Source organism: Mobula birostris, chromosome 20 (genome assembly GCF_030028105.1).
Source record: "Mobula birostris isolate sMobBir1 chromosome 20, sMobBir1.hap1, whole genome shotgun sequence".
NCBI classification, from domain to species: Eukaryota; Metazoa; Chordata; class Chondrichthyes; order Myliobatiformes; family Myliobatidae; genus Mobula; species Mobula birostris.
The window spans coordinates 24,402,281-24,546,459 of NC_092389.1; positions in this window are offsets into that span (position 1 = coordinate 24,402,281).

The window sequence follows — 144,179 nt, forward strand, 5'->3', positions numbered from 1 at the left end:
GTACATGAACTACAGCAGACCATGAAACAGTCGGTACGTTACGCTCAGCAGGAATTTATCCCAAATGGAAAGAGAGATCAAACAACAAAGTGTAGGTGCAAGGGAGGTCAACAATAATGGTAATGCTGGTCAAGGGTAAGGATAATGTTCATGGGGCATTGTAAGTGGTTAGAGCTCATGTTAGGCCTGTGGACTGGGAATTTTTTGGGATCAAGGAGTGAAAGAATAGAGAACTTCTAAGAATGGGGATAAAACAGATTTTGAGAGAAAGGTTATGTGTATTATCAAAGCAAACAGTACAAGTTTCTATGGATCTATAAATAGGAAGAAGGCAGCTGAAGTGGGTTGGGACCTCTAGAGAATGAAGCTGATGAATTTATAACAGGAAACTCAGAAATGGCACATTTGTTAGATCAATTTTTAGCACCAATCTTCACTGCAAATATGCCCAAGATAACAGATGAGCTCATTTCAAATACCAGAGAGGAAAATGCAAAATATCACAATCACAAGGGATAAAATGCTAGGGAAACTTGCAAGACTAAAGGCAGACAAATCATCAACACCCACTGTCCTGCACCCGAAGGTTGCAAAGGAGGTTTTAAACATGCTCTTATGGTAGGTAAATTATGTTTGACAAATTGTTTAAGAATGTGACAGGAAGAGCTGATAGAAGGGGACCTGTAGATGTAGTGTAGATTTCGAAAAGAATTTTGACAAGGTGCCACATAACAGAACAGTCCACAAATTAAGATCCCAAAGTACTGGAGGAAATATATTAGCATGAATTGAAAACAGCCTGTCACATAGAAAATAGAGTTGGAATAAATGGATGGAAGGATGTAACTGGTGGATCATCCCTTGGGATTGAATTTTGGCCATCAAATGCTGATTATTATCATTAATGACCTAGAGGAGGTACGTTTTCAATTTTACCCATGTGTGTATTGTGATTCTACAATGGGATATAGATTGATTGAATGACAGGGTGGAATTCAATGTGGAGAAGTGGGAAGTCATGTACTTCAGGACAAGGGATCAAAGGCAGATTATTATCTAGGTGGAGCAAGGCTGCATATGAGGAAGTTCGTAGGAATCTAGGTGTTCTAGTGCATGATGTTTAGGTCCAACAAGTAGTCAATAAAGCGGACAACATGGTAGAATTTATTGTGGAGAGGGGATAGTATAAGATTAGGGAAGTTTTGTTACAAATGTACAGGTGCGGGGAAGCCTCATCTGGAATATTGTGCTCAGTTTTGATCAACTTATCAAAAAATGGAGGCATTCCAAAAGATATTCATCACAATATTACTGGGATCAGAGGGCTGTCCTATCAAGAAAGTTCAGACAGTTAGAGTCCACTGTCCATGGAATTAATAAGAATGAGGGGCTATCTTCTTCAATATTGTTAGTTTCTGATTGGACTTAACAGAGTAGACCTTGATATGTTAGGAACATATGGACATAGCTTCAAAATAAAGTGTTGATCATTTAAAATTGAGGTGCATAGAAATTTCTACACTTAAAGCATAGTAAATCTCCGGAATTATTTGCCCCAGAGAGTGGTGGAGGAGAGATCATTAAATATATTTAATAGGAAGTTAGATAAATATTTGAATTGCAAGAAATTTGCAGGTCATGGAAACGTGTGCAGAAAAGGTCAAGTTAGATCAGTCAATATCATATTTAATGGTAATGGCAGGTTTTGGGCAGTCTGGTGCCCTAATCCTGCTCTTATTTGCTTTATTCTTGTGATACTGGAAAATGTGAATCATTTCCCAGCAAAGGAAGACTTTGATGATGAAATTCATCATTGCCTTTAAATTATATGCGCAGTATATGATTGATGTTGATACGAAGAGGATATTTAAACATCAAGATTTCAGACCTGCATCAAAACTCATGGTCTGCTGGACAACAGCAACCCCTGCCTCCTGTGCTTCTGAGACCTGGGAAACTTACAGAAGGCAAATCAAAAATATAACCTGAAAGATCTTTCCAATTCACTGGAAGGATAAGTAGTCCCATCCTACTGTTATTAGACTCTTAAGTAGACCTCTCATATACTAACAGATGAATTCTTGATCTTCAAATTTACCTTGCCCTGCCCTATCTGCACCACACTTCCTCTTTAACTACAACACTCTATTCAGCATTCTGTTTTCTTGTTACTACCTCAATGTAATTATGTATGGCATGATCTGGCTAGGTGGCACGCAAACAAACTTTATCTCAGCACATGGACAATGATAAACCAATACCATTATAAGGAACCTTTCCCTAGACAACATCCTCAGTATTAAAGACCTGGTGTTGTATATTTGGAATTGCAGAAGGCCATTGACAAGGTGTCACACATGAGGCTGCTTACCAGGTTAAGAGCCCATGGTATTACAAGAAAGTTACTAATATGGTTAGAACATTGCCTGATTAGTGGAGTTCCACAGGGGTCAGTGTAGGGACCACTTCTTGATGTGCTGTACATCAATGGTTTAGATCAGGGGTGGCCAACCTTTTACATTCCATGCATCAATTTTTTCACGCACAAGTTCAGATGCGCCATACAACGCTTGTACCCCCATTCAATTCTTGTAAAAATATGTTAATATAGAACTCGTGCGTGAAAAAATTGACGCATGGAATGTAAAAGGTTGGCCACCCCTGGTTTAGATGATGGAATAGATGGCTTTGTTGCCAAGTTTGCAGATGATACAGGGATGGTGGAGGGGCATGTAGTGTGGATGAAACAGGTAGGCTGCAGAAGGACTTGTTGGAAAATGCATGGTCATGCACGTTGGTAGTAGAAATAAATGTGCAAACTATTTTCTAACTGGGAAGAAAATCCAAAAATCTGAGATGCAAAGGGCCTTGGAAGTCCTTGTGCAGAACACCCTAAAGGTTAACTTGCAGGTTGAGTTGATGGTGAGGAAGGCAAATGCAATGTTAGCATTCATTTCAAGAGGTCTTGAATACAAGGACAGGGATGTAATGCTGAGTCTTTATAAGGCACTGGTGAGGCCTCACCCTGAGTATTGTGAACAGTTTTGGGGCTCCTCATCTAAGAAAATATGTGCTGGCATTGGAGAGGATCCAGAGGAGGTTCACAAGGATGATTCCGGGAATGAAAGGGTCATCATATGAGGAATGTTTGATGGTTCTGGGTCCGTACTCACTGGAATTTAGAAGGATGTTGGGGGATCTCATTGAAACCTTTTGAATGTTGAAAGGCCTAGACAGAGTAGATGTGGAAGGGTTATTTCCCATGGTGGGAGAGTCTAGGACAAGAGGCCTCAGGATAGAAGGACGTCCATTTAAAACAGAAATGCAGAGAAATTTCTTTAGCCAGAGGGTGGAGAATTTGTGGAACTTGTGACTACAGACAGCTGTGGAAGCCAAGTCATTGGGTGTATTTAAGGCAGGGATTGATAGGTTCTTGATTAGCCACGGCATCAAAGGTTACGGGGAGAAGGAGAAGGCCAGGGTTGAGGAGGGGGAGAAAAAGATCCACCATGATTGAATGGCGGAGCAAACTCGATGGGCTAAATGGCCTAATTCTGCTCCTATGTTTATGGTCTTATTGTCTTATACGCAGCCAGTTACCTTGGCAGGCCACATCTTTCGGACAGCTGACATCAGACTCACAAAATAAACATCCTATTACGAGTTCTGTTGTGAGAAGAGATTACCAGATGGACAGAGGAACAGATTCAAAGTTCCGCTCTAAGGCACCCTGAAGAAATGCAGCATCCTGGGAATTTCTGGCTCCTGACCACTCAGGGTGGAGAAAGTGCATTCAGAATGACATTGCAAACTTCAGTGCCACACACAGGGAACACGCAGAGGACATCCACAGGTGTCGGAAGGATCATGCTACCGCACAAACTACAATGCAGCCCGCCCCTCGGCTACCAATTACCCCCTCTGTGGAAACATCTGCAGTTCCTACATCAACATCATCAGCCACCTTAGAGCACACAAAATCATACTGAGGACTGTCTGAAAATCAGACTTCGTTTTGCGCGACATCCGTACAGATAATTTTCTCACATAAGTACATCGAGTTAGTAAAGGGAAAAACAAGGACAGAATGCAGAACAAAGTTACAGAGAAAGTGCTGTGCAGTTGAATAATACGGTGCAAGGACACGATGAGGTAGATTGTCAGGTCAAGAGTCCATCTTATCCTACAAGAGATCCATTCAATAGTCTTATAACAGTGGGACAGAAAATGTCCTTGAACCTGCTGGTGCATGTTTTCAGCTTCAATGGGATGGGGGCAGGAGAGAGAATGTCCAAGGTGAGGGGAAGTCTTTGTTTAGGGGTTAATACCATCTGCTTTACCACGGCAGTGAGAAGTATAAGACTTCTCCATGTTTTAGCTCATGTTTAGATTACCACAATCAGTATGTGAAGGTCTAAACATGAGCTAAAGCTTGCAAATTGAGCTAACCAAAAAATGGATGATTACTTTACCCCTGGAGGCTGAGTTCTTGGTGTTACATCTCGATAAATGGCACTATCTCCTCTAAATCCTCTTGGGATCTGGACTTCATTTGGAGATAAGCTCTATTATTTCCAGTCTATTGCGGAGTATACAGAACATCAATGCTAATGAAAAATTTACACAACTATTCCCTGTGCAGAGTGTTTTTTGATCAGTTGGTGTAAGTACACTGTCAGCGCAAATACAGTGTGTTCAGAGCGATAGAGAGGAATGAATGTTCTCCTGGCATATACAAATCATCTGCTGATGTAAAGTCCCCGCTATCTGGACATTCCTTGTCCTCATTATCAGACACATAAAACATGAACACAAATGAATATCTTCTGGTTCAAAAGTTATCTATAATAGTTCTGGAATATCAACTCTAGTTCATTGACAAACTGGATCTCTGAAAGGGTGGTGGTGGAGTAGGTGTAGCAGTAATTTAGTTTTGCCATGTTACTGCCTGCCATCTACCTTTCCCCTGGAATAGCCACAGAATCTGTGATTTAATTCAATTTGATTTAACTTGTTTGGCTGCTGTGGCTGAAAGCTTAAACAGGTCTTTTTTTTGCCAATTGTAAGAGGTCAGGGAGAAACTAACAAGCAGACAAATTCATATCCACAGTTCCAATTTCCACGTTAAGGGAGGGGCAATGCTCTCTTTCCCATTGATGTGTCCCTACTGGATAGGGGTGAGTTAAGCAGTATACCGATGCATTCCCCACCTTCTTGGTGAATGTACAATTGGGGACAGGATGGGAAGCGAGGGTTCGTATTATCAACACCCTGCATTACTTGGGCGGATGCATTTTGAGATACCTGTTCATAGGAATGGGTCAACCTCTCAGGAACGAAAGAGAACTTGCACCTTGGTCTGCCTCTTGCCCTTGCTGTCTCATTCTCAGTGATGATCTCAGCACGGCGGAGGTTATTTATTGGCTTTAGTTCAGGTATTGGGGGTCATAAAAATGCCAGAGATCGCGTAGGTTCGCCTTTGAGACAGCTACGGTTTACGTTGCGGTTGAATGGAACTGTCACACAGCATTACTAACAGTGCTGCATTTTCTCCCCCTTAAGGCTGAACCTGTTTAAATTTTTACTACCAGGTGAAGGGCAGAATGCCTAGCATTACTTGTATTCAGTGGGAGATTTATGAACTACCCCACCAGCTTCTTTCAATCAGAATGAAAGAGACACTGGTGTTCTTGCACTGCATCATCTTAATGTGCAGAACAAGTAACTTCCCAACCAAAGGAAAAATGTCACTGAACTGGAATGGGGCCAGGAAAGATCACAGAAATGCTACTGGGACTGGATGGGTTGAGTTATAATGAGAGATTAGATGGTGGGGGGATATTTTTTGAGCATAGGAAGCTGAGGAGTGACCTTTTTGATAATTATAAATTTATAAACAACACAGATAAGGTGGATCATTGCAAGCTTTTTGTTCTCCAGGGTAGGGGTATCTAAAGCCAGTGTAGGAGTTGTTGGATGTCTTACAAAATCTTGAGGTCACTAAATCTCCAGTATCTGATTGATTTTTTTCCTGGATTATGAGGGAAGGAAGGGAAGAGGTTTCAGGGGCAACCAGAGATATTTTCAATCTCTTTAGCCATAGGTAAAATATCAGAAGACTGTGGAACAGCTAAAGTTGTTCCTTTATTTAAGAAGGGCACAGGGATAATCCATGAAGTTATAGCCCAGTGAGCCTTACATCAGTGGTAAGGAAAATTCTGGGGAATTCCTGATAGTTGTAAAACTATACACATTTGGTATAGTCAGAATATCTTTGTGCAGATAAGGTCCTGTCTTATGAATTTAACTGAGTTTCTAAGGAGGTGATAAAGGTGATTGATGAGCTCGGCAGTGGTTGTTCTCTAAATTAGTAAAGTATTTGTTAAGGTTCCTCATGGTGGACTGGTTCAAAGATTAAATCACCTGGGATCTACAACAAGTTGTTAGGTTGGATAAAAATAGGTTTTGTCATAGAAAACAGTTTGTAGTGATGAAGGAGTGTTTATTGGACTGAAGATCTGTGACCATAGGCATTCTGCAAGGATCAGTGCTGGGAACTCTGTTGTTTGCAATATAAATGTAAATGATTTGGATTGAAGTGTACGTAGTTTGAAAAGTATGATTGCAGATGACACAAGAATTGGTGGTGTTGTGGCTAATGAGGAAGTTTATCAAAGGATACAGCAGGATAAAAATTACTTGAAAATATGGGCAGAAAAATGGTAGATGAAGCTTAACCTTGACAGTTGTGAGTTAATTCATTTTGGGAGGACCAATGCGAGGGGAAAATATAAAGTAAATGGTAGAATCATTAGGTGCATTGTTGTACAGAAGAATTGCAGGGTGCACATTCACAGCCTTCTTAAAGTGGATAGGATGACAAGCAAAACATACAGCATGCTTGCTGTCATTGGTTATGATGCTGAGAATAAAAGTTAGAAAGTCACGTCACAGCTGTGTGGGAGCACTGTATGAAGTTCTGATCACCACACTTTAGGAAGGATGACGCTGTTTTAGAGAAGAGGTTCACCAGAATGTTACCTGGATTGGAGTATATTAAATAATAGGAGAGCTTGAGCAAACGTGATTTTTTTTTCTCAGAGGCTTTAGAGACTGAGTGGTGATTTGATGGAAGTAAATGATTATATAAGATTATTATTATGAGAAGTGTAGATAAGGTAGATAGTCAGAAGCTTTTTCCCAGGGTGTAAATGTCAAATATAAGAGGCATGGTCTTACAGTGAGATGGGGGGGGGGAGTTTATAGGAAATTTTCAAAGCAAGTTTTTACAAGGAAAATGGTAGATGCATGAAACATACTGCCAGAAGATGGGGTAGAAACAGATACAATACAATGTCTAAGAGGCATTTAAGCAGACACACTAACAAGCAGAGAATAGAGGATGGACTGTGTGCAAGCATGAGGATTTAGATTGGCATCATGGTCAGCACAGACATGATGGATCAAAGGGCCTGTTCCTACGCTGTACAGTTCTATGTACTATGCACTCTTCCGCAATTTTGTTTGCCTAAACTAGCTGACAGAAATAGAACCCAAGTCAGTTGGAGTTGCAAATAGCCTTAGAGGTTGAAAAGCTGAAGTAAAACAGAAAAGGCTGAAATACTTATCTGGTTAGTCAGCATCAGTGGAGGAAGAAATAGGGTTAACATTTCAAGTCATTGAACTTTACTCAGAACAAAACACCTGGCATGGTAACTATTTTTCTGCAGAGATGCTGCCTGACCTACTGAGTAACTGCTACATTTTATGCTTTGGTCATAGAATCTACACTGGTCATAACTATCAGAATGCTTAGGCTGATTTTAGCATCCTGAGACAGGAAGCAGAAACATTTTCTAGCACTCCTACTGATGACAGGAACTGATAGCTTCAAGAGTGGACAAAATTTAGAGAAGCTTAACTTTGCCTCACCAGAGTAATTATCTAAGGCCTTTTGGGGAATCAATGTTCAAGCATGTGTTAATGACAACAAGAAAAGAGAATAGGTACTGCCAAATGGAGGGAGATTCAAAATAATGGAAATAATTTGATGGCGTTTCTTTGAAGTGATCAAATCTGTGGGATGCCTTGGAATATCCCAAGCAGTGCACGCTCCAAGAACATTGAGAGCATGTTGAAGTTGGGGCCAAGGTGTTGGAGTTTGAATGCCAGAACAAACATCATTGGGCAGTGTATCTCCCACTCAGAAATATAGAATTATCAAGATTATTCTTGAAATGTATTGTGTTATATAGCTTTTTGCTTGTGACCTAGTTTCAACTTTAGATTTTATTCAGGGTGTCTTTCAGTATGACATCCTGAAATCATTAGAATTTAATCCATAAAGGCTGCAGTTTGTGACAAGCACACAGCGCTCTTTAATCCTCTGGGGAATATCTGCCAAGACTTCTTCAACTGTAAAGAAGATTATCATTTGTAACAGAGATGCAATGGGGAAGAAATTACAGCTACCTCTGGGAAAAGCAATGCAGAAATTTATAATCCTGCAAGTGAGCCTTCAACAGAGAATTGCCATTTTTTCTTTGAAGTTTGAGCACAGTGTTCATTCGCAATTCAAGAAGAGTACCGATTCTTAATGGCTAGTTCTGTTCTTTAGTTTTTAATGTGCAGTACTTATGGGTTGGACATACAGTGGATCCACAATTAAATCTACACAGCAAAAATGACAGTGGGATGCCATGCACATATTTAAATAGATTTCACCCAGTACACAACCATGCAAGATAATATTGATGAGACTGGAAACTATATTTTCAACATGATACCTAAGAGACAGCAAAAAATAGAAGTTAATATGAAGTGCTGCTTAAACACAACTGGAGCACTTTATCCAGTTCTGACACCACACCTAATGAAGAATTATCAAAGGAGTTTTACAGAGGAGATTTACAGAATGTAACTTGGGTGAAAGAACTTCAGAAGGTGGATAGACAAGAATAGTTTTCCTTAGAGCAGAACAAGATTAAGGGCTGACTCAATCTGCCATTCATATGATGGGTTTTAATTAGGAGGCAACCCATCATAATGTCCATGAACCAAAGTACAATAATTAATGATACTAGGGCAAAGAACGGGTAAAATTAAATGATTTTGTACATTATGCAAAGCATGGCTATGATATGGAATTCATTACTTCTAACAAAGTAGACAATGCAAGGTTAATAGTATAATTCAATAGGGATACACGGGAGACTGCAAAAGCAGGGATCTAGAGCGAGAAGGAAACTGCTGGAAGAACTCAGTGAGCCAGGCAGCATCTGCGGAAGGAAATGGAGATCAGCATTATGAGTCATAACCTTTCATCTGGACTGATATGGACTGAAGGGTCTCAACTGGAAATATAAATTGTCCATTTCCTTCCACAGATGCTGCCTGACCCATTGAGTTCTTCCAGCAGTTTGTTTTGTTTTTGGTTTTTACAAAGGGAAACCTGATAGGTATCTGAATAGAAGTGACTTGATAAGCTACAGGAAAGAGAAGTGGCTGGTTGGATTATTCTTTTGAGCAGCTGGGTCAGGAATGAAGGGTAAAGTAGCCACCTTCTGTGCTTTACAATCTTATCATTAGCATTAGGAACTGTATCTGTGAGACTAATGCCTCCTGAATTCTCGGCGGGGAAATTCCTGACAATTGTAGGTTATTTCCTCCTGCGTTGAAACTCTTATTTAACACACAGATCGTTGAAAGAAGAATGGATGAAGAGAGCAGGAGGCAGCCACATAAACAGTGATTAACTCAGTACCTTGCCCAGCATCATAAGAATTCCAGCCTGAGGAACAACACTGACTAATGATAAGGTGATACCAAACTAATCGCTTTCTTTCTTGCTGAAAGATCTTCTGCTATGTTAAGATGATGTCTAATCTCCAAATTGTCGGGGAATTAAGCTTGTGAAAAAAAAACAGGATCAGCATTGAAATCAGAAACAGAATCAGGTTTAATATCATCTGCATATGTCATGAAATATGTTGTTTTGCAGTACATAATGAAAAAAGACTATAAATTATGATAACAAATATATATAAATTAAGTAACTAGTGCAAAAAGTGGGAAAAAAAAGAAAAAATAGCGAGGTCATGTACATGTTCATTCAGAAATCTGATAGAGGTGAAGAAGAAGCTGTTCGTAAAATTTTAAACATTAAAAGTTAAATGCCATGGTTAGCATAGCCATTGGAGTTTGGAGTTCAATTCTGGCATCGTCTTTAAGGAGTGTCTGTACGTCCTCCCTGCAGAATGTGTGGGTTTTCTCTGGGTGCTCTGGTTTCCAACAGTCCAGTGAAGTACTGGCTGGTAGGTTAATTGCTCATGGTGAATTGTCCCGTGATTAAGTTAGAATAAAATCAGAGCTGTCGGAAGTTGCTGGGGCAGTGCAACTCAAAGGGCCGGCAGGGCTGTATCTCAAAATAAAATATTATAGAAGGTTACATTTCTAGAAAACTGCTCTTTTTCATAACTCAGACCCTTAAAAATTGACATAATTTGTTGTCTTTCATACTTTTTTTTCTCCACATGCAAGAGCAACATTTAATTCATTTCTCAAAATTCATGGTGGTGCTGTGAATTCTATCAAGGCAAACTTCCATACCCAAATTGTCATAGAGCAGGGTTCACTGCATATTGAGAGACTATTCAATTATTTTTTCAAATGTTCAGTAATGCTTCAGCACAGTACTTTTTTGCTCATCTTTAATAGCTATTTAGTACCTCTCTTGTCGTATTTAAGAAAGATGCAAACACACATTTGAATCATGAAGGTATAGGAGCTTACAGACCAATTGCAGGTAAATGGGACTAGTATAGGTAAATGCAACAGTTCACATTGATGTGGTAGCCTATTTCTCTGTTCTCTCGCTCTATGTTTCTATATTGTGTTGAAGTGGATTAGAGTTATGTGTCAGACTGACAGAAGATACTATAGAATTTGTTTTCCAGTACCTAGATGTTATTGAATTGCTGCATTCTGCCTTAGTACCATTTGAGCCCAGTTTTTTTGCTGTGTGAGTGTACTGGGGAATAGGAAATTCATAATACCTATCACCTCCCAGCTTTTTACTCCATCCCCCCTTCCCCCCCCACCTGACTTTGCCTATCACTTTCTACATTGTATTCCTTCCACTTCCTCCACCTTCTTATTCTGGTTTCTTCCCCCTTCTTTTCCACTCCTGGTGAAGGGTGTGAGTCCAAAACGTCGACTGTTTTCTCATTTTCATAGTTGCTGCCTGACCTGCCGAGTTCCTCAGGCACTTTGTGTGCACTTTTCTGGATTTCCAGCATCTGCAGAATTTCTTGTATTAGTGAAGAGGGAATTCTTGGATCTATAGCATAGCAGAGAGAGATAGTGGTGGGTGGGGGGGGGGGTGGATGAGCATGTACTGATGAGATAAAGGGGGCCCCTACAGGATTGGTACCAGGCAGTGAAATTCTGTAACAGATTCAACTGGCCTGAGACACAGACTGACGGCCAAAGTGAACAATAGTAAACATATGACTGGATACTGTACCAGCCTAGAAACAGCTTCATATAATTCCAGGATGGAAACTTTCCATTATATAGTATACGTAAGGCAAAAGCGGTGCTGCACACAGCTCACATATAACATAGGTACTGGAGCTTGATACAACAAAAGGCTTACCTCACTCTATACTGTATATACATAGTGTATGCAGGGTTGAGATTTGTGGGGATAAATGCAGATAGGAAGTAATATGAGAATCATGAAAACGTTGGATTAGGGAGCATTCATTCCTCAGTGAGTGACTCCTTTGTTGACGTCAACTTGTAATAAAGAGAAAATTTGTTCTGAAGATATAGCGAGTGAATTCTCTCTGACTACAGTGAGCTCAGTGATGAAATCACTAGACTAGCCAGGCAGTGTGGATACAACCACAATCATTCTATCTAAACTTCCAACAAGTCAAAAACCTGACGGTTTGTGCTGCTGAAAGAAGCCACTTTAAAGTGAGGGTTCATTTCATCACCAGTACAACAGCAATCCATGTTCTTCAGTTAATGTGACCAGTGAAGGGAAGATTTAGCAGCCCCAAAGATAAACATAATTATTTCAACTGTAAAGTTGATTTGAATTTGAGCTAAAAAAAAGCTTTCAAGCTTTTGAAGATCAAATCAGTAGGGGAAAAATTACATTTAGTAATATAGCGTCATTCATGTTCCTGGGTGTAAACATTTCTGAAGATCTATCCTGGGCCCAACAGGTTATCCTGGGTTTCTTTGTGATACACTTACAAAGAAAGTTCAAAGTTTGAAGTAAATTTATTATCAAAGTACATATATGTCTCCATATACAACCCTGAGATTCACTTTCTTGCAGGCGTAGTCGATAAACTATAGTAGAATCAATTAAAGACCACACCAACTTGGACTTCAACCAGTGTGCAAAAGACAACAAACTGTGCAAATACAAAAAGAAAGAAATAATCATAATAATAAATCAATAAGTGATAAATATGGAGAACATGAGATGAACAGTCCTTGAAAGTGAATCCATATGTTGTGGGAACATTTCAGTGTTGGGACAAGTGAAGTTGAGTGAAATTACCAACTTTGCTTCAAATGTCTGATGGCTGAGGGGAAATAACTGCTCCTAAACCTGGTGGTGTTTGTCTTGAAGCTCCTGTACCTTCTTCCTGATGGTAGCAATGAGAAGAGATTATGACCTGGGTGGTGGGGACCCTGATGATAGATGCTGCTTTTCTGCGACAATGCTCCGTGTGGATGTACTCAATGGTGGAGAGGGCTTTACCTATGATGGACTGGGCTGTATCCATTATTTTTTATAGGGTTTTCCATTTAAGGGTATTGGTGTTTCCATACCAGGCAGCCAGTCAATATACGCTGCAGCACACATCTAAAGAGATTTGTCAAAGTGTTAGAGAAGCTCTCCAAGTACGCAGGACTGGTCAGCAACTGTCAGCAGGCTGGATGGAGAGCGAGGTGTCTCCCAGTGGAGGTTGGTTGTAGGGATTTGCAGCCTGTTCCTTAGTTAGAGCCTTCAGCATTTTGGGCATCGAGGGAGCGAGGAAGAGGGGAGCCATGGAGTCATAAGTAGCTAGCCATCTGGACACAAGCTGGGGTCTGATCAGCCCCGGCTGGGTCACCTGGAGGAGGTTGTATGATGTTGAAAGACCCGAAACACCCGATGATTCCAGGAACATCACTGAAGATGTGTCCAGAAGCATCAATAGATGTATGTACACAGACAGTCATGCTGAATCTTGTCAAAGTGCTAAGGAAGTAGAGGCACTACCATGCTTTCTTCGTAATTGCACTTATGTGCTGGGCCTAGGACAGGTCGCCTGAAGTTATAACACCGAGGAATTTAAAGGTCCTGACCCTCTCCAACTCTGATCCTCAAATGAGGACTGGCTCATGGACTTCTAGTTTCCTCCTTCTGAAGTCAATAATCAGCTCTTTGGTCTTGCTGACATTGAGTAAGAGCTGGTTGTTGTGGGATCAGTCAGCCATGTTCAATCTCCCTCTTATATGCTGATTTGTCATCAAGTTTGATTTGGCCTACAGCAGTGATGTTGCCAGCAAAATTAAATATGGCATTGGCGCTGCACTTAGCCACACAGTGATAAGTGTAAAGCGAGTGGAGAGGGGCTAAGCACACGGCTTTGTGATGCACCTGTGTTGAAGGCACAGGTGCACCACAAGCCAGTGAAAGAAGGAAAAACAGTGGCTATATTTCACTAGGAACCTCAGGAGACTTGTTATGTCACCAAAGACACTCACAAATGTCTACAGATGTAATGTGAAGAGCATTCTAACTGGTTGCATCGCCGTCTGGTATGGAGGGACCATTGTACAGGATCTGAAAAAGCTGCAGGAAGTTGTAAATTCAGTCAGCTCCATCATGGCACTAGCCTCCCATCATCAAGGACACCTTCAAAATGCATCAAGAACATGGCATCCATCAGTAAGGTCCCCCATCACCTAAGATATACCCTCTTCTCATTGATACCATCAAGGTGGAGGTACAGGAGCCTGAAGACACACACTCAATGTATCAGGAACAACTTCTTCCACTTTGCCATCAGTTTTCTGAATAGAAAATGAACTCATGTACACTACCATACTATAATTTTTGCTCTCTTTTTAATCTTTTATATATATTTCGTATTGTAATGTTTTTATTATGTATTGCAATATACTACTGCTGCAAAACAGCAAATTTTGTGACCGATGCCAGTGATATTAAACCCAGTGTGGATTCTGATTCTGATAGTATACGGGCAGTTACATTATCAGAGGGTGAGACACAAGAAGTGATTGTAAACATCCAGTGAATGCATCTCACTGCTAAAATGTTCGAACATGAAAATGAACGTTACTGAAGCACTTTCATCAGCTTGTCAACAAGCGTTGAACAGTCATCTAGCAAACCTCTTTGCAGAACTGGCATGTTATTTATCTTATGTAAGTTGTTTATTTTGGAAATACAGTCTGCAAGGTTCTTTTCAAGTGTTTCTGGCATTCAGTTTAGGACATGACAAATTATAAAACTCAATTATTAATTAATATTTATCTGTCAAGTAATTGCTGATGAAGGTACTACACAGAGACTGTTGAAGCATTTTGTCAATAAACTGGAAGCCAGGAACATTCATGTTCACATAGAATATTCTCCATAGGATAAAGGAAGTTAAAGACTGATTTAATCGAATGTTTGAAATGAATTCATTTTGATGGAGTAAATATGAAGTAACCATTTTCATTGGCAGTAGAGTCAGTAACAAAAGAATACAGGTTCATTCTAACCGGTCAAGAAACAAGTCTGGATGTGTTCCTTTTTGTTTCGTTCCTGAATCTGGACTATACTCACTTGGAAGTGATCCAGATCTGATTCTGCAATGTTTAAACTCAGTTGTTCATGATCCCGGTGATGCATTAAAATATTCTTATGTTGCACAGTGCAGTTTTAGAGTAGAACATGGCTGGGTTCTTCAACATGAAGTTTATGCTGGTGCCAGCGTTTCACCACTTCGATCATGTCTCACGAAAAAATGCTCCAAGGTTCATATAGGGTTTGGAGAGACAAAGACCACCCCCCCCCCAACAACCAGAGTATCTGCAGGGGTTATTGTTAAGACATTATAAGGGATCTCTCTGCTAAGAGCAACATTCACTACACTGTTATCCAGTTATGAAATATGTTAAAGTTATCAGATCTTGAGACATCTTCAAGCCGCTACCTTCAAGTCTTTTTACACTCTGTTACACAGTGGTTGATCCTTTCTCCCTTGGCCCTTTCCTTTCCCTCCATCATCCTTTTCCTGTCAATACTCTTCAAACTCTTGAGAGGTTTACCATGAAGCATATCAACTCCTGCCTGAGGAGTGATTTGGATCCATTTGAATTTGCCTACCGTCTGAACAGTTCAAGAGCAGAAGCCATTTCATTGGCTCTTCACTAATTCCAAGAACATAAGACCATAAATCATGAAGCAGAGGAGCAGAATTAGACCATTTGGCCCATTGAGTCTGCTCCACTATTTCGTCATGGCTGATCCAATTTTCCTTTCTGCCCCAATCTCCTTCCTTCTCCCTGTATCCGACCAATCAAGAATCTATCAACCTCTGCCTTAAATATACGTTAAGACTTGGCCTCCATGGTTGCCTGTGGCAAGGAGTTCCATAGATTCACCACTAACTAGTTAAAGAACTTCCTCATCTTCATTCTAAAAGAACGCTCCTCTACGCTCTGGTTGTGTCCTCTGGTCTCAGACTCTCCCACCAAAGGAAACATCCTCTCCACATCCACTTTTTCAAGGCCTTTCACCATTCAATAGGTTTCAATGAGGTCTTCATATCATCTGCAAATTTTGCAACAAAGCCATCAATTCCATCATCCAAATCATTGACATATAATGTAAAATGGATCAGTCCCAACACAGACCCCTGAGGAACGCTACTAATCACCAGCAGCCAACCAGAAAAGGCTCCCTTTATTCCTTTGCCTCCTGCCAATCAGCCACTGTTTTATCGATGCTAGAATCTTTCCTGTAATACCATGGGCTCATAGCTTGTCAAAGGCCTTCTGAAAATCCAAGTTCACAACATCAACCAATTCACCTTTGTTTACCCTGCTTGTTATTTCTTCAAAGAATTCCAACAGCTTTGTCAGGCAAAATTTTCCCTTCAGGAAACCATGCTGACTTCAGCCTATTTCATCATGTGCCTCCAAGTTCTCCGAAACCACATCATTAACAATTGATTCCAACGTCTTCCCAATCATTAAGGTCAGAGTAACTGGCCTATAATTTCCTTTCTTCTGCCTCTCTTCCTTCTTGAAGAGTGGAGTGATGTTAGCAATTTTCCAGTCTTCTGGAACCATTCAGAATCTAGTGATTCTTGATAGGTCATTACTAATGCCTCCACAATCTCTTCAGCCACCTCTTTCAGAATCTTGGGTTGTATACTATTGTGTCCTGGTGATTTATCTACCTTCAGTCCATTCAGTTTCCCAAGAACTTTCTCCCAAGTAATGGTAACTTCACACACTTCTGAACGCTGACACTCTGAAACTTCCACCACACTGCTAGAGTCTTTCACTGTGAAGGCTAATGCAAAATACTTATCCAATTTGGCTGCTATTTCCTTGTCTCCCATTACTATCTCCCTGGCATCGTTTTCTAGTGGTCCGATACACACTCTCATCTCTCTTTCATACTTTATGCTGAAGAAACTTATGATATCCTCTTTAATATTATTAGCTAGCTTACTTTTGTATTCTCTCTTTACCTTCTTAATTACTTTTTAGTTGCCTTCTGTTGGTTTTTAAAAGCTTCCCAATCCACTAATTTCACACTATTATATACCCTCTCTTTGCCTTTTATTTTGGCATTGACTTCTCTGGTTAGCCACAGTTGTATCATTTTTCCTTTAAAATATTTCTTCCTCTTTGTGAAGAACATTTGGACAGTGAAGATGCATACAGGATACTCTTCATTGATTATAACTCAGAATTCAAAACTGGCTCCTTAAAGTTGTTATAACTGTTGGGGGGGGGGGTGCAGGCAGGGAGTGTAGTGGCAAACTTCTACATATACACAGTGAAGTGTATCTTGACTGGTTGCATCATGGCCTGGCATGGGAACACCGACTCCTAGAAATGGAATGGTCTACAACAAGTAGTGGATACTGCCCAGTCCATCACAGGAAAGCCCTCCCCTCATCTACACAGAGCAAAGCCAACAGACCCAGCATGAATCATCAAGAACCCACACCATCCAGGCCATGCTCCCTTTTTGTTGCTGCCATCAAGAAGGAAATCAGGAGCCTCAAGTTCCTCATGATCAGGCTCAGGAACAGCTATTACCCCACAACCATCAGGCTTCTGACCCAGTGTGGATAGCTTCACTCACCTCAACACTGAACTGATTCCACAAACCATGGACCCACTTTCAAGGACTCTTCATGTTCTCAGTATGTATGTATTTATCTATCTATCTATCGCACATTGGTTGTTTTTGGTCTTTCTTTGTGTGTAGTTTTTCATCAATTCTATTGTATTTTTTTTTGTTTTCCTGTGAATGCCTGCAGGAATATGAATCTGAAGGTCATATATGGTGACATTCACAGTATATTCTTAAATATCAAATTTACTTCATACTTTGAACTACATGCCATCCCTTTTCTCCACACTTCAGCTGCATAGACTCTCACCCTCTTAATGCATCTGACTTTCCACACTCTCTCTCATTCCACTTGCTTCCTGCTTTACATGAACGTTATCCCCATGTGTCTCTCCCTGTCCTCCCTTTCCAAGTCTCTCTCCTCCAGCCCCTTCAGTGCCAGCACTTCCACAAAAGGATCTGAGCAAATACGCAGGACGATAGAATTCACAAAGAGTATGGGGTCAAGTTGCTCCAGAATGCAGCACAGTGTATGGTACATTGCAGAGGCCTTAGCTGGGATCCATAATGCAGGGTTATAAATCATTTTGTAGGTGGAAGATTCTCATAGTAACAAGGATAAACCAGTAGATGTTGGGATTGGGCAATCATCATTATGTTCCATGTCTATGACATGGGCAATCATGGTCTTGGACCATGATTGTTCTTGGCAAATTTTCCTACAGAAGTGGCTTGCCATAGTCTTCTTCTGGGCAGAGTCTTTACAGGATGGGTGATCCCAGACATTATCAATACTGGTGTCAGTGGTCGCAGAACTAGGACTTGTGATATGAACCAGCTGCTCATACAACCATCCACCATCTGATTCCATGGCTTCGTGTGACCCTGATCGGGGGGGGGGGGGGTGCGCGCGCGCAGGGATGCTACACCTTGCCCAAGGGTGACCTGCAGCCGTGCAGAGGGAAGGGGTGCCTTACACCTTCTTTGGCAGAGACATATCTCCACCCCACCACCCATGGCAATATTAGTCTGATTTTTAAACTTCCAGTGAGAAGCTCTTTTGCCTAGATATAGGAGTTCACCATTATCCGTTGCACTAGATCAGTGTTGCAACATCGAATCAGAGAATTCAAAATATTAAAGCAAATTGGGAAAGCTTGCCCTTATATGTAATATAAAAATCTAAAGGATAGTTATCTCCCTGCTTGCTGTGCTTAGGTGTGACCTGCACAAATTTCTGATGGCTGTTACCTGCAGAGGTCAGATCTGTTACTATTAGGAACCATGACAAGGACACTATCAAAACAAACACTTCTCGTGGCAAAACAGAGACACAGTTGACTGTAGATGCTGCAATCTGGAGCAACAAGCAAGACGCAGAAGGAACTCAGTGGGTCAGGCAGCATCTGTGGCCAGTCCAGATGTTGGGAGCAAACATGGACCCTACAAGGCTGAATGGCCTCCTCCTGGACTGGATTAAGCGCAGAAATCTTTTGGGTGAAGATCAGAAAGTCATAACAGCTTAGATGAGCAAACATTCTCTGACAATCTGTATCAGAGCTGCCAACATTTGCTTCATAAGCCAATATATCCAGATGTTTATTTCAAGTCATTGGGGCAATAAACAAGTACAGAAGTAAAGAAGGCATTTGGCCCACAAGACTTGTGGCAGCTCTCTTGAGAAGAAATACATCAGTCTCACTTCCTTGCTTTATTCCTGTAATTTTGCACTTTTTTTCTCCTTCAAAGAAATAAAAGCCCAAGAGAGACCATAGGGAAACTCAGGCAACAAACGTAAAACATGCATGGTTTATGCCCGAGTTCTGATTTAAGATGGCGATGGTGAAGCATAGCAACAACTTGCTGTTAGCAAATAAAACTAACACAACTAGAAATTACTGTATTAATCACACTTTATGTCAGATATGATCACTGCAATTAATAGCTTGTAACTTCCCTTTCGGAGTTGAGCTTTTGAACCACCTGTATGACCTAGCTTTTGCAGTGTGAACTGAAGTCTTAAAGGTGCAGGAATTGAGGTGGCGGGACCTGGGCCTGAGAATGGGAAATGAGCCAATGTTTGACTATTGCTGGAGCAGACTTGGAGGCAATTCAACGCAGCAGAACCAAGTCAAGGTGGCAGGACCAGGACATGGGCCCAACAGTGAGGAAAAACCGAGATTTGATGGACTTAAGCACCAATCGGAACTGTAAATGTTGGGTATAGGCTAATTTGAGGCAGTGGGGCATAGACTTGAGAGCAAAGATCTACCCAAGGTTTGGCTGATTTAAGCACCGACCCAGATTGAAAAGGTTAGGGTGTCAGGGCCGAAGGCGATGGATGGCTCAGTGTTTGGCTCATTGCTCTGCAACTTTTATTCATCTCTGCGCTGAACTAAGGCTGTGGCTTGCAACTAATGGGTCCCTGAATCAACTGCAGTGATGACTAGCTTTGTGGCTGTGGATACACTTCAGTTCTCGATGCTATTTGCTTACTTCTTTTGATTGCATGATTAGTCTTTTTTACATTGGGTGTTTGGCAGTCTTCATTTTATTGGGTTCTATTGGGTTTCATTGTTTTGTGGCTGCCTGCAAGGAGACGAATCTCAAAGTTGTATAACGTATACTTACCTTGATAATAAATGTACTTTGACCGTTGTACTTTTTTGAACATTGAACCAAGAAGTGGCTGTACAGACAGAGTAATACAGATTACAGAACAGAAAAGAGACATAGGGTTTCCTGGGTACTGTGAACTTTACATTAATCTTCATCAAGGCAGAAAATGAAGTTCGGAGTCTCAGGAAACCATGATGTAACTGAGATTCTGGAAGGATTAAAAATGAATGAAGAAAAGCTGGAAAAGCTAACTGCACTTTAAGTAGATAAATAGTCTGGTGTGGATGGAATGCATCCTGTGTTGCGGAGGAAAATAACGGAGGGTATTGAGGAGACCCTGGCCACAATCTTCTAAACATCTATAGATTGAGAGCAGATGTCTGAGCACTGTGATATTCTAATGTTACACTGTTGCTCTATAAAACGTGTAAGGTCAAATCCAATAATCCCATCAGTTCAACCTTGGTGGTGGGAGAAGTTGATGAAACAATAACAAGGAATTGACGGTTATTTGAACCAATGAGGATTGAATAAATGGCAGCATGGATTTGCTAATTGCAAACTGTGTTTGGCGAACTTCATAAAATTATTGCTGAAATTATAAAGTTGATGAGGGAAATCAGAGAGAGCGCAATTCTAGATTTAGTGTTGTGCATGAACCAGATTTGATCAGGGACCTCGAGGTAAAGGAGCCATTAGGAGGTAGTGAACATAATATGATAAGTTTTAATCTGCAATTTGAGAGGGAGAAGGGAAACTCAGAAGTGTCAGTATTACAGTTGAACAAAGGGAACTATGGTGCTATGAGGGAGGAGCTGGCCAAAGTTCACTGGAACAATACCCTAGCAGGGATGACAGTGGAACAGCAATGGCAAGTGTTTCTGGGAATAATGCGGAAGGTGCAGGATCAGTTCATTCCAAAGAGGAAGAAAGATCCTAAAGGGAGTAAGGGGAGGCCGTGGCTGACAAGGGAAGTAATGGACAGCATAAAAATAAAAGAGAAGTATAACATAGCAAAGATGAGTGGGAAGCCGGAGGATTGGGAAACTTTTAAAGAGCAACAGAAGGTAACTAAAAAGGCTATACGTGGAGAAAAAATGAGGTACGAAGGTAAACTAGCCAAGAATATAAAGGAGGATAGTAAAAGCTTCTTTAGGTATGTGAAAAAGAAGAAAATAGTTAAGACCAAATTTTGGCCCTTGAAGACAGAAACGGGTGAATTTATTATGGGGAACAAGGAAATGGCAGACAAGTTGAACAGGTACTTTGGATCTGTCTTCACTAGGGAAGACACAAACAATCTCCCAGATATAATAGTGGCCAAAGGACCTAGGGTAATGGATGAATTGAAGGGAATTTATATTAGGCAGGAAATGGTGTTGGATAGACTGTTGGGTCTGAAGGCTGATAAGTCCCCGGGACTTGATAGTATGCATCCCAGGGTACTTAAGGAGGTGGCTTTAGAAATCGTGGACGCATTGGTAATCATTGACCGTCCAATGCCCTCTATGGATGCTACATGACCCATTGGGTCTATCTACTGCCTTGTGAGTTGCTCTTGCCTTTAAAAATTTGCTCATTAGTACCCAGATAACTGTTTCATTCATCCTATTTAAAACAGTAACCACTTATCTAATAGATTTTCTTGTCATTCTTTCATTGAGCCCTAAATAGCATAGAAACAGACCTTTCTGCTCACCAAGTCCAGAACAACCACTAAACACCTATTTGCATTAACTATACACTAATCCCATTGTATTCTGCACACATTTACATCAACTCCCCCAATGCTACAACTCACCTCCTCATATCAACACACACATTTTGCTGGAGGAGCTCAGCAGGACTGGCAGTATCTGTGGAAAAGAGTACACAGTCTACGTTTCTTGCCAATACCTTTCCTCAGGACTGAGAAGGAATTGGGGAGATACCTGAATAAAAAGGTGGGGGGGGGAGAGGTTAGCTGGAAGGTGATAGGTGAAGCCAGGAGGGAGGGAAAGGGCAAGGGCTGGAGAAGAAAGGATCTGATAGAAGAGATGAGTGGGCAATAGGAGAAATGGAAGGAGGAGGGGACCCAGTGGGAACTAATAATCCGGTGAGAAGAAGTGGAAGGTCAGAATGGGGGACAGAGGAAGCAGGAAGGAGGAATTTGTCCTGCTGAAGGAAAAATCAATATTCATATCATCAGATTGGAGGGAACCCAGATGGAATATAAGGTGTTGCTCCTCCACCCCGAGGGTGGCCTCATCTTGACACAAGAGGAGGCAATAATCTAACACATCAGAGAGGGAAAGGGAATCGGAATTAAGTTATTTGGCCACCGGGAAGTCCCACTTGTGGCACGTGGTGCGGAAGTGCTCCATTAATCCATCGATCCACGTGTCCTTAGAATGTAGGAGGAAAGCAGAGAACACCGGGGAAACCAATAAAGTCACAGGGCAATGTTTAAACTCCACAGAGAGAGCTCCCAAGGTCAGGACTACTAATCCCATTTACTAACACTTTGTTCCAAACCTTCTTTGCTTTGAGTATTGAAATACTTCTCTGGATGTTTCCATTCATGAGACAACACTGAGTCTGTACTTTCATGCTGTGGTTTCTCTCAAACCCAGAGGCGGTGTAGGTAAGCAGTTGAACAAATATTGAGCTACTATCTGATTCCCAGGACATCACTAGATTGAAAAAAAAATTGCAAGCACTGCACATCAAGAAAATTGGCTTCCTCTCAACAATATGTGTAACCGTGTAATGTAATTAAACCTGAAAATTTTAACCAGCACTTTAATGTCTGCAGTATTGTTTCACACAGAACTTTCACTGTTTTCCATCTGAACTTTATATGGAAATCAATTGCTTTCAGTATTACTTTTGCTGAAATGTGCAATAGTTTGCAAATGTGGCATGATGCATGTCTAGTTTAAAGAAAAATCAATGAAGCTCAAATTACAACATATGATTCTTCTTAAATCTATTTGACCCAGTATAATTTCATCCACACAAGCATCATTATATGAATTAGCTTCAGGCTGAAATAAAATTTGTTTATTAAAAATAAAGCAAATAAACACAAAACTATATTTCTCCTTTCAAACTGTAATTGTATGGTTTGGTGATTAACATCTGAGAAATGCCCCTGGCGATCAGACTTCTGAACCAATCACCTCTTTCACTCCCCCTTGTCGGTGGCACAGGCATGCCCTCGTACCTTTAACCCTTCTGTTATCGGTTATTCCATTATTGTCACTTTAACCCTTGTTTCTGGGCCACAGTCTTTGCTGTTTTGTGCTTGTCACTATATTTATTATTGTATCCATCATTACCGTGTATACTGTTTATTCTGTGAGCTTTATGCAAAAAAAGAATTTCATTGGACCCTGGTGTATATGACAATAAACTAATCTGTAATCTATAACCTGCCAATTTATTTGGGAATAAATCTCCTTCTCCTGTGCAAGGTAAAGCCACTTTTACACCATTCATAGCTGCAGCATTACGTGCAGACTGCCCCTCCATGCTCCATTCTCCTTTAAATGGAATCTAGAGAGCTTCATCTCTGTCCCACACCTCAACCTATAATGAAGTTAAGTGAAAGAGCAGAAGAGCAACATCCCTTCATGAAGTACTCTGCAATCTTCCAACATATCACAGATTTAAATAACTCCAAGTATAAAGTATCTTCACCAAAAACTGGCAAAAAGCTGCCACTCCACACTTCAAGCTCCATCTTTTTATTTTCTGGTCCCATTACAAAATACAGCCATTCCTGAGTAATGACAGGTCCCACTTTTACAGACATCCTGAAGTGGATTTTGTCGTAAGTTGGTAAAGACACAACAATTGCTCAGTTTGGCAACCACACCTCCAGAGTATTGGCATTGAAAACACATAAAACTGAAAAGAAAGAACAATAACCAAAAGTGGGGAGATAGAGGAAACCAGTTGTACTATTTGTAAGAATGAACATATGTGTGAATGTTTTACTTCTGAATTATTGATGTATTCGGTAGGGCCACCAAGGTAGGTCTTACACAGTGAATGGTAGGACACTGAGGAGTGCTGTAAAGAAAAGGGATCTGGAAGTACAGATCCATGATTTACTGAAGGTGAACAGGCGTATAGGGTTGTAAAGAAAGCTTTTGGCACATTGACCTTCATAACTCAATGTATTGAGTACAGGAGTTGGGATGCTATGTTGAAGTTGTATAAGACATTGGTGAGGCCTAATTTGGAATATTATGTGCAATTTTGGTCACCTACCTACATGAAATATGTAAGTAAAATTGAAAGAGTACAGAGAAAATCTACAAGGATGTTGCCGGGTCTGGAGGACTTGAGTTATAAGGAAAGATTAAATAGGTTCAGACTTTATTCCTTGGAAAGTAAAAGATTGAGAGGAGATTTGATGGAAGTATACAAAATTATGAGGGATATAGATCAGTTTTTCAGTACCCAAATTTTTTTCAAAGTTTTGTTCAAGTTCAAGTTTATTGTTGTCATAGACATAATGCACAGTGAATAAATGCATTGAAAATGAGCTTTTTGCAGCAGCAGTACAGTACAAGATGAGGACATAAACTTAATGTAAATCTAATTAACTTAAATGATACATACCTTACAAATGTGCAAAATAAACAATAAGCAACAACATGAGCAACAAATGAAGTATTACATAATTATTAAAATCTTAGAATGTTGATATATACTAATTACTAACTTCTAATCAATGGGCTTGCTCACATTAACAGAAATTAAGGTTGCATTTCTGAAAACCTTTCCATTTGCTCTCACGTTGCAGAATGCGATTCAGCATCTATTTATGTAGCAACACAACGTAGAGTAGGCTCTTCTGTCCCTTTGAGCCACATTGCCCCAGCAACCCCACAACCCCAATTAACCCTAACCTAATCACAAGACAATTTACAATAATCAATTAAACTATCCAGTACGTCTTTGGACTGTGGGGGGAAACTGGAGCACCCGGAAAAACTCACGCATTCCACCGGGAGGACATACATCTTTCCTTTGTAACGCAACTGCCTGACCTCACTGTGCAACCACAGACTTATGCGCTCTAACTGACAGTTCTAAAATTTGAAAAAAACTAATACATCTGTTTGTCAAGCTCACTTGAAAAAAAATCATTGGCCTCTACAACATAATTAAAGTTAATTAGCACACATGCTAGAAAATGCACAATCTGAAATCTACTTGATACTATGCTGTATGTCTGCTGCTGTCAGTTCCTCAATATTTGACATAGTAATTCCTTTAGTCTATCATCATCACTTGTCTGCTGAAAAAAGTTGTCAATTGTGTCTCAGTTGGTAATGGGTCTGCCTCTGGATCAGGAGGTTGAGGGTTTTCCATAGACTAAAGGGCAGAATTTATGCTGACACTTCAGTTCACTTCAGCGCTTCAGTGTTGAGGGTCCTGTCATTTGGATGAGCTGTTAAATTGAGACCTTGTCTGCATCTAGATATTTAAGATGCCCAGGTATTATATGAGGAAAAGTTGAAGAGTTGAAGATGATCTGGATATTAACATACTGTTATTAGCAAATTAATTGCTGTGTTTCTTACATTACAAAAGCTCTAAAAACACTTTGCTGACAGTAAAAGTATTTGGGATGCCTCAATGTTATGAAAGTCACTGAACAGTTATAGTTCTTAAATATCAAGCATCATACTCTTTTACTGATATGATATTTTCTAACTAACTTCCTATGCATAACATTGGCTAATTTTCAGTTGAAATAACATGTGTTATTATATTTTAGTGATTTAATTTTACGTATCTATCATGGACTGCATTGAAAGGGGTATGAATACTTGCTCTGTCAATTGCTGCTTGCAAAGGGAACTATCTTAAATCTCTAGAGCCCAATGACAGACTTCAGAGAGGTAGAAAACCACACCTGCTCTTGCTATAAATGCAAAATATCAAACAAAATGTTCTTCTGGATAAAATAACAATAAACTCACAAAATAGTAATCATTTTGTAAAGTGTGCTCAATGTTTTAGTTCAGGATTTTTTTCTTACCATTGAGGTTTTAATTCTTTTAAGCTGTGGGATATTAACATAATCTAATTTCTCACAATTAATTAAAACAGGCTGGTTATTTTAACAAAAAATTTCAATGAATACTCCGTTTCAATGGAATTGATGTTTTTATTCCAGTAATTTTCCAGGACATCCTGGATATTCAGCATCACACCAATTAGGTTGAAAAAATAACTGTTAATAATGCATTAACTAACTCAATCACACTTCATTGTACACATTTAATTACACCTGCAATTTGTAACTAAGTATATAATTATAATTATTTTTAAATTGTTTTTAATTTATAGAAACTATTTTTGTCCTGGAACAAGACTAAAATAAACTAATTATGAGTAAAATTCCTAAGTTTGAGCCAAAGGCATAGGCCTTTAGAATAAAGTATCTGTATAATATTCAAATTAGTGCGAATGTGGAGGATGGAATTAAATTTTGTTAAATATTTGATGGTTTATTGATATGACATTGGGGGGTTGGTTGATGGGTTAGGGCACTCTGAAAACACCATCGAGGAAGAGTAAACTTCCCTGTTCATGGACAGTGCAATTGTCTGGCAGAGTGGATCATACACCATTATTAAAGCAATCTTTTGTAATTCCTGTGAATCCCATAACAGACCTTTACCCTAAACTGGCAGCAGGCATGAAAACTGGTTGAATTGTTACTGCAGATTTTTGATACAAAATGCATGTCACTTTCATTGTCACATAAACTAGTGTAAGAATCAAAATTAAACTTTAAAAAATGAATTTTGGCATTGAACGTTACCAAGTAACAATTGCTTGATAGTTTTGGTTTCCATTGAACATCAAGTTGTCCTGGACATGTTCTAAGTTAATGTTATGCAATCAGTAGTTAGTGGTATGCGCTGAGTGATTAATAATATATAACTGATGGTTAGTGGTATAGAGTGGACAATCAGTGGTATATTGTGAAGTAGGCACAATAAAGTCATACAGTCATACAGCATGGAAACAGACCCTTTGATCAGCCTTGTCCAATCTCTACCATGGTTCAATTTACTTTGAAATTTGAACGTTTTGATGGTGCCCATCAAGCTAGTCTCATTTGACAATGTTTGGTCCAAATCCTTCTGGACCCCTCCTATCCATTTACTTATCTTTTGAATGTTGATATTTTTGATATTTTTGAATGTTGATACGTTAATGTTTTCTACAGTTTTACCATCCACTGTTTGTATCTGTGATTACCTCCAGAGTTTTTAAACATAAGGAATAAAAATGGTGCTTCATTATTAGATTGGTGATTGTTTTGTTTGTTCATTAAATATCTGGGCTCAGAAATTCATTTGTGTGTCTTGATTGCATTCCTTTGATCCATGTACTTACTGTGCATCATGAGGTGATGGGTTACTCTGTGTCCTCCAGGTACCATAAAGGAATTTCTCCCCATCCCAACAGAAACACTAATGTTCCCTCGCTACAACCCCGGGCCTTTTTGAGCTGCAGTACATCAAAGCCCACGTCCTCACCCTAAATACTCAAAGTCTGTAACCTACTCAAGTTCACGTGCCAGTTCTGCAGTGGTTGTGGGAATAGAAAAAAAGGCCTTTATGCGCACAATATGCAGAAAGCCAGTTCTATAGCACTCAGTGCCGTTTTACTTTGTGCGGTGGATGCAAGAACATTGATTGCTCTTCCATGCTCCATCCCCACACTTGGATCACTGCATACACCTTGAAGGCAAGAAGCGATTTCTAGCATTTTTTTCTCTCCTCGTTTCCTGAGAAGGGCTACTGGTCCATTTTCCCCAAATACTTTTTCCGATAATCCATATCATAAATGTCAGCAACAAATGGTGAAGTATATTTCCTGAGGAGGTATCACAGCCGAACATGAGCAGAAGGCGTTAATGGAAAGGGACCCGAAGCAAGTGATGTACCTCAATAATTCCCTATTAATTTGTACTTAGGCACGTTGAGGATTTTGACATGCAGTGTTCAGGTTTCATATCTTCATTGTAACATCAGTTCACCATTATTTATCCAGCATTAGGATATTACACTGCACAAGGTCTTCCTTCAATACACAGTAAAATATAATCGAGCTCTCCACATGGTTAAACAATACTGAATGCATGTGCTATTTTAGACTAGATTATTTGTACTGTCTTGCCACATGCTTCTTAATCTCATTACACTCATTGTTCCCCTGGGGAAAACTACAAAATAATTTTGTCTAGTCTTGATATTTAAATTGATGAGACAGTGTGCAAGTTCCATATCCAGCTTTACCAAATGCATTTTATTTAATCCACAAAGAGTACATTCATTAAAGAAATAATGCACAATAATGGGCTGTTTCCTCTTCTCTATATGCTCACTTGATAATGTAAGATGACAGAATACTGTGGTACATTGACAATATATTATGCAGTTTATTTTATCTGATATGTTTGCAGAAGAGGTTTATACTGCATAATAAATAATTTTGTTGACTATAGTTCAAACCACACAAAGGCTGAATAATTGCTGGGTTTGGAGATAAACCATTCTATTTTACTGAGTTGTGGAGACAAGATTTGTAATGAAATCTCTTTGCTGTGCTATGATAATGGCTGAAGACATGCTTAGATGAGCTTTGTTATCACCAGCTGTGAATAACATATGACTGGTGATTGAAAGTAACCTGTTTCTAAGGTCACACTGCAGTTGTTAATCTCAGATTTTCGAGTGTGATGCACTGCCTGGGGAACAGGTTACAGAGCTAATTAAACATTCATCCAAGACACAGCACTGTTGGCCAGAAGTAGTTTCTGTGCTTCCCACATTATTAAATTTTAAGATCAGGGAAAGATGTGAGGAAAGTCGATAGAAGATAATGGATGAATGAAATGGGAACATCTGTAGGAAATAGAACTCAAAGGGGCAAATATGAGGTCATTTATCCTTGGTCTAAAAAAGTTGGATAACAGTAATGCCCGATGTCAAAAAGTTAGATGCAGTAAAACTCCAAAATGACTTGGGTCACTTATAAACATGGATCTTTCAAATGTCAAGGAGAGGTACTAAAATAAATCATAAAAGTTAATGGAACATTTATGCTATTTCCACTGGTTGTGAGGTTTAAGTCGCAGGAATGGTCTAAAAGATAGAGCAAAGAGGCACATTTGTACGTGAATGGCAGCAGAAATTTGGGGCTTTCCTTTGCAGTTGCAGCAGATTTAGCCAGTTGTTAAATCTGAGATTGAGTCCTGCAAAGCAAAGAAATGGGAAAAAGCCTGGGATGTGGAGTTAGGTCAGGAAACTATTGTGACTGTGACTAAGCCACTGGAGACTGATGCTTGTTAATGAAAAAGGTCAAGCAAGTATTCTCTAGACGATGCTCTCAGTCGAGTCTCTACAAACTCATAGTGGATCAAGTTTTTATACTCTTAGGATCAAAGAATAGAGCAGATGATTCAATATAATTTCAAGAGCTACAATGAGATTATTTACTTCAATATTTTGAGTCCAACAGATGATTCCATGTAATTGCATATTTACAATATCAGTGTGCTGTAACTGACAAGACACTTCTGAAATGTTCAACATCTTTACTAAAACAAAGTAATTCACATGGACAGTTGAAAAGCTTTTGAGGTAATAAACTGCAATAAGAAGTACATATAGACATAAAAGTTAAATTAATTAAGTTCTGCGAGAAAAGAGGAAAGAAATAGTGAGGTAATGCTCATGGGTTCAGTGTCCATTCAGAAATCTGATGGTGGAGGGGAAGAAACTGTTCCTGAAACATAGCAAGTGTGTGTCTTCAGGCTCCTGTACCTCCTTCTTCATGGTAGCAATGAGAAGAGGGCATGTCCTGGGTAATGGGGGTCCTTCATGGGGATCCATAGAAGAACTGGCAGGGATGACGGCAAAGCATCAATGACTGGAATTTCTGGAAGCAATTTAGAAGGCACAGAGTATACACATCCCAAACAGAAAAAGTATTCTAAAGGCAAAATGACATAACCGTGGCTAACAAAAAAGTCAAAGGCAAAGAGAGGGCATATAATAGAGCAAAAATTAGTGGGAAGTTAGAGGTTTGGGAAGCTTTTAAAAACCCACAGAAGGCAACTAAAAAAGTCATTAAGAAGGTAAAGATGGAATAAGAAAGCAAGCTAGCCATTAATATTAAAGAAGCTACCAAAAGTTTCTATAAATACATAAAGTGTAAAAGAGAGGTGAGAGTGGATATTGGCCTAGTGGAAAACAGTGCTAGAGAGGTAGTAATGTGGAACAAGGAAATGGCAGATGAACTGAATAAGTATATCTGCATCAGTCTTCACTGTGGAAGACACTAAGCAGTATGGTGGAAGTTTCAGGTGTCAGGGGTCATGAAATGTGTGAAGTTACCATAACTAGAGAGAAGGTTATTGGGAAACTGAAAGGTCTGAAGGTAGATAAGTCAGCTGGACCAGATGGTGTACACCCTGGGGTTCTGAAAGAGGTGGCTGAAGAGATTGGGAAGGCATTAGTAATGATCTTTCAAGAATCACTAGATTATGGAATTTTTCTGGAAGACTTGAAAATTGCAACTGTCGTTCCACCCTTCAAGAAAGGAGAGAGGCAGAAAAAAGGAAACTATAGGCCAGTTAGTCTGACCTCAGTGGTTGAGAGGATGTTGGAGTCAATTATTAAGGATGAGATCTCAGGGTACTTGGAGGCACATGATAAAATAGGCCAGAATCTGCATGATTTCCTCAAGGGAAAATCTTGCCTGACAAATCTGTTGGAATTCTTCGAAGAAATAACAAGCAGGATAGACAAAGGAGAATCAGTTGATGTTGTGTACTTGGATTTTCAGAAGGCCTTTGACAAGGTGCCACACATGAGGCTGCTTAACAAGCTACAAGCCCATGGTATTACAGAAAAGATTCTGGGATGGATAAAGCAGTGACTGATTGGCAGGAGTCAAAGAGTGGGAACAAAGGAAACCATTTCTGGTTGGCTGCCAGTGAATAGTGGTGTTCCACAGGGGTCTGATTTGGGATCAATTGTTTTTACATTATATGTCAACGATTTAGATGATGGAATTGATGGTGTTGCTAAGTTTGCAGACAATATAAGGATAGATCGAGGGGCAGGTATTTTTGAGGAAGTAGAGAAGCTACAGAAGGATTGGGGGAATGGGCAAAAAAGTGGCAGATGGAATATAGTGTTAGAAAGTGTATGGTCATGCACTTTGGTAGAAGAAATGAAAGGGTTAACTATTTTCTAACTGATGGGAAAATACAAAAAACTGAGGTGCAAAGGCACTTGGGAGTCCTTGTGCAGGATTCCTTAAGGATTAATTTGTAGGTTGAGTCTGTGGTGCAGATGGCAAGTGTGACATTAGCATTTATTTCAAGAGGACTAGAATATAATGTAAGGATGTAATGTTGAGACTTTATAAAGCACTGGTGAGTCCTCACTTGGAAGTCTACGAGCAGTTTTGGGGCCCCTTCTCTTAAAAAGAATGTGCTGAACCTTGAGTGCTTTCAAAGAAGGTCCACAAAAATGATTCCAGGATTAAATGGCTTGTCATATGAAGATCGTCTGATAGCTCTGGCCCTGTATTCACTGGAATTCAGAAGAATGAGGGGTAACCTCATTGAAACCTATTGAATGGTGAAAGGCCTTTATAGAGTGGATGTGGAGAGGGTATTTCCTATGGTGGAAGAGTCAAGACCAGAGAACACAGCCTCAGAATAGAGGTGTGCCCTTTCAGAATGAAGATGAAGAGGAATTTCTTTAGCCAGAGAGTGGTGAATCTGTGGAATTCGTTGCCACAGGCAGCTGTGGAGGCCAAGTCTTAATGTATATTTAAGGCAGAAGTTGATAGATTCCTCATTGGTCAGGCATGAAGGGATACAGGGAGAAGGCAGGAGATTGGGGCTGAGAGGAAAAATGGATCAACCATGATGAACTAACGGAGAAGACTCAATGGGCCAAATGGCTCCTATATCTTATGGTCTTATGATCTCAATGATGAACGCCGGCTTTTTGAGGCATCACCTTTTTAGGTGTCCTGGATGCTGTTGAGGCCAGTGCCCATTATGGAGCTGGCAGAGTTCACAACTTCCTGCAGTTTTTTTCTGATTCTGTGCAGTAGCCATTCCATACCAGACTGTGATGCGACCAGTTAGTATGCTCGCCACGGTACATCTGTAGGAATTTGTCAGTTTACAAATAATCCCTTTTAATTGGCCTACTGCTGTGAGCTGGTAGTCTGTGTTCTGTAATAAGGACTGTTTGGTTATCATGCTCTCCTTTTAATTTCCGAACTGATGACCCCACAAGTAGTTTATATTTGAACAGGTTCCTGTGCTGTACTTACAAGCATTGCTCAAAACTAACCTTCATGGGCTTGGACTTGCTCAGACATGTTTGTTTTTCACTTTCCCCAATTGAAACCTCACATTCATTTTGAAACACAAGATGCCGGAAATCCAAAGGAGCACACACAAGATGCTGGAGGATCTCGGCAGGTCAGGCAGCATCCATGGAAAATGAACAAACATTTCAGGCTGAGATCCTTCTTCAGGAAGCCCACTTCTGAAAAACTTGCTCTGTCAAAGTGTGAGTGGGTGTGTTTATGTGTTAATTGCTAAGCGTGCAAAAGATTCAACATTTTCCCATTGTGATCTGGAATATCTTTACAAGTGCATATGACAAGAACATTTATTTGAAGGCTGATATTCCTTCTTCCCTTGCAAACACGAGGAATTCTGCAGATGCTGGAAATTCAAGCAACACACATCAAAGTTGCTGGTGAACGCAGCAGGCCAGGCAGCATCTCTAGGAAGAGGTACGGTCGACGTTTCAGGCCGAGACCCTTCGTCAGGACTAACTGAAGGAAGAGCTAGTAAGAGATTTGAAAGGTGGGGGAGGGGGAGATCCGAAACGATAGGAGAAGACAGGAGGGGGAGGGATGGAGCCAAGAGCTGGACAGGTGATTGGCAAAAGGAATTGAGAGGATCATGGGACAGGAGGCCCAGGGAGAAGGAAAAGGGGGAGAGGTGGGGAAAACCCAGAGGATGGGCATGGGGTATAGTCAGAGGGACAGAGGGAGAAAAAGGAGAGTGAGAGAAAGAATGCGTGTATAAAAATAAATAACGGATGGGGTATGAGGGGGAGGTGGGTCATTAGCGGAAGTTAGAGAAGTCAATGTTCATGCCATCAGGTTGGAGGCTACCCAGACAGAATATAAGGTGTTGTTCCTCCAACCTGAGTGCGGCTTCATCTTTACAGTAGAGGAGGCCATGTATAGACATGTCAGAATGGGAATGGGATGTGGAATTAAAACGTGTGGCCACTGGGAGATCCTGCTTTCTCTGGCGGACAGAGCGTAGGTGTTCAGCAAAACATTTCACGCACTCAAACGCATCTCCCCCATTTCACGCACATCTGCTCTCAGTCCATCCTCCTGCCACCCCACTAGGAATAGGGTTCCCCTGGTTCTCACCTACCACCCCACCAGCCTCCGGGTCCAACATATTATTCTCTGTAACTTCCGCCACCTCCAACGGGATCCCACCACTAAGCACATCTTTCCCTCCCTCCCCCGCTTTCCGCAGGGATCGCTCCCTACGCGACTCCCTTGTCCATTCGTCCCCCCCATCCCTCCCCACTGATCTCCCTCCTGGCACTTATCCTTGTAAGCTGAACAAGTGCTGCACATGCCCTTACACTTCCTCCCTTACCACCAGTCAGGGCCCCAGACAGTCCTTTCAGGTGAGGTGACACTTCACCTGTGAGTCGGCTGGGGTGAAATACTGTGTCCGGTGCTCCCGATGTGGCCTTCTATATATTGGCGAGACCCGACGCAGACTGGGAGATCATTTTGCTGAACACCTACGCTCTGTCCACCAGAGAAAGCAGGATCTCCCAGTGGCCACACATTTTAATTCCACATCCCATTCCCATTCTGACATGTCTATCCACGGCCTCCTGTACTGTAAAGATGAAGCCACACTCAGGTTGGAGGAACAACACCTTATATTCCATCTGGGTAACCTCCAACCTGATGGCATGAACATTGACTTCTCTAACTTCCACTAATGCCCCACCTCCCCCTCATACCCCATCCGTTACTTATATACACACATTCTTTCTCTCACTGTCCTTTTTCTCCCTCTGTCCCTCTGACTATACCCCTTGCCCATCCTCTGGGTTTTCCCCCCCTCCCCCTTTTCTTTCTTCCTAGGCCTCCTGTCCCACGATCCTCTCATATCCCCTTTTGCCAATCACCTGTCCAGCTCTTAGCTCCATCCCTCCCCGTCCTGTTTTCTCCTATCATTTTGGATCTCCCCCTCCACCCCCCCCCCCACTTTCAAATCTCTTACTAGCTCTTCCTTCAGTTAGTCCTGACGAAGGGTCTCGGCCTGAAACGTCGACTGTACCTCTTCCTAGAGACACTGCCTGGCCTGCTGCGTTCACCAGCAACTTTGATGTGTGTTTCTTCTTCCCTGTTGCAAGGGTTATATGTGTCATCAGAAACAATGAGCATTAACAAGCTACTTAGCTGGGTATGTATAAATTCAGTATTCAACATCAAAAAGCCATGTGGATTGTGGATGTATTTTCTGTCCCCAGGATTGTATTTTGACATCAAATTGCTGCTATTATAAGTTACAATTAGTTACCTCAATTGAATTAGAATAAGAAAGGGTTATTTCTGGATGATCCACTTACCCTCCAATATCCATTACATAACCAAATATGCCTCTCGTGTTTATCACTGTGAATGCTTATATAAAAGCACTTTCCACCTGAGTTCACAATGGAACACGTTTTCATTCTGGTGGAAATTGTTACATAAACCTAATGTTTCACACTTTGTATCTTTTTATAAATGTTCACAAAACTGTGCGTTTTGCACTTAAGACTCAAGTACTGAGATTTAAATCATAAAAAGGAGAGAAAATTGGCAATATTGAAAGAGGCACATTAGCAGCTTGTTCTGAAGTATTCATATTGAACTCAGTTGGATAGATACATTAGGATCTGTTCCTACAGGTGAAATGACTTGAATAGTGTGATATTGTTTAGCTTACAGTCCTGACATTGTATTTTGAATGGAGGTCAATCTATTCAAATCTCTGTGCAGTACACAATCAGAACCAGAGCTGATGCTTTCAATTCAACATCCCTCTTCAATTGTAGTTGTGTCAGTTTAGCACTTTGGCTTTCAGTCTATGAAGTTGAATACTGCTGGCTGTCAGATATAAATACTTGCTAACAAAAATAAAAATTGCACTGTTTGCACTTGCAATTTTTCAATACATGTTGCCTATCCATGAGCTGTGGAACCTCTTCCTAACCTCAGTTTCAGAAGCCTCTAATTATAGCTAGTCTTCATTTATCATAGCTCCAAAAAGCACAAATGTGATGTCAAAGCCTGTCAAAATGTCATTTTACATCAACCCTTCATTTGTTAGAGTGACCTAGAACACACTATGTTTCCAACAATGGATTCAAATACTGTCTTGCTCCAAAGCCTTCATTTGTGCTCCCCCTGCAATGAAGAAGAATTCAATAAGTATGAGAGAGAAGGCAGGATAAGATTAAGCTTTGGGTTTAAGTTCAGCTGGAAGAAGAAAGTGGGCTCAGGAAAAAAAAACCTGGGGGAAAGGTAGATATGTGGCCCAAGACAACCTAATGTCCAATGACATTCCCAAACGTTATCAAAGGAAAAAGGGAAGATCAAGACATTGCACAATGGTTGCTGTGGGAACATTCTCTTCCCCCACTCCACCCCTCCAACAGAAACTCTTTATGTTAAAACAGAATTATGATCATACCATGCAATCTTTTCACAGCTACCATCAGGCAGGAGGTACAGAAGCTTCAAGTCCCACACCACCAGGTTCAAAACCAGCTACTTCCCTTCAAACGCTTGGTTATTGACTCAAGCAGCTAAACCCTTATTACTACAGTTTAGCAACACTGACAATTTTGATATGTTTGCTCGAAAATTGACTTGGTGCTTTTTTATTGGTCTAATCATGTTTTCTTGTAAAAATTGTGTATCATGAATAGTTAATTTATGTTTTTCCTGTGAAATCTGCTAGGTGATTGTGATATTATTGCAAGTCGCTTTTCATTTCACCTCTGCAATAAACTTCACCTTGACTTTGATTTTAAAACCCATGGCCTTGTTTTCGAGTCAACAGTTGTTCTTTTGGGATCAAAATAATATTTCTATAGACAAGATACTTTAATTTGATTTGATAAATAAATTGAATTTTAGTACGTAGAATTGACTCATAGAGGAATCAGAAGTGGAAAGAGTGAGTGATTTCAAGTTCCTGGGTGTCAAGATCTCTGAGGATCTAACCTGGTCCCAACATATCGATGCAGCTATAAAGAAGGCAAGAGAGTGGCTATATCTGATTAGGAGTTTGACGAGATTTGCTTTGTCACCTAAGCCATGTAAAAACTTCTATAGATGTACCATGTGGAGCATTCTGATATGCTGCATCACTGTCTGGTATGGGTGGGGGGGCTACTGCACAGGATCGAGAGAAGCTACAGAAAGTTGTAAGATTAGTCAGCTCCATCATGGGTACTAGCTGTTGTAGTATCCAAGACATCTTCAAGGAGCGGTGCCTGAGAAAGGAAACATCCCTTATTAAGGATTGTCATCACCCAGGACATGCCCTCTTCTCATTGCTACTGTCAGGAAGGAGGTACAGAAGTCTGAAGGCACACACTCAGCAATTCAGGAACAGCTTCTTCCCCTCTACCATCTGATTTCAATGTGTGTGCGCATGTAACCCTCTCACTGTGGCTCTTAACAAACTTAGCTTATTAGCTAACTCTGGCTAGCAGCACTGCAGGGGTAATGATGAGAAGGCCACCTTTAATAAGAAACACATGTCTTGGTTCGGTATGATTCAGGTTCAACCAAACTGGAAAGATGGGATGTTTCGATGAGGGAACGGAAATTATGGTGAATGCTGTGTAAGTGCTGCCCCATGCAAAGTTATCAGATATCTTAACTTTTAAAAAAATATAATAGGGAAAATAGAAATGGTTCAATAATAAACTTTGGAGCTCATTTCTGGAGTAGTCGGGATGCTTTGCATTGATTACTCACGCGCTTTACCCACACTCTGCGTGAAGGACACCAGCCACAGTTCAAAATTCCCTCGAAGACCATTCCAAACTAACTGACTAACACAGGAGTATTGGCGCTTCTTCCTTGGAACCAATCGTCTGCAGAAAACACTTTTTACAACACTTTTGGCTGACGTTGCACAACATTCCTCGGTTGAGCAAATCTTTCCTTATCACAGCCAAAGCCAAAGCATGAGTCTAAAAAGCTTAACTAACACACTACGCTTGCAGAAACTACTAAAATAAAAAACCGAACAGCATAGCTGTAGAAATACAATAAAACATGTCCTTAAGCGGGGCATAAATTGCAAAATGCTACTCCACTATCTAAGAAGGGTGGGAGGCAGCAGAAAGGAAACTACAGACCAGTTAGCCTGACATCAGTGGTTGGGAAGTTGTTGGAATCGATGGTTTGGGATGAGATTATGGAATACCTGGAGGCATATGACAAGATAGGCTAAAGCCAGCATGGTTTCCTGAAAGGAAAATCCTGCTTGACAAACCTACTGCAATTTTTTTGAGGAAACTACAAGCAGGCTAGAAAAAGGAGATGCAGAAGATGTGGTGTACTTGGATTTTCAGAAGGCCTTTGACAAGGTGCCGCACATGAGGTTGCTTAGCAAGATAAGAGCCCATGGAATTACAGGGAAGTTACTAGCATGTGTGGAGCATTGGCTGATCGGCAGAAAACAGAGAGTGGGAATAAAGGGATCCTACTCTGGCTGGCTGCCGGTTACCAGTGGAGGTCCACAGGGGTCGATGTTGGGACAGCTGCTTCTTACGATGTATGTCAATGATTTGGACTGTGGTATTAATGGATTCGTGGCTAAATTTGCCGATGATACAAAGATAGGTGGAGGAGCAGGTAGGATTGAGGAAACAGAGAGCCTGCAGAGAGACATGGGCAACTTAGGGAAATGGGCAAAGAAGTGGCAAATGAAATACAATGTTGGAAAGTGTACGGTCATGCACTTTGGTGGAAGAAGTAAACGGCAGACTATTATTTAGGTGGGGAAAGAATTCAAAATGCAGAGATGAAAAGGGACTTGGGAGTCCTTGTGCAGGGTATCCTAAAGGTTAACCTCCAGATTAAGTCAGTCGTAAAGAAGGAGAATGCAATGTTGGCATTCATTTCTGGAGGTATAGAATATAAGAGCAGAATGTGATGTTGAGGCTCTATAAGGCACAATTGAGACCACACTTGGAGTATTGTGTGCAGTTTAGGGCTACTTATTTTAGAAAGGATATACAGACATTGGAGAGGGTTCAGAGAAGATTCACGAGAATGATTACAGGAATGAAAGGGTTACCATATAAGGAACGTCTCGCAGCTCTTGAGCTGTATTCCCTGGAGCTCAGGAGAAAGAAGGGGGAATCTCATGGAAATATTCCAAATGTCAAAAAAGGCCAGACAACTTAGATATGGCCAAGTTATTTCCTATGGTAGGGGATTCTAGGACAAGCGGGCACGACTTCAGGATTGAAAGATGTCCTTTTAAGAATGAGATGCGGAGAAATTACTTTAGTCAGAAAGTGATAAATCTGTGGAATTTGTTGCCATGAGCAGCTATGGAGGCCAAGTCATTAAGTGTATTAAAGGCAGAGATAGATAGGTTCTTGATTAGCCAGGGCATCAAAGGGCATGGGGTGAAAGCAGGGAGTGGGGATGACTGGAAGAATTGGATCAGCCCATGATTGAATAGCAGAGCAGACTCGATGGGCCGAATGGCCTACTTCTGCCCCAATATCTTATGGTCTTACTGTAATTGATTTATTTTTTTCTGTATTTATCATGTATTGCATTGTACTGCTGCTGCTAAGTTAACAAGTTTCATGACATATGCATATGATATTAAACCTGATCTAATTCAGTTGTTCATCAGTTTATTGAGCAAGAAAAATATTTATGCAACTGTGTGATTAGATTAGAGCAATGAGCAGGACAGGAACAATCTCTCTGGTCCACTGTATGGTGCTGAACTAATTGAACTAATCCTTATTGTCTGAACATTGGCCATATCCCTCCATTCTTTGCATATTCCTGTGCTTTTCAAGAGCGTCTTAAATGCCACTACTGTATTTGTCATGGCTGCCATCAACTCTCGGGCACCCGCGACTCTCTATTTGCCCTGCTCATCTCCTTTGAACTTTCCCCCCTCTCATCTTAAATGCATGCTGCTTTGCATTAGAAATTTCAACCCTGGGAAAACAATACCAGCTGCCTACTCTCTCTGTGCCTCTCATAATGTTATAAACATCTATCAAGTGCCCCTTAGCCTTCACTGCACCAGTTACAATAGCCCTAGTTTGTCCAAACTCTCCTTATAGTATTTGACCTATAATCCAGGCAGCATTCCAGGGAATCCTTCTGCATCCACTGGATAGCCATCATATCCTTTCCATAATGGGATGACCAGAATTTAATGTAATACTTCAGATGTAGCCTAACTAGACTTTGCTGAGGTATACTGGATTTGCAGTATGAAGATATATATACAAAGGGAAGAAGCTAGAGAATCACAAACCAGTCTTCATTAGGGAAATGGAAGTAGGGAGGGTCAGTAGCTTTAAATTTCTTAGTGTTAGCATATCAGAGGAACTAGCTTGGAGCCAGAACATAAGTAGTCATCACAAAGAAGGCATGGCAGCATCTCTACTTTCTTCGAATTTTGCCTGGATTCGGCATGTTATTTAAAACGTTGACAAGCTTCTATAGATGCACAGTAGAGAATGTCCGAACTGGGTGCAGCAAGAAAGCATCTTCAGACCATGATCGCTTCTTGCTATGACAATCAGGCAGGAAATATAGAAACCTTGGGTCCCACATCACCAGATTCAGGAACAGTTGTAATACTTATTGCTACAACCATAAGGGTCCTGAACTGGAGCAGATAGCTTCATATTCACCATCACTCTGAAGTGAATCTATGATCTACAAACTCACTTTCCAAGGAATGTTTACAATTCATTTTCGCAGCATTATTTGAATTTGCACAATTTCTTTTGCTCATTGGTTATTTGTCAGTCTTTGTTTATGTAGAGCTTTTCTTAAAATTGTATTGTATTTCTTTTTTCTTATAAATACCTGCAAGAAAGTGAATCTCAAGGTAGTATATGGTAATCTACACGTACAGTACACACATGTGGCATTGTACTTTGATAATAAATTTACTATGAATTTTGAACTTTGACCAAAATTTCCTTTTTCTCTACATACAACCTGTCTATTTCCAATGATTGTGCTTATGCAGCCAAACTGAAATTAAGAAAACTACAATAAATAATAATTGACACCATTTTAGACCATAAGACAGACAGAAGGAGCAGAATTAGGCCATTTAGCCCATTGAGTCTGCTCCAACATTCCATCATGACTGATTTATTAGTCATCTCAACCCCATAACCTTTGATGTCCTTACTAATCAAGAACTTATTAACACCTGCTTTAAATGTACCAAGTGAATTGGTCTCCACAACTGTCCATGGCAAAGAATTCCACAGATTCACTACCCTCTAGCTAAAGAAATTCCTCCGCATCTGTGTTCTAAATGGACATCTTTCTATTCAGAGGCTGTGCCCTCTGATACTAGATCCACCACTATAAGAAACATCCTCTCCACCACATCTATTCTATTTAGGCCTTTCAATATTTGATAGGTTTCATAGAAACATAGAAACATAGAAAATACGTGCAGGAGTAGGCCATTTGGCCCTTCGAGCCTGCACCGCCATTTATTATGATCATGGCTGATCATCCAACTCAGAACCCCGCCCCAGCCTTCCCTCCATACCCCCTGACCCCCGTAGCCACAAGGGCCATATCTAACTCCCTCTTAAATATAGCCAATGAACTGGCCTCAACTGTTTCCTGTGGCAGAGAATTCCACAGATTCACCACTCTCTGTGTGAAGAAGTTTTTCCTAATCTCGGTCCTAAAAGGCTTCCCCTTTATCCTCAAACTGTGGCCCCTTGTTCTGGACTTCCCCAACATCGGGAACAATCTTCCTGCATCTAGCCTGCCCAATCCCTTTAGGATTTTATACGTTTCAATCAGATCCCCCCTCAATCTTCTAAATTCCAATGAGTACAAGTCCAGTTCACCCAGTCTTTCTTCATATGAAAGTCCTGCCATCCCAGGAATCAATCTGGTGAACCTTCTTTGTACTCCCTCTATGGCAAGGATGTCTTTCCTCAGATTAGGGGACCAAAACTGCACACAATACTCCAGGTGTGGTCGCACCAAGGCCTTGTACAACTGCAGTAGTACCTCCCTGCTCCTGTACTCGAATCCTCTCGCTATAAATGCCAGCATACCATTCGCCTTTTTCACCGCCTGCTGTACCTGCATGCCCACTTTCAATGACTGGTGTATAATGACACCCAGGTCTCGTTGCACCTCCCCTTTTCCTAATCGGCCACCCTTCAGATAATAATCTGTTTTCCTATTTTTGCCACCAAAGTAGATAACTTCACATTTATCCACATTAAATTGCATCTGCCATGAATTTGCCCACTCACCCAACTTATCCAAGTCACCCTGCATCCTTCTTAGCATCCCCCTCACAGCTAACACTGCCACCCAGCTTCGTGTCATCCGCAAACTTGGAGATGCTGCATTTAATTCCCTCATCCAAGTCATTAATATATATTGTAAACAACTGGGGTCCCAGCACTGAGCCTTGCGGTACCCCACTAGTCACCGCCTGCCATTCTGAAAAGGTCCCGTTTATTCCCACTCTTTGCTCCCTGTCTGCTAACCAATTCTCCATCCACATCAATACCTTACCCCCAATACCATGTGCTTTAAGTTTGCACACTAATCTCCTGTGTGGGACCTTGTCAAAAGCCTTTTGAAAATCCAAATATACCACATCCACTGGTTCTCCCCTATCCACTCTACTAGTTACATCCTCAAAAAATTCTATGAGATTCGTCAGACATGATTTTCCTTTCACAAATCCATGCTGACTTTGTCCGATGATTTCACCGCTTTCCAAATGTGCTGTTATCACATCTTTGATAACTGACTCCAGCAGTTTCCCCACCACCGACGTTAGGCTAACCGGTCTATAATTCTCCGGTTTCTCTCTCCCTCCTTTTTTAAAAAGTGGCGTTACATTAGCCACCCTCCAATCCTCAGGAACTAGTCCAGAATCTAACGAGTTTTGAAAAATTATCACTAATGCATCCACTATTTCTTGGGCTGCTTCCTTAAGCACTCTAGGATGCAGACCATCTGGCCCTGGGGATTTATCTGTCTCCAATCCCTTCAATTTACCTAACACCACTTCCCTACTAACATGTATTTCGCTCAGTTCCTCCATCTCACTGGACCCTCTGTCCCCTACTATTTCTGGAAGATTATTTATGTCCTCCTTAGTGAAGACAGAACCAAAGTAATTATTCAATTGGTCTGCCATGTCCTTGCTCCCCATAATCAATTCACCTGTTTCTGTCTGTAGGGGACCTACATTTGTCTTTACCAGTCTTTTCCTTTTTACGTATCTATAAAAGCTTTTACAGTCAGTTTTTATGTTCCCTGCCAGTTTTCTCTCATAATCTTTTTTCCCCTTCCTAATTAAGCCCTTTGTCCTCCTCTGCTGAACTCTGAATTTCTCCCAGTCCTCAGGTGAGCCACTTTCTCTGGCTAATTTGTATGCTTCTTCTTTGGAATTGATACTATCCCTAATTTCTCTTGTCAGCCACGGGTGCACTACCTTCCTTGATTTATTCTTTTGCCAAACTGGGATGAACAATTGTTGTAGTTCATTCATGCAACCTTTAAATGCTTGCCATTGCATATCCACCGTCAATCCTTTAAGTGTCATTTGCCAGTCTACCTTAGCTAATTCATGTCTCATACCTTCAAAGTTACCCCTCTTTAAGTTCAGAACCTTTGTTTCTGAATTAACTATGTCACTCTCCATCTTAATGAAGAATTCCACCATATTATGGTCACTCTTACCCAAGGGGCCTCTCACGACAAGATTGCTAATTAACCCTTCCTTTTTGCTCAAAACCCAGTCCAGAATAGCCTGCTCTCTAGTTGGTTCCTCAACATGTTGGTTCAAAAAAAAAACATCCCGCATACATTCCAATAAATCCTCTTCCTCAGCACCTTTACCAATTTGGTTCACCCAATCTACATGTAGATTGAAGTCACCCATTATAACTGCTGTTCCTTTATTGCACACATTTCTAATTTCCTGTTTAATGCCATCTCCGACCTCACTACTACTGTTAGGTGGCCTGTACACAACTCCCACCAGCGTCTTCTGCCCCTTAGTGTTACGCAGCTCTACCCATATTGATTCCACTTCTTCCCGGCTTATGTCCTTCCTTTCTATTGCGTTAATCTCTTCTTTAACCAGCAACGCCACCCCACCTCCCCTTCCTTCATGTCTATCCCTCCTGAATATTGAATATCCCTGAACGTTGAGCTCCCATCCTTGGTCACCCTGGAGCCACGTCTCTGTGATCCCAACTATATCATAATCATTAATAACAATCTGCACTTTCAATTCATCCACCTTATTACGAATGCTCCTTGCATTGACACACAAAGCCTTCAGGCGCTCTTTTACAACTCTCTTAGCCCTTATACAATTATGTTGAAAAGTGGCCCTTTTTAATGCTTGCCCTGGATTTGTCGGCCTGCCACTTTTACTTTTCTCCTTAGTACTTTTTGCTTCTACCCTCACTTTACACCCCTCTGTCTCTCTGCAATGGTTCCCATCCCCCTGTTGTGAACTAACCTCCTCACGCCTAGCCTCTTTAATTTGATTCCCACCACCCAACCATTCTAGTTTAAAGTCACCTCAGTAGCCCTCACTAATCTCCCTGCCAGGATATTGGTCCCCCTAGGATTCAAGTGTAACCCGTCCTTTTTGTACAGGTCACGCCTGCGCCAAAAGAGGTCCCAATGATCCAAAAACTTGAATCCCTGCCCCCTGCTCCAATCCCTCAGCCACGCATTTATCCTCCACCTTATCGCATTCCTACTCTCACTGTCGCGTGGCACAGGCAGTAATCCCGAGGTTACTACCTTTGCGGTCCTTTTTCTCAACTCCCTTCCTAGCTCCCTATATTCTCCTTTCAGGACCTCATCCCTTTTCCTACCTATGTCATTGGTACCTATATGTACCACGACCTCTGGCTCCTCACCCTCCCACTTCAGGATATCTTGGACACGATCAGAAATATCCCGGACCCTGGCACCAGGGAGGCAAACTACCATCCGGGTCTCTGGACTGCGTCCACAGAATCGCCTATCTGACCCCCTTACTATCGAGTCCCCTATCACAACTGCCCTCCTCTTCCTTGCCCTACCCTTCTGAGCTACAGGGCCAGACTCTGTGCCGGAGGCACGGCCACTGTCGCTTCCCCCCGGGTAAACTGTCCCCCTCAACAATACTCAAACAGGAGTACCTACTGTTAAGGGGCACAGCCACCGGGGTACTCCCTATTACCTGACTCTTCCCCTTCCCCCTCCTAACCGTGACCCACTTGCCTGCCTCCCGTGGCCCCGGCGTGACCACCTGCCTGCAACTCTTCTCTATCAACTCCTCACTCTCCCTGACCAGACGAATGTCATCGAGCTGCAGCTCCAGTTCCGTAACGCGGTCCCTTAGGAGCTGCATCTCGATGCACTTGGCGCAGATGTAGACGTCCGGGAGGCTTGGAGACTCTAGGGCCTCCCACATCTGACACTGAGAACAGCAAACTGCCCTCTCACTCATACTGCCCCTCTCCTCAAATAACAACAGAAAATGAATGAGATCCCCTCTCAATCTTCTAAACTCCAGCAAGTACAAGCCTAGAAACATCGAAGGTTCCTCATACATTAATCCTTTCATTCCTAAAGTCATTCTTGTGAACCTCCTGTGGACCCTCTCCAATGCCAGCACATCTTTTATGAGATAAGGGGTCTAAAACTGCTCACAGCACTTGAAGTGTGGTCTGACCAATGCCTTATAAAGCCTCAGCATTAAGATCCTTGATTTCATATTCTTATCCTCTCAAAATGAATGTTAATTCATAATATTCATTGCCTTCTTGACCTTTGCTGCAGGACAGATTTAGTTGTCATTCCAAAACTAATAATATGTGGTTTGGAGAATACAGGCACACCATTTAGGAAATTCTGACACAACCTCATGTCCTGATTTTGAATGATTTGGAGCTTCAGACAAATTATAACCGGTAGTGTACATTTAATCGCCCAATTCATTGAAATGTGCTCTGTTAATGGTATCAGCTTATTAACGAAAGGTCTGTAATGTCTCCATGCAATAAAATATGTATGAAAGATGCATTATGTATCTGTTGTGGTCGTGTGTAAGATACAGCAGTTTGGTTGCACAACAGGCTTAAATTCTGATTTATTTTCGAGATACAGCTATTCCTATCAAACAGTTTTGAGATGATTATGTCATCAGAATTCTAATTTGTTTTGACACTCATTCCTTTTCTTTGGTTACACTTCACTACACAAATGTATCTCAGCAAACAGTTGCATGCAAATTTTTCTTGGTCAATAAACCAATGTAGAATGTATCATATTTACATACAGAAAGTCAATTTATATATAAAATCACTCTGAAATATCTTGGCGAGAAATCCAGGGCATTAATATCACTGTAAGAATTTTGGCATCAAACTATGTTATTTCACAAGTCAATCAATATTGTAACAAATGTAAAAATTGATAATACTCACTCTGACGAAGTAATCCTGGAATAAATTGTGATTTTATTCCACTTTAAAGCTATTAACACCTAATGTTGGTTAAACAGACTAAAGCCAGGGAAGATGAGCTTGAAAAAGTCAATTCACTCGTCTCTGAAGTTAATAAGAAATGGAACGGAGCTGGAAACAAAGCTAAGAATAATTAATTAGATAGAAGATTATGAAATGTAGCATTCATTAAAATTTGCTTTTTGTTGGATTCATTCTATGGAGATTATTATCTGGCTAGAATTGAGTGCTGAGGAGAACACAGTGTTGAAGAGAACAATTATTATTTCAGGTTAAGTCAGATCAAACCAGTATGCTCCAATGCTTATCTTTGTTCTTCTTCATGTAAGTGGATGATTTCCTGAAAAATATGAAATAAAATTATGCTGCAGACGCTGGAAAGCTGAAATAAAGGCAGAAAATACTGGAAACACTTGCCATTTCAGACAGTGCTTGCAGAATGAAAAACAGCACTTATTTTTCAGGTTGAAAGATCCCTTGGCAGAACAGGAGGAAGGGGAATGCAGTTTAGTTTTAAATTGCAGAGATTGTCCAGGAGGGAAGGCTGAGGAAAAAGTGAATGTCTCTATTCTCCTGAAGCTGTTTTGCCATGTTGATGAGTTGTTTATGAGGCCTTGTGGTTGATGGGTTAATGAGGAGGCTAGAGAGAGAGGACGCAAAGAAAGAAATAATGTCAGAGCCGTGAAATGCAGAGATGTAGGAAACACCCAGCTGGCCAGGTTGTGCTTATGAATGGAGAAAATCTGAGGCTTTTTTATCCATAGCAAAACTGGTCAGTTCTGACAAAACTAAAGAAAATGACTTATCTTAAGTTACTATACAGCATTAGACACTAAGGCTTAAAGACTGAAACTTGTTTTGATGGAAGAAACATTGTTCCTCAAACTTACGTTGAGCCTTGTAACGATGCAGAGAGTCAGTGTGAGAGTAGAATGGTGACTGTTTCCAACAATTTCTGATTTGATACCACGATTATTTTAAAATCATAATCCCAACAAACATCATCTTCCTTCATATCCACAATCATTAACCAGCCTTGAGATTTATTGATAATTGGATTGTTTTGTTAAGACATTTTTATTGTCATTTTAAACCCATGCATGTTGCATAACTCTTGAACCCATGCAGACAGGTGAGATTGTCTTCTGCTTGGACTGTTCTTATCAATCATTTGAATAAAGCAATCAGTCATCATGCAAGGAGATTTTCACCAATGATGAGAGGTTCTTTATTGACAATCAATTCTATTCTTCTGTTAAGTCAAACTATCAGAGCATTTTGGAACTCCTGAGAGATCCTTCCTGAGTTTCACAGGGACAAATAGATTTATTAAGATATTGGTACAGATTTGATTATCTCAACTTGATGCCGTACCAGTTAAGAGCTCCAAGAGCTTTTGATATTCTGTAAAAGACTTAACAGAGCCAGGCGTTCTGAGGTGATTAAAAAAAACTTAGCATAATTACCACATGCATCACTGAGACATAGATCCTCAGTTATAAAGCATTGGTTTAGATCCTCTGCCCAACTCAGCCATGCTGGTTAAGCTGCCCATATCAACTAATCCTATTTATCCATATTTGATCTTGTGCCCCTAAACCTTTCCCATCCATGTACTTGTCTGAAGGCATTCTCAGGATAGAGTAGGGCACAGCTCACACCCACTCTCCTGCTGTACCTGCACCAGCCCGGGCATGCTGTCAGATATTTCCTCCCCACTAGCATTAGCCTATCTCTCCTCAGCATCAGCATGCCTCCTGAGCTCTCTCGCACAAGGATACCGTCAGACCAGTTTCCCATCCCGGGCTCTAGACACAGGTGCGAACTCAGGTGAAGAGTTACCTGCTACACTAGGGATGAGTTACTCTGCTCATCAGACTAGATCTCTTGGCCCTGTCTGATATTGTTAAGAGGAAGGGCAGCAGGAGAAAGATATGATTTTCCATGTATTTAAATACAGTATCTGTATGTAAGACTTGTGCACACCCGTACAATATGGTAAGGAGACCTGAATAAACAAGGTATACATTCTCTGCATTTCCTGCACTATCCACTATTAGAACAAGTAATGAGTAAAAACACATGCATTTCATATTGGCAAAACCCCCTGGTTTCCTTGGCTGCGTAATTCTAGGGAAGACAACCTCCAGCCCGCCAAACTCGTGAGACTGAGACGCCCTCACACCCCAAACCCCAGTTTGTGTGGATGCTGTGTAATTTGCTACCCTGTTACAAATTAGTGCCAGGACATAACAGACAATACACTGCATACCATTGAAAGATTATATTTATGCATCTTAACTTGACTACATATTTAGTAAAGAAAAGGACACATTTTAATTCAACAGTCAAATGTGCACAAGTTGGAGCTCAAAGTTTCTCCATAGTCACCGATCCTCAATCGATCCCGCCCCTGGTTTTTTTGTATCACGGTCCTGCTCCAGGTCAAATCCTACGACCTCTTCTCTACTGTGACTTCCCTCTTCATCTCCTCTTGAACAAAAACCTTAAGCCTGACCTTAGTGTCCCTCACTGAAGAAACTTCCCCTTAATTCGACAATCCTAATTGGATGGTACACATTTCTCCTCATCTCTTATCTTCAACAATAACCCAAGCAAGCTGAAAACAGAACAGACCGCTCTTACAGAACTGTTAAATGAAATACATACAACATAACAGAAAAAAAAAATGAACCAGGGCATTACACTGGCAATTTCAAGAATGGGAAGTGCATTGGCGCAGGTGCCTCACAGATCCAGTGAACCAGGTTCAATTCTGACCTCAGGTGCTGTCTGAGAGGAGTGTGTACATTCTCCCTGTGACTGCGAGCATTTTCACTTAGTGTCTGAGCACCCTCCCACATCCCAAAGATGTGCTGGATAATAGATTAATTGGCCTCAGTAAGTTGCCTCTCGTGCGAAGGTAAGTGGTAGAAGCTGAGGGGAGCAGATGGTAATGTGGGAGAATAAAATAGCGTTAATCAGCTGGGCACTTGATGGTTGGATTGCATTCAGTACACTGATGGGCTTTCTTTTTTCCTGGTGTATGTCTCTGTAATTCTATGTTGCTATTTGGTGTCAGGTGAAGCAAGTCAAAATATACAGGTGTTGTGTCAGATAGCAAGACTTACCTGTGCGTACTATTTTGGTAACCAGGTGGCAATGTGAGGCATCAATCTGATAGTCAAACACTGCAGCTTTTAATCCAGACGATCAGTAACAGTGGACACCAGTCAATCTCTACACAGGTTAGAGGGAAACACTGGCGAGAGAGGCAAGTACTTTTGGTGAGACTGGTGCCAATACACTGTGGCTGGCAGTGTGACTCTGGTGTTGAACGCACCAGGAGAAGAACTCCCCCAATCAATCCAGCAACACAGGGGCCGTGCTAGAAATACTGTTGTTGTTGGCTTAATGAGTCAAACACGCCTGTGGGAGATGGTTTATTTGTGCAGGGACTAGAAGAACACAATAAAAATATTTTAATCCAGCACATCTAGTTTCTAGTCTCACCCATCCTGAGGGGAAAACGCATGATACATTCATGCTATCCATACCCCTATCCCTACTTTGCAACTGTAACACTTTATTCCGCATTTTATTATGTCTTCCTTTGTAGTACCTCAATGTACTGATGTAATGAAGTGATCTGTATGGATGGCATGCAGAACAAAATTCTTAACCGTACCTTGGTACATCTGGCAATAATAAGCCAATTTACATATTTATTCAGTTACCAAGTGGTGTCAAATTAGCAATTTTTTTTCAAGCTATTGAAACGGTATTCACATTAATACCCCTGCCCATTTTAATTTGTTGAACTTTCATAAAGTTATATTACATTTCCCAGTGAAACTGAGAACTTTAAGCAGAGCTGGGGAAAAGGGGCTTTGGTTTGGTTGAAAGAAGTTCCAGGAATCAAGCCACGTATGGAGAGATACAAGTACACTGAAGAACTTGCTTGAAGCAGCAGCACATATCACAGACAATATAAATTAAGCATAAATTATACAAGGCTGTGAAGAGAAAAAAAGTGAAAAACAAGACATTAGCAAAAAAAAAAAGACACAGTTTGAGACTCGTGCGTGGTTGTAGCTTTAAAACTGGAAGCTGGAGGACTGGGGGTGGATGGGTGGAAGTAAGGAATGGGGCTTGCTTTGATGTTGTTGTCTTGTTGTTTTTTATGTTGTGTTTTGTTGTGTTCTGTGTTGTTCTGCTGAACATTGTTGACATGCTATGTTGGCGCCGGAATGTGTGGCAACAGCTTGAGGGCTGCCCCCAGCACATTCTCAGGTTGTGCTGGTTGTCAGCACAAACAACTCGTTTCACTGTATGTTTCAAAGTATTTGTGATTAATAAATCTGAATCCAAATCTGAAATCTGCAAGAGCTGCTCTCGCGAGATGAAAGTGAGCCTGAGAACAGCGGTCCTGTCGAGTCAGAATGAACTATTCCCTGTGCGTCCAATGAGAGCGCAAGAACCTGGTTTTAATGAGTCAGAAGGGAGCATGGGGGCTAGGACCAGTGTAAGGGAGTGTGAGAACTAAAGTCCAATAACTGGAAACAGGCACAGTAAACATTACCTAATGAGCCAGATGCCAAACTATAGAGATTTGCAAATTGTTGGATTGTGGGTTATCAGAATTTTATTGTAGCATGGTTTTCCTGCTGGGAGTTCCGTGTAAGGGCCTGAGGGAACACAGAAAGTTGGTCTGTAATGCAAACAGTTACTTGAGCCCGTTCTGACTGACATTACAGCTGAAGGAAATGAAGATGACACGTAGACCCAGGGAATGTGGAGCCTGCAAATGGCGAGATAACACAGAGATCATCTGCAGCAGCCCGACATGATCCTGAGGCTGGGAATTGAAGAGTGACTACTGTTCTGATCTCCATTGGAAAAGCTGACAAGCTACACAGGGGAGGTTGGATTTGTGGTCACCTTTCAAACTGAGGACAAGGGATGCAACTTGATGGTTGGCCTTTAGTATCACAGTCACAGGGGGAAATAGAGATAAAAAGAATTGGCAGTTCTGTGAGAAAATAAGAACTGTTTTTTCAGACCACTGAGGTAGAAATTCATACTGGTGACAAATTGTGTGTTGCTCTATTGAATACTGGAAGAGAAAAGAGTGTTTATATTGGAAGAAAGGGTACTTGTGCAAAAGAAAATCTACTTAAAATATTGGGGGGTAATTTCTTTCCAGGCACTAAAACATTTAGAAAAGTGTGCATACTGTAATTGTTCAATGTTCAACCCTACAGCTAATAATATGAATACTTATACTGTGTAGCTAAAGATCCATTGAACAATTCATATGCAGCTCTGAAGCCTGAGGAAATCAAAGTATGCATTTCTCAGAGCTGTAAAATTACTCAGGCCCAGAAATTGGATTACACCTTTATTTTGGTACTTTATAACATAGTTGCATTTAACGATAAAACCAAATTGGATTCCTGGTAAAGAATTATGAAATTGTTCAAAATGAGATTGGAAAGCACATTAACTTGCTTTATACTCAGGGACAGTAAAATCTCCAAAATGGAATTGGTATGCTTCAATACAGGATGTCATCCAATTTTGCACATCTTCTGGCATGTTGCTGCATTGTCACACACCAGTAACATATTTACCTGGAAATTGGATTTTATTCTTTTGGAGGTACACTTAATATGTTCTCCATATACGCAGCTTCATTATTCCTTATCAGATCCTAACAAACATAAAAAGTGAAATTAGGCAAAAGAATCTTCAAAGCTGCATTATGGTGGTGTACAAGCAGAATCATGGGCTTAAGTGGGAGCTGTGCTGTACCTAGGCACTAGCGCAAACTGAATCCAATTTCCAGCGACTAGCTGAACACCTTTCTTGAGAAGGTCCTCATCTTGGAGATGGAACATGAAACTGCACAGTCTAATTTCGTGATTGCTGGAAATAATCTGCAGTGCAATCGACTCCAGGGAAAATGAAAAGAAGATGGAATAGCACACACATGAAAAGCCAGCTGCTTGTGTTTCAATTTTTAGGCTCTGCTGTTCCATGAGACTTGATTAATGAACCCATTCCTAACTGGAAGTACATATTCACCCCTCTTTAAAGTTGGTGCAGCTTAAAACTCTAAAGCTTAAGTAAGATATGTATTCTTATTTTCGGATCCCTCTATGATTCAATTCCTCCTTCACCCAAGTAATCTCCAGCTCTTCAGCCTTCTGTGATATCGCCAATTCGGACCCTTGAGCATTCTTAATTTTAGTCACTGGTCTTCAGTCGCTTCAATCAAATTCTGGTAATCCCTTGTTAATCTTCTCACCTCTTGACCTCTCTTTTTTGAAATGTTCTTAAAAGCTGACCTGTTTTTAAAGCTGATCTGTCTCCACAATGAGTTTGATTTAGATTGCTCCTACCAAAGGATGATTGGAATCCTTAGGTGGAAGGAAGCAATGTTTCAGGAATACTCTTTTAATTCCAATCACAAATAGAACATTTCTATAAGCAAACATAAGTAAGTGGTTAGTCCAGCTATAGCAGGCCAGTCTCCCTTTCTGTTATCCAGTTCACTCAGTCTTCCACATGTTTGCAATCCCAGAGGGAGTGCCCAATTCAAATTTATTGGAGACCAGGGTAGCCAGTACTGAAACGTCTGGCTGTCTGTGATTATCCTTTCCTTATGGATCAAAACTTATCTGGCTGTGTGATTGCAGAAACATGCATTCGTTTCTCTTTGCTTTCAATTCAATGAAAATCTATGAACAGTAAACAAACAATACCTTTTTTTTAAAAAAATGTGTACTATACAGCTTTGAGATAAGAGTCAGATCATGTGGTGCTGCATTGCTATATTACTGTCTCACAGACTGCCTTTGAAGTTCTTTGACACCTAGGGCGTACTAGCAAAGCAAATTCGGTCAAGCTACTCATACATGTTATTCAATTTTTTTTTACAGTGGCTGCAGTAGAATTTGCTTCATAACAGTCCTGTAAACCTTGGAGTATGTCACCAGTTTCAAAGCAATACAAAAATGCAAGCTGCAATAAAACTGAAATGTGAACAAGTAGACACTACCCTCAACAATTAAAGTGAAAATAATGAAGGAACACAAGAGAATAATGGGATGGACCTCATCTGAATCATAGCACATTAAGGTTGGTTCGACAATTCCACGAGGGATTCAAACTAGAAGGGAGCCTAGACCAGCAAATCTGCAGTGCACATTTTACAGTCTTATATAAGCACGGCTTCCAGTGGGAATGGAGATCACAGCATTTTTCTGGCGTATATGGATTAGTCAACAAGATGTGAAAGAAATGCTTTTTGGTGAGTAGAACAAAAAGATTATCAAAGTGTCTATTAGTGACAGCAATGCTCTCTTGCTTTTGCATTACAAAGAGCACAAAAGAGGCTAGAAAACTGACTCCAGAAGTAGCAGACCTGAGGAGAGAAAGGCAGAAAAGAGGATCAAAAGGGAACTCTCTGAAGTTCAGAAAATACGAAATGAAATAGAAGATAGAACATAGAATGTTGCTGCACAGTACAGGCCCTTTGGCCCAAAATGTTGTGCTGACCTCTTAACCTACTTTAAGATCAATCTAACCCTTCTTTCCTACATAACCCTCCATTTTTGCTATCAGCGATGTGCCTATCTAAGAGTTTCTTAAATGTCCCTAATAATAGATAATATTATAAGATAAATAGATAATGTAAATATTATTACTTAATGATAGAAGAGTAAGATTAGTTCTTTCTTGTAATCCTGAGAAAGTGCTATACAATTGAACATGCTTCGACTGTACTCCTACTCAATTTTTTGACAGCCAGTGGAAGATCCACATCACAAAGAAATATGGCAGAGCTCTCCACCACAACCAACCTAATATTTATCCTTCGACTGACCTCATTACTGCATTTACCAATCAGGTGCTGCCTATCCTACCTAACTGTGAAAATACTTGAAAAGCACATCATTGCTTTGAACTAGCTTCTCACTGACCATTGAACACTCATTTTACACTAATCTCATTTTCAACCCTTCACAATTTCTTTCCCTTCTTGTTGAGTGCCGTCGAGTCATGGTGACCCTTTTGTAGTTGTCCAGAGGGTTTTCGTGGCAAGATACTGAAGAAGATTGCCAGGCCTTTCTTCTGTGCAGATAGGTTGGATTCAATCAGGACCATCCACCTCAAAATCCAGTGCTGACACCACACCACCTCTTTCCCTTACCTGTCTACGTATTAGGTACAATTTATATTGGCCAATCAACCTACCAATCTGCATCTTTGAGATGTGGGTGGAAATTGGAGCATCGGGGGGCTCTTAGGGAGAAGGTGCAAACTCCACATTGACTGCACTGGAGATCAAGGTTAGACTCAGACAGGTGAAGATGTGAGGCCATTGGTCTGCTAGCTGTATCACTGTGCTGCTTTGGAATGTCCTAGAGTTTTGAAAAAATAACATATAACTATTAATCTTTTGTGGCATTACAGCAGTAGAAGCAATGTGATTGGAATTGGAGTAAGAATTGATTTATTACTGTCACATGTACCAAAGTACAGTGAAAAACTTGTCTTGTGTACTGTTCACACAGATCAATTCATGACACACTGCGTTGAGGTAGTACAAAGTAAAATAATAACAGAATACAGAATAAGGTGTAACAGCTGCAGAAAAAGTGCAGTGCAGGTAGAATCAAGTACAACATTCCAACAAGGTAGATCTTACTACACAGCAAGTCATTCAATTGTCTTATAACAGTGTGGTCGAACCTGTCCTTGACAAGAGAGAAGAGAGAATGTCTAGCTGGGTGGGGTTTTTGATTGTGCTGACAGCTTTACTGAAGCAGTGAGAAGTGTGGACAGAGTCTGTGGAAGGGAGGTTAGTTTCTATGATATTCTGAGCTGTGTCCTCAACTCTGCGGTTTCTTGCGAGCATGCCATACCAAGCTATTATGCATCCAGATCAAATATTCACTGTGGTGCATTGATTAAATAATTGATAAAGCTCGACGGGGACATGCTATATTTCTTTAACCTGCTGAGGAAGTAGAGGCACTAGTCAGCTTTCTTCCCCATGGCATCCACATTGTTGGACCAGAACAGGATATTGATGATGTAGAATGGCTAGAATCTTTATTATGAATGTTATGAATAAATCTGTTCATAGGGTAGTTGATCATTTTGGAGTAAATGAGTATATCTTACATCCAGAGAGATAAGTGGTTGTGGATTGCGACCATTGGAATATCTGGTTATTTTGGCAAATCTAACAGCAAGGTTAAGCTGGGAAACCAAATAAAAATTATGTGAATTCTTACAATTCATTACTTACTTAGTTAATTTGACCATTGGTCACTATAGCCTAAATGGAACATAAACAAGAAAGAAGGCAGAGTAGATGGGACATCTCCAGAGTACAGAGAGGTTAATTTAAATTCATGTCTGCTTTTCTGCTTATAAAGAATGTCCTTTGAACATCAGGTTTTGTTTGTCTATGTATTGAAGTATTCTTACATAATTACCATTGATGTAATGTGTCTTTAAACATTTTCTTCTCAATTGTGGGGCACTCTGATCCGTGACTGAGAGCCATTAATTGGTTGCCCAATATTGTTGCAATTGTAACCGTGTTAGAGGGGGTAATGTGTTTTTCTTTTTGTCGATAATCCTCAATCAAGTATTGCACAATTAGCAATAAGCAGCATTTTAGCAGAAGCAACCAAGAAAATACACTAGTTCTAGCCATAGATTCACGGAAATAAAATGCACAACCAAAGAAAAAGAGATCCATATGGAAACAGGTTATTGCACGACAATATTTTGTATCATGTATCGTCATGAAATATGCATTGAAAAATATGAGACTACATATCATGCATTATGTTGGTGTAGGAACTTATTTTGTATAAAAATGAAATAAATTGAGATGGATCATTGTCTTAACATCGGGTTTTAGTTTTCCGAAGTATTATTTTAAGAATTTCTGAAATCGTAAAAAACATTGGGAAAGTTAGGGTTCAAATAAATACAGGGTATGTATTTATTTAATATATTTTTGCATGTATATAAGTGGGCCAGCATGTATCCTCCCACTAATGCCCTGAAGAAGTTAGTAGTGATCCAACTTTCTTCAGCATTGTATTGAAGGTACTATCATTACTCCTCGGTAGGGACTTTTAGTATTTAAACCAATGAAGAATCAGCAAATTTTAAAACATAGAACACTTCAGCATAGTACCGGCCCTTCAGCCCACAATGTTGTGCCGAACTTTTAAGCTACTTTCAGATCAATCTCAAACAACAGGAATTCTGCAGATGCTGGAAATTCAAGCAACACACATCAAAATTGCTGGTGAACGCAGCAGGCCAGGCAGCATCTCTAGGAAGAGGTACAGTCGACGTTTCAGGCCGAGACCCTTCGTCAGGACTAACTGAAGGAAGAATTAGTAAGAGATTTGAAAGTGGGAGGGGGAGGGGGAGATCCAAAATGATAGGAGAAGACAGGAGGGGGAGGGATGGAGCCAAGAGCTGGACAGGTGATTGGCATAGGGGATATGAGAGGATCATGGGACAGGGGGCCCAGGGAGAAAGACAAGGGAGGCGGGAAACCAGAGGATGGGCAAGGGGTATAGTCAGAGGGACAGAGGGAGAAAAAGGAGAGTGAGAGAAAGAATGTGTGTATAAAAATAAATAACGGATGGGGTACGAGGGGGAGGTGGGGCATTAGCAGAAGTTAGAGAAGTCGATGTTCATGCCATCAGGTTGGAGGTTACCCAGATGGAATATAAGGTGTTGTTCCTCCAACCTGAGTGTGGTTTCATCTTTACAGTAGAGGAGGCCGTGGATAGACATGTCAGAATGGGAATGGGATGTGGAATTAAAATATGTGGCCACTGGGAGATCCTGTTTCCCCCCCGCCCTTGTCTTTCTCCCCGGACCTCCTGTCCCATGATCCTCTCATATCCCCTTTGCCAATCACCTGTCCAGCTCTTGGCTCCATCCCTCCCCCTCCTGTCTTCTCCTATCATTTTGGATCTCCCCCTCCCCCTCCAACTTTCAAATCTCTTACTCACTCTTCCTTCAGTTAGTCCTGACGAAGGGTCTCGGCCTGAAACGTCGACTGTACCTCTTCCTAGAGATGCTGCCTGGCCTGCTGCGTTCGCCAGCAACTTTGATGTGTGTTGTTCAGATCAATCTAACCCTTCTCTCCCACATAACTCTATTTTCCTTTCATCCATGTGCCTATCCATGAGTCTTTTAAATGTCCCTACCCCTGGCAGCACAGTCCATCATCTCTGTGTAAAAAAACTTACTTTTCTCCAATTACCTTAAAATTTTGCCCCTTTGTACTAGCCATTACAGCCCTGGCAAAAAGTCTCTGGCTATCCAATCAGTCAAGATTCAAGATTCAAGCTTCAAGATCCAAAAAACTTTATTGTCATTCTAACCATACATCAGCTCTGCAGGGCAGAATGAGACAGCGTTTCCCAGGAGCAGTGCAATCATAACATAACAAACGCAACACTAAATAATAAACATAACAATAAATAGTAAAACACAACAGCCACATGTCAGTTAAAATCAGTTATAAGTGTCCAGTGCAAGTTAAAAGTGTCTAAAGCAGAGTCAGGTGGAGCAGCTATTTAGCAGTCTGACTGCCTGTGGGAGGAAGCTGTTTAGTAGCCTTGTGGTTTTAGTTTTGATGCTCCTGTAACGTTTGCCTGATGGCAGAAGAACAAACAGTTCATGGAGAGGGTGTGAGGGGTCTTTAATGATGTACCGTGTTTTCTGGAGGCATCAACTCTGAAAGAAGTCTTGGACAGAAGGTAAGGAGACCCCAATAACCTTCTCTGCTCCCCTAACCACCCTCTGCAAGGCTTTTTTGTCGACAGCACTGCAGCTGGAGTACCAGGTTGTGATGCAAACGGTCAGCACACTCTCAACCACGCCTCTCTAGAATGTAGTTAAGATGTTAGTGGGGAGTGATGCATGTTTAAGCTTGCTCAGAAAGTGCAATCTCTGCTGGGCCCGTTTCACAATCCCAGTGGTGTTCCTGGACCAGGTGAGATTGTCCGAGATCTGCACCCCAAGGAACTTGATGTTTTCCACTCTCTCCACTGTGGAGCCGCTGATGCTGAGGGGTGTGTGCTCAGGCTGAGACCGCCTGAAATTGACGATCATCTATGCCTCTAATCAACTTGTACACCTCTAACAAGTCACCTCTCATCCTCCATCTCTCCAAAGAGAAAAGCCCTAGCTCACTCAATCTGACCCCATCAGACATGTTCTCCAAGGCAGTATCCTGGTAAATCTCCTCTGCACACACTCTAAAGCTTTCACATCCTTCCTATAATGAGGCAAACAGAACTGAACACAAAACCCAAGTGTAGTCTAACTAGGGTTTTATAGAACCGCATCATTACCTCACAGCTCTTGAACTCGATCCCTGACAAATAAAGACCAACAGACCCTACACCTTCTTAACAACCCTGGGAACATGCATAGTAACTTTGAGTCGTCTATGGATGCAGACCCCAAGATCTGTCTGTTCCTCCACACTACTTTCAACCTTCCAAAGTGAATTATTTCACACTTTTCCAGATTGAACTCCATCTGACACTTCTCAGCCCAGCTCTGCATTCTGTCAATGTCCCATTGTAACCCCTCAGTGATTAATGGATGCCAATCAGGCATGTTGGTTTTTCTTGGATGGTGTCAAGCTGCTTGAATGTTGCTGGATCACCACTCATCATGCTCAGATGAAGTAGTGATATACTCATTACAGGATATCCAGTCCCAACCTACCTTTGAAACTACTCTGTTAAGTGGCATGCTCTTGAATATGGACAATGGCAAGCACCAGCATATTGGTGATATTGTGTTGAATGTCAAGAAGGGACACCACTTTGTGGGGTAATATCTGAGTTATACAGTCTTGGATCCATTTGCTTTTGCGATCCAAAGAATCACTGGAAATTAAGAATGAGGTATAAAACTTGTTGCTTACAATCATTTCATTAAGTGTTATGAGAGCAAAGAAGATGAAGGGAGAAAAATCATGGGGAGAGAGAACAAAGGTGGTTTGGCCATACACCAGACTACTGTTAACAGTAAATTCCACTGAAATTCCATTGATAACATTATGAAATAATATAGCCAGATTTAAGTAATATGACATCTACCACTGAAAACAAGAAGGTTTCAGAAAAAAAAACGGGGGCAACTGTAACCACTGAAAAACTCACTGAAATCACATACATTCTGTGGCCATTTTATTAGGTAATAAAGTGGCCACTGAGTGTATGTTCATGGTTTTCTGCTGGTGTAGCCATTGACTTCAAGTTTTGGCATGTTGTGTGTTCAGAGATGCTCTTTGGCACACCACCATTGTAGTGCGTAGTTATTTGAGTTACTATCGCCTTCCTGTCAGCTTGAACCACTCTGGCCACTTTCCTCTGAACTCTCTCATTAACAAGGCATTTTCGCCCACAGAACTGCCGCTCACTGGATGTTTTTCTTATTTTTTGCACATTTCTCTGTAAACTCTAGAGACTGTTGTGCATGAAAATCCCAAGAGATCAGAAGTTTCTGAAATACTGAGACCACCTCGTCTGGCACCAAAAATCACTCCAAGGTCAAAGTCACTTACATCACATTTCTTCCCCATTCTGATGTTTTTTCTGAACAACAACTGAACCACTTGATCATGTCTATGTATTGCTTTTTATGTATTGAGTTGCTGCCACATAATTGGGTGATTAAGTACTTGCTTTGCTGAACAGGTGTACAGGTGTACCTCATAAAGTGGCCACTGAGTGTATCTATAGATGGTTATGTAAAATACAAACAAGTATAACGAAGTTAAACTTCAAGAAAATTTTCAATTGTACACCCAATCCAACAACAGCATAGAAATAGGCTCTTCAGCCCACCGTGTCAATTCTGATATTTTTGGCCATCCACATTGATCCCATTTTACCCATTAAGAGAGTATGGTTCCATGCTTTGCCTACTTAGATATCTGCCTAAATGCCTCTTAAATGCAATAATTGCATCTATTCCATCACATCCTCTGGGAATGAATTTCAGATATCAAGAACTTTTAAAAAATGTACTCCTTAATTTCATTTTAATATTCCTTCGGCTCACTTCAAACCTATGATACACCTACCATGGCAAAATGATTTTAACTACCTACCCTATTTATGCCTCTTCTAATTTGATTTACCCCTATCAGGTTAATCCTCAGCCTCCTTCACTCAAGATGAAACAAGTCCAGTCTATTCAATTTCTCCTTATACCTAAAATCTGCCAATGTAGGACTTGTCCTGGTGAATATCCTTTGCATTCTCTCCAGTGCAACTGCAACCATCTGATAGTGTGGTGACAAGAACTTCACACCATGCTCCAAATATTGTCCAACAAGAGCTTAGTAACATTGAAACACAACATCCCAATTTTGAATTTCTAGGGTGGTGAAGAAGGCATACTCACCTTCGTCGGCTGGGACACAGAGCAGCGAGTGTCTCTGTCACTGTTCTGAATCTGTTGTTTCTAACCTCTCCTCTATTCTTCAACAACATTCAACTTGTCACATCTTTCCCTGTGCATCTGCCCCTCCCTCAAACTGGTGTCATCTCCAAGCATCCCTCACCACATCTGGTTCCATCAATCACCTCCCTGTAGCTGCCGCACGCTCCCTCTCATAGCTTTACAGTAGTAGCGAGGTTGGGGATGGCATTAAACAGGAAATTAGAAATGCGTGCAATAAAGGAACAGCAATTATAATGAGTGACTTCAATCTACATATAGATTGGGTGAACCAAATTGGTAAGGGTGCTGAGGAAGAGGATTTCTTGGAATGTATGCGGGATGGTTTTTTGAACCAACATGTCGAGCAGGCTATTCTAGACTGGGTATTGAGCAATGAGGAAGGGTTAATTAGCAATCCTGTTGTGAGAGGCCCCTTGGGTAAGAGTGACCATAATATGGTGGAATTCTTCATTAAGATGGAGAGTGACATAGTTAATTCAGAAACAAAGGTTCTGAACTTAAAGAAGGGTAACTTTGAAGGTATGAGACGTGAATTAGCTAAGATAGACTGGCAAATGACACTTAAAGGATTGACGGTGGATATGCAATGGCAAGCATTTAAAGATCGCATGGATGAACTACAACAATTGTTCATCCCAGTTTGGCAAAAGAATAAATCAGGGAAGGTAGTGCACCCATGGCTGACAAGGGAAATTAGGGATAGTATCAATTCCAAAGAAGAAGCATACAAGTTAGCCAGAAAAAGCGGCTCATCTGAGGACTGGGAGAAATTCAGAGTCCAGCAGAGGAGGACAAAGGGCTTAATTAGGAAAGGGAAAAAAGATTATGAGAGAAAACTGGCAGGGAACATAAAAACTGACTGTAAAAGCTTTTATAGATATGTGAAAAGAAAAAGATTGGTTAAGACAAATGTAGGTCCCTTACAGACAGAAACAGGTGAATTGATTATGGGGAACAAGAACATGGCAGACCAATTTAGTAACTACTTTGGTTCTGTCTTCACTAAGGAGGACATAAATAATCTTCTGGAAACAGTGGGGGACAGAGGGTCCAGTGAGATGGAGGAACTGAGGGAAATACATGTTAGTAGGGAAGTGGTGTTAGGTAGATTCAAGGGATTAAAGGCTGATAAATCCCCAGGGCCAGATGGTGTGCATCCCAGAGTCCTTAAGGAAGTAGCCCAAGAAATAGTGGATGCATTAGTGGTAATTTTTCAAAACTCTTTAGATTCTGGATTAGTTCCTGAGGATTAGAGGGTGGCTAATGTAACCCCGCTTTTTAAAAAAGCAGGGAGAGAGAAACCGGGGAATTATAGACCGGTTAACCTGACATCGGTGGTAGGGAAAATGCCAGAGACAGTTATCAAAGATGTGATAACAGCACATTTGGAAAGCGGTGAAATCATCAGACAAAGTCAGCATGGATTTGTGAAAGGAAAGTCATGTCTGACGAATCTCATAGAATTTTTTGAGGATGTAACTAGTAGAGTGGATAGGGGAGAACCAGTGGATGTGGTATATTTGGATTTTCAAAAGGCTTTTGACAAGGTCCCACACAGGAGATTAGTGTGCAAACTTAAAGCACATGGTATTGGGGGTAAGGTATTGATGTGGATAGGGAATTGGTTGGCAGACAGGAAGCAAAGAGTGGGAATAAACGGGACCTTTTCAGAATGGCAGGCGGTGACTAGTGGGGTACCGCAAGGCTCAGTGCTGGGATCCCAGTTGTTTACAATATATATTAATGACTTGGATGAGGGAATTAAATGAAGCATCTCCAAGTTTGCGGATGACATGAAGCTGGGCGGCAGTGTTAGCTGTGAGGAGGATGCTAAGAGGATGCAGGGTGACTTGGATAGGTTAGGTGAGTGGGCAAATTCATGGCAGATGCAATTTAATGTGGATAAATGTGAGGTTATCCACTTTGGTGGCAAAAACATGAAAACAGATTATTATCTGAATGGTGGCCGATTAGGAAAAGGGGAGGTGCAACAAGACCTGGGTGTCATTATACACCAGTCATTGAAAGTGGGCATGCAGGTACAGCAGGCGGTGAAAAAGGCGAATGGTATGCTGGCACTTATAGCAAGAGGATTTGAGTACAGGAGCAGGGAGGTACTACTGCAGTTGTACAAGGCCTTGGTGTGACCACACCTGGAGTATTGTGCAGTTTTGGTCCCCTAATCTGAGGAAAGACATTCTTGCCATAGAGGGAGTAAAAAGAAAGTTCACCAGATTGATTCCTGGGATGGCAGGACTTTCATATGATGAAAGACTGGATCGACTAGGCTTATACTCTCTGGAATTTAGAAGATTGAGGGGGGATCTTATTGAAACGTATAAAATCCTAAAGGATTGGACAGGCTAGATGCAGGAAGATTGTTCCCGATGTTGGTGAAGTCCAGAATAAGGGGTCACAGTTTGAGGATAAAGGGGATGCCTTTTAGGACCGAGATTAGGAAAAACTTCTTCACACAGAGAGTGGTTAATCTGTGGAATTCTCTGCCACAGGAAACAGTTGAGGCCAGTTCATTGGCTATATTTAAGAGGGAGTTAGATATGACCCTTGTGGCTAAAGGGATCAGAGGGTGTGGATGGAAGGCTGGTGCAGGGTTCTGAGTTGAATGATCAGCCATGATCATACTGAATGGCGGTGCAGGCTCGAAGGGCCGAATGGCCTACTCCTGCACCTATTTTCTATGTTTCTATGTTTACACTGCCTATCTTCTCCTTACACTCTATGCAGGATCTCAACCCAAAACATCAACTGCCCCTTTACGTCCACAGATGATGTTAGACCTGCTGAGTTCCTCAAGCCACTTACTTTTCCTGCAGATTGCAAGAGCTGCAGTCTTCTGTTTCTCTTTAGTTTAACAACTTTGTTAAAGGAGTTAATACACAGTGCAGTATCCTGTTTTAAGATTTAGAAATTGATTAAAGAGATAAAACTCTTATTTAATTACTAATTTTCATTGCTGACAATTAGAATTTTCCAAGAGGTAATAACTTGTCAAAACAAGTGACCATAGTGTGGTTGAAGTTGTGTTATCCCAGCCCTTGGACATTATCAGGGTGGGGTCCCAAACCCAATTATTTTTACCTGTATCATCAGTGAGCTTCCTTCCATCAGAGAGAGGCAATGAGATGTTCACTGATAATTGCACCATGCTCACTCCCATGGCTCAGCAAGTGAAGTCATCTGTGCCTGACTGCAGTAAGAGCAAAACAACACTCAGGCATGTGTTAATAAGTAACTAATAATGCCAAAAAAGTGCCAGAATATTGCCATACCCCAGAAGAGCAAGTTTAACCTGCTATTCTTTAAATTATGATCAGAATTAGGTTTCTTTTCACTGACATACACTCAGTGGCCACTTTATTAGTTACACTTGCTTATTAATGTAAAAATCTAATCAGCCAATAATGTGGCAGCAACTCAATGCATAAAAGTAGACAGACATGGTCAAGAAGTTCAGTTGTTGTTCATACTGAACAACAGAAGGGAGAAGAAATGTGATCCAAGTGACTTTGACTGTAGAATGATTGTTGATGCCAGACAAGGTTGGTTTGAGTATCTCAGAAACTGCTGATCTCCTGGGATTTTCATGTACAACAATCTCTAGAGTTTACAGAGAATGGTGCAACAAACAAAAACACATCCAGTAAGTGGCAATTCTGTGGGTGAAAACCACAGAATGTGAGAAGTCAGAGGAGAATGGCCGGACTGGTTCAACCTGATAGGAAGGTGACAGTAACTCAAATAAACACACATTGCAGCAGTGATGTGCAGAAGAGCATCTCTGAATGCACGACACATCGAACCTTGAAGTGGATGGGCTATAGCCGCAGAAGACCACGGACATACACTCAGTGGCCACTTTATTAGGTACCTTCTGTACCTAACAAAGTTTCCACTGAGTTTATGTCATGTAACTTGTTGCTTTGTGGCAGCAGTACAGTGCAAGACATTAAAAAAATAAGTTACAATAAAAAAATTAATAAATAGTGTAAAAGAGGAATAGTGAGCTAGTTTTCATGGATTCAAAGACTGATCAGAAATCCGATGGCAGAGGAGAAAAAGCTGTTCCTGAAGGGTCTTCAGGCTTGCTTAACTTTTCTCTGGTGGTAGTAATGAGAATAGTAATGTGACAGATGGTGAGGGTCCTTAATGGAAGACAACAGCTTCTTGAGACAACACTTTTTGAAGATGACCTCGATAGTGGCAAGGATTGTGTCCATGATGAAGCTACCCAGGTCTAGAATCCTCTTCAGCTTCTTTTAATCCTTCCATTGGAGCCTCCATACCAGGCAGTGACAACCAGTCAGAATGCTCTCTACGGTACACCTGTAGAAATTTAATGTTCCCTGCAATACTCTTCTTGATATCAGTTTTTTTTTAGCTTCCATTTCATCCTAATCAGGGAGTTAAATCCTTTTAAAGAGATAATATAGAAAAATAGCACCCTGATGGAGGGTCTTGACCAAAAATTTGACTGTTTACTCCTCTTCATAGATGTTGCCTGACCTGTTGTGTTCCTCTATCTTTTTGTGTTTGTTGCTCTGGATTTTCAGCATCTGCAGCATCTCTTGCCCTCCAAGAGGATCACAACTTTATTGTAGGGGTTGGAGGCTTGTGTGCCTCAATGACCCAGAGAGCTATGTTGGCTGGAGCTAGCTTTGGCTCTTGGTAGGGTCACCCATGCCAAACAGGTCAAAGGGTAGAGGTCAAAGTGTGGTCCTCCGGTCCTCCAGACTTGGGGGTTCAGCTCAGGGCTAACAACCCTGACTGGTAAAAAAAATGTTACAGAAACAGCAATAAAGAATCCTTCTATATCTGTGTATGAGTGTATGGACAGATAGAGATGGAGGACTTTCATTGCAGCCCTAAACACCAGCAGTGTAATGGTCAAGAATAAGAATCTCTTGTGTTTAACGTGTGGAAACTCCAGGCTCAGTCCCTCTGATAGATCTTGATAACTTCCCTAAGGTGATCTCTCTCACATACCACCACTATGAATAGCAGAAAAATGTATGTCTGGCATCAGTGAGAAACGTGAAGGTGATAGCACAGTGAAGTTGCACCCCATATGATGAGAATATTAGAATCAAAGAGAAATAGGAAAAGGACAAGTGCTGTGCTATGAGATTCTGTGCAATTCTATTTCCCAGAACAGCAATTAAAAGAACTTTATGGAGAATGACATTAGACATGCAGTAGCGAGGTTGCTGATCAACAGTGACTAACCATAAGATATCACAGTTTTCATGGTTTGATGCTTCCCTTTGTGATTTCTTGAAATAAATATGAATGGGCAGCTGTACAGCCCAGAATCCCTTTACTCAAAAGAAATAGCAGACTATGGAATAAAATCACAACAGAGATTTATTTTATTCTTTTCTCTGACATTTATTTTATTTACTTCTATTTCAGTAAGCAAAAGGAATTTATGAAAGCTTTCAAGTTGCTTGGATGTGAACTGATAATTTCACACTCCACCACCACTTTCCTGCTAAAGGAAGGACAAGTCAATAAGGAAACTAATGCATTTTTTATTATTTTGAATTCTGTGTTTAATTTTGGTCTTGAGAGGAATAGGCACTGCTCTACAGGCTATAATGGCCTCTTGGCTATTACAGTGTAACGTTTACCTATCACCTGTCATTTGCAGAGGTTTTAGTAAACTCTCGGTGTGTTCTCCCCTCTCAACTCCAGTGGAACATTTGCAGGGACTCTGGTTGAACAAGTGGCGATCACAACTCCTTCTGGAGGGATTTCAGAGGACTTGCTTGGGTAGTACATAAATGCCTAACTTACCTGGGTCACTGCTATGGACTCTAAGGTATCCACTTCTTTATAAACAAGAGCCCTTTTTAAGTTTTTGTTGTTAATAGATCATTAACCTCAACTTGTTCCCATTTCTGTGATAGCTGCTCTTCCTTTCATCCTCTCTCTGGCCACCAACATGTCCTGATGTTTTCTCTAATGCATTTGAAAACATGCCCTCACACCAACCAACAATCATCTGCACCATCCCAATCATCTCACACTTGGCCCCACCAATAATCATCGGTACCTCCAGCTGTCCCTACTAATCTACCTTAGCTTTCATCCTGTATCTCCAAATCCTACAATACTCCAGTAGAAAAACTTCTTTGCATTAAGAATGACAAATCTCTCTATTTCTCTATCCTGGAATATTGTGAAGGATAGATCATTTTCTACCATCCCCATTCATCTGACCCACCATCCATAATGCACCAAACAATAGATATCATCTATTATTTCATTGCTCTGTGACCTCCAAAATAGTGTGCAATAAAGTTGGGAGGAATGTCAAAAGCAGGGTGTGACACACATCATGTATTATGAATTTGGTGCAGTAACTATGGATAAGCTTTTCCCCTGTTAAGGCTGTGTATCATAAAGTTATAAAACTGCTAGGTTCAAAATTGCATTGCATGATACTTCCCAATTGTGCCCAAGATCACTAACACCACAAACCTGTATATGTCACAAAAGCCATTTTGAAATCTAAGCAAAATGTCATTCAAAGTGAGAAGGCACCGAAAAGGCAAATTTTACTTCCAAGTTGTTAATTCTTCCAATAAAATTGAAACCAAAAGATGTTCCTCAAAATTCCTTGAAATCCATGCTAATATTGCATGGTACTGTTTCACCCCATTTTTTTTTTAAATTGAGCAATTGTCAATATCCAAAGTGCAATAAACTACACAGTGGAAGGCATGATAAATTAAAGAGTCAGTGATTCAATGTTTGAGATTAATCCTAGTTACTTGTTGCCCCATATTTATTTGGAAATCAAAACTGTTAATTTTGTACAAATCTCTAAATCAATTTGAATTTATTTTTGCGATTCTATTGGTTGAAACTTCAGAGAAGTAATTTCAAGCCAATGATTTATTGGACCAGATACTGTGACACAGACAGGTAAGAGCAGTTTAGCATTATCTCCTTTAGTGTTTGACAATCCATTCTAACAAAAAAAAAAGAGAAAAGTTTATAGGTACCTGTAGCTCGATCTGACTCCTAACATGCACAGGAAGCAATGTTAAGGTTTTATAGAGGATGAGTGGAAGGAGACCACTAGGTCAATTATGTCTCACCTTTCTTTCAGTACAGCAGTCCTGTCTATTCCATTTTTACCCATGACCCCACAAATCATTCTCTCTCAAGTGCCTATCCAATTCAGTTTTGAAGGCACTTATGACCTTTGAAGAGTACAACAACAGATTAATATGGAAGCAATGCTAAGAAGAGAATGACTAATAGGCACTTCTCAGGGTATCAAAATGAAATGTTATTATAGCTGGACATCAAAGAATGGAGACCCTGACAAAGTTACATAAGAATCCTTGGGGTATGTTCGTAAGAACTCAGACCAAGTAATCAAAGGACCAAAACACCCAAGTCTGTGCCTATTAATACTAAGATTTAAAACACTGAAGTTACTGGAAATCTGAAGTGAAAACAAAAATGCTGTGGACTCTCAGCAGGTCAGAAGGCATCAATAGAGAAAGAAATGGGGCAACAGAATAATGTTTCAGTTCAAAGGCCTTTCATCAGAAGCTTGGCAAGGGTGAGATCTAACAAGAGGTCTTTGATCTGAGATGTTAACTCCACCTATCTCTCTATGCTTACTGGCCGTCCAATTAAAAATTAATGAGAGTCTGCAAACTCTCCCTTTGTAAAAATAAATTTCATATTTTAATGTGGATTGATTCTGAAAAGCATGATTATGTCATTAGACATATAGTATATATGTACTAACTAATTTAAATATGCACAAATTATCTCCAATGCTTTTTTTAAAATGTCATATTCCTAGAGCTCTGGGCAACAGTCAAGCAACCACTTGCTCTGTGACTATAGACTCGGTAGAAAGCAAGATAGTTTACCATGGCAACGTACTGGTCAACTTTGATTGAGAATTTAAAATAAACAAAAGATTCTATAGGGTAGATGCAGAGAAAGTGCCTCTCCTGATACAATATCAAGGGCAAAATTGGTACGACTGAATAGGGTTTAGATGTTTCAAAAGGGACCTGGATTCAAGATTCAAGATTGCTTTAATGTCGTTTCCAGTACACAAGTGTAAAAGAGAACTCTGGATCCAAACTAGCAACAAAAAACACAATAAGCTAAAGAACACAATAATAAAAAAATATAGTAAATACAAATACATAAGACAGCTTATATAAATTGATTGTATGTACAAAAGATGATGCTAGATACAGGAATATCTGTACATAATGTGACTGACAGGAAATGATAAAGTAGTGGTGGAGGGGTGGGTTAGTGGGTGGAAGAGTTGAGCAGCCTTACTGCTCAAGGAAAGTAACTGTTTTTGAGTCTGGTGTGGATACTACATAGCTTCCTCCCTGATGGAGTGAGACAAACAGTCCATGAACAAGGCATGAGGGATCATTCATGATGTTACTGCCCTTTTTCTGGCACCTTTCTGTATACATGTCCTTAATGGCTGGTAGATTGCTGCCTGTGATGCATTGGGCAGTTTTGACTACCCATTGTCGAGCCTTCCTGTCCACCACAATGCAGTTTCCGTATCATGCAGTGATGTAGCACGTTGGAATTCTCGCTACTGCGTATCTGCCTTTGCCTTCTGGTTCTAAGCAATGGGCCTGTAGACCATAAGATCATAAGACATAGGAGCAGAATTAAGCCATTTGGCCCATCATGTCTGCTCCACCATTCAAACATGGCAGATCTTTTTCTCCCCTCCTCCGTCCTACTCCCTGGCCTTCTCCCCGTAACCTTTGATACCGTGGGCAATCAAGAACCTAACAATCTCTGCTTTAAACACACCCAACAACTTGGCCTCCACAGCTACCTGTGGTAACAAATTCCACAAATTCACCACCCTCTGGCTAAAGAAATTTCTCCACATCTCTGTTTTAAGTGGATGCCCTTCTATCCTGAGGCTGTGCCCACTTGTCCTAGACTCCCTCGCCATGGGCAACATCCTTTCCACATCTACTTTGTCTAGGCCTTTCAATATTTGAAAGGTTTCAATGGAACACCCCATGTGAAGAATCTGTTGAAGGTTGTGAGTATTAATGTGCATACTCTAGCTCTTTTCAGCCTCCTCAGAAAGTAGAGGTGTTGGCGAGCTTTCCTGATTATGTGGAAAGTGTTCTGGGACCATGAGAGGCCATACGAGATGTGCACTCCCAAGAGTTTGAACTGCTCACAATTTCCACTGCTGTGTCACCAATGAAAGGAGGGGTATGAGTGGCACAAGTTCTCCTGAAGTTGTTGACATTGAGGAAGAGGTTATTTGTCTGACACTTAGCCTCGAGCTCTTCCACTTCCTCTCTGTAGGCCATCTCATCATTGGTGATGAACCCCAACACTGTTGTGTCATCAGCAAACTTGACGATGTGATTTCTCAGGTGCTTGGAAGTGCCACCTTGTGTAAGGGAGGTAAAACAGGTGGAAGAGTGTAGCATATGGGATTTGTAAAACAATGATTGAATATTTGCCAGGTGGAATGACAACTGAAATCTTTCTGAACATGTAGCATGTGGGGTCTGTAGACTAATGACTGAATGTCTGTTTGTGGGATGATAGCTGGATTCTTTCCAAACTCAGACTTATCGCTTATATGTAATCATTAATGTATTGTGTAAGCCCAAGGAATATGTGTGTCATGGGAATTGTGAGACTAATGAATTAAATAACAAGGAGTAATCATTAAAATGTCTAGTTGATGTATGAGGCTGTACTGAAGACAGTGTTATTGGACAAGATGTGTTGTTTGAAGGAAATCAGACTGGTACTGACATGAAAAAGGATTTGTCTGTCTCTTGCTGACCCTGCACTTGTGAATCTCATATATATGGAGGAACATTCTAGACTTTGCTGGAACTTCACCCGAACTGGACCAAGGGGTGGTCTCAAGATTCAGAATTGGAGTTCCCCTGACAACAACCAAGTGGTGACCAGGAAACATGAGATCATAAATCTTTGTAACTTGTTACATAGTATTTGTGGATATTATTTGTGCTTTCTATTTTATGATAATAATTTAGGCTTAAGTTACTTTGTTGTACTTCTACACATCTCCTGGATATTTAACTGATTGATTCTGATCAAACCAGCCTGTTGAGAGTGATTACCAGGGAGTGGCAGAGCTAATCAGTGATAGTATCAGACTTACAGAAAGAGCAGACATTGTAGAAAGATCATCCACTGTGTCAGTGTGGGTTGAAGTCAGATTGCATGGGAAAGTATTTAATTTGTGGAGGGCTAAGTATGATGCTATTGGCAGTGTTGGATTAGGGTATAGAATTGTTATTTTTCTTGTATTTTAACTTTTCTATGCTTGCTTATAATTTTTATATAATCACCTATGCATGGATAATTTTTCAGTGAACTTTTCAGTAATTGTAGTATAGATAATTCTGCATGTTCTGCAAGCTTCCTAATTTTTCTCAGCAGGTGCCACAGCTCTTGAATTTGGCCAATTCCTATATTGCATCTTAATAATAGAATGCGTGTTATCTCTAGTTTGAGTATGAGATGACCACAACTTCTTTCTCTGTTTTTCTTTGTTCTTTGTTCTTGTAACACTGGATAAAGCAGCCATAATTTCCAAGTTTAATGCCTCTTTCTTGACTTCTGGATCACAATCTCCAGATCCAACAGCAGAGAGCCTAAATTGGGAACAGGTATTCTCAGGGAGATGTGAACGTTGTTAGGGAGCTCTTGCTTGGGGTTCTGGTAAGGTTTGTACCATTGAATCAAGGAAAGGATGTTTGGGTGAAGGAACCGTGGCTAGCAAGAGAGATCGTATATTTAGTCAAGAGGAAGAAGAAAACGAACACAAGGTTTAGGAAGCAGAGATCAAACTGCACTCTTAAGAGTCATAAAGAAGCAAGGAAGCAGCTTATAGAGGTGCTTACGAGAGTTAGAAGGGTACACACAAAAGTCTTGACAAGTACGATAAGAGAAAACCCTAGGATGTTCCATAAGTACATGAAGAACAAGGTGACAAGAGTGAGGGTATGTTCTTAATGGATACTTCTGTATTCACCAGTAAGATGGACCTTGATGAATGTGAAGTTAGTGTAGAACATACTAATATCCTGGAGCATGTTGAAGTTAAGAAAGCGGCAGAGTTGGATCTTCTGAAAAACATTAGTATAGATAAGTCCCTGAAGCCAGACAGGATATATCTTGGATTACGATGGGAAACAAGGAAATTGTTACATCTTTGGTAATGATCTTTGCATCCTCACTGTCTACTGGAGTATTACCAGAAGACTTTCTTTTGTTCAAGGAAAGTAATAGGGATAATTATGGGGATTATAGACCAGTGAATTTTATATCAGTGGTGGGCAAACTCTTAAAGAGGATCCTTAGAGACAGGAGTTATGAGCATTTCGAGTAATATAATCTGATATTATAGGGATAGTCAGCATGTCTTTTGAGGAACAGTCCATGCCTCATGATCCTGAATAACTTTTCCAAGAAAGCAACAAAACAAGTTGATGAAGGTAGAGCAGTTAATGTGGTATGCATGGATCTTAGTACGCTTATTCAAAACATTAGGAGGCATGGGATCTCGAAAACTTGGCTGTATGGATTCAGAGCTGACTTGCTCACAGAAGGAAGGGGTGGGTAGCAGATGGAGTGTATTCTGCCCAGAGGTCCATCACTAGTAACGGTCTGCAGGGATCTGTTCTGGGAACCCTGCTAATTCTGTTTTTTGTAAATGATTTGGATGAGGAAGATTTAGTAAGACTCTTGCATAGGCAAATGGATGAAAGAAAAATGGAGGGCTCAGTAGGAGGGAGTATTAGATCAATCTGGAAATAGGTTAACAGATCAGCAAAACATTGTGGATCAAAGGGCCTGTTATGTTCTTTTGCTGGAGAAACAAATCAGTAAAAAGATGTCTTCTTGTCTGACCAAAATTCATTGATATTTTAGAGCAAAGTCCATAATTATGTGCTGCAGACTGGAGTGCTCTGTGGTCTACATCTACAGTATGTGCTGAGGGATGTGCTGTAGTTGGGTGCAGCCCCACAAAGGTTCCTTAGAGAAGGGAAACAGTTTCAACTCTGTCTTTATTGCATACTACATAATTGGAAATGGTGTTAAAACCTGCTCCCTGCTCAAGAGTTGTATTTTAATTACAATTGATGCAACAATGGCATTAAGTAATTGGAATAATATGCCTAGTAATGAAAAAGTTGACTTTGATGAGCTGTATTATATACAGTACATTTGAAAACTTATGAAGAAAGAATATTTTTAAATTAAAAAAAAATATAGTTCAGAGCATTACTCTGAAAGTGATTTCAAGTCTGTTGATAGCTGCAGTACATAGGAAAAGTTAAGTCTTTATTTACACTCTATGGTCACTTTGTAAGGCACCTCATGTAAGTGTACTGTATGTTCATGGTCTTCTGCTGCTGTAGCCCATTTACTTCAAGGCTCCATATGTAGTGCTTTGAGAGATGCTCTTCTGCACACCACTGTTGTAACACCTGGTTATTTGAGTTACTGCTGCCTTCCTGTCAGCTTGAACCAGTCTGGCCATTCTCCTCTGACCTCTCTCATTAAAGAAAGGCATTTTCACCCACAGAACTGCCATGCACTCAATGTTTTATGCCTTTTTTTTGCACCATTCTCTGTAAACTCTAGAGACTATTGTACATAAAAATCCCAGGAGATGAGCAGTTTCTGAGGTACTCGAACCACTTGGTTTGGCATCAACAATCATTCCACAGTCAAAAATAACTCAGATCACATTTCTTCCCCATTCTGATGTTTTGTCTGAACAACTGAACCTCTTGACCATGTCTGCATGATGTTATGCATTGAATTGCTGCCACGTGATTGGCTGATTAGATATTTGCATTAACAAGAAGGTGTATAGGTGTACCTAATATAGTGGCCACTGAGTGTCGGTAATATGCGCTTGTGCATTTTAAACATTATTGAGTATGGAACAGGCTGTGCATTTGTTTATGGAGCTAAAATCTTTCATGAGTAACCTAGCGACAAATGGAAATCACAATCCAATGTAAATCAAAATAACTGATAATTCTTCAAGATGTGGTGTTCCTTCTGCAATATTCTGTGGGCACCTAGAGGCTGTGCAATTAATGTGACCCTTTTCCTCTTTCTTCACTCTTTTCTTCTATGGTTCACACACGTTTCCACTTGCAGAATGCGTTCAGGTAAGGACCTCTTCTGTTTGTTAGACGGTACAAGCTGCACAGGAAGAAACTGAAGCCCACTAAGTAACTATGGGCTTCAGTGGGATGAAAAATGAAATCTCATTTTCAAAGGTCTCTTCTAAAAAACTTCATGCTGCCATGGGTTTTTATTACAGTAAATTCACCTGTAGTGGCAGGGGGTGTGCGCTGTAGCATTGAGGGGCCAATATAGGTGGCAATTCAGTCCCCTGGGCACACACTGCCTCTCAACAGAGCAGTTCAACTCACCCCATTATCCCTCTCCATATTTCCCTATGTTTCAGCAACTTACTCTCTCTCAGGTACAATTATGAAGAAAGCACAGCAGCGCCTCTACTTCCTTTGGAGTTTGTGAAGATTTGGCATGACATCTAAAACTTAAACAAATTTCTATAGATGTGTGGTGGAGAGCATAGTGACTGGCTGCATCACAACCTGGTATGGAAACACCAATGCCCTGAATGGAAAACCTACAAAAAGTAACGGATATGGTCCGGTCCATCATAAGTAAAGCCCTCCCCACCATTAGTAAAGCCCTCCCCACCATTGAGCGCATCTACACAAAGCATTATCGTCGGAAAGCAGCATCTGTCATCCGGGTCGCTCTGCGTAGGCCGTGTTCTCTTCTTTCCATTGTTATCAGGAAGAAGGTACAGGAGCCTCAGGACTCACACCACTAGGTTCAGGAACAGTTATTACTCCTCAATCATCAAGCTCTTGAACTGGAGGTGATAACTTCACTCAAATTCACTTGCCCCATCACTGAAATGTTCCCACAACCTACGGGCTCACTTTCAAGGACTCTTCATCTCACGTTCTCGATATTTATTGCTTAGTTACTTATTATTATTTATTTCTTTTTGTATTTGCAATTTGTTGCCTTTTACACTCTGATTGTCCACCCTGTTGGTACGGTCTATCATTGATTCTATTATGGTTATTGAACTTATTGAGTATGCCTGCAAGAAAGTGAATCTCAGGTTTGCATATGGTGATGTATATGAACTTTGATAATAAATTTTCTTTGAACTGTGAGATACACATCTGCTCCCATTTTATTACTTTGACACATACCTACACTGGGGATATTTTACAGTACTATTTGAACTACAGGCACATTTTTGAAAGGCCCGTACTGTGCTATGTTCTGTGTTCTATTTTATATGTTCTAACTTAAGTCTAATGCATAGTGATGTTTGTATATGATGGGATGAGAACCCTTCTGGTGGGAATTCCACTGTGTCAACTTCTACTCGTAGCTGAGGCTCAATGTCTCAATAGCATTGTGGGGTTAAGGGGGTTGAGGTTTGGCCTGTGCATATAGGATGGGCATGGGTAGTGGGCGTGGGGCAATAGGAACAACTTCTTCCCATATTCAGCAATTGATAATTGCATGAGGTGCTATTAATGTTGAAAGCATGGGTGACCCTGTTGGTGGTTGTGGTCAGGGGGGAGAGGAAGCAGAAGAGATACTTCATGTGGTCAGGACCTGATGCATATGGGGTTGTTATTTGAGTAGGGATTGTAAGCAGGAATGAGGCTCAGCTGTTCTGGTAGAGCCCATAGGACCAGGACTGGGAAATAAACAGAGGAGTGGAGGCAAAGGTGGGTAAAGTTGTGGGCTTAGAGCTTGAAAGAGGGGCTGGAAACTGAGGGCTGGTGGGAGATAAGTTTTAAACAAAAATATATTAAAAAGATAGCAGATATCTAAGATGAATAATAAAAATGGCGCCAGAAGTTTTTGTCGACCCACGCAACTTCTTCCAGGTCGTCCGTGAAACTTCTTTTCTCATCTTTTTCTTCTCTTTTCAAGGTTGCTTGGGGTTCTGTTGGAGTCCTTGATATACAGCTACAGCTCAAACTATGGTCCTCTGCAAGCAATGGGCTCTTGGACTGGCTGTGCAGACTGGTGTTTCGATATCTCCAGGAGCGGCCTGGAAGATGTCCGCCTTCGGGGAGTGGCCCCATGGACGACCCAATTCCTCGCCAATTTCACCAACTGAAGCATCGTGGAAGACTGAAAATTGGGACAGCAGGCGGTGTGCGCTGCTGTCGGAAGAAGGCTCCTGTACTTGAGCGATCCCTCTTCCTCTTTTGATGATGAGTGAAAGCCTGTCACTCCTCAAGTTGGGGGAAGCTCAGAGAAGCAATGTGGAAGACTGCAACATCGGAACAGCAAGCTACTGGTCTCCTGCTCTTGTTGCAGGAGCAATCTCCCTCACAGGTGAGAGAACACCTTTCTGTGATATCGAAGTGTTTTTGATGGACTCTAAGTCAAGGTCTCTTCGGGGGCATTTGCTATTGCTTGTATGGTGGGGAGGTGGTGTGGAAGTTGGCACTTCATCTGGTGCAGGTAGGGGGAGAGGAAGGGTCAATACTGCTGCTTGGGCGTTGGGGGGGGAGTTAGGTTCTCGATGTTACTATCATTCACTCTTTGGGGTTTCTTGTTTTGTGGGTGTATCTGTGAAGAGTTAGAATTTCAGGTTGTAAACTGTATAAACAGTCTGATATTAAATTGAACTATTTGAAATGCTGGAAACACTAAACGCATCAGGCAGCATCCGTGGTGAGGGAAACAGAGTTAATGCTTCAAATCGAAGACCTATTTTTATTTAGCACTTCCTTATGTAGAGCAGCATCAGGGATTTGCTTGATAATCTTCCTTGAAGCAGGAATAGGTCATTCAACCCCTTGCTCCTTCTCCACCATTCAAATAAGATCATGATTAAGCTTTTACCTTTGTGCCACCTTTGTGCATGAACACCATGTCCCTGCTTCCCTTGATATCCGCAGATCTAACACTGTTTAAAATGTCACTTTCAGTAGTTTCATGATTTTCAGAGCTTAAGAGTCATTCTCTTCATACAATCCTTTTGTTATTTGGTTTTGTTTAAGCATAAGTCTGTCGAATCAGAATGTGCTCAAAGAGCTCTCTGAGTGACTTTCTCCACACTCCAATCATTACTACTGATGGAGGGCACCAGTAATCAGGAAGGGGTATCTGGATGATGCTTAAATGTCCCCCTCATTCTGTTTTGCAGTTCACCTGCACTAATCACAGCGCATGGTGAAAAGAGTCCCTGTTGCAATTACTTAAATTACTCTAATTACTTTAACAGCTTGCTTCAACATTTGTATTTCCTGCTGAGCTGTACCTCACTCAGACCTTCTTATGGGCATCTTCATTCTGCAGATTTGAAGTGCGACTATCACCCTGACATTACATATGACGCTACGAAACTTATATGGCATTGATTCATTGGATGGGGAAATGGGAGGAAGCAAACTAGTGGTTAATAGAGATGTTCCTGCAGTCCAGTTGCAGTCCTGCCTGTGTAGGTTGCATGTTTGCTTTGTGACGCTGCAGATCTTGTCCTGTTGCTCTCGCTTGTATCCACATCCTGAGTCATACAGGTTGGTAAGTTAATTGGCTGTTGTAAGTTGTCTCAAGTTTGTTGAAAATTTGCAGATAATAACTTTGTAATACTGTAGGATTGTGGTGAGTAGGTGTGTAATATTCACTAAAGACTTGTTGGGCTGAAGAGAATATTTCCAAATTGCAGCATTATACGAGACAACTGGCAGTTACTTTTCACAACAGATTTTCAAACCTTTAGATGAAACTTCTGTGTAGAATTTATATGGCTCCAGATGATTAAATGTACTAAAAAGTTTGCTATATTCAGCACAAAACCAAATCAGGTCCCTGACCCCTAAATTTACTGAAATCCAGTGGAAACAATAGTGCAAAAAAAAAGAGCAAAGGAGAATGCTAATAATATCTTATTCAAATCAACGTTTTCCCAATATCCTGCTGTGTAGCTGCCAGAGAAGTGTACCAACTCTTAAAGGGACACTCCTCAGTGAATCCACCCCAACCGCAAAAAAAATGGCAGATGGAATTTAATGGATACAAGTGTGATGTGTTGCACTTTGGAAGGACAAAGCAGAATGAGACTTGCACATTGAACAATAGGGCACTGAGGAGTACAATAGAACATGTTCAAATGTCATTCAACCATCCATGAATGCCCATGAATACAGTGACGAAACAACATTACTCTGGGGCCAAGGTGCAAGCCCAGAGTCCCAGCTTGTTTTCTGCCGGGTGAACAATAGGGGGCAGCACCAACTCTAGCATAGACGCTGTGCCATACTACGGCTGCAAACAGGTGACACCGCTGCTTGAGGGCCAGTCCTCGCTACGACCAAACTCACGCAGCTCCCCGACCATCTTCCCCCACCGTTTGCCAATAAACTAATGAACTGGACTTCCAACATTTCATAAGCAAAGGAAAAAATTCCAATAAAATGATCTAGGAATATGTAATTCCTTAAAAGTGGTATTACAGGTAGATAGGGTCATAAGGAGAACTTTTGGCACATTAGCTTGTGTACAAAAGATGGAATGTTATGTTAAAGTTGTCTGAGATATTGTTGAGGCTGAATTTGGAGAATTTGTGCAATTCTGATCACCTACCTATAGGAATGATATCAATAAGCTTGGAAGAATGCAGAGAGCATTTACAAGGATGCTGCCACAATTTGAGGACCCAAGTTATAGACAAAGGTTGAATAGGTAGGGACTTTATTCCTTGGAGTGTAGGAGAATGAGAAGAGATCTTATAGAAGTATACAAAATTGAGGGACATAGATGGGTAAATACATGCAGTAATCTTTCCTCTGACTTTCCTTCTGTGCTCATTGTTCTGTGAGGTTGGGTGAATCATAGGTTTAGGGTGAAAGGTGAAATATATTCAAAAGGAATATGAGGAGGACTTCTGTATTCAGAGGGTGGTGTGAGTGTGAAAGGATCTGCCAGCAGAAGTGGTGTATGTGAGGGTGATTGTAGCATTTAAGAGAAATTTGAGTAAGTACCTGAATGAGAGGGGTATGGAGGGCTACGGTCTGGGTACAGCCATATGGGTCCAGGCAGGAAAACAGGTAGGCACCCAACAGGTAGGCACAGATAGACTAGATGGGCCAAAGAGCTTGTTTCTGGACTGTAGTACTCTGACTCTGACCTGATGCCAGCTGGACGGTGGCAACATACTCCAAAGCTGCCATGGAGAAGATTAAATACTGCAAAGGTGAGGGAGAGAGCTCCCACCTAAAGGCATGAGGCTGCATGGAAACCCCACATGCTGGAGGAATAGGAATAGGAAAGTTATTTATTTTTATTTAGCAATACAGCATGGAGTCAGCCCTACAGGCCCACAACCCCACAACCCCAGTTTAACCCTAACCTAATCACAGGACAATTTACAATGACCAATTCACCTACCCGGTACGTCTTTGGACTGTGGGCAGAAACTGGAGCACCCATTCCACAGGGACTCCATACAGAATAGTGCCAGAATTGTACTCTGAACTCCGGAACGCCACTGGCAGTAATAGGGCCGCACTAACTGCACAGTACGCTAGTCTGCTTGGCCTCTATTCAGAACAGGTTAGCGAGAGGCATCTAGAGTTGTGGTCCTTGGGGATAATGCTCCTTATCCAATGAATCAATGTCGCAATAAACTGCTCTTCAGAAGAGATGCCAAAGTAATTGGCACATCACCTTACATCTTCAGACTAGACAGGTGTTTTATGCAGTTGAGTGAGTTCTCTAAGTCTCTAAACAACTCATTAGGAAATACAGATTTAGTAGCAAGCTATTAAAGTATCTAGTACTATTTAATTGGAGAATGAGTAGGGATTCATTTAGCCACATGTTATCAGTTTGGGGTGTCCTGGGAGGGGTAACACCTCTGGTGAAGGGGCCTGCAGTGCATTCTGTGACAGCTCACTCACCTTTGGTCTCCTCCTGATACTCAGCTCTCACCTGTGGCTCGAAATAGTTGCTGCATGTGATAGTGTCCACGCCCCGATTTACAACTTCAACAGGCAGCCTAAACTGGTCAGAGCACGAAGGGATATGGGGAGAAGGCAGGAGATTGGGGCTGAGAGGAAAATTGGATCTGCCATGATAAAATGGCAGAGCAGACTCGATCGGCCAAATGGCCCACTTCTGCTCCTATACCTTATGGTCTTATGGCCTAAACCAGGTGAGGGTAGCCTGCAGGTCTCATACCCCAGTGAGATCGGGACATACTCATCCTAGCATGTAAGGTTGGCTCTGGCAGACTGGGCAAATGGCAGACTGGGCAACAGTGAGAAACAATGGCCAGGAAGGCAGCTCTACAATGCTTCTTAGAGAGTGAAGGGCATAACAAGACACAGAAGAAGTCATGATCATCCACGGCAACCAAGGAAGACCCCAGTTGTGATGCTTTACTGTTCCTAGACTTCTGAGGTCAAGAGTGGAACAGCCCCAGTGCAACAGCTTTTCAACTTAAAAAAAAGATTCTGCATAGGTTCCTTGAAGTCAATCTTGGACATGACAGACAACCTAACAGTCAAATCAATTGTAATCAGTGTATGTGAACTGTAAACCAGAATGTTGATAACTTGGGGTGGGGGGGGGGGAGGAGTTTCTATGATTGTTTAGGCTCCTTTGGACGGCTTTAGGTTAGTTAACTCTTTCTATTTGTAGCTTGTCTCAACAATGCCTACTTCTGTTCATCTGGGAGGTGAATCTGTGAATGCTGATTAGCCATTAACCCCAGCAGTTGCCTTCTTCCTCCTGCTCTTCTACTCAACGTATGCCTATTGAGATTTCCTCAATGAACACCAATAAAGTTGTCAGATATAATTGCCCCTTCATGAAAACATAGCATTTCTGCTTGATTAGGGTTACAATGTTCTAAATATGCGGCAATTATTTCCTTAATTGATTCTAACATTTTTCCAACAATAGATTTAGGTTAATTAGTCTTTGGTTATCTCTTTATTTTGTAGTTCTTTTCTAAATATGAGTATTACTTTGTAAGTTTTCAATCTTCTGGCACTTCTCAAGAATCTAAGGATCTTCAGAAGATGATAATTAATTTATCAATTATCTCAGCAGCAACTTTTTCAAGGATCCTAAGATGTAAGCCACCATTCCAAAGATAAGTCAGAGGACGTAACTATCTTTAACCTCATTTATTTGCCTAATAGCAATTTTCTAGTGATGCAGCATTTAATTTCTCCATCATTATTCAGCATTAATGGGATGCTTGCATTCTACTCTGAAGACTGACTGACAGACAATATCTGTGTAACTTCACTACCATTGAGGCCACTCTCACAGTGAAGGAGCAACATCTCATTCTATCTAGATAGCCTAACCCAGAGGTTTCCAACCTTTTTTATACCATGGACCCCTACCATTAACTGAGGGGGTCCATGGAACTCCTACTCTAACCTGGCGGCATGAATATCGAATTCTCCTTCCATTATCTTTTCTCTTTGTTTCCTTCCCCCTCCCTCTTTTATCCCCACTGTAGCCTCTTATCTCTTCTTCTCACCTGCCTATCACTTCCCCCTGGTGCCTCTTCTTCTTTCCTTTCTCCTATGGTCCTCTATCAGATTCATTCTTTTCCAGCCGTTTATCTTTCCCACAAAGCTGGCTTCACCTATTATCTTCCAGCTAGTCCTCCTTTTCTCCCCCCCCCCCCACCTTTTAATTCTGGCATCTTCCCCTGAAGTAGGGGCTCAGACCGAAATGGCAAACTGTTTATTCATTTCAATAGAGGCTGAGTTCCTCCAGCATTTTGTGTGTGGATTGTTCTGGATTTCCAGCATCTGCAGAATCTATAGTGTCTATGATTCAGTACCATTTCTTTGTTTACCATAACTGTTTCCCTGGCTTCATTCATTTTTTTTGTGGGGGGGGTCAATTTTCACTGACTTTCATTTTTACATATTAAAATAACCTCCGTCCATTTTTTAATGGTCCTTACTAGTTTGCCCTTGTTTTAATGTTCTCTTTGTTAATAGGGGAAGTGAGAAACTGAAGTGAGCTCTTAAGGACTAAAATATTCTCACCAGAAAGGAATTACAAAAACACTCAATAATATTTAATATTTTAAGGGGAAGCATTTCGTGACTGCGACGGAAAGGAAAAGCAGTGGGATTAATTGGACATTTCCACCCCAAGATTCTAACGTTAGTATGATGGGCTCAACAACCGCCTTGGGTTTGTTTGCTTTCCTACTTTTCACAGCAATATGTCCTGCATTATTAGTCTTGGCTTCGTACTGAGTTTCCCTAATAAAATAACTAAGTATAATGACTGGTAATCCATACTTTAATTGCAGTTTAATGTTGCTACTTCAAATGTTCAATGCCAATTATTGATTTGCCAATTCCCTGCTCACTTCTGAATGATACTTTAAGCATTAAATTGTCACTGACTATGAAGAGGAATTGTAATAAGCAGTGTCTGCCAAAGAAAGTAAGTGATTTTGAACATATTGTGCTTCCATTTAATGAGTTTGTAAACCAAGGTATGCAAATTACAAGGTATGTTTGGAGTGTGATGAATTACCCACCTCCTGGTCCTCTTCCTGCCTCTGCTGGGATGAGTGTGCTCCAACATCATTTAAAGCCTCCTGCTTGATTGTCACCCCTTCATTTACTTCAACTGCTGTGTGCACCATCCACAAAATGCATTCAGCATCTCACCAAGACACCTTCACCAGCACCTCCCAAACCTGCAAGTTCTACCACCAGGACAGAGAGTCTCATGAGACCACACCAAAGTGCAAACTCTCCTCTCAGTCACATATCATCCTGACATGAGAATGCATCCGTTATGCCACTGGACATAATGTCATAGAACTGTTCACCTAACAGTGCCATGAGAATATCTTTGCCAAAACAAAGTAATTGTTCAAAACAAAAGTTCACCATCACCTTCTCAAGGACAATTAGGGAAATCCAATAAGTTGTGACCTGACATCCACTTCCTTTGACTGAATTAATAAGGAAAAAAAGATATGGTAAAATATTCCCTTACAAACCAGAGTCTTTAGGGACCTGCAGTAATGAAAGCTGCCTCATCCATTGCACTTTCAATTACTTTCCTAATAATCACAGTTCCTGCTTAATTGTAAATTCTTTCTGGTTGTGAGTGATTGCAATTAAGAGCACAAGAGCACTAGACTGTATATAATTACCTTCAATGTGCAAAATAAATAACTGCTTATTTTTATTTCAATGGTTTTGATTGCAGAGAACTGTGATATGAACGAACATGCAAAATATGATCGATAAGTTAATTATTGCACTCTGTTCAGAAAGATGATTCCAGCACTATGATCCTCTTCAAATTCATGGCAAATAACTGTCTTAACATGAAAATTCTTTGTTTAATTAACTTGCATTTTAAATATTGTTAAAAGAATGCTGATAATATAATCAAGGATTTGGGAGAAATGCTTTCAAACCAATTGCAAATTCACTGAATTGTCATCAGTAAATGTGAATGGTGAAATTGCAGTGTATGATATGATTGGATGAATACTTAATGCAATAATTGGTCTCATTATTTATTGTTTTGTAAAAGGATTGGCTGATGAACATCAGTATTAAATGGACAGCAAAAATCTTACTTGAATATTTAAAAGATAATACGTTTTTCCTCTGCATATCAGAAACTTGGCATAAAAAGAAAAAACACTTCTGTAAAATGTTTTTTATGATCCTATATCACAGCCAATTATGTACTTCTGAATGTAGTCAGTCATTGTGTAACAGCTAATTTAAATGCTGGAAGGCCTCATCACCAGGGGTAAGATAATGATCTGTGTTGGTCAAGGGATAAATACCAAGACAAAAGAGACTGTAGATGCTGCAGTCTGGAGCAGGGGTGGCCAACCTTTTACATTCCATGCGTCAATTTTCTCGCGCACGAGTTCAGGTGCGATTTTTTTCACGCACGAGTTCTATATTGACATATTTTTACAAGAATTGAATGGGGGTACAAGAGTTGTATGGCGCATCTGAACTCGTGAGTGAAAAAATTGACACTTGGAATGAAAAGGTTGGCCACCCCTGTTCTAGAGCAACAAAGTAATCTGCAGGAGCTCAGTGAATCAAGCAGTATCTGTTGGGGGGGCAGTGGAGGGGATGTGGGGGAAGGTGGAAAGAAAGGAATTGTTAGTGTCTCTGCATCTAGACTGGGGACTGGGATAAATATTGTCCAGTGTACTAGGGAGACCCTTGCTTCTTTTCACTCCATACATTGGAGCTTAGGCTGGTCTTTGGTTTCCCCATTACAAATGTTACGACTGTGATACAGACCCTGGGGTGCGAAAAAGGCGTGTTGCAGTCACATTTCAGGAGTGCGCATTCAATCACCAAATATCTGAAAGTATTGGAAATATTTGTGGAAATTAATGAAATCAAACATGAGAAAATCTAAAATAAAAACAAAAAAAAAATTGCAAAATTTCTCAGCAACTCATATCTAAAGGGTCAGGGATAACATTTGAGGTCAAGGACTGTTCCCTTTGGAAGGGAAAGGAAATTCAAAAGTAAATTTATTATCAGAGTATGTATATGTCACTATATATTACCTTGAGATTCAGTTTCTGGATGCATTTACAGGAAAATAAAGAAATTCAATAGAATTATTGAAAACTACATAAAGACTGACGATAGTCAATGTACAAAAGACAATATATTGTGTAAATAAAGAATAAAGGGTACTGAGAACATGAATTGTAGAGTCCTTGAAAGTGAGTCTGTAGGTTGTGGAGTTACTTTGGAGTTGTGAATGAAGCTATCCATGCTGGTTCAGGAGCCTCAGAGTTGTAGAATAATAACTATTCTTGAACTAGGTGGTGTGGGACCCAAGACGTCTGTACCTCCTGTACAATGGTAGTAATAGTGGAGAGGGCATGGGTTGGATGGTTGGTGTCCTTCATTATGGATGCTGCTTTCTTGTGCCAGCATTCCTTATTGGTTTACTCTATAGTGGGGGGGGGGGGGGGGGGGTGGCTTTGCCTGTGATGGACTGAGCTGTTTCCACCACTTTCTATAGACTTTTCCATTGCTGAGCAATGATGTTTCCATACCAGGCCGTGATGCAACCCATCAGGATACTCTCCACTGCATAGAAGTTTGTCAAAGTTTTCTGTGTCATGCTGAATCTATGCAAATTTCCAAAACAGCGGTGGTGCTGTCATTGCTTCATTGTGATGGCACTTACAGCACATGCTGATCCAAGGACAGATCCTCTGATATGATAATTCCAAGGATTTAAAGTTACTTACTCTCTCCATTTCCATTCCCTTTGAGGATTGGCTCATGGATCCCTGGTTTCCTCTTGCTGTAGTCAATAATCAGCTCTTTGGTTTTGCTGACATCAACTGAGAGGTTGTTGTTATGGCCCCATTCAGACAGATTTTCATTCCCCCTCCAATATGCTAATTCATCACCACCATTGACAACAGTGGTGTCATCAGCAAGCTTAAATATAGGACACAGGCATTGTACTTAGTCACACAATCATAAATATAAAGTGAGTAGAGCAAGGAGCTAAGCACAGACTTGTGGTGCATCTGCACTGATGGTGATTGTGGAGGAGATGTTGCCAATCCGAACTGTCTGGGGTCTGCAAGTGAGGAGATCAAGAATCCAGTTGCACATGGCCCAGGTCTTGGAGCTTGGTGATGAGTTTTGTTGGGATAAGGGTGCCGAATGCTGAGCTGTAGTCCGTGAACAATATCTTGATGTATGCAGCTTCATTCCAGAGATGTTCCAGAGATGAGCAAAAAGCCAATGAAATGGCATCTGCTGTTGACCTGTTGTGACAGTCAGCAAACTGGAGCAGATGCAGATTGCTGCTCAGGCCGGAGTTGATATGCTTCATGACAATCCACTCAAAGCACATCACAGTGGATGTCAGTGTACTGAATGATAGTCATTGAGGCAGGTTGTCACCGTCTTCTTGGGCACCGGTATAATTGAAGCCTGCTTGAAGCAGGTGGGTACCTCAGACTGAATTTCAAAGCATTTTTTGACTACTCTCCTGCAGAAGAATTTCTGCCAAAGTCTTACCAAATTTATAACAACAAAGGTTGGGGAAGCTCACATGTTGTATTGCAGTGATTACAACAAAGTGACAGTGAAATGCATGTCCAGCACAATTAGAACAATGCAAAGCATTCTTCAATATTCTTGGTTACTTAAAATCATACAGGACATTCAAAAGATAGACTTAAATGTATTGTGTGATATAAATTTTCTGCATGCTGCTGGTACAAAATCTGAATTCATTTGGGATAGATCACACCAATAATTATTATAATAATGTCTGACTGTAATTGTGCTAATCATGAAATTGGACCAAGCATTTCTAGAGGCAATCGATGTTAACTTCAGTGACCTTTTCCTGGAATCAGGTGATGCCTAACGGTAGAACTCCATACCTAATAGTGACATAAATGATAACTCATAACTCCATGTGGTAACTATTAGAGAAGAGCAAGTAAAACAAGGATACTTAGTTGTAATTATTCAAAGGGTACTCTGCTGCTACTGGGAGACGTAAACGGGCTATGAGAACTGACTGCTGACTACTCAAGCAAAGTCCATGGTCCACAAAGTATTCTACCGTAATATTGAGTGTTTTGTTTTTCTTTAACTTGTATTCAATTGCTGAGATTCCCAGTGAACGGGCGCCTCAGTTGTGACACTGCTGGTAACGTTCTATATGGACACTCAAGCAAGGACGCAGTGACTTTATCAATTAGTTTAGTGCCTGCTACCATAGAGTCATCAGAAACATTTCACTTTGCCATGACTCCTTTGATTATACATTGCATTCACTGGCTCATCTTATCCAATTTTTAAATGCACATCATTCTCAAGACCTTCATCTATTTTCTTACACCTGGACTTCTCTCTCCATTGAAGTAGCATCTGCTCTGTATGGATTTTGCCAGGTGACTGCATTAGATTTCCCCAATGTTTCCAAACTTTTTCGCCCCACAGAGAGCAGCAGAGAGGTACCACACTTACTGCACAATCAAAATCACTTCATAATTCTTTGATTTCAGTGATAAGTACAAATTAGTCAAGATTACTGACTTCCCCTGAGTGCAGCCAGGATCAATTTTAGCAATTGTCTATAAGTGTTCTCCTTAACAACCTTGTCATCAACAAGAATGCGTTCCACTTCATTAACAAACAACTTGTGGATTATGAGAAGAAATTTATGATGGTGAATGCCATCTTTCAGGGAAGCACACATGAATTCATCATCCCAATGGAGTCCACCCTGATAGGTGCCATTGGTAGCCTCACTGCTCAGAGGGATTGGTCTTCAGGACAAGGCTATGCTCTACTTCTATGATTCCTACACCAGTATAATCTCCAACTACAACAGTTGAAATAAATATAAGACCATCACAAGTACAAAGACAACACCCTTGGTCTCTTCAAGAAAAGATTGTGTTGCCTGCATTAACCCTGGTGCACTTAGCAATGGATGCCAGGAGAAGTGGAGACTTCGTTATTAGGTGACAAATGCTGCACAATCTTGCAAACTGGAGACAACGGGAAGTGATGGAGAAAGAGCAGCCAGGTGACTCGGAGCCTGAGAGCCATGCAGCAGCCTTGAAGAACAGCAGGTGCTGTTCTAACAAAGTGAGGTTGTTCTCTTTGGAAGGAAGAACAATAAAAGCAGACTATTATTTAACTGCTGAAAACTTGCAGAAATCTGCAGTACAGAGGGACTTGGGGGTCTCTCACATGAAATACAGGAAGCTAGAACACAAGAGCAGCAGATTAAAGGGAATAATTAATGCAATGTTGGGTTTTATTATAAAGGGGCAAGAGTCTAAAAGTAGGAACATTTCCAGCAACAGTACAAGCCACTAATAGCACATCTGGGGTATTGTAGCACACACAATATCGAGTCCTGATGAAGGGTCTCGGCCCAAAACGTCGACTGTACTCTTTTCCATAGCTGCTGCCTGGCCTGCTGAGTTTCTCCATTATTTTGTGCGCGTTGCTTGGATTTCCAGCATCTGCAGGTTTTTTCTTGTTTGTGATTTGGGTATTGTGAACTACAAACTGTATTTTTGTCTTCCAACTTAAGGAAAGATATCACTTCATTGGCGGCTGTTGAGAGAAAGTTCTCCAGGATGATCCCAAGTATGGAGCAGTTTTCCTGTGAGGAAAGTTGAAATAAGTTGGGATTCTACTTATTGGAGTCTAGAAAAAAAAAGGTACCTTATTAAAACACCTAAGATTCTTAAGGGAGTCATTTTGGATAAAGAGCCAACAGAGGGGAATTGTTAAGAACATGTTTACTAACCTGGTGAGCCACTGAAGGAGGAAAGTGAAATGAGCCATGGCTACTGATCAGAAGGGGAGGATTAGACCTGATCACATGCCAAGTCAGAGGTTGGGTGTTAGGTATCTGCTGATTAATCTGCAAATTCCTGCTGCAAGTTAGACACAAGACCTGATTTACTCTAAATTAGATATTTAATACTTATTTCTACCTTATTTACATGTTTATCTTTGGTCTCCAACTATTCCGATGACAGCAAAAATCATTAAAAGCATTAACTGAGACTAAATATTTACCAGAACTGTAATTTACCTGCACTGCTCTGCTTTGTGTAAATATGATGATTACACATTTTGAGCCTTTCCATTGTTTGGTCTCTGTCACTTTGTTTCTTCCAATAGATTCTGATGCTGCGAGAGTTTGAGTACATCTTAAATCTGTTACTCTTTTACTGCTACAATTGGACACAAAACTTTCTTCGCCAATACCTTGAGATAAAGAATAATTTGTTTCCTCTCTGGCTTTGTGCACTCTGAAGTGGTTGCTGAAGCCTCAGAGCCATCTTTTGGGAAAGAGGTGACTGGAATGGTGAGCGTGTGAATAATTTGGGAGCTGTTACACTCCTTCCACCATGCACACAGGGCCTCTATGCTGCAAATGCATGGGTGTCAGCTTCTCAAAACCATCTCAAATGCTTCTTCACATACTACCAGTGTTGAAGGCAAAAGAAGTTACCGATTTCCCCCCTCTGTACTATATTCCTACTATCACAAAATCATCAACTTCTCTCATGCTTGCAGTCCATTGTTAGAAGTATGATTTGTGTTTACAATCTGTACTGTGACTCTCATTAAGCTGTAACATATCATTGTCCTGTGCAGAATAATTGGCAAATCTCTATATCCAGTAAAAGATTGTTGTATGCCCTGTGGCGGAGTAATCTGACCAGAGGGAATAATTATATTGTGATTTCCAATCTAATGGAATTATCATTTTATAACTTAAGGGCTGTTTTCTATCTAGTGTTCCCCTGTGGTTGTACCTTGGGAGACAAGCCATCCGAGACAGAGCAAATGGGTAAGTGATCTGGAGAAAAATCTGATGTTAGTATTTAACTTGCAACAAAGACATTCAAAAGCAACAACTAGTTAACGACAGCTGGTGATTAAAATTGTAATATATTACCAAAGAATGTAATTTCAACAAAACATTCAGCTGCCTTTGCAACATGTGAATGGGCTTTCTCATATGACACAGCCACTGACTACTCAATTCCTACACTTTTCTCTCAGCAATCCATCAACTCCCCCCTTAACACTATGATCAATTTAACTGATCAATTAACCTACCAACCTAAACATCTTTGGGATGTGGGATGAAACCACTGCACCATCACAAGGGGAATGTGCGAACTCCAGACAGGCTGCACCAGAGGTTAGGACTGACCCAGGTGTAATGTGGAAGCTGGTTCGTGGGTTTGGTGAGTGAGACAGAAGACTAACTATGAATAAGCGTAAAAGATTTAGCTAAACATCTAAGTTCCCCCAAGTTACACAAACTACAAAACTAAAATATTCAGCAAACACACTTCGCTAAGAGTGCGTATGCCTTTAAGTACCTTCTCAATGGTTCTGTGAAGAATGCCCTGGGGACAAAGGAGGGAGAGACCCTCCTCTGAAGTGCTTGTTACCGGACACAGCAACCAATAGGGAAGAGGGGCCGCAGCTTTTAAATAGACCAATCAACAGCCGACATGGCAGAAGCGGCTTTCAACTGGCAAACATGCCTCCCCCCCCGCCCAACCCAACGTGACACTAGGCTGCTCAATTGAACCCAGGCTACTAGAGTTGTGAGACAGTGTCTCTGTTAGCTGCTCCATTTTGCCGTGCTGACCTGTTGAACAGAACACTGAACATTAAAGTGCCAAATTAAAGTACCAATCTTTTCAAACATTGAACAATAGGTTTACAGTTTGGATTCTAGTTATCAGTGGACATCTTCTCTGGAGTTCGTATTTATATCACAGCTTGAATTACAATAATGATCCCACAAACTGAATCTCTTTAGCTCGAAGGTATAATTAGAGAGTCTTGCTTCCACTCAAAAAAAAACACATGCAAATCTTTAAAATTAGAAAGCTGTAAGGGAAACTGATTCTGAATATATTAGCACTACACAAAAAAAAAGACCTACAGAACTTCGAGAATGCAGAACATCATCCTGGCATTTAAATCTATCCCAGACAAGCACATTAACACCTTCAGATTAAAGATATTTTTAAATGGTGTTAATGTTTCCTACACTCACAGCAAATAATATGCCACAGCTTTCTACTTCTTATGATCACTGATAGAATTAAAAACCCTTTTAGAGCAATTAAATCTCTTCAGTACAATACTATCTTTAACATTGCACTGCATCAAGTGGACAAGAGAAAAGGAAATGAGAGCTATAGCTTGTTGAAGAAAATATCATTAATTACTGAACTGAAATTATATAAAACATATTTTATTTGTTTCTTCATGTGCTCAGAGGTTTTGTCATAGTCATAGTCATACCTTATTGATCCCGGGGGAAATTGGTTTTCGTTACAGTTGCACCGTAAATAATAAATAGTAATAAAACCATAAATAATTAAATAGTATTATGTAAATTGTGCCAGGAAATAAGTTCAGGACCACCAGCTTATTGGCTCAGGGTGTCTGACCCTCCAAGGGAGGAGTTGTAAAGTTTGATGGCCACAGGCAGGAATGACTTCCTGTGACGCTCTGTGTTGCATCTCGGCGGAATGAGTCTTTGGCTGAATGTACTCCTGTGCCCACCCAGTACATTATGTAGTGGATGGGAGACATTGTCCAAGATGGCATGCAACTTAGACAGCATCCTCTTTTCAGACACCACCGTCAGAGGGTCCAATTCCATCCCCACAACATCACTGGCCTTACGAATGAGTTTGTTGATTCTGTTGGTGTCTGCTACTCTCAGCCTGCTGCCCCAGCACACAACAGCAAACATGATAGCACTGGCCACCACAGCATGGCTCCCACACTTGTTTATTATGGTAGTTAGTCATGTGGGTGGAGGTGTGGTAAAAGCAAAGGAAATAAGTTACACATTTGTGCTTTGTTCTGGGAACCGCTGGGTGTCATATCTTTTGTTGATCACTTAATCAAGATTGTATGTTTTGCTAGTTGCAAATAAAGGACCGAATACATTTCTTCTACTTTGTGGAACATCATTATGGGATTGATTGAAGGACAAGTCATACAAGGATAACAACCCAAGCTAGGTCACCAGCAGCGGCAATTGCTTTGTTAGAATTGGCCGCTACATTCTGTCAATAAAAGATTTCTACAGTTATACCAAATTACCATCAGCATATGGACGTGCCTGCAAAATTAGGAGCACCAGAGCCAGGAGCAGCTTGTGGCAAGTAATGAGTGTTTGTTGATCCATGCTGTGTGATTGAGTTTAGAATGGTCATCACTGACAGTAAGCTCTATAGTGTGGCGTTTGCTTAAGAGTTCGGCACTTGGTTCTGTTGAAATGCTGAAATATTTTGATTGTTAATATCTGAAGTGAATGCCATTGTTTTGTCTGGTTTGTGTACTTGGAAAATAACATGAGTCAAGCTGGAAGCAGAGACCTTGAAGTCAAGAGTAAAAGAAAAATTAAACATACTGAGGAGGCTTTAGTGACTAGGATTGACAATGTTTAAAAGGACTATAATATAATTGTTAAGAAGGTTAAATATCTATTGTTGTTAATTAGAAGTCTTTCACAAGAATAGCAAAATGTATTGCAAGTCCAGTCTCATTTGGATGATTTGAAAAATCTTCATGAGGATGTTGCTAAGCAACATAACTTGCTGTTGTCTTTAATGCCCATGTCATAGTAAGATAAACTGAGAACTATGCAAATATTGATACACTTTTTAATACAGTCACAGCAGAGGCTAAATAATAGTTGAGGCAAACATGTGATGTTGAAGGTCAAGTTTCTGGAGTAAATTAAAATATTTATAAAGCCACAAAGCATGCTTTGACTATGTATCAAGCTGATGATTATCAGGATGGCATGCACCTGAAAACAGTACATTTAACGTGCAGCAGGTTCTACAGTTAGCAGAGCATCCTGTGTGTCTGGTACCTCTTTGGTATGCATTAGAACAGAGGCTGATTTGCCTGAGCTATGCGCAAGTCAACAAATATTGGAGGGATAAGCATGCATTGGAAGAACAGGCGAAGCAAATTGATTGAAGAACAGCTTCAGAGAAACCAGGAGCAGCTAACGATGCAGGAAGAAATTGCAGCCAAGATGGCCATCGTGAAAGTGTTGAAGGCTTTAAGTGCTGTGGGTTCTAAATGTGCTCCAGCAGGACAGTTCTATGGTGTGAGCTCTTCTGTTGACATGGCACAGAAAATCCAATGTATTTGATGTCAATGTGGATACATTTGTTCCTCAAATGTCTATGAGCCACACATTTGGAGCCTAATAGGTAGTTCAGGATGTTCACTCTCAGCTGGCACCAAGGTGACACCATGAATCTATGCCATATTCAACAGCACAAGATGCTTCTGAGGACATTACAGTATGGTGACACTTGTGTTTCAGATAATGTAAGTCTAAATCGTGAGCTGGAGGCCATAAGAACACAAAAGGAAGTAGCAAGTTTAGTGATTCAACGACAAAGCATTGCATCTCTGCCTAAAAGAGAGATTCAAATCTTCAATAGTAATCCACAGCAGTATCATTCATTTGTGAGGGCTTTCAATAATAACGTTGAATGCAAGGCTGATGGATTATGACGACCATCTCTGTTTTCTCAAACAGTTCACTGGAGGTTACCCTAGAGAGCTTGTCAAACATTGCCAGTGAGCCAGCCCAGAGCAAGGATATCTAAAGGCACAAAATTTACTATAGGAACATTTTGGTGATTAGCACAAAATTGCTGTGGCCTACATGGAAAAGACCTTTTCTTGGCTACATATCAAATCAGAAGATGTAAGGTCTAGTTAAGGCTAGTCTTCTTCTTAGAGGCTGTTGCAATATCATGGAAGTAGTGCAGGACATGCCTGCTAATATGATGATTGTAATAAAGAAATTGCCCTATATGCTGAGGAATAAATGGAGAATGGTGGTCTGTTAGCTGCAAGAAAGGCACAACTGCAAGATTACTTTCACTGATGTTGTAGATTTTATTGAAAGGCAAGTAAAGATTGCTACACACCCAGTGTTTGGGAACATATACAATGTTGCATCACTGGCGGTAACCAAAGGTGTGAACAAAACTAAGTCACATATGCATTCTCAAGCTAAAGGAGGCAGCTTTGTCACTACTGTGGAAAGTGAAGCTACAACTGAGCCTGGAACTGATGAAAAGAGTGTAGATACTAAACAAGCCGTGAATGAAGCAAACACATCAATGAGTACTGCCTCGGTACCAATTGGCCTTACAGGGGTGGGTGATCAGGATTGTAAGCCTCCTGCAACATCAGTTCAGGTGACGTCAAAGAGAGTAACAAGACAGTGGTAACTTATGTTTTCCTAGATCAAGGAAATACAAATGTTCTGTACAGTGAGCCTCTTAAATAAGCTCAAACTGACAGGAAAAAGAACACACATTCTCTTAATAGGTCAAGAGAAAGCTGTGAGTAGCATTGTTGTTTCGGGATTGGAAGTGGCTGGCATAGATAATGAAAACTATTGTGAACTGCTTAACATGTATACACAAGAACGTACACCTTTCCACAAAGGGAACATTCCTCCTCAGAGAGGTTTTCAGGAATGGTTTCTCCTGAAGCATATTCATTTGACAGAAATTGAGCTGTTGATAGGGGCAAATATGCTTAAGGCATTGGAGCCATTGCAAGTGAATCACAGTGTTAATGATGGACCGTATGCAATCAGAACAATGCTGGGTTGGACTGTTAATGGATCATGAAGGAGACTGTGGTGGGGGAAGAGACTACATTCGGCCAGAGCTGGACAATTAACAAGAATTCAGATTTGAACCTGGATTAGCTTTGGCAGCAGCAAAACAAGACAGATTTTCCTGAACGCAGGCAAGAGAAACAACCTGATTTATCAAGAGAAGATCATAATCCAGGATAGACCACTTTCCAGAAAGTGGCCATTTGTGTGAATGTTGAGATTTCAAAATCAGAATCAGGTTTATTGTCATCGGCATGTGTCGTGAAATTTATTAACTTAGCAGTAGCAGTTCAATGCAATACATAATATAGAAGAAAAAATAAATAAGTTAATCAATCAATTACAGTATATGTATATTGAATAGATTAAAAATCACGCAAAAACAGAAATAATATATATTTAAAAAGTGAGGTAGTGTTCATGGGTTCAATATCTATTTAGAAATCGGATGGTAGAGGGGAAGAAGCTGTTCCTGAATTGCTGAGTGTGTGCCTTCAGGCTTCTGTACCTCCTACCTGATGGTAACAGTGTGAAAAGGGCATGCCCTGGGTGCTGGAGATCTTTAATAATGGACACTGCCTTTCTGTGACACTGCTCCTTGAAGATGTCCTAGATACTTTGTAGGCTAGTATCCAAGATGGAGGCGACTAAATTTACAACCCTCTGCAGCTTCTTTCGTTCCTGTGCAGTAGACCCCCCAAACCAGACACTGATGCAGTCTGTCAGAATGCTCTCCATGGTACAACTATAGAAGTTTGAGTGTATTTGTTGACATACCAACTCTCTTCAAACTCCTAATGAAGTATAGTCGCTGGCTTGCCTTCTTTATAGCTGACTCGATATGTTGGGACCAGGTTAGGTCCTCAGAGATCTTGACACTCAGGAACTTGAAACTGCTCACTCTCTCCACCTCTGATCCCTCCATGAGGATTGGTATGTGTTCCTTCGTCTTACCCTTCCTGAAGTCCACAATCAGCTCTTTTGTCTTACTGACGTTGAGTGCCAGGTTGATGCTGCGACACCATTCCACTAGTTGGCATATCTCCCTCCTGTACGCCCTCTTATCTCCATGTCTCCTGTATTTTGGTAGCATGTAGTTGTAATTATTCTAGTATAATAATTAGAGGGCTTGAATATAGGAGCCATGTATCTGTTCTCTATCTGCAATGTATTCTGTGTTGCGTGTTTATTGTGGTAATTAGCCACGTGGGTGGTGCGTGGTAAAAGTGACGGGAATAAGTTGCGTATTTGTGCTTTGTTCTGTGCAGTTTGGTTCTGGGGACCGGCAGATGTCATCTTTTATTGACAATTTAATCTTCATTAGTTATGCTTAATTACACAGCACTTCAAGATTGCATGTTTTGCTTTGTGGAACATCATTACTGAAGTAATTGGACGGTGCATCATGCAAGGACGACAATCCATGCTAGGTCACCAGCAGCACAGAACCATAGAACCATAGAATTGGTTTGTTAGAATTGGCTGCTACACATAAGATGACCTTATACATAGACTGATTGTATGCAGATAAAGTGATACTAGGTACAGGAGTAAAGCTACTTAGGGTGACTCTGAAATATAATGATAAAGTAGTTGTGGTGAGTAGTGTAATAGGATGTTTAATAGGTGGAGGTGTTGACTAGCTTCACTGCTTGGGGGAACAAAAACTGTTTTTGAGTCTGGTGTTCTGCTATGGATGCCATTTAACCTCCTCCCTGATGGGAGTGGGGGAAGCAGTCCATGAGCAGGATGGGTGGAATCTTTCATATTACAGGTCCTTTTCCGGCATCTTTCTATATACATGTCCTTGATATCAGGTAGGTTTGCAGAAAGGTAATGAAGTATCACAGCTACAGGCTAACCAGGGATGCAGTTTCGTTTATCATCCGTGAAAGGGGAAAATCAGCAAACTTTCTTTTTCCAATTATCTATTTTTTATAGGCATCCGTTAGTCTCATGAGACCATGGATTTGCGCCTTAGAAGGTTTCCAGGGCACAGGCCTGGGCAAGGTTGTATGGAAGACCGGCAGTTGCCCATGCTGCAAGTCTCCCCTCTCCACGCCACCGATATTGTCCAAGGGAAGGGCACTAAGACCCATACAGCTTGGCACCGGTGTCGTCGCAGAGCAACGTGTGGTTAAGTGCCTTGCTTGAGGACACACACACTGCCTCAGCCAAGGCTCGAACTAGCGACCTTCGAATCACTAGACGAACACCTTAACCACTTGGCCACACGCCAACACATTATCTATTTTATGCTTCAATATTTTTTTATGTTTGAACTAAAGATGGAAACTTAGATAAAATAGCTATGATGCAAATGAGGATCTCCTAGCATGCCAATCGTGCAAACGTGTTTTTTTTAATATTCAACAAGAAAATACAAGTAATAAATAAAACAGAACCATAGAAATTTACAGCCCAGAGCTAGTTGAGGATATCAAACATTTATCCAACTTCCTTTTGGAATTATCCTGTCTTTAGTGAACTTCATACTCCCACTGCTCTCTCTGGGTAAAACATTTTTCCTCAGACTCCGACCTATTACCTTAAATTTATCCCTTTTAATTATTGACAGTAGAGACGTCAATAGGACTTATTTGTCCCATCTCGTCCTTTGTACACCTCAAATAAACCTCTTCAGATTTCTCTGTCCAGAAAAACAAGCACAGCCCAACGTTCCTGTCCTCACAACAGAGCCTCCAGTCATAGTGAATCCCTCTGCACCCTCTCCAGTTTTATTATATTATTTCTATAGAACAGTACAGCACAGAAAAGGGCCCTTTGCCCACAATGTTGTGCCAACATTATAATGTATTGAGCAGAATTGTAAAAATATCCAGCCTTGTACCCTGAGTGTTTTATATAATTCTAGTCTAAATTCCCAGCCCTTATAATCTATTCTTTGTTAAAAAAAAAGAGAATTATTCTTAGTCTCCTCATCCAGTTGTCTTCTACCTTTGGTGTCTGAGGATATTCATTTGAAGTTTCCTCTTTTTCTTCACAGTAGACCAATGTCACATGAAATGTTGCAATCCTTTATTTATGAGCTGGTAGAAATAATAGAAAGGGCTAGTGTGTTGGGAAGCACTTGAAATACAAATTAAAAGCAACCAAAAACTCTGTTCATCTTTTGTTCATGAAATAATTGTAACGTTGCTTTAAAGAATCCTGGAAAGCTGACCGACCATTTTATTGAACGTACTGTATAGGAAAAAAATTCTTGTTGATGGAGCTCAATTGAAAGCAGTTTTGAAAGTGCCATTAGTAGTTGATGTAAAATAACATAGGAATACAAGAACATACCAAATAAGAGCAGGAGGAGGTCATCTGGCCTGTTGAGCCTGCTCTGCCATTCAAAAGGCAATAACTAACCTGACTGTGGACTCAGCTCCACCTACCTGTCTTTTCCCCATGACCCTTAATGCCTCTACTTGTGCAAAAAAGTCTATCTAATTGTGTCTTAAATAATTTTCATGAGGCAGCCTCAGTTGCATCCCTGGGCAGTGAATTCACAGAAGCAAAGTTCTGAGAAAAGCAGTTCTTCTGCATCGGTCCTAAATCTATTCCAGAAAATCTTGAAACTATGTCCCTAGTTATAGTCTCAGTAGCTTCAAGAGATCCAGTAACTGCACGTACATGTACTCCCTCAAAATCTTAGATCTTTCGTTCAGATATATTACAAACTTATTCAGAGAGAGATTGTCCTAAGAGTAGTGCTAAATTTGGTGATCATCTATGTTCCAGCACTCAATTACTAGTGCGCGCGTACACACACACACACACACACACACACCCCTACTTGGAGGAACTCAACAGACCAGGGGGCATCTATGGAAAAAAGGACAGTCGACGTTTTGGTCTAAGACCCTTCATCAGGACTGGAGAAAAAAAGATGAGGAATCAGAGTTAGAATGTGGAGAGAGGGGAGGAAGAAACACAAGGTGATAGGTGAAACTGGGGGTGGGGGGGAGGGGTGAAGTAAAGACCTGGGAAGTCGATTGATGAAAGAGATACAGGGCTGGAGAAGGGGGACTCTGATAGGAGAGGATAGAAGGCCATGAAAGAAAGAAAATGGGAAGGAACACCAGAGGGAAGTGATGGGCAGGCAAGGATAAGGTCAGAGAGGGAAAAGGGGTGATGGGAAATAGTGAAGGGGAGGCAGAGGGATTACCAGAAGTTCAAGAAATTGAGGTTCATGCCATCAAGTTAGAGGCTACCCAGGCGGAATACAAGGTGTTGTTCCTCAAACATGAGTGTGGCCTCATTGTGACAGTAGCCTCCAACCTGATGACATAAGCATCAATTTCTCAAACTTCCAGTATTGACTACCCCCCACCCCCCTTCACCATTCCCCATTCAGATTTCCCTCTCTCACCTTTTCCTACCTGCCCATCACCTCCCTTTAGTACCCCTCCCCTCCCCTTTTTCTTTCTTCTGTGGACTTCTGTCCTCTGCTATCAGATTCCACTTCTCCAGCCCTGTATATCTTTCACCAATCAACGTCCCACCCCACCCCCTCCCGGTATCACCTATCACCTTGTGTTTCTTCCTTCCCTACCCCCACCTTCTTTATCTGACTAATCTTTTTTTCTCTAGTCCTGATGAAGGGTCTCAGCCTGAAATGTCAACCGTACTCATTTCTATTGATGCTGCCTGGTCTTCTGAGTTCCTCCAGCATCTTGTGCGTGTTGCTTGGGTTTCCAGCATCCGCAGATTTTCTCTTGTTTGTGATTGGACTCTATATTATAATGCAGTTTCATTCAACCTGAACCTGGAAATTCAATAGTGCAATATAGACGGATAATTAGCTATACATTAATGTTTGCAAATAAAACTTGAATCGTGCATCTAGAGACCAGATTGCATCAATACTGAGCATTCTTGCCATCACATTGAACAATGTACTTAAATTATGTTGTTAAAGTTGCCAATTATATTGTTTGAGAGTTTCGTAAAAGGGAAATGAGAAGATGCTCCCAGCAGATACCCTTGGCAGAACTCACCTGCCAGAATGAATGCCTGTGATTTTATATGTGTCATCACAAATCTCTTCTAGTTACAGCTTTGTGCCAATAATAACTCTGTCCAGCTGCAGCAGATGACTTGGTTCAGAAACTACTCAGTGCAATCATTCAGGAATACTGACCTGGGTTCAAATCAGGCTTCGCTGGATGTCTTCATGGCTGCTTTGACATTGGAGGGATTAACTCTGTCAGGGAGAATGGATACTGAGAGGACAGCAAGTCACAATCCCAACTACATTATGTCAAGAATTAGTCTCAGTAACACTTTTAGTGTTCATTAACATACCCGGTTTTATCTGGAGAGATTGTGACATGCTCCATTAGCTCATGTCAGACTGGTTTAAACAATACATAACAAAATGTGATCCCTATTTAATGCATTGCAGTTCTCAAATTCAGGAACTCTAACCACAGCATGAGACTGTAGTTGGGGAAGTTTTGCGTAAACTTTCGTGCTTCATTATCGCTTAGAATTATAGAATTGTACAGTAAAGAAACAGATCTATTGGCCCAATGAAGCATCTACTTAAAACAATTGTATACTGATCTTTTCTTCAAGTTTCCCCCACATTGCCATCAACTCTCCTTAGGTTCTTCCACTCAGCTGCATGCGAGATGTATTTCATAGAGCTCAATTAACCTCCTGACTTACATGCCTATGGGATGTGAGAAGAAACCAGAGCACCCATAGATTGCCCAGGCAGTCATGGGGAGAACGTGCAAACTCCATACAGAGAGCAAAACAGAATTTCTGTCACACAGATTGTGAGGCTGTTGTTCTGCTAGCAACACACTACCTGGAGGAACTCAGCAGGTCAGGAAGCATCTGTAGAAATGAATAAATAGTTGATGTCTCCAACCAAGACCTTTCTTCAGAAATGGAAATGAAGGGGGAAGATGCCAGAATAAAAAGGTGAGGGGGAAAGAGAGTTCTACTAGTTGCACCAATATAACTCCCATGGTCTTCCTCTTTTCATTTGTGTCCCTGATACACTCCGTTTGGCCATTCTTAGTTTAGTTACTAAAAGCAACGTCTGAGAGGACATTGAAATTAACCAAGTAATTTCACCCAGAGTTAGACGCAAAAAGGAAATGTGTGCTACACATTACTTTACAACTACCCTCCAGAAGACAGCAACACAAGATGGACTCTGCGGTCCAGGATGGAGAGGCTACAGGAAAACTTAATATTTCACCCACCGTGATTATGGCTTGCAGGAGAGTTGTCCTATGTACCAAGGGGCAGTCTGGCTGGAGATGGTCTGAGTGGTGTCAGCCCAGACAGAGATCCCTATACTGTGAAGCAATGCTGCAAACAGGTACATGACCTGACTTGCATATATCAAGGAGAGGTCCACATAAATATGTCTCTTTTATGCTCCGAAGGACATGTAAACACACACACGCGTGAGCACATACAAATACCCACAAGCACATTCATGCATGCCCAAAAGCACATGTATGAACACCCATTCTTAATTGCATACACTAATAAGGCATCCGTTAGTCTTGCAAGACCATGGATCTGCACCTGGAAAGCCTTCACTCTCCAGGGCGCAGGCCTGGGCAAGGTTGTACAGAAGACCGGCAGTTGCCCATGCTGCAAGTCTCCCCTCTCCACGACACTGATGTTGTCCAAGGGAAGGGCAAGAGCCGATCAGCTCGGCACCAGTGTCGTCGCAGAGCACTGCGTGGTTAAGTGCCTTGCTCAAGGACACTACACGCTGCCTCGGCTGGAGATCGAACTCACAACCTTCAGATCGCTAGTCCAATGCCTTAACCACTTGGCCACGTGCCCACTGCATACACTATTACTCTGACAATATGTCTCACAGGCTGCACTCTTCCCTGCACCAACCCAGCCCTCGCCCCACCATTGACATTCTGTTCCCTCCCCCACCCACAGAGGTGAAATCTCCAAAGGGATGGCTGATAAAGGAAAGCTTACTCGATGTTCCTCATCCTAGCAACAATGGGGAACTGAAGGAAAGCCACCCAGACAAGAAAAGACCCCCTTTAAATTTAACAATCCGTATCCATGGAGAAGGCTATCCTGTAACTGATGGTAGAAAGGTCATAGAATCCCAAACCATCCCCGCTGCAAGTGCTATCTATCTCCAGCCTTCCAGGTATGCTCTTGTACTTACAAGCTGTTTATTATTCATTGTAATTACAAGCTATCCTTTGATGTGTAATCAACAGTAAACTCTCTTACTACCATCTGTGCTGCTGCATCACTCTGAAGCAGCTTTGGCTGCAACTCACAAATACTTCCGTTTTATTTTTGCAAGCATTTGGGATAGACCACCTGTTTCCACGCATTCCCACAATAAAAATGAGGACACAGCAGGAAGAATGAAAAGGAGGGGAAGAAGGGGGAGAGGTGATGACCCCAGTGCGCATCCTTGCACCTGATACCTCTCTGCACCCTTTCAGAGAGAGAGAGAGCATTGCTGGAGAGTCAGATTCAGGTTTATTATCACTGCCATATGTCATGAAGTTTGCTTATTTTTGGTAGCAGTAGAGTGCAAGACTAAAAAAGTTACAATATAAAAAATATAGTGCAAAAGAGGAATAGCGAGGTAGTGTTCATGGACCATTCAGAAGCCTGATGACAAAGGGAACGCTCTGCAAGGACACACTCATCGAAATGAGGTGCTCGAAACAAGGAAGGAGGGAGGATCTGTGCAAGGCCAGAGATTGAGATACCGTCATAACAAGATGGATGCTTGTTTTCAGACCACCCTGGCCAAACACAGGCAATGAGAAAGAACAGAGAGGGCTTAATCCCCCTGCCTTTGCAGGAAGCTCTTCAGAAACAGAGAGTGATCGCCGGTCTGGATACTGTGCACACATCATTCCCAGTCGCAACCCCCTCACATAGTGCCTACTGATGTAATTGATAGCTGCTGTGGATGCAGAAAGGAAGGTCCAAATGATTGTATGCATCTTACACTGGTCTAGCTGGAGGTCAGGTCTCTGCTCTACAGGAGCAGTTTATGTGCTCACTAACCAGAGAGGGGCTGTCCATGAACAGGATGTTGCTGATGGTGGACGCTATAAAGCAATGCGTGAGGGCGCATACTCTCCAAGAGCAAAGGGATGCTCTGCAGCCCGCACACTTCTCCTGTATGAGCTGAACAATGCTAGGGGGTGTGACGAGAATACACATAAAATTAAGATGTTTGCTGGCCTGGGTTAGCATCAGTGGCATCAGCAGTTGGTCTGCCACCTGTCCTCAGGGGAGGGAGAGATAAGGAACATGAAGCAGCATGTGGAGGTGTTAATGAAGGAGCCATCAGTCTGGGTATTGCCAAGATCGGCTCCCCCTTTGAACCCTGAACTGTTTGAAGTGATGGACAGGCGATCTGGAGATGTGTAATGAAGGGACGGTAGAGAGAGCTGTCTGGAGCGGCTCCCCCTTTGAACCCTGAACTGTCTGAAGTGATGGACAGGCGATACCCCAGCAGGGGGATAAAAAGGGACAGGTTCGCTAAGGCAGGACACACACGACACCCGAGGTAACGAGACCCTGGAAGCGGTGCGCCTCTCACGAGTCGGTGGGAAGTACCGGACAACGCACAGGGTGGAAAGGTACGATCAGCGGGAACCCGGTGTGTGTCCACCCTCGCTTGGGTGCCAGGTTCACTGCAGAGGATCGACCGCATCTGGAGGAGGGGTCACAGTCAGTGACCTCAGGTGACATCACCAAGGACCTGCCCGGAAGCTGTTTGTGAGCCATATCGCCGGTCTGTGAGTGGAAGCCAGGTCTGAATGATCAGTCGTTCCCGTTCTCTCTCTCTCTCTCTCCCCCCCCACGTTGTCCATCGCCATGGCAACGATTACTGCGAACTGAACTAAATTGGACTGAACTTTTGTGTCACTTTGAAATTTGGTCATTTACCCCTAGACAACGATAGAGCTTGATTGATGCTGTTATCTTAATTCTGTGCACATGTGTGGTTATCATTGTTGAACTGTTGCATTTATTATCCTTTCGTTTACTGTGTTGCTTGTTTCTTTAATAAAACTTTTTTAGTTCTAGTAATCCAGACTCCAACTGAGTGGTCCATTTCTGCTGGTTTGGCAACCCAGTTACGGGGTACGTAACAGGGGGAGCAGGTCACTTTCCTTCTGGAGCAGCATCACAACACACAGTCACCTCACTTTTGCAAAAACAGTGGTGTACCCCTTGCCCCAGATGAGCAAAGTCCTGTTTGTGTCACACAGAATACAGACTGCAAGGAATATACTGAAGGCAGCAGGGAACAGTCCCTGGATTTGACACCTGTCAGTCAGTTCAGTTCTGGGTCTAAAGGCTCTGTGTCAGGCACCCTCTGGCACCATCAACCCATTTCCCTGGAAGGCTGCCAGGACTACAGGTTGGTGGTCCCTCCCTCTCATCATGGCATAATGATAACTCCCACCATGGTCTCGCATGTACCATGTTCATCCATACACACAAACATCCAGTCCAGAATATTCTTTCGTTTGGCCCTGGTTAGTAGTCCGAAGTTGTCTACCATGAGCCAGAGCTTCAGGCTACTTAAGTATCATCGAGGATATTTTGTGAATTCAAAATAAAAGGAAGCAGCCTTCGAGCATTTGGATTATAAACACTCAGTGACACTGAGTCTTAGTGCTGAAGCAAAGGGACCAACACTCAAGCTGGTTAAGCAGATAAGACACTATGGTGTTTTCATTTGCTATTTCCCCACAACTTAAGGTTTTGATTTGTCATTGTTAAAAAGTATTTTCTAGAGAATATCACTGCAGAAAAATATTCTCACAATACTAATAACATGCTTAACCATGCATGGAAAAGTCCCATCAGTGCTGCGTATCCTGCCATATCTCACTATTTGCTTCTGTTTTCTGTGTAATGTAAACATTTTCAAGTTAAAACTTGGTCGTGCCTACACACTGAGTGATGCTTTCTCTTTGAAGATCATCAAGACCAAATGATTGTGGAATATTTGTACTCATGCGGCAGCAAGCCTGAATGTTCTGGGATTGATTGCATCTGACCTACAATAGGAGGTTGATCATGATCTTCCAGGTCTACTCCCTGCTCGTTTTGCTCTTATAATAACCGTCATGATGCTTTCTGAGGCATGTTCTTCTACACCAGGCAGTAACAGTTGTGGGAGGTTGCATACTGTAAAATTAGCAACATCCCTACCTATTCCAGAACACCCAGTATTACCACAGAAATTCAAAGGGACGTGATTATATGAAGGAGCATTAGTAAGAAATCTAACTTGTACAGGAAAGGATGACATTTTGTTGATCAGTTCCGCTGATAGAACAGTGGATCTTCCTAATACTTCACCAGTTGTGCCCCTATGTATACCTTCAGGGATTTTCATTTTTTAAATGACTATGCATGTTACTAATGCAGTACTTTTAACTGTTCTGTTTATGTTGCTGAATGGAACAGAGGGAATAAGTGTAGGATGATATTTCAAATAAAATTATCATCAAAGGACATCTATATCACCATATAAAACCCTAAGATTCTTTTTCTTGTGGGAATATTCAATGAATCCAATAATCATAACAGAATCAATGAAAGACTGCTCTAACAGCATAGACAACCAGTGTGCGTAAGAGAACAAACGGTGCAAATACAAAAAGAAAGAACAATAATAAATAAAGCAAGAACACGGGAGCAAGGGTCATTGAAAGTCAGTCCGTAGGTTGTGGGAACAGTTCAGTGATAGGGTGAATGAAGATACCCTTCTGGTTCAAGAGCCTGACAGCTGAGGGGTAATAACTGTTCCTGAACCTGGTGGTGCGAGTCCTGACACTCCTGTACCTTCTTCCTGATGGCAGCAGCAAGGAGAGAGCGTGACCTGAGTGGTGGGAGTCCTTGATGATGGATGCTGTCTTCCTGCAACAAATGCTTTGCGTAGATGTGCTCAATAGTGGGGAGGGCTTTACCTGTGATGGACTGGGCCATATCCATTACCTTTCGTAGGATTTTCCATTCAAGGGCACTAGTGTTTCCATGCCAGGCTGTGATGCAGCCAGTCAATATATTCTCCACTACACATCTATAAAAGTTCATCAATATTTTAGATGTCACGTCAATTCTTCACAAACTCCTAAGGAATTAAAGCAACTGCTGTGCTTTCTTCATAACTGCACTTGTGTGCTGGTCCAAAACAGCTCCTCTGAAGTGATAAGACAGGAATTTAAAACTGCTGACCTTCTTAATCTCTGATCCCCCCGATGAGGACTGGCTCATGGGCCTCCGGTTTCCTCCTCCTGAAGTCAATAATCAGCTCTTTGGTATTTCTGACATTGAGTGAGAAGTTGTTGTGGTACAACTGAGTCAGATTTTCTACTTATTTCCAATATGTTGATTCAACACCATCTTTGATTTGATAGTGACTCAAGCCTGCATCCTTTTCAATATCACTATGGTTGATCCAGTCACAACCTCAACACCACTTTCCTCAGCTCTCCCCATGATCTTGAACTCGGTTGTAACTCAGTTTCTGTTTTATATCTGCAGTATTTATCTCTGCCTCCTCTGTTATACAGTCCTCAAGTCCAACTTAAATAAGCAAACTCTTATTGTTAAGCTATGTGTTCTTGTTCCAGATGTATTATGCACTATTTATACATGAAAAATAGATCTAACACCAATTTTCAAGCAATAAATTTGACTTAGAGTTTTTGTATTTTTTTTTAATGTTGTATTGCTATTATGATGCTTAGCAACAATGGAAAGGTAAGGTATGGGACTGACATACTTTGAATCTTTGACTGCTAATGAGTGGACAGTTGAAATAGCATACACCGATGCTGCATTTTAGTGTGTTTGATTACAAACAACCTGTCAAAAAAGTGTCTGCCTCAACTTCCACCCCCTGCCTTGTCTCCTTCTTTCTGCTTTGGAACTCCTCACTGTCATTTGCATCAAGCCATAATTGGCCCCAAATCTTGACAATCAGCCCATTTAGTCATGCAGCTTCTTCTGCTGCAATGAAGACAGCACAATCATTGTCCTAGTATGTTGGGACTGGAGGGAGTGGAAAAGTTTTTCATCGTAGCTTGGCAAATGTCGCCTGAAAAATGATCCGCATGCAATTAGCAACAATCTCAGGGAAACTGCATCTCCTGTAAAGTCAATTTTTTATTTCAGCTGCTGCTCTTTGGCAAGATAAAGTGAAATATAATGATCTCCATTAAGTAATTATGCATTGCATACTCCTAGATGCTGCAGTTGCCGCGAGCTCCCAATATAATAAAAGTTCATTGCGATCATCAAGAACAGTCAATGGTGATGTAGTCCTTGCCTTGCTTTAAAAAGATATTTATAGTGATACCACTTGGTACATTTCCATGTGAAGGTACTTACTGAAGCACAAACATCTCACACCTATTGTGCTTTGGAGAGAACTGCACTCTGAGAACCCTGTCAAATTAAGAAGTCTTGTTAAGAACCTTCGTCCCCTCTTTCTTCTCTTTTTCCCTCTTCAAAGTAGGGTTAGGTTCCATGTATTCTGGGCCTATTCTCCTGTATCTGACATCCTCCAGTGCAATTTACTTCTAGCTTCAAGTGCCTTGCCCAAAAGTTTTGAAATTTGACAGCATCCTTTGGTTTCTCTCACGACCTTAGCAACTTCAATGAATCCCAGAAGGAACAATATCCTTGTAGATCACAGCAACAATCAATAAAAATCTATCAGTAATTTGAACTTAAGAAATAATGTTCATTCATCAGCACTTTTCCTACTTAGTTGATTGCTGAGGCAAAATTTCTAAGGACAGTATGGCTGATAAATCAATGATCTTTCTACCTGTAAACTTCTGTCCAGTGTAACCTGCACCTGCAGTTGATATTGATGGTTACTCACTGACAGGCAGCTTCAGTGACCCAGGTTTGATTTTGTCTTCTGGCGCTGCCTGTTGGAGTTTTCATGTTCACTCTGTGACCAAGTAGGTTTGCTTCATGTGCTCTGCTTTCCATATACATCCCAAAGATATTCCAGTAGGTTGCTTGGATACTGTAAATTGCTGTTGTCTATACAAATTTGGATGGTGATGTGGAGATATTTCACTATCAAAGGAGGTGTAAGACATTCCTTCCCTCTGCTAGCCTGCAGATCACCCTTGGGCAAGGTGTAGCACCTGCTTAGCCTCCCCCTGATCAGGGTCACATGAAGCCACAAGAGCAGGTGGTGGATGGTAGTACGAGCAGCTAGGGCATATCACAAGTCCTAGTTATGTGACCTCTGACCTCTAACAACAGGCAATTTCTGAAGAGTATTGTAAACTGCTGAGGGTCACCCTAAGACCATGATTGCCCACTGCCCACATCATATGACACAGCACATGATGATGATGACGACGACTATATAAATGGCAGGAGTATCAGGTCAAATCACAGGATTATGTGGAAAGAATCGGTAACAGGAAAGTGTAGGAATGGTGACGGTGAGTATGTTTTGAGAATAGGCATAGTCTAGATGGGCCAAATGGACAACTTCAATGTTGTAAATAAAGATGAGAAATATGGAAAGTGTAAATATAGTTTCCAAGCAATATGTGCACCACTGAGGAGAACATATGTCAGGTAATATTAATGAAACCAAATTAACATCAATAGCTCCCAAATATCTCTCAAACCGGAGCTGAATTTGCCAACCTATTATTTCACACAATCATAAATAGCTTAAATTAAGTATTTATTCATGAAGCAGCTTAAAATGCACAGATTGACTCTCGCAAATTTCTACAGATGTACCGTGGAGAGCATTCCAACTGGTTGCAACACCGTCTGGTAAGGAGGGGCCACTCCAGAGGACTGGAAAAAGCTGCAGAAAGTTGTAAACTCAGCCAACTCTATCACGGGCACCAGCTTCCCCAGGATCAAGGACACCTTCAAAAGGCGATGCCTCCAGAATGTGGCATGCATCAAGTACCCTTATCACCCAGGACATGCTGTCTTCTCATTGCTACTGTTAAAGGGGAGGTACAGGAGTCTGAAGACACACACTCAATGCTTCATTAACAGCTTCTTCCCTTCCACCATCAGATTTCTAAACGGACAATGAACTACCTCTTTTTTTTCCCTCTCTTTTTGCACTACTTATGCAATTTAACTTTTTAAATATATTTCTTATTGCAATTTAGAAATTTTATTATTGTGTATTACAATGTATTGCTGCCACAAGTCAACAAATTTTACGATGTACGTATGTCAATAATATAATTGAGAATTGAACTGTAAAATACTTTATTTAATAAGTAATTTCTGTTTTCTCTCTTCCTTTCACAAGATTAAGTTTTTTTTAAATTTTACAATGAGAGCACCCTGGCTCGTTTTCTGGAACAAATATAACCAATCAAAAAAACCTTGAGGTAATTTAATTACCTCATGGGACATTGTTTTCAGCAAATTAAAGTTTAAACAATTGTTTAAATCTTTAACTAAATTAAAAAGAATGTTTCCACAAGGCTGAAGTGACATAATTGAAAGTACCCATTTTGGGGAGAGACAGGTTGGAAGTTTTGGAGCAAATTGCCCTATAAATCATTGTGATGGAGAAGCTGGATTATAAACTCACCGAGCTGGAAAGATGCTGCAATTAATTGAAGCTGTTAAAATCTGTCAGATTCTCATCTTCATGTCTCAACACCTTCAGCAACTCCATAACAATAACCAATAGTCTAGTTCATCAGAAGACTTACTCATTTATTATCTGATTTGGTTCAATCCTTCCTTTCTATTCCACTTAACAAATTGGATGCAAATCTCAGAAATTGAAATTATTAGAATTCATCCATCACTTGTGCCTTGCTAACTTTATTGGGTCTTTTAACACAGCAATAGATAGATTCGGTATGGTGTCCAATAAAATCCAGAAAATTGAACTTTTTTAAGAATGCAAAATGGAATCGTTAATGGACCAGTAACATGGATACAAAGCTGGATGAGAAGCAAACAGCAGAAAATGGTCTTAAAATGCTTTTGCCTCTTAGCCAGCTTTTCTGCAACCATACTGCATGGATCTCACATGGGTTGATTTGATATATTGCATAGAGATATGGTATAATTAAAATCTTTGGAGCTAGCAAAAACATAGGGAATACTGATGAGTGCTTAGTAATACTAAGGAATTAGAATTAGGATTGGTGAATAGGGGAAAAAATAATCAGCCTGGAAATACGATTTAGAGAAACCTACAGAATATATTTGGGATGGAAGAATAAGAAGAGTTCATATAAATTAAATGGAAGAAATATAAAGTGGGTTCAGGAATAAAATTTCTGGAGGTGCTGTATGTGCATGATTCTTTGATGGTGGTGGAACAAACTGACCAGATTGTTTGATGAGCAAATGGCATCCTGTAGCTTATGGATCAAAATGTAAGTACAAAAAGAAAGGTATTCTGCTTAACCTTTTAAAATATCTAAATAAAGTACAACTGGAGGAATATATACAGTGCCTGTCTGTACCCAGCACTGTTTAGCAGGCTGCAATCATCATGAGAAGTCGTGCATTGATAAGGTAGTGAAAGGTTTAAAAAGAACTCGGGGCCTTTTGCAACATTTTGGTGCACTGCATTCATAATGATCTCTTAGGCACATGGCAGGGGTCAATAAAAAAGAGAAGCGAGGTGTAAGCAGAGTAAGCCAGTGTTAAAGTGTTGAAGCTGTTGGGGTGGGTTTCACCTAATTTGGCAGGGGGAAGGGGACCACAAAGATAGGGCTAAGGATGGAGTAGTTGGTATAAAAGTTAGTGCATTGTGTAGTGAGATTGTGAGGAAGGACAGGCAGATGATAGGGCGAAATTGCAATCAGTAGGATGGGTTGAAAAGTAACACGGGGGCAAATTCAAAAAGGATGATGAATACAGGACTGGAGATGTTATACTTCAGTGTATGCAGTGTACAGAATAAGGTAGATGATCTTGTTAGGGATTGGCAGGTGTGGTATGTTGTGGGCATCTCTAGGGCGTGTCTGAAAGAAAATCATAGTTGGGAGCTTAACATCCAAGGATATACATTTTATCAAAAGGACAAGCAGGTAGGCAGAGGGGTTGGGGTGGTTCTGTGGGTAAAAAATGAAATCAAATCCTTGGAAAGAGGTGACATAGGATCAGAAGATGTAGAATTCTTGTAGGCAGAACTAAGAAATATCAAGGGTTTAAAGACCCTGATGGGAGATATATACAGGCCTCCGAATAGCAACCAGGATGTGGGACATAAATTACAATGTAAGATAGAAAAGGCATGCAATAAGGGCAATGTTATGATAGTCATGGGGGATTTCAATATGCATGTAGATGGGAAAATTAGGTTGATGCTGGATCCCAAGAGGGGGAATTTGTAGAATGTGTATAGGATGGCTTTTTAGAGCAGCTTCTGGTTGAACCAACTAGGGGAAAGGCATTTCTGGATTGGGTGTTTAGTAGTGAACTGGAGCTGAAGGTAAAGGAACTCTTAGGAGGCGGTGATCATACCCTGCAGTTTGAGAGGGTGAAGATGAAGTCAGATGTTTCAGTATTACTGTTGAGTCGAGTGGATTACAGAGGCATGAGAGAGGAACTGGCCAAGGTTGATTGGAAGGGGACAATAGCAGGGATGACAGCAGAAAAGCAATGGCTGGAGTTTCTGGGAGCAATTCAGAAGGCGCAGGATAGATACAGCCCAAAGGTGAAGAGGTATTCTGACAAGGGAAGCCAAAGACAGCATGAAAGCCAAATAGAGGGCATATAATATAGCAAAAATTAGTGGGAAGTTAGAGGATTGAGAAGTTTTTAAAAACCAAAGGAAGACATCTTTTTCTCTCCTAATGTTTTTTTTAGATTAAGTATGAATATAAACCAGCCAAAAATATAGAAGAAAGAGTGTACCAACTTTTCCCCCAGATATAAAGAGTAAAAGAGATGAGAGTGGATATCAGAGCACTGGAAAATGACACTGGAGAGGTATGAATGGGGAACAAAGAAATAGCGGATGAATTTAGTAAGTACTTCGCATCAGTCTTCACTGTGAAAGACATCAGGATTATGTCAGAAATTCGAGAGTGTCAGTGGGCACAAGTGAATGTAGTTGCTATTACGACAGAGAAGGTGATTGGAAAGCTGAAAGGTAGGTAAGTCACCTGGACCAGATGAACTACACCCCGGGGTTCTGAAAGATATTGTGAAGAAATTAGATTAGATTAGATTATGAGGACACACAGTCCTCTTTTATTGTCATTTAGTAATACATGCATTAAGAAATGATACAATTACTAATGGTCATTCAAGAGTCTCTAGATTCTGGAGGGGTTCCAGATGACTGGAAAATTGCAAATGTCACTCCACTCTTTAAAAAGGGAGTGAGACAGAAGAAAGAAAATTATAGGCCAATTAGCCTGACTTCAGTGGCTTGGAAGATATTGGAATCCATTATTATGTATGAGATTTTGGAGTACGTGGAGGCACATGATAAAGTAGGCCAAAATCAGAACGGCTTCCTTAACAGAAAAACGCGCCTGACAAATCTGTTGGAATTCTTTGAGGAAATCAGAAGCAGGATAGACAAAGAGTCAGTGGATATTGTTTACTTGGATTTTCCGAAGGTGCTTGATAACGTGCTGCACATGATGCTGCTTAACATGATAAGAGCCCATGGGATTACAGGAACGCTGCTAGCATGGATGACGATTGGCTGACTGGCAGGAGACAAAGAATGGGAATAAGGGGGCCTTTTCTGGTTGGCTGTTGTAGTGGTGGTCTAGGGAGGTTAATATTGTGACTGCTACTTTTCATGTTGCATGTCAATGATTTGGATGATGGAATTGATGGATTTGTGGCCAAGTTTGCAGATGATATGGAGATAGATGGAGGGGCAGGTCTTGTTGAGGAAATAGAGTCCTCAGAAGCACTTAGTTTGGGAGAATAGGCAAACAAGCAGCAGGTAAAATATAATATAGGGAAGTGCATGTTCATGCACTTCAGTAGAAGGAATAAAGGCATACATTATTTTTGAAGCAGAAAGAAAATTCAAAAATCAGAAGTACAAGGGACTTGGGGTCCTTTTGCAGGATTCCCTAAAGGTCAACTTGCAGGTTGAGTTGGTGGTAAGGAAGGCAAAAGCAATATCAGCATTCATTTCAAGAGGACTAGATTATAAGAGCAAATATGTAATGCTGAGGCTTTATGAGGCATTGGTCAAACACACTTGGAGTATTGTAAACTGTTATGGGCCTCTTATGTACTGCCATTGGTGACGATCCAGAAGAGGATCAGGAGAATGATTTTGGGAATGGAAGTGTTAATAAACAAGGAGCATTTCTTGCCTCTGGACCTGTAATCGCTAGAGTTTAGAAGAATGAGGGTGGAATTTCATTAAACCTATTGAATATTGAAAGGCCTAGATAGCGTGGATATGGAAAGGTTCTTTCATATAATAGGTGGGTCTAGGACAAGAAGGCACAGTGTTAAAATAGAGGGATGTACATTTAGAACAGAGATGAGGATGAAATTCTTTAGCCAAAGGATGGAATTCACTGCCACGGAAGGCTGTGGAGGCCAAATAATTGAATATATTTAAAGCAGAGGTTGATAGATTCTTGATTAATGAGGGCATCAAAGGTTACAGGAAGAAAGCAGGAGAATGAGGTTGAGTGGGATATAAATCAGCCAAGGGTTTGTGGGGATATGTAGGTCAATGTTAGGGTGTATTTAGAGTGTTACATAAAATTCAGTGTCACTTGACCCTACCACTTTGATCTGGCCTACACCTTTCATTAACCTGGTCCAACACTATTTGATGTTATTAACCTGGTGTGCACTGAGACACATCAGCAATGTAACCTGGAGCCCTCAGGAACTTTGGGTCTTTAAACATTGTACATCTTGCCCAGGAGACCCAGCCAGGGTTGATCAGATTGTTTTTCCCTATGGACCAAGACAATGAAAGGCATTCCACTTCGAGTGCTAGGTTATTTTAGACCTCATTATTAGGGTTTATTTTGACCATTTGGGAAGTAGATTGTTTAGAGGCCTAGTTATTAGGTTTCATCTCAAAATAAGATGTAATATCCCTACTTTTAGTTTTCACCATTCTTTATTTTTTTATCTGGGTGTATGGGGGTCCCAAGGATTAAATTAACAGGGTATACTGGAGATTCAGTGTCGCTTGACACCACCACTTTGAGTTTAGTGATGTCTTGTTTCTGTGGTTCCAGCTTGGGTTTAACTTTCTGGTTCCTTCTCACCTTCTTGGTATCTTGACTTTTTTTATTGGCATTTTGTGGACTGGAGTAATGAAAAGCCTGTCACTGTTTGGTTAGGTTATAATTATGAGGGCAGTGGGAATATTATCCCTCATATTTCTTGATTTCATTACTGGAGACTCAGTGTCACATGATCCTGCCTCTTTGATCTGGCCCACGCCTTCATTGGCCAGGTCCAACACTTGCCTTTATTGGGAACTTCCTCATCCCCCTCATATCCATTTTCAGTTTAGGGTTATGAATATGCTAAGGTGGTGGGGTTACTACTTATGTGGGGGGGGGGGGGTGATGTTGAATTGTAGGGAATGAGTACTCAGATGTGGGAGTGTGTAAGCAAAAGTTGGTGGGGGCGTGAGGTCAGAGGCAGCACAACAGTGCAGCTAATAGCACCACTGCCTCACAGTGCCAGAACTGTGTGCTCTGTGTGGAGTTTACATATTTCCCACCAAAATGTTTCTTCTTGGTGCTCCAGTTTCATCTTACTTCGCAGAGGCATACTTGGCGGGATATTAATTGGCCACTGTAAGTTGCCACTAGTGTGTGGGAAAGTAATAGCACTGGGAGGGAGTGATGAGAATATAGGGATGATGTGGTAACGAGTGGACTGGGTTGGTCAAGGGAGACTTTCATCCGCATTGTATGTCTGTCACTCTCGGTGAGTTGCTCAAGTGAGTTAGAGCAGTGCATTATGTAGATGGATCACACTGCAGCGACAGTGTGCCAGTGAGAATAATTGAATCTCAAGGATTGTGGGTGGGTGCCATCAAATAGATTTCTTTTCTGTGCAGGCCGTTTTTAAATAATCTGGATGGGTAATTGATTCATTGGCAATTTCTAAAAAGGATGTGATTGATATCTTTCAACAACCTAACAGAAGCATGGTGGGTCAAATGACACCATCATCTGTCAGAAGATTCCATCACCTTATTCACTTGCTGTATGGAAATACTTTGGATGATTGAAAATAAAATCCCTAAAACTGCAATCTTGTATTCGCAGCTTTGCATCAGTCTCAGAGTCATAGGCACTATATCACAGAACAAAGGCTTTTCAACCCATCTAGTCCATGCTGCACTATTATGCTGCCTAGTCCTATTGACATATAACTGAACCAAAGCCCTTCATACCCCTCCTACTCATGTGCCTGTCCAATTTTTTTCTTAAATGTTGAAATTGAATCACCAAGTCCTGGCAACATCCATATAAATTTTCTGTACTCTTTCAATCTTATTGATATCTTTCCTGTAGGTACTGTAACTAAGCAGAACTGCACACAATGTTCCAAATTAGGCCTCGCCAATGTCTCATACAACTACAACATAACAGCCCAACTCCTGTACTCAATACTCTGAAGGCCAATATGCCCAAAAACTCCATTTATGACCCTATCTACCTGTGATGCCACTTGCAATGAATTATGGATCTGTATTCTCAAATCCTTCTGTTCTACCATACTCCTCAGTGCCCTGCTGATCACCATGTAAGACTTACCCTGCTTAGTTCTCCCGAAGTCCCTGCATTAAATTTGATCTACCATTTTTCCCAGCTAGTCTAGATCCTGCTGCAAGCTTTTTCGCTGTCTACTACACCCCAAATCTTGGTGTCATCCACAGGTTTGCTGAACCATCTCACCACTTTGATGTAGGTGACAAAAAAGGACCCAGCACCAAAACTTGTGGCACACCACTAGTTACAGGACTCTAGTCATATAGACAACCATCTACTGCCACTCTCTGGCTTCTCCCCTGAAGCCAATTCTAATCCCATTTACTACCTCATCCTGAATGCCAAGCAACTTGACTTTCTTGACCAACCTCCCATGCCATGTCAAAGGCCATGTCAACAGCATCCACTGCCTTTCCTTCATCAACTTTCCTAATAACTTCCTTAAAAAGCTTTATAAGATTGGTTAGTCATGACCTACCACACACAAAACCATGTTGACTATCCCTAATCAGTCCCTGTCTATCCAAATACTTGAATCTAGTCCCTTTGAATAGCTTCCAATAATTTGCCCCCTATTAGTGTCAGGCTTACTGGCCTATAATTTATCAGCTTATTCTTAGAGCCTATCTTAAACAACGGAACGTTAGCTGTCCTCCAATCCTCCAGTACCTCACCCATGGCTAAGAAAAATTTAAATATCTCTGCTAGAGCCCCTGCAATTTGTCAGGCCCTAAAGATTTACCCACCCTAATTTGCCTCAAGACAGCATACACCTCCTCCTCTATAATCTGTATACAGTCCATGACCTCACTGCTGTGTGGCCTCACTTCTACAAAATCTGCATCCGTCTCCTGAGTAAATACAAAAATTCAATGTAAGATCTCCCTTGAACTCCCCTTACATCTGATCTCACTGAACATAGTATAACCATAGCAGATAAAATAACTTAGAAAAGAAGTCCTGACGAAGGGTCTCGGCCTGAAACGTCGACTGCACCTCTTCCTACAGATGCTGCCTGGCCTGCTGCGTTCACCAGCAACTTTGATGTGTGTTGCTTGAATTTCCAGCATCTGCAGAATTCCTGTTGTTTTTGTTTTTAGAAAAGAAATAATCTGACTGATTAAATGATATCTACAATCGGCAAAAGTCATCATGCTTAATCAAGGAGCTCAACCACGTCTATACGATGATTGCTTTCTGTTTTAGGACAATGAAGGAACACATTCTGCTTCTTTAGAGTTCTGAGGAGCTAGTATTTGTCCAAAGCAACATTTTCAGCAACAGCAATTTGTGTTAATATAGCATCTTAAATGTGTAAAATTTTTAAATGGAACATTACTACACAAAATCTGTTGTCAAATCACCAAAGGATATATTCAAGAAGATGGCTAAATGTTTGGTCAAAGAGGTAAGCTTTAAGGAACTTTTTTTTTAAAAAACGTGAGGCAGTGTTGTTTAGCAAGTTAAAAAGTTGAAGTCTGTCACGAGCCTTGTGGCCCATCAGGCCGGTGTTTATGCCAGTTTCCGTGGCATGAAGCGACTGAGAGTACGAGATTACCCCCTGGATAGGACGCCAGTCTATCGCAAAGTTAACCCTCAGCTTTCTTGCCGGTACCCATTCTCAGCTGAGTAGACTGGAGCATTGTGTGGTTAAGTGCCTTGTCAAGGACACACACGCTGCCTCAGCCGAGGCTCAAACCCACGACCTTCAGATTGCTAGTCCAACACCCTAACCAGTGTTGTTTAGTAAGGGAGAGGGTTATTATAATTGGGAATGTAGAAGATTAGGATTTAAGCATAATGATCATTTAGGGTGGCAAGATTAGAAGAGTTTCGAAGATTCATACATCATTGCAGGTTCTCGTTAGACATAAACTACTCTTCATTAAAGCACTTGCTTACTTGAAATCATAAAGATAGATTTTCAAGTCTGAATGTATGATAAACTATATAGAAATTATAGATTGCTTAGAGGTTAAATGATAGGAAGGCAATTAAGAAGAGATCCAGGAAAGACCAGGCTAGCTAACTATTTTCGTGAGTCTTTCACAAAAATAGATCCTGTACTCATTTGTGTTTGCTTAGAATCTTCCAATTTATTAGGTCATTGAACAATACACAGTAAACAGTGTAATGCTCGGCATTTCTTCTACTTTAAGTTTGGTTGACTTGAGAGCTTTCAATTTCTTCTAGAATTTGTAACATAATTTACAGCCTTTGTTGACTCATGCAGATATGGTCTCTCACAAAATTAATCTGTCAGAAATCAAGGTCTGGAAATGTTTTGGTAGTCAATAATAATAACATTTCCTCTGCAGTCTGATTTATAAATGTCGTATAACAATGATCAGTTTGCTCTACAGCTTTCTGAAGTTGCTGTTGTAACACTTCACCTTTTTAACCTCCAGGATTAATTGTACATTTCCATCAGGTGGAAAAGATGATAGATTTGTTAAAGCAGAGCATGAAGCAATGCCTTCCATTAGCAAATGCTGGTCAAAATTGGACAATGTCAACTGTCTCTCATTCATGTCAACATTATTAAATCTAGGCATATTAATCAAGGAACTAATTATCTCACAACACATTCTGAGGTGACCATTACAGATGGACCTGAATTAGCCATGTTCACTGCCTGCATTTAATAAATTGAAATGATAAAAAAATAATATAGCTTAATTTACACGGGTATGTAGAATCATAGTTATCCTACTGAGTTAGTAATGCAGAGTCCGAGATTAATGATCCAAAGAGATAGAAATTGAAAATAAGCTAAATAAATAAACATTAAATAAAATGGAGGCTATAAATAAAATAAATTGTCATAAAAACCTATCCAGTTCTATAGTGAAGAAAATCTGCTATCTATTATCTGCTGCAGTCACTCCAGAAGTGCAAGGACATAGCTTTGTGGTTAAAATTGGGTTACCTAGGCCTTGGAAGAGCTTCAAAGGATCAGATTGGCTGAGAAAATAAATAGTACTTCTGTTCACTGAATTTGCATGACTGGCTCAGTTCCTCCAGTACTTGCTGTTTTTGTTTCAGATTCTAGCACCTGCAGTTTTATTGGTTTTCCATTTTTTAGATCGTAAGTCATGTCTGCATGCAGCACAATCTGGAGAACACGTAGACTGACCAGTAGCAACAAACATTTTTGCCACCTAACTTACACCTATGACTGTGTGGCGAGGCACAGCTCAAGTGCCATCTATAAATTTTCAGACACACAACTATTATTGGCAGAATTACCGATGGTGACGAGAAGGTGTACAGGAGTAAGCTGGATCAGCTAGTTGAGTGGTGTCGCAGCAACAACCTTGCACTCACCATCAGTGAGCCCAAAAAATTGATTGTGGACTTCAGAAAGGCTAAGATGAGGGAATACACACCAGTCCTCATCAAGGGAACAGAAGTGGAAATAGTAAGCAACTTGAAGTTCCTGGGTGTCAACATCTGAGGATCTATCCTGGGCCCGACATGTCTATGCAGCTACAAAGAAGGCATATCAGCCACTATACTTCATTAGGAGTTTGAGGAGAATTGGGATATCACCAAAGACACTTGAAAATTTCTATAGGTATACTGTGGAGATCATTATAACTGGCTGCATCACCATCTGGTGTGGAGAGGCCACTGCACAGGGTTAAACTAAGCTGCAGAGACTTGTAAACTTAGTCAGCTCCATCATCGGCACTAGCCTTCCCAGTATCCAGGACATCTTCAAGGAGTGATGCCTCAAAAAGTCGGCATCCATCATTAAGGACCTTCATCACCCAGGGCTTACTGCCTTCTCATTGCTACCATAAGGGAGGTGGTTCAGGATCCTGAAGGCACACTCTCAACAATTCAGGAACAGCTTCTTCGCCTCTGCCCTCAGATTTCTGAATGGAAACTGAACTCGTGTACATTACCTTACTACTTTTTTTCCCCCTTTTTGCACCACTTATCTAATTGAACTGTACTGCTGCCACCAAACAACAAATTTCATAAAATATGCCAGTGATATAAAACCTGATTCTGCTTCTGACATAAGTAGCAGAGAATAAATGTTCAGCTGAAGAATGTCTTTTGAAACTCGGCTACATCTTGCACCACATCACCCTCTAACAATATCCTGAGTACAGCAGCCAGAAGACAGCACCAACAGGAGAGCCGATCTGCATTTAAGGCCACACACTTCCTCTGGCGTCAGTCTCGCCAGTGAACAGGACTTGCAGTGCTTTGATGAGTTACATGAAGTCCTCCACATATCCTGTACCATAAAGCTAGTCTGAAGGATTGGTGCATTTTCCAGTTTGATTACCTTATGATTCTGTTGTGATCAAGCACTGCGTATCATCTCAACATCAGCTTGGCTCATTGGTGAGGGAGCTATGTGGTCTTGGTTGTTGTGCAGACCAGGCTGTCATGCTGTGGCATCACTAGATACAGCCATCCAGGGGAGGTAGCACCGGAGTTGGTGTGGGAGAGAACAGAGGCACATTAGGTGCACTGGAATCAGAGCTGGGTTGGGAGCTGGCCCCTGCAGGTGTACAGGTGTGTACCTAGTGGCCACAGAGTAGATGTGGATGTGGATGTCAGTATTCTGGTGTTAGTCAAGGCCATTTCCTACAGCAGAATGCAGCAACAAGGTTCAGAAATCTGGGGGCAAGTGGAATAAAGAACCATACATAATAAAGTGCCTACCAAGTGTACCTGTACAGTAACCACAGTCAATCAATTTAGAAAAGGATTTCTGCAATAGTTTTGGATTCCTGGAAACAGAATTTCAGAAATTGATTACACCAAATTAGCTTGATTAGAAAGATGGAAAGGACTACTTAAGGGATCAATCCCTATTCTGTTTAATTAGGTAACCTAAATATTAACTGGTTGTTTCTTATGTGGGACTTCACATATTTCCTTCTGTAAGTCTTTATAAGGAATATTCATAGACGTTTCCTTGATAATTGCCTCTTCTAATATTTCATTAGCCATGACTTGTTTTTTTGCAAATCCATGCAGGTTCTTCCCAATCAAGTGAAAATGACTAATTAATTCATTCATCAGTGCAGAATTTTGGAACACAAAATACAGTTAGAAAAGTAATCCAGGAGAATGGAAGTCAGAAGAGAAAGACAACCAGTGTTTTCTATCCTCTTTAATAGTATGGTTACCACAAACATTGCAGTAAGACATGAAACTGCAGATGCTGGAATCTGGAACACAAGATCAAAATGCTGTTGGAACATCTATAGAAACATCAACATCTTTCCAAAAATCAACAGTCCATCTCTCTCTTCAGATGTTACCTGATCTGCTGCGTTCCTCCAACAACTTTTCTCCAGATATCACAAAGAGTTGGTCTTTGTGCTACATAGTGTGCCTGTTGAAAGGTCCCAGACCTGTTTCACTTCCCACAAATGTATCTGACCTGTTGGGTGTTTCCAGCATTTCATTTTTTATTTCAGATTTTGTGCATCTGCAGTTTTTGCTTTTCACTCATGTGCCCAGAGTCTAGCGACGCGCCATCAACAGAAATGTGAGACACTGATGCCCAATGACCTACCTCCCTCTTTCAGTAAAGATGAAATTAAATGCGTTATGAAGGACTGGAATAAAATTATATTTCATTGAATACAATTATACAGTAGAAGCTGTATATTGTTATTATAGCAATATACAATTTATGATTATTTTGTGTCACCTCCCTTTGGTGTGTCCTCCTTCTCTTTCTCCCATGGTGCACTCTTCTGTTCGACAGCCCTTTACCATTTCCACACATCACCTCCCAGCTTCTCACTTCATCACCCCTCCCTGATCCACCTACTTTCCCCTTTGACTGGCTTCATTTATCACCTTCCAGTCTGCACTCATTCTCCTCCAACCCCCTCACCCCCAACTTCTTATTCTGGCTTCTTCCCCTTTCCTTTCCAGTCCTTATGAAGGGTCTCCCTTGAACTATAGACAATTTATTCCCCTCCAAAGATGCTGCCTGATCTGCTGAGTTCCAGCAATTTGTGTCATGACGATTTTTACATTTTTATTTTACATAATGACTGTACCAGATGCAATATAGTCTTTAAATACATTGGTGAGGTATATGCAAAGTGCTTTTTAAATAGAGTAGACCAGGCTAAGCTTCCAGAGGAAAGAACAGAGGGAACATACAAAACAGCTCCAGGAGTACACTACCATCAGTAAAATATAATTATAGACTACTTTGAAAACAGAGTTCAATCAGTAAAAGGTGATTGCAAAGGTGATTTTAAAAAAGGCAACTACAGGATTAAAAAAAAAACTTACCTTCATAAAGTCATGTGAAGTCCAAAATTAAATGCATGGATAAAGTTTGATCATCAGCTTAAAAAGGCTAGAGAAGGATACCATTAACAGAACAGTAAAAATAGACAAGATTAGGATTGCTAGAAGATAAAAATCTTATGTCAAAGGTTCTGATCAATATATTCAACACAAAGAAGGCCTCAAAAGAATACAGTAAGATTCCAAAGAATTCATTATATCGAGCAATCAAAGAATGGAAGGTATTCTAAAGGGTTTGTTGTGCTGATGTTCACAAAGAAAACTGTAAGCTTCCAGCTTTTTACAGCTAGATTTCTACAAGTTCCAAAGAGAAGAAATAGAACTACTAATGAAAACACTGGGTGTATTGAACATGGAAACCATATAAAGACAGGGCAGAGTAATCACACACTCTATGATGTTTCATTTGGTGTCAGCATTGAGAAAAATTAAAATTTAGAGATATACTGTATTGTGCCAAAGTCTTAGGCACATGTATTTAGCTAGGGTGCCCAAGATTTCTGCACAATTCTGTATTTGTCAACGTGGAGCAGAGAGCAAGTTTGTAAATCTGGCAGGAGAAAAGCATGTTGGGAAAGGTGAGGGTGGAGCACCAGAGTTTGGAGTGGCATGGGTGCAGACACAACCAGCTTGGAGACACCAGTCAAGGTCATTTGATTCGAGACAATTGGCTTATTGATCATTACAGAATGTCTCTCTAGTGCTCCCCACTCCCTCCACTCTCCCTTCCCCTTTTCCCAACCATGCTTCCCCTCTCCATGCCCCCTTCCCACTCTCAGTCCACAACATATCATAATCAGGTTTATCTTCACTCACATGTCATGAAATTTGTTTCTTCATTTTCATTTTTTTTACAGCAGCAGCAGTACAGTACTGTATCTTGTGAAGAATTACAGTTCTAGATGGAAATGCTGCAATATTAACATTAACATTAATGACACTGTCACAGCTGGTGGAACCACTCCCTCACTGTGCCTGAGACACTGGCTCAATTCTGACCTTAGGTGCTGTCTGTAGTTTCCATGTTCTCTCCCTCTGACCATCTGATTTCCTCCATGTGTTCCACTTTCCTTCCACAAAGATATGCTGTTAGGGATATTTAAGAGATAAGAGAAGAGAAATTTAAATGGAATTAACCACAGATCCACCATGAACTTACCCAAGGCCTAAAAGAACTTTAAGTGACTAGTAAGCTCCAAGACCTTGGCCTCAGTACCTTCTTGTGCTATTGGATCCTGGATTTTCTCACTTGCAGACCCCAATCAGTTCAGATTGGCAAAAACATCTCCTCCACAATCTCCATCAGCACAGGTGCACCACAGGGATGTGTGCTTAGCCCCCTGCTCTACTCACTTTACACTTATGACTGGGTGGCTCAGCACAGCTCTAATGCCATATTCAAGTTTGCTGATGACACCACCGTTGTGGGCATAATCAAAGGAGGTGATGAATCAGCATACAGGAGGGAGATTGATAACTTGGCTGAGTGGTGTCATAACAACAACCTCTCACTCAATGTCAGCAAGACCAAGGAGCTAATTACAGACTTCAGGAGAAGGAAACAGAGGTCCTTGAGCCAGTAATCATCGGAGGAGTCTTTAAACACAAAGGTAACAGCAGGTAAAAGGATACACTGTCTGTATTTACAATTGCAAAGTTCACTTCAGTATTTTTTAGGTGCAGTATATGTGTTCCATAGAATTATACATTTATTTACAATGGGAGCTTATCTTTACTGACATGACCAACAAACACCTTTGTAAGGAGAAAGTAATTTACATGAATGTTCAAAAATCTTCAGAGCACAAAACCACAGTTACTCAAAATACTGTGACTATCCTCACTCATTAACACCCTCAAATATTAACAGAACAAGTATACCTCAGAGCATGTTCAGTGTGCTTATGGCAAAACAGCTAGTCTCAAATCTTGCTTCATCTTGAGCAAAAATGATGCAAAATTTCTTGGCTGAAGATGGCTGCTGCCTGGTTTGATCAAAGCTGTATGGCAGTTTCCAAACCATAGCTCATAAGTGGCTTCTTGCTTTTTAGCCAATAGCCTGCTCTCTTCACGTTCAATAGCATTTTTTCATTCAGTTGTTCCTACAGTTTTAGGACAGATGTCTGTTTCTAGGGATGAAAAGTTAACAGTTTGAAGATTGGTTCTCATTTGTACGATTGCCTAATACCAGTGAACTAATAGTAACTGCTCTCTAACAAATAGCCTCTGCTTAATGTTCTCCCTAAATCTCTAAAGCCACTGTTATCCAGACCCCTAGTTCCCAGCCACTACAGTCTCCCACCTGATTTTTTATGCTTCTCTCAGATATTTCCCTCCTTCACATCTATTTTTGCCTCAGATTGGGCACTGGCATCACAGCAACTTAATTCCACCTTACCAACAAGCTACTTGCTATTTCCACAATTCATCAGCTGAGCTAATAGAAGACATGATACCCGATGTCAGGAGGACCTCAGGCTTCGCTATTCAGTCACAGGTTATTAAACTTAGCAGGAGAAGCAGATGGAATCTCACAAAACATGGACGTGTGTGGAGTAAACTGCTGGTGTTTAGGGATATCCCCATGTTGCTGCTTTTTCTCCCCCTTTTCCCTCTTTTTCCCTGTTTGCCTCCATCTATCATTCACTTACCACTGTCTCCCAACACCATCCCCACTCACCGCCCCTAGCTGGCACTGTCTGCCTATTATCTTACACCTCTGCTCTGTCCATTAACCAAACTCAGAATCCTTTCTCAATATTCCTCTTCACGCCAGCTATCTTGTCTCTCCTTTCTCAGTCCTGATGCAAGGTTTCCACCTGAAATGTCAACAATTTCTTTCCTCCCTCAGATTTGGCTTGAGTTCCTCCATAACATTCTTTGCTGTTCCAAATTCCAGCATCAGCAGTCTATTATGTCTCTCTTTAGGGATATCACCCTGTCCAGCACAGTATAGATCAGTATACAAAATGTTCCCATTTTTGGGCCTTTTAGGTTTCATACAGAACTTTATTAGACGTGGCAGGGTAATTTCCCCACCTCTCCCCGCTCTCCGCATTCCCTGCAACAACACGATAGCATAGCAGTTAGTGTAATGCTATTATAACGCCAGCAACCCGGTTTCAATTCCCACCTCTGTCTGTAAGGTGTTTATGTATTCTCCCAGTGAACACGTGGGTTTCCTCCGGGTGCTCTCGTTTCCTCCCACATTCCAAAAACGTGTGTGTTAGTTGGTTAATTGGTCACATGGGTGCAATTGGATCGTGCAGGCTCATTGGTCTGGTAGATGCCATATCACTAAGTAACAAGACAAGCATTTGTTTTACTTTTAACATTTAGAAACAGGTTCAATAGTAGTTTTCAAAGTAGACTTGAATATATACACTCTGTGGCCACTTTATTAGTTACAGAATTGGAACCCAGTGTGGTTTTCTGCTGCTGTGGCCCATCTACTTCAAGGTTTGACATGTTGTGCATTCAGAGAAGCACGAAGTGTACTTGAGCACTAAAAATTGTACTCTGTGAAGAAACAGTGATAGCTCTTGAGGAAGATGAGGAAAAGATAAAAATACTGTATATTCCACTCAGAGTTTTATATGCCTCTGAGATTACTCCAACCCCAAGCTTCCTTTGCTCCAGGGTAAAAAGCCCAGCCTATCCAATCTCTCTCTATAACTCAAGAGTTTCAGAATCAGAGTCAGGTTTAGTATCACTGACTATTGCCTGGTGAATCTCCCCTGCATTCTCTCCAGCACATTCACATCCTTCCTACAATATACTGAACGGCCATATACTGTAGATACGAGTTTACGACTGCACCTACCTGCAGTCTCAGCATTGAATACTTCTCTCAGTGGCCACTTTATTAGGTACGTCCTGAGTCTACATACATGGTCTTCTGCTGCTGCAGTCCATCCACTTCAAGGTTTGATGTGTTGTGCATTCAGAGATGCTCTTCTGCACACCACTGTTGTAACATGCAATTATTTGAGTTACTGTCACCTTCCTGTCAGCTGGGACCAGTCTGGCCATTCTCCTCTGACCTCTCTAATTAACAAGCCACTTTCACCCACAGAAGTGCCACTCACTGGATTTTTTTTTGTTTTTCACACTATCCTCTGTAACCTCTAGAGAATGTTGTACGTGAAAATCCCAGGATATTAGCAGTTTCTGAGCTACTCAAATCACACTGTCTGGTACCAACAATTATTCCACAGCCAAAGTCACTTACATACATGTATTCCCCTTACTGCTGTTTGGTCTGAACCACTTGAACCTCATGAACCTCATGCTTTTATGTGTTGAGTTACTACCACATGTTTGGCTGATTAGATATCTGCATTAACGAGCTGCTGTATAGGAGTACCTAATAAAGTGGCCACTGAATGTATCGCCTTTCTTAAGTAATTTCAATGCAAGGAAAATACTGAAGTTGTTTTAACTGCATTAGCTATGGGGAATCTTTGCAGCATCACTTTGTGCCTGCATCCTCTTGACTGATCAGACAATGCAAGGTTACTCTAATTGTAATCAGAAAGAACGCTGTGGAGAGATTTTCTTTGTTTGTTTTTAACAGGATAATTCCAATATTTGCTCTATTATAATCAATAGATAAATGGCAGGAAAGAGCAATGTTTCCAAGAGTATGGGCAATTAGCAATCATTCTCCCTGTTTAGTATGGCTGGGAGTTTCCAATTAAATTCTGTAGCCAGTTGTCCTCTTCTGAGTGACGTCTGACAAAGACCAAGGTTGTTAAGGTGAATAATTAGGATAATTCGCAAGTTCAAAACAAAATGAAAGTGATCTTCGTGAAGAATTTGAATCTGTCAAATGATGTGAAGCTGCAAATTACTATTTTCAATATTAGCAAGAAGTTAGCATGCACATCTGATGCTTCTTTCTCTTTTTAAAAATAAGCCCATCAGCTTTTTCTGAAATAAATTTTTAGCACATTTGCTAAGAGAGATGATTATTACTGTCAATGTTTAACATGAATTAGTTTAGATGTTTAAAGGAATCTTTCAGACAACTGAAGATCAGCTTATATTTTCATTATTGTTGATGACGTGTGCTCCTTTCCAAAGCTTTCAGAAAATTCTTTTCTCTCGTAGTTTGGTTGTGTCATATTCCAGAACAGAAGGTAATTAACTGCAGTTAAGGTACAACAACCACGATATAAGGTCAAGGGTTGAATGGTAAATTTATGTTCTTTTGTTTCTAAAACACTCCACAAAAAGACTGCACTGCATATATAAGAACCTCAGACGTAAAGGCAGGAGATCAGCAGTTTCTGAGTTACCCAAACCGCCCTATCTGGCACTAGCCATCATTCCCTAGTCAAAGTCACTTAGATTGCATTTCTTCCCCATCCTCATGTTTGGTCTGAACAACAATTGAACCTCTTGACCATGACTTCATATTCCATGCATTGAGTTGTTGCCTGATTAGCTGATTAGATATTTGCATTAACAAGCAGGAGTATAGGTGTACCTAATAAAGTGGCCATTGAGTGTCTGTCTGCTGCACAACCCATAAGATCATGCCTGGATTGATCATACCTCCACTTTCCTGTTTGTTTCCCACAAACCATGAACCCCCTTAACACTGACTCAGCACACACCACCCAATCGATCAATAGTGTGTCTGTCAATCTTTGATGTATTCAATGATCTAGCCTCTGTAAATCTCCAGGGTAGATAATTCTAAAGGTTTAGATCTTTCCAACTGAGGAACTCATATTCAGAATCAGAATCAGGTTTATTATCTCAGTCGTCCCTCCAGACCAGATGGTGGTACAACCAGTCAGAATGCTCTCCACAGTACATCTGTAAAAATTTGCTCGAGTCTTTGGTAACATACCAATCTCCTTAAACTTATAATGAAATATCGTCACTGTCATGCCTTCTTTATGATTGCATCAATATGTTGGGCCCAGGATAGATCTTCCGAGAGGGTGACACCCAGGAACTTGAAACTGCTCACGCTTTCCACAGCTGAAACTGCCTCTCCCTCCGCTGATGAGGACATGTGTGTTTTCTCCTGACTTCCCCTTCCTGGTCCACTATCAATTCCTTGGTCTTACTGACATTGAGTTCAAGGTTGCTGTTGTGATACCACTCCACCAGCTGATCTACCTCACTCCTGTATGCCTTCGCGTCACCAACTGGAATTCTGCTAATAACAGTTGTGTCATTTATAGCTGGCATTTGAACTGTGCTTAGCCACACAGTCATGGATGCAGAGAGAGTAGAGCAGCGGCCTTAACGCACATCCTTGAAGACTTCTGGTGTTGATTGTCAGTGAGGAAAAGATGTTTCCCCTCCACACTGGCTGTGGTCGTCCAAAGAGGAAGTCAGGGATCCTGTTGCAGAGGGAGGTGCAGAGGCCCAGGTTTTGAAGCTTGTTGATTAGTACTGAGGGGATGGTGATGTTGAATGCTGATCTGTAATCAATAAACAGCAGCCTGGTGTGGGTATTGCTATTGTCCAGGTGTGCAAAGCTGAGTGGAGAGCCAATGAGTTTGCATCCACAGTACACCTGTTGTGGCGATAGGCAAATTGCAGGGGGTTCAGGTCCTTGATCGGGCAGAAGTTAGTTCTGGCCATGACCAACCCCTCAAAGCACTTCATCACGGTAGATGTGAGTGCAACTGGGCGATAGTCATTGAAACAGCTCATTCTGCTCATCAAGGACGCTGGTGCGATTGATGCCATTTTTAAGTAGTGGGAATCTCCAACTGCAGCAGTGAGAGATTGAAGATGTCCTTGAACATAGAACAGAACAGCACAGGAACAGGCTCTTCAGCCCACAATGCTGTGCCAAGCCAAATAAATTAGTCATCAAATAGCAAAACTAAACTAATCTCATCTGCTTACACAATGTTCATATCCTTTCATTTTCCTCGCATTCAAGCGGCTGCCTAAGTGCCTCTTGAAAGCCTCTAATGTATCTGCCTCTACCACCAGGCCAGGCAGTGCGTTCCAGGCACCCACCAATCTCTGTGGAAGAAAACTTGCCCCTCACATTCCTTTGAACTTACCCTCCTTTCACCTTAAATGCATGCCCTCTGGCACTAGACATTTCAACCCTGGGAAAATGATATTGTCTGTCTATTCTACCTATGCCTCTTTTAGTCTTATAAACCTTGATCTGATCTCCCCTAAGCTTCTGCCGCTCCAAAAAAATACAACCCAAGTTTGTCCAGCTTCTCGTTATAGCACATGCCCTCTAATCTAGGCAACATCCTGGTAAACCTCTTCTGCACCCTCTCCAAAGCCTCAACAGACTTCCTGTAATGAGGCGACCAGAACTGTATGCAATACTCCAGATGCAGCTTAACTCGAGTTTTGTAAAGCTGCAACATAACTTCCTGACTTTTGAACTTGACTATTAAAGGCAAGCATGTTATTTGCTTTCTTAACCCCACTAACCACCTGTGTAGCCACTTTCAAGGAGCTATGAACTTGGACCCCAAGTTCCCTCTGCTCATCAACACTGTTAATGGTCTTGGCCTTAACAGTGTGCTGTCTCTTTGCATTTGACTTGCCAAGGTACACACTTCATATTTGGCCAATGATATTTCCAATCCGCACTGATTGTGGTTTGATGAAGAAGAAGACAAGAATCCAGTTGCAGAATACGGCACAGAGGCCCAGGTTTTAGAGACTGATGATTATAACTGAGGGGATGATGGTTTTGATGCTGAGCTGTAATCAATAAACAGCAGCCTGATGTTGGTATTGCTGTTGTCCAGGTGGTCTAAGGCTGTGTGGAGAGCCAGCGAGACTACATCCACTGAGGACCTGATGTGGCAACAGGAAAATTGCGGTGGGTCCAGTTCCTTGCTAAGGCAGGAGTGAGTACTATCTGTGAACAACCTCTCAAAGCATTTCATCACAGTAGATGTGAGTGCAACTGAGTAATAATCATTGAGACATCTCACCCTGCTCTTATTAGGAACTGGTATGATTGATGCTCCTTTGAAGTAGGTGGGAACCTCTGACTGCAGCAGTGAGAAATTGACATTTTCCTTGAACACTCCAGCAGGTTGGTTCATCTCCACTTTAAATGGACAATACCTTAATCTGAAAGTATGTCCCTTCATTCCAGATTCCAGATTCTCCATGAGGGGAAGTATTTTCTCAGCATTTACTTTTTCAAGGCCCCTTGCTATGTTTCATAAGGTTCCTAATTCCTCAAATGAGTACAGGCCTAACCACCTCAGCTTTTCCTTCTCTATTTTATACTGGCAATCTCACATCTCCACTTTCAATTCTGATGCAGGGTTTTGACTCAAAATGTTGACAATTCCTTTTCTACCACTAGATGCTGCTCGACCCACTGAATTCTTCCAGCAGATGGAGTCTCTTAATATCTCCACTTTACCGCATAACACAACATTGTTATCCCAAGAATAAACCTTGTTTGAACTGCCATGCACTCTGACTATTAGGACTTCATTGTTGCCAGTGGGTAACTATTACAACACAACAACAATTTTTATATAGCTTTTCAGCAATTTCATTGCACTTTATGTGATGTTATCATGGAATTTACCTCATGGCAATTTATTGCGATGAATTGTGAAAAGCTCAGTCATAGATGTAGGTTTTAAGAAGCATCTTCAAGGAATAGCCAATGGCCCAATGAGTCAAGTGATGTTAAAATTGCTGTCCATTCCACTTTGTCTGATATTTTTAGATATCTGATGGCCCAGTCTATGACTGGAATATCTTGAGCTTTACTGCATCTGGCATTAAGCTTGACTGCATCTCTCCTCCCAGCCCTCCCCCTCGCCCACTGACTTTTCAAACAGAGACTTGCTAAACAATGGTAACAACACATGGCAAAGATCTCCCATTCTCTGGTAAAGACGAAACAAATGCAGATATTGACATTGTGGATGATTTCTATAATTACAATATGGCATTTATAAAAAAAATAATAATTATGGATTGCGGTGTGTAAATGATAAAGCTATACTTTACTCCAAAGGTTCAGATGACATCATAAACTATGGGAGTGCATGTTTGTCAGATACATTATCAATCATGGGACTAAACCGTATTCAAGTATTTATTCTTTATCATCAATAATTTCCACGTTATACACTCAATGGGATGAAAATAGTTCGAACAATAAGAAGGAACAATGACTTGACATCAACATAATGTCATCCAAATGAGCAATTTAACATTTGAGGGTAAATTTTCAGACAAGCTCCTGAGCAGCAAGGACCCTCATCAATTCTCAGCAGTAAATCATGGATGATCAGTTGAAATAATTCCTTCCTTGTGTTTGATAAATAACCAGAAAAGCATTTGTTTGTCATTATTTCTTATACCAGTAGGTGTAGAGAAGTACCAGGGATGATTTTAATTTTGATGTGATGATCTAAAGAAGAAAAAAATGTATTTATGTAGTACCTTTCATGATAAGAAGATGTCCCAAAATGTTCCTGACTAATGAAGTACTTTAATACTCAGCATTATTATGACTTGGCCAATTTCCATGCAACGTAATCCCACACACAGCTTAATAGTGACATATAATGAAGTGTTTAGTGCAACACTATTATAGCTTGGGGCATTGGAGTTCCGAGTTCAATTCCTGTGTCAGCTGTAAGGAGTTTGTACGCCCTGTCAGTGGAATACATAGGCATTCCCTGGGCACTCTGGTTTCCTCCCACAGTCCAAAACCATACAGAGCAGGTTAATTGGTCACTGTAAATTGTCCCATGATTATGTTAGTATTAAATTGGGGTTGTCGGGGGTTGCTAGGGCGACGCAGCTCGAAGGGCCGGAAGGGCCTGCTCTGCACTGTATTGCTGAATAAATAAACAAATATCAGTAGTTTTAGATGGGAAAATGTTGCTCAGGGCATGGTAAAACTCTTCTGCTTCTCTTCAAATAACATCCCAGGATCTTCTTGTGAACTCTGGCCTCAGTTTAATACCTTCATAAAGATGGCACCTCAGACAGCGTAGAACTCTCTCAAACTGGACTGAAATGTTAGTGGTGCTCAAGATAGGTCAAACCTAAACTCGTGTCCAACAATTAGAAGTAGTCAGGTCGGAATCAGCAAATCAAAAGTAGGCCTGTAGAAAGACATAAGTAGGTGTGCTACAAAGCAGTGAACAGTCACATACCATATTACAAAACAGAGAAATAAGTGTCATAGTACTTGACCACATTCTGTTTCTGTGGTTTCATATGTAGAACTGGCCTCTCATCAGTAGTGAGGAGTTTCCGCTGGATGCACAAGGTCACTGAATACTACGGTTACTGTTCTGGCTCAGAGAGAGTGAACAAAGTGTCTGTCTGGTGTTCATTATAGAACTACCCAGGGCTGTCTACCATCTGGTTTTAAGATAGTTTATCAGTCCCCTCATATCTTATTAAGCTCTCTGGTTGCATAAGCATGTAATGTACTCAGCATGTATTCTGTTGTAAATATTACTGGTCCATAGCCAACCAAGGATAGCCTGGTAAAAAAGCATAAAAATAGATATTTTCTTTGTTCTGTAGAAATGTTGGCTGGAAAATATGCAATTTCTCTCCAACAGTGATAATCAAGAAATCTTTGATGCACGTAATGGACCTGGGTCTCAAGTACTTCTTCAATCATTTGATTTTCCCCTAACGCTTGCTGACTCAGAGAAGATTAGAGAAGTAAATGCGTAGTTCAAGGATTGGTGTGGGAGAAGTGGGTTTGAATTCATGGGAAACTGGCACCAGTACTGGAGAAGGAGGGAGCTGTTTCTTTGGGACAGGCTCCACCTGAACCGTGATGGGACCTGGATCCTGGCGAATCGCATAACTAGAGTTGTGGATAGGACTTTTCAGGGGTGTGGATACAACAGATTGGAGAAGTACGGATAAAGTAAGAGATTAAGTGTCAATATAGGTAAAGTAAAAGAAAAAGTTAAAAAAAGAGACAAGTAGGGGTGGAGTGTAGGAAAGTCAAGTGCATAAGAGACAAAGATTACTAGATTTTAAAGCACAATGAGTGTAAGGGCACTTTATCTGAATGCCCATAGTATTCGTAATAAGGTCTGAACTTGTGGCACAAATCAGAACAAAGGGGTATGATTTGGTGGCCATTGCAGAAACGTGGTTGCAGGGTGGAGAGGATTAGGAATTAAATATCCAAGGATATCAGGTAATATGGAAGGATAGGCAGGAAGGTAGGGGAAGGTGGGGTAGCACTCTCAATTAAGGATGAGATCAGGGCAATAGTGAGAGATGATATAAGATCTAAGGAGCAGAATGTTGAACCCATCTGGGTAGAGATTAGGAATAGTAAAGGGAAAAAACATCACTGGTGGGAGTGGTCTATTGGCCACCGAGTAATAACATTACAGTGGCACAGGCAATAAGCAAAGAAATATCTGAGGCATGTAAGAATGGAACAGCAGTTATCATGGGGGACTTTAACTTACACATAGATTGGGTGAATTAAGTTGGTTGTAACAGTCTTGAGGAGGACATCATAGAATGCACACGTGATAGTTTTCTTGAACAGCATGTTACTGAACCTACAAGGGAACATGCTATCTTGGATCTAGTCCTGTGCAATGAGACAGGTAAAATTAGCGATCTTGTAGTTAGGGATCCTCTTGGAAAGAGTGATCACAGCATGATTGAGTTTCTCATACAATGGAGGGTGTAATAGTTTGATCTAAAACTAGTGCCTAAACAAGGAAGACTACAATGGGGTAAGGTAGGAGTTGGATAGGGTAGACTGGGAACACAGGCTATATGGTGGGGCAGTTGAGGAACAGTGGAAGACTTTCAAAGAGATTTTTCATGATGTTCAACAAAAGTATATTCCAGTTAAAAGCAAGGGTAGCAACACACATCAAAGTTGCTGGTGAATGCAGCAGGCCAGGCAGCATCTCTATGAGGAGGTACAGTCGACGCTTCAGGCCGAGACCCTTCGTCAGGACTAACTGAAGGAAGAGCTAGTAAGAGATTTGAAAGTGGGAGGGGGAAGGGGAGATCCAAAATGATAGGAGAAGACAGGAGGGGGAGGGATGGAGCCAAGAGCTGGACAGGTGATTGGCAAAAGGGATATGAGAGGATCATGGGACAGGAGGCCCAGGGAGAAGGAAAAAGGGGAGATGGGGAAAAAACCCAGAGGATGGGCAAGGGGTATAGTCAGAGGGACAGAGGGAGAAAAAGGAGAGTGAGAGAAAGAATGTGTGTATATAAATAAATAATGGATGGGGTACGAGGGGGAGGTGGGGCATTAGCGGAAGTTAGAGAAGTCAATGTTCATGCCATCAGGTTGGAAGCTACCCAGACGGAATATTAGGTGTTGTTTCTCCAACCTGAGTGTGGCTTCATCTTTACAGCAGAGGAGGCCGTGGATAGACATATCAGAATGGGAATGGGACGTGGAATTAAAATGTGTGGCCGCTGGGAGATCCTGCTTTCTCTGGCGGACAGAGCGTAGGTGTTCAGCAAAACGATCTCCCACTCTGCGTCGGGTCTCGCCAATATATAGAAGGCCACATCGGGAGCACCGGACGCAGTATATCACCCCAGCCGACTCACAGGTGAAGTGTCGCCTCACCTGGAAGGACTGTCTGTGGCCCTGAATGGTGGTGAGGGAGGAAGTGTAAGGGCGTGTATAGCACTTGTTCCGCTTACAAGGATAAGTGCCAGGAGGGAGATCAGTGGGGAAGGTTGGGGGGGATATGAATGGACAAGGGAGTAGCATAGGGAGCGATCCCTGCGGAAAGCGGGGGGGGGGGGTTGGGCGAGGGAAAGATGTGCTTAGTGGTGGGATCCCGTTGGAGGTGGCGGAAGTTATGGATAATATGTTGGATCCGGAGGCTGGTCGGGTGGTAGGTGAGGACAAGGGGAACCCTATTCCTAGTGGGGTGGCAGGAGGATGGAGTGAGAGCAGATGTGCGTGAAATGGGGGAGATGCAGAGTTGATGGTGGAGGAAGGGAAGCCCCTTTCTTTAAAAAAGGAGGACATCTCCCTCATCCTGGAATGAAAAGCCTCATCCTGAGAGCAGATGCGACAGAGATGGAGGAATTGCGAGAAGAGGATGGCATTTTTGCAAGAGACGGGGTGAGAAGAGGAATAGTCCAGATAGCTGTGAGAGTCAGTAGGCTTATAGTAGACATCAGTAGATAAGCTGTCTCCAGAGATAGAGACAGAAAGATCTAGAAACGGGAGGGAGGTGTCGGAAATGGACCAGGTAAACTTGAGGGCAGGGTGAAAGTTGGAGGCAAAGTTAATAAAGTCAACGAGCTCAGCATGCGTGCAGGAAGCAGCGCCAATGCAGTCGTTGATGTAGTGAAGGAAAATTGGGAGACAGATACCAGTATAGGTACGGAACATAGATTGTTCCACAAACCCAACAAAAAGGCAGGCACAGCTAGGACCCATACGGGTGCCCATAGCTACACCTTTAGTTTGGAGGAAGTGAGAGGAGCCAAAGGAGAAATTATTAAGAGTAAGGACTAATTTCGCAGCAGAGTGGTGGTGGAGGGGAACTGATTAGGGCAAGGATAGTAAGGGTGGGGAGAGCCAAACATGGATAACTAAGGAAATAAAGGAAGGCATCAAACTAAAAGCTTGTACATACAAAGCCACCAAGAATAGTGAGATTGGTAAAACTTTAAAAAGCAACAAACAAAAAACCACTAAGCAAGCAATACAGAAAGGAAAGATAGATTATGAAAATAAGCTGACACAAAATATAAAAATGGATAGTAAAAGTTTTTATAATTATATAAAGCAGAAAAAGATGGCCAAAGTGAACATAGGTCCCTTGGAAGACGAGAAGGGGGGATTGATATTGGGGAATGAGGAAATGGCAAAGGCTTTGAATGACTATTTTCCTACTTCGATTTTGTGTCAGCTTTCACGGTGGGGGACACGTCTAACATGCCAAAGAGAGATGATATGGATGCGATGGGAAGTGAGGACCTCTATACAATAGCTATCACTAAAGAAGTAGTGCTGAGCAACAGGGTGGGTGGGATTCTAATGTTGTTTGTATTGTGTTCCTTCAGAATTGCCACTACCATATTAGTTTTGTATTAGTTTTGCGTGGTTTGCTTTATGTATTTTTATACTGCATATGCAATTTGTCGATACACAAGGGTGAGGATCGAAAGTTAAACTGAGATTGTAATGGCAAGAACTGGTTGTAAATTCGTTCGTTTTGGTTTGAGACCCTCTTCCGGCACTAAAACATCTAAAACAGACAAAGGAATTAAAACCCAAAAAAGTATTAGTTGTCCTGCGTGTGTACTTTTCTCCAGGCTACAAAACTTAATGCGTGAGAGAAAGAAAAAAAAAATGCAAGTCATGCAAACAATTGAAGTGAACAACATCGTTCCGAACCAAAAATGAGTCCTCAGATCTGAACCCCGCAGTAGGCCTGAGTAGGCCCTAAGCCTCGCTTATCAGTTCATTGCATTAGCGGGCAGAGAGCACGGTATCAGAGCACTCTTCATTGCCTCAGTGCCACGAAGATGAGCATCACAGTGAATGAGCGAAATCAGCTCTCAGCCCAACCTACACCCTGTCTTTTCAGGCAAACTGGGCCAGCGTTTAAATTGACTCAGTGATGAAACAGTCAAAGGCTCCATGACCTGAATGAGAGGAGTGAACTTCATGGAGAGCGAGCAAAATCAGCTTGCGCCTCTGATCTGGGCTAGCATTTAAATTACCTAAATCGCGCATTATACCTCATTTAAGGTTCCAGGCACTGCTGCCGCGAAAGGCATTGGGCCTACATCTCACTGCCCAGCAACTCACTACGGGCCCAGATTTCGTCGCTCAGCCTCAAGGCCACTTTAAAGCTCTTCAAATCAGCTCTGCACCCAGAGCAATGCAACCTTGCACCCAGGCTAGTCGTATGAGCTTCGAAATTGAATCTTCTCTGCTCGAGCCCCAACTTCTCCGTACAGTGCTGGGGCAATCCAACTTCGCTCCCAGGTCAACTCTACAGGCATCGGAATTCCATCTGCATCAACTCATCCTACGAACTCACCTCACCATCACCCCTACACTGTCTGCGATGATAATTTAACACAATTTACCTCAGAAAATGTATCTTCAGTGATGTTTTTAGTTGGATTTCTTAGCTTTTTGACTACCAGGAAGCTGTTGCATACATTCGGTAGTGATAAGGTATTTTCTTGTAAATGTTTTATCCTTCAAATTATCATTTATATTCATGCCACGTAGTTTTGAAGTCTGTTACATTGTAAACATAAGCTAGAAAAACATTTGTTCTGATTTTGTTTTGATATTACATCACCTTAAGGAGGTTGTAAAAATTGCATGAAGAAGGATTTAATTTGTGAAGTTTTCAAAACTACATAGGCAACTTTCCCTGTGTAACACCATGCAGAAACTGCCCAGTGTTTTGCTGTTCTCAGCATTTAGCCTAGGAGGCGCAAACTTTGCCAACACTTTCTGTTAAATTGCAAATTTGAAACTTTGGTTAGGCTGCACTTACAGTAGATATTCTGTACAATTCTAGTTGCCCCATGAAAAATAGGTTTGGAGAGGGTGCAGAAGAGGTTTATCAGCATCCTGCCCAGATAAGTGTGTGTAAGGAGAGGTTGGACAAACTTAGTTTGTTTTCTCTGGTGTGTTAGAGGCTGAAGGAAGTTTGTAACACTATGACAGGTGTAGCTAGTCAGAACCTTTTTGCCGAGGTAGAAATGTCAAGTGCTAAAGAGCATATATTTAAGGTGGGGGTGGTGGGGGGAGAATGTTCAAAGGAAATGTGCAGTGCAAGTTTTTCACATAGAGACTGGTGGATGCCTAGTACACACTGCTGGGGAGAGTGCGGTGGAAGCAAATACGATAGTGGCTGTGGTGATATCACATGTAAGAATGTGATTGGAGAGATTTCTGAGCATGCGCAGAAATGATAGAAAGATCTGGAAGCATGGTGCTGTAAGACAAGTGTGGTTATTGCTGTTAAATAAAAGTTCTATTCTTCCAGAATATGGTTCTTTATTAGAAACCCACTGTACGTATTAATATAATATAATATAATCGAAGGGCCGAATGACCTACTCCTGCACCTATTTTCTATGTTTCTATAAAGAACACAACAGTGGTGGATAAAACATCGTTAGCAAGACACATGAATATGCAGGGAATGAAATGATTTTGATCATGTACAGGTATAAGAGAATAACGTAAATTCTGCATCATGTTCAGCACAGACGTTATGATACAATGGGCCCATTTTAATGCTGTACTGTTCCATGTTCTTTCATATCAGCTACAGGGGAGTGCCATGGTCCGGTCCGTGAAGTCCGCGTTCCGGTTCATGGCCTGGGGCTGGGAATATAAGTGGCCCTGGGATTGAGTGTGGGGGCTGGTTTGTCTTGCCAGTATCCCCTTGGAGCAACCTGCCGGTGGAAGGCTGGGGCAGCCATTTGTGATCTCTAGGCCTGGTAGGAGGACCACCGCTCCATGGAGCCTTGTTGTCTCTAGTCGGAGCATCTTCGTGATATGGATTTGGCCGTTTCCGGGGCCAGCTGAGTGGCCATCCTTGCTGTTACCTTGTGGATGGATCTGTCCCTTCCCGTCCTCGCCTCCGTTCGGTAGGTCAAGCTGTCTTTGTCAATACCCTGAGGCTGGACTGTTCCCTTCCCCTCTCCATCTGAATCCCTGACAGGTTCCTCGGCGGTTTACCTCAGCAGTCATCCCGGTCCCGCATCCTAGCAAGCATCCTGGCCCGGCATCCTAGGAGGGGGCCCGGCCCTGCATCCTAGAAAGGGTCCCGGCCCTGCGTTCCAAGAAGAAGTACCTCGTCCTGCCCAGGAGTGCCTCAAAGAACCCTGTCCTCGCCTAGTTCCGGGGTCCGAGCCCGAGTCAAGACCCAGGTTCTGGGTCCTTGTCCAGTCTCTGGCTTGGAGTCGAAGCCCAGGCTCCTAGATCCCAGTTTCTTGTCCTGGTCCAACCTTCCTAGCCAAAGTCCTGGCCCAAGTCTGTGTTCCTGTCCCAGCTCCTAGTCTGTGTCCAGTCCCGTCCCTAACTCTAGTCCAGTCCAGTTTCTAGTACTTCATTGTCTGTGTCTTGCATTTGGGTCTGCCTTCAGCGCGCCCCCCTCCCCCCTTATGACAGGGAGTGTTTCTACCAAATTAATAAAGTGCAAAAATACGAAGAGAATAAGGAGTACTTACAAGGGACTCTGCATACAGACGGGTGAAGAACTGGTTTCTGCAGAAAGCATGTGCTTTGGCCAAGACTTTGACTGAAGGTTGCCTTAAGAACAAATATGCCCATGAATTGTTTGAGGTTCAAAGTTAAATATATTAACTGTGTGGTTCCTTCCAGGGCCTTTTTGAATAGTTTATGCCATTGCCTCACTAATCACAGGGAAGAACGTTACCCAGGACAGCTGAAGGTTAACTGCTATAAAGGCTGACCTGTTGGTGAGAGAATACATAGTTGTGATGTGGAGTGGTGTATAGCAGTTCCTTGTCTGTGTCTCTAATGTGATCTGCCCTGATCAAATTCTATTCCACTGTGAGGTGCAGATAATCAAGAAACCAGTGATAACAGTATGAGAGTTTGTTGACAATCATGTTCAATGCCTCAAGACCGTGGAACACAATCACCGATGCATCGTCCATTACCTTAACCATTGGAAGCTGAGATGGAACGTGGAATGTGGGAGACATCAATGCCATGGCACATGGGCTTTAATTATCATCTCAGTTGCGATCTCACTTAATGTGCTTCTGGTTTATCTATGAAGAATCAACTATTATTTTAGGTTGTGCCAAGAAAACTCCAGTTTATCTCCTCAGGCAGCAAACATGCAGAGTGTGAGCTGTGAACTCATTAGGTGGATGACTGATGTTAAGAAAACATCAGCTCTACTATGGGGCATTGCACATGGAAGGGTCCAGGCTGTTTTCTGCAGAAATGATTACCAGTCCAATCAAACCAATGTGAATTTGACTTTCTGAACACTTTACATCCCATTGAGACCTAGCATAACTTTACAGATATTTGGAAACACTTTTTTATTGACCAGTTCTTCAAGAAAGAAAATGCCCAACTGAATTCCCTTTCTGATAGTTGTAACATTAATGGTTTTAAAGTAGGGGTTCCCAACCTGGGAATCCACAGACCCCTTGCTTCGTGGTATTGGTCCGTGGCAGAAAAAGGTTTGGATCCCCTGTTTTGAAGGAAAAGTGTCACTGTTAAGTCTATAATTTTATTCCACTTGCAAGTAAAATCTCTCCAAGAGTTCAAGTTTCCTTTGCAATAGTCGCTAGCCCCTCATTCTAGACTCTGGGGTCTTGATTACTAGATACTAATTTAAGCCCATGTCCCACCTATTACAAATCCAAATGGTCCTGGCCTAACCCTTATGCTTCTGATGGCCTCCTAACTGAGCCTCTGACATCTCTCTTCCTTGAAACCCACCCTTAAGACCATAAGACCATAAGATATAGGAGCAGAATTAGGCCATTTTGGCCCATCAGATCGGCTCTACCATTTCATTATGGCTGATCCAATTTTCCTCTCAGCCCCAGTCTCCTGCCTTCTCCCCATATCCCTTCATGCCCTGACCATTCTTTCCCAACCCTCTGCCCCAAGCACACACCAATAATTAGCCTTAGCCTGAACTTCTCCACTGGCTGCAGTATGTCTGCACCAATCTGAAATTCTGATTCTCTGGGCCACGATGCCCTGGGTTCTGTGCACAAAAGAAACATTCCAATGTGATTCTCATTCACAACACATGCACAGGCTGCCTGTGCATTGTCATATAGCAAGCTTTTTGGGCAGCAAGACTATTTCTAGCCCATTACCTTTCTTCATTATTTCTATTTTTCATGCATTTCCATCTTTCTCAAAGGAAAATGTATCCTGTCACAGTGACGGTATAATATAACTGTGGAAAGGTAGAAAAGCATTTTACATGCATGAAAACATAAGAAAAACAATCCACTTCTGAGAGTAGCGGATGGGTAATAACAGCCTATTAAACTGGGATATGTGAGTAAAGAATTAAAATGAAAAAATTTAACTGGGAGGCTACTTTCTTCAGGGACAATTCCCAGTGGTAAGTGCAACTGGGAGAACTCAGGTAAATGGGTAAATTCTTTCTGCTCAGAGAAACTATTGCAGAGCCCACCAGTAGGTGTTAAAAATGTTTAAGAGAGGCACTCCAGTTTCCTAAAGGAATCCAGCTTGGCTATCTTACAATCAGCAGCAAAGGTTGCAATATCTGCAATATACTGTATACATTGTAGTGGGTGAGTTGGGGTGGGATGAGGATGGAAAGGAAATTAATTCTCCATTCCAAGCCTATGCTGCTGCACTACAGCTGAGTAAAGCATTACAACAATAACTTCTATCAGCAACAAGAAAATTCCCAAAGTGTTTCACAGGGGTGAGATCAGACATTGAGCTAATGAAGAGGATATTAGAAGGAACATTTCTGGTCAAATTAATTTAAAGATGGTTTGATTGATGACGTAGCTCCTGATTAAGTGCCTCTGTGTCATTAATTAAAACCATCTCTAAATTAATTTGACCAAATGTATTTCTTCTAATATCTCCTTCATTAGTTCCATGACTCATTTTAGCCCTCAGAACCACCTTGGGGATTTTGCTGCTAGATAAACTCAGTGGCCATTTTATTAGATACATCTGTACATCTGCTCATTAATGCAAATACACTAATGTGCAAATGTTTTGGCCATGTAGTTAGGGTGCCTCAGACCTTTGCACATTACTATAATAATTTCATGTATTACACTGTACTGCTGCAAAAAAATAACAAATTTCAGGACCTATGTGAGTGATGATAAACCTGATTCTGATATGGGTCTCTATTGTGGACTGAGAGTGGAAAGGAGGCAGGGAGAGGAGAATCATGGTTGGGAAAAGAGAAAGGGAGAGGGGAGGGAGCACGAAGCACCAGAGAGACATTCTGCAATGATTAATAAAAGAATTGTTTGGAATCACATGACTTTGCCTGGTGTCTCAGGGCTGGGTGTTTCTTATCCACACAAACCCCACCTTGGTACTCCTTCTCTGCCACCTGCCCCGCACCCCACCTATGGCACTTCACCCTCACCATTCCCAACATCCTTTGCTCCCGCCAGATTTACAAACTTACTCTCCACTACACATTGACAAATACAGTACTGTGAAAATATTTTAGGCATTATATATGTGCCTAAGGCTTTTGCATAGTACTATATCTAATTAGCCAATCACGTGGCAGCAACTTAGTGCATAAAATCATGCAGACATAATCTAGAGGTTCAGTTGTTGTTCAGACCAAACATCAGAATGGGGAAAAATGTGACCTAAGTGACCTAAGTGACATTGAGTGTGGAATGATTGTTGGTGCCAGATGGGGTGGTTTGAGTATTTCAGAAACTGCTGATCTCCTGGGATTTTCACGCACAACAGTCTCTAGAGTTTACAGAGAATGGTGCAAAAAACAAAAAATATCCATTGAGCAGCAGTTCTGAGGGCAAGAACTCCTTGTTAATGAAAGAGGTCAGCAGAGAATGGCCAGACTGATTCAAGTTGACAGGAAGGCGAATTGTTGTAACCATGCATTACAACAATTGTATGCAGAAGAGTTTCTCTGAATGCACAACATGTCAAACCTTGAAATGGAAGGGCTACAGATTCAAGATTCAAGATTGCTTAATGTCATTTCCAGTACACACGTGATAAGATAGTGGTGGTTGGGGTGTGGAGAAGTGTGTTAGTGGGGGGAGGTGTTGATTAGTCTTACTGCTTGAGAAAGTAACTATTGTTGAGTCTGTTGGTCTTGGAGTGGTTGCTATGTAGTCTCCTCCCTGAAGGAAGTCCGGAGTCTTCAGCAAGGTTTAATTGACACGGTTTATGGATTGGACTATACAGTTCACGTTATGATGTGTTTCTGTTTTTTATTTTACTACTTTGTGTGATTGTTGATCAGGGCAAACTGGCTCTGTGGTCTGAAGTTAACAAATGACACAACATGAGATTGAAATAAACTGCATATACCTGGACTCTTTCCATGATTTGTGGTTTGGTGTTTTTTGCTCTTTGTTTTGCCATGTGCACGATTTGTTCTTTTTTTTGCACTTTGAACGGGTTCCATGATTTTCTTTCTTTGTTCTGTGGCTGTCTGTGGGAAGATGAATCTCTGGGTTGTATATTGCATACATACTTTGACAATAAGTATACTTTAAATCTTGAATCTTGACAAACAGTCCTTGAGCAGGGTGGGTGGGATCCTTCATGATGTTATTGGCCCTTTTCTGGCACCTTTCTGTATACTGTATACGTCCTTGACGGCAGGTAGTCTGTTCTGTTGTTCACCAAAAGAAGTTACACTGAGTGGCCACTTTAAAATTCAAAGTTCAAAGTCCAGTTATTATCAAAGTTTTTATACTACATACAACCTTGATATTAGGTATGCCCTGTACCTAATAAAGTGGCCACTGAGCGCATATGCAAGCTGATATTGTAATGCTTTAACAGGAACCGTAGCTTTCAAATATAAATTCAGATTAATAAATAATGTAGCTTCAGTTAGCATTTTTGTTGGTTAGTATTTTTGCTTGCAAGGAAATCTTTACCAGTTTGGCATCACATTTCTCCATTTAAAGCATTAAAGTGTTAGTTCCTCCTGCGTCAAGTTCCATTCTCCTTGAAGGAGGTGAACCTTTGAGGCCCTCCACTCTCATCAATATAATTTCACCTGCATTTCCACGTGATCTACTCTATCAGTTGCACAATTTATCTGTTTTGTTACGGTTATTAAACATGCAGCTTAGAAAGCCAATCTAATATACATAAATCAACTGTATGGTGCACAGATGCCTTCACTTTGGATACACAGCAGGAGAAAAGATAAATGGCTCACCTGCATCTGGTCCTATACAGCCTGTCTACCTTCATGCCAAGTACTGCATGAACAAACTATGCAAGCAGTGAGCAGAACAGAATACATATTATGGGAACCCTAAAGTAAAGGCTGAAATGTGGGCTGTTCTGAATAGAAATTACCCTCAATTTGCCACAACGGTACCTGGGAGGCTCTAAATCATTTTTATCTTGCACACAACCTCAGCATTCTGTGTGTAACTGTATTACACATTCATGCACACCATTTTTGTTAAGGTAATTAGTGCTGTTATTTTATGTAAAAGCCTTTTAGTTCTACTAATAAGAAAATTCAAACAGATGTGTAGATGAAAAGGGGAAAAGCTTTGACTAGAAACCGGTCTTCACCTTTTTTGGTGCCATAAGTATTTGCTGTATTCAGTCCATTTGCCCAGTTGATGCTCCATATTTTTTTTAAATTATGCACAAAATCATGCAGTATTTTGTGATTAGCCTGTTTCCTGAAGGGAGCAGAGTAAATTCGTTGTAGCTATATAACAGAGAAGGGATTAGTCCTCAGAACTATGTACTCTAGGTCAGCCACATTATGGTTACCATGGTGAGGGAGGAGAAAGGGAGCATGACAGAGCACAAAGGATCATTCAAAAGGACATTGCTATCCTGGTGAATGAGATAAGAGGCCTGAAGGGAAGTTCTGTGGACTAGGAAGGCAAGATATCTGCCAGAGCTGCTTTACAGATTGCCTGGCAGGAGCTACAATGGTCTTGATCTTGCACAATATGCGTTGGGAGTCGCGGGCCAACAGATGGACTGATATTTTGTTCTAATTCTCTCTCTCTCTCACACACACACACACACACACACACAAATATGTACATCTAGTCTGTGGTAGCTGTAATGAAACAGTGTGTTGCAATGTTTAATCTGTGATGTCCCTTAAACAAGTACATTGGAGAGACCAGAGATGATGAAATTAGTAACATGTTATTTTCATTACCACTCTGCCAAACCAAATGTGGTTTTGCTCTATAGTTTCATCTGTGACTGCAGAATCCAGCCTCTCTAACAGCTCCTAGGTAAAGAAAATCCTAACATGTTGGCAATGGACCGTTGCTTGATAAGACCTCCAGTTGGACATTATGGGGATCATATGGGAAAATAGCACTGAGGTTGATCAGGTTGATCATAATCAATAGGACAGGATGGCCTGCTCCTGCTTCTATTATTATATTCTTATGTTCTCATGTAGTTGAGCATCCTCTATCCCTCCCTCCTTTAACTGGTAGTCTCCTCTGCAGTCCTGCCTCCTAAGCTGCAGTCCAAGAAGACCAGACGTCAATTTGGCAGAAGCAGCATCAAATCAGTAAAGCTTAGGGAACGGCCTCACATTCTGCCCTCTCTGCAAATTTCTGACATAAATAAGTGATATAATAGTCCACCAAAACATA